The following is a 144179-nucleotide window of genomic DNA, read 5'->3' as shown; positions in this document are numbered from 1 at the left end:
GGTACAGCTGATAAAACCAGATTCAGATTCAGACAACGTTATTAATCCTAGAAGGTCAATTCAGTTTCACAGCCAGAACAGACCGATGAAGGGATGTATAGATTTTCAGCAGAGTTGGAGGCTGATGAGGTTTTGTGGGTGTGTGTTTGTGTGAAAACTAGTCTCTGTCTCTCTCTGATCCATCTGGTGGCCAGGAAGGGAACTGCTTCTACCTCCAGTCTCCAGTCCATTTGTACTTTCTCTCCCTTTCACGAGTGTCTGCTTCCACTGACCATTAAAAATATTCTGTGATAAAAATGTGTCATTGATTATAGCAGTAAACAACCGTGCAGTGATTTGTGTGTTTGTGTCTCAGATCTGTGAGAACATCCTGATGTTATGCCTCAGAGAGCTGTTTGAGTTCAGGTACATGCAGACTGATCCAAACTGGTCCAACTTCTTGTATGATGCACAAACACACAAGGTGAGTCTGTGTACAGGAGGAATACTACCGCTGCTCCAGTCACTGCTTGTAGAATTAGACAACATGTTATTGGCAGAGAGATTTAAGAGTAAAATGAAAAACAATGTATCACTTCATCGTCTCTCTCTCTCTCTCTCTCTCTCTCTCTCTCTCTCTCTCTCTCTCTCTCTCTCTCTCTCTCTCTCTCTCTCTCTCTCTCTCTAGGTGGCGCTGTTGGACTTTGGAGCCACGAGAGGATTTGATCTGAGTTTCACAGACCTCTACATAGAGGTAAGTGCAGTCAGCCTCATTCTTACTTTACATAACTATGTTATCATAATGGATATTTGACGCTGTAATTTAACATAGCCTGAAACACAGATTTATGTCAGTCTCTTGTTAAGACATAACTTAAAAATGTCCCTCTGCCTCAGATTTATCACCATGCCTTACATCTTAAAACATGTTTCTGAGAGGATATTGGAAGTGATAACAGTGGTAACATTAATTACCTGTTTGTGATTGTAGGTCATCCGCTCAGCTGCAGAGGGCAACAGAGAAGGAGTCCTGAAGAAATCCATTGACATGAAGTTCCTGACTGGTTATGAGTCCAAGGTAAATATCTCTTTATCTGACTGTCCGTCACACACAATGGCTGTAAATGTTGCCAATATCCAAGTCATAAGCTAGAAAAATTGGAATCTAATTGTGATAGAAACTCCTGTCTAGGGATGTAATACAAAACGTCAAAGAATATTTTTGTGGTATTTGTTGATGTCAAAAGTCAGCCTTTTTTGTTTTGATTTGGTTCAAATGGCTTGCTGGTTACACTTTCATCCTCCTGTTTTATATTGTCTTGTAAGTCCATGTGCATCGGATGGTGGACTAGATCATTTTGGTGCATTGATCAATGTGAATGTATATTCTAACCTGTACTTCAATCAGTGATTATTGTTGTAAAAGCAACAAAGGAGAGATTTGGAGGCTGTTTGATTTATTGTTAAGATTCTCATTTGCGTTTTACACTAATATAAAGTTCAAATACCTCTGTATCAGTTTCTGGAAATGTATTTCTATGGAAATATTCATTATTAGTTTTTTAAAGGGGCACTTTATATTGTCCAGGTGGAAAAAGCTGCATATTGTTCTCTCTGTTCCCAGGCGATGATAAATGCTCATGTGGATGCTGTTATGATCCTCGGCGAGGCCTTCGCCTCCACAGACACCTTTGAATTTGGCTCCCACTCCACCACCGAGAGAATCCACAACCTGATCCCAGTGATGCTCAAACATCGGCTAACCCCGCCCCCCGAGGAGACGTACTCCCTGCACCGTAAGATGGGAGGCTCGTTCCTGATCTGCTCCCGCCTGAACGCCAAGCTTCAGTGTAAGGACATGTTCCAAACATCGTATCAGAAGTACTGGGAGGGCCGCACACCGCCATCTTCCTCAGTCTAAGCCTGTCATCGTTTGTCAGGTAGATTTCATGTATGGGGCCAACGGCAATGTGCAAGACAAGGTTGAAGACACAGAACTTCAGAACTGAGGACATAGGGCATCCCGCCTTGAGTAACCCAGCACATTGAGGTTTTTAAAGACACCTACACATTTTACGTCATCATTTGGGGGCAGCAACTTAGCATCTGGAGTGCTTTAAAGCCAACTCTTTGTACGACTCTGAGAGAGCAGACTGAGACGGACAGCCTTGTGTAAAGTTGTGACATGAATGTAAAAAGGTTGACATTTTATCGCTCATGTTTTCAATGTGACTTTTGCATTTGCTACTTGGGTTTTGTATTGCTGTGCTTTATTGAGCTTTTAGGAAGTTACACCAAAAGCCCATTTTGAAATTGACTGTAAAAATCTCATTGGTTACAGAACCAAAACACAACAGAACAGACATCTTGATGTCAACCCACAGTAACAAAATAATGGGATATGATATGTGGGCATTATGAGTCACGGTACCGACAAGTACCATCATTTCTGGGTCACAAATGTTTCTTGTTAGTATTGATTTAAGTAAGTTTGATTAAATTGCACAGATGTGAAAAGTAAGGCAATTGTAGCAGTTTTCATGAGAAAGCTGTTAAGATACATATGAAAGTCAAGATTATCTGATGATTGAGATACCAAGGTTGTGCTTCATCTGACAGTTTGTAGAAAGGATGACTGCTTGGAATTTGTCTGCATTCACACATAAACGGTGTGACTCATTTGTCAGTGTGTCCTTTAGTCTGTGTAAACCATCCAGATTGAAATGGCTATTTATAGCGTTTGCATTTTAGTGGCAAATCTATGGATAGAGGGTGTCTTTTTTATAATAATATATTGATAATATAAATAATCAACCCTTTTCAAAAGACTGTTAACATGACAATCAAGATCTAGGTGTGTTATGTTGTTGCTGTAGATGATCCTGCCTATACAATCAGAAGATTTGTCTTCAGAGTCGGTTCATGAGTATTACAAAAATATTGTAGTTCTGAAATGTATATTCTCTCAGACCTAATTCAGATGCAAATTTTCCGCACTTAAGCATGATTTTCCTTTATTCAACTTTTAGTGGGAGATTATTTAATATAGATATAAATCCTTGTGGATCCACTTTGCTCATTGTAAGAAGATGGGGTCTGAGAGATGGTCAGATAACAGCCTACATACACACTGGCCCTGATCTTAACCATGAATGTTAATGAACTACAAGGGTGGAAGAAGCTCATCCTGATTTGGCACAAAATCTCAGCTCTTGGGCTCACCTTGCTTCCTCACGTGGATGCATGATCTCTCCACACCTCATCCTCCCATCACCTGGCTGGTCTGGCCTGTAAAAGTCCTCCCTGCTCTGCTGCGTGAATACAGTTCAACTGGTGTCTGGTGTGAAGCTGAAAAAACCAAGAAAAATTACACAAAAACAAGGTGCCTGTAGTTACGTGGGAGATTTTGAGCTAGAAATGTTTATATTTCATATCAAGACTTGCGGAAGAGATGGTTTAAATTTTCTAACTGAAATGCATTCTTTACTGAAAGTTGTCATGAAGATAATGGATGAAAAAGAGTAAATGTTTGATCTATACTTGTCATGGGGCTCCTTGTGGTTTTGTGTGTTATTCTTATTGATTTAAAACTTCTTTTTTTAAGGTCTGCAGCTCCCCAGTGAAACAGAAAAAGACGTTTCTGCTGCTGGAGAAGTTAGAGGGAGAAGTTGTGTTCCTTATATCGAAATGTCTTGGCCAGCAATGTGGAAACTGGCAGAAAGCCTGGGAAATTAAAACAAACTAAAAAAATGAACAAATTAATCATGCAAAAAATGAAGCAAGGAGTTAAATCAACATTTTGTGTCTTTCCCTAAAAAATACAACAGTTACACTTTTTCTATTGAACATATAAGTGTCAAAACTTGTAGCTGGTTGTAGTTCATATCAGTTTCCAGCAGGTGGTGGTGTTGCGTTTCACTTCAGTTGCTATAGGTCATCTCAAACAAACTTCAAATTCGACTATAACCCTACTTCCAAAACAAAACATAAAGTCTTAATCCAGACAATTACGTGAATGTCATTAAGCTGCTTCTGCTGTAAGATGTTTAATCATACTTTAATAAACATGATCTCATTTGCAGAGGTGGGAGAAATTGATGGTAGATTACACAGAGCAACAATGATCATTAGGTGAAGGCAGAATCATATCTGATATTGATATTGCTGCAGGACAGGCATGTGCAAGCCAAACAGAGCCTTGTGACTTCAGATGTAGAATAATTTAATGGGAAAACTATTTATCAGTATGAATAAGCTCATTAAAAAAAAACTAATTAATGCCAACTAAATCTAGATCATGTTATAGGATTCTTTATATAGTATGGTAAGGATTTTTAAGTTTTAAGGAAGCATAAGCAAGCCAAGAGATTCATGCAACTACAAGAATTTCTTCCAAATACCATCTGCTGTTTTCCCAGAGGGCATTTTCTAATACTGGATTTTAGCGACAACATTCGTCTCCTGGAGAGAAACATGGACAGGCCACAGAATATTTTAACCATGATGTCAGGACCCAATATATTAAAAACAATGCATTTAAACTAGGGCATCTAACCAGTGTTGCCGCTGTATTACATCCGAAGGCTTTGAATGTGTTTTGACGTTGCACCCTGCAGGGCTGAGATGGAAAAACTCACCTCTGGTTGTGTTTACATAATGGAGGTGACAGTGGGAGTGTTAAGGGGGATGTTGTGCTCCTGCTTGTCTGGTCAGAGAGAAAGCAGTGACAAATCCTTATTTGGTGAGAGAGGAGAAACAGCAAGTTTGGCCTCAGTGCTTAAAGGCACTGTCAAAAGGATACTTCTGGAGTGTTACTTATTCTGATCACCAACATCCCTGTAAGGATGATTAATAAGACTGTTCTTATTTCTTATTCTTATTCTAATTTTACACAGGTGTGCTTGCGAGTGTGAGGCACACAAAAAGTGCACTTCTTAACATGTAAGGATATTGGAATAGAATCAATCACTGCATAACCCTCAACAAAATAACAATGTTATCATTGGATATAACCAACTACAGATCCACACACACCTTGAATTGTGCCTGCAGGCCATTGGCCTCGACAAATTATCTATATTTTCTCGGGAAATTGAACTGGCAAAAACGTGTTATCGTGAAGTGATCTTTGCATTGTCTGATGGTGTTCCAATTGAAAAAACATAGGATTTCTTATTAGAAAATGAATGCTTTTATCATGGATGAAATGGGTCTTGGTGTTGATACAATTAGTGACACCGGAAGCTGTAAATGTCTTTGCACTGTGCATACATTTGATTAGTACAACCATTTATCATTATAGTTTATAACTCAATAATGATATTATATTTTCTTTCTATGAAATACAAAAAGGTGTCTGTCGGATTTATTTATTTTAATCAACGACTCGACGTTCACCAGTTGCATTTTTTGGCTGCTTCACTTACGTAATGACGTAATGACGTAATTAATGATTGGCGTTCACCTGTCCTGGCCATAGGTCAAAGGTGACTATGTGAAAACATTTCTGGCGTTCTGATGTTAGTAATTTTGGATTTGGCGTTTCGTGTACAACAAAAAACTACAAATTCAAAACAAATATCTTATTTTCCGAATTTTTACATTGGGAGGCTAACATTTAGCAACGCGGTTACTTTAGTGAACAGCACTGAGTTTTCATGATGATGATTTTCCCAAATGATGCAAATGTGTCAGCTTAGTGCCAGTGAAAGAGCTGCCCGGGAGCTGGAGAGATAAACATGGGACGCTTGGACTGAGTGTCAACTAACTTGAAATAGGTAGGGATGCTGTTTTCTCTTCTTTTCTGGCCTGTATTTTTTACTGTTTATTCAAGCGGATTACTTGACGTTTGCAAGACTGTACCGGTCTGTACTAACAATGTTGACACATCATAAAGTCTGCTTTATACAAACTTATAATTAACGTGTTGACAATATTTGATAATACATTCAAATTACAATGTTTTTTTTCTTTACTTATGACATGACTTTCCACTTTAACAATATAAGTTTCATATATACCTACGTTGTTTTTTTTTATTATTAGCCTATATGTAATATTATAATACTTCCACAACTTTTCCCCAACATTTAACCTTTTACACAGAAAGTCACAGTCATGCAGTGAATCACCATCCGAGAAGAACCTCGTATCTAATATTGAGGTTTGCGACCTCATGCGTTCGTCGCGATTCTATTTTAACACGTTTTTTGGTGCTGATTTAATATTGCGAAACAACAAGAACAAATACGTTCATGACAACAGCTGTCCTCTGGTGATATTCATTCAGTTTCTCCCTGTTAATAAATCTTTCTTCATTTATCAGAGGTTCAGTCAGAGAGACTGATTGGGGTTGATCGACCTGAATGAAAGACTATGGGCTTCTGATTAAAAATGCATTGACTGGTATTTTAGTTATCTACCTTCGATCACATCGGCTGTAAACCCATGTGACGTAACGATTATTGATCCCAGAAAAAAATAGGTAAATAAAACATGCTGGTACTCTGGTGAAAGGATTTTTCCCAACCACTGACTGAAATTGGCAACAATAGCTGTATTCATCACGCTAATGGAAATGTAATCATTTTGACCTTGATTTTTGAACCGATAAAGGCATTGAAAAAGTAATTGTCAGTGTGCCCAGGTGAGATTTTTCAGTATGACCTTATAGTAATATGGACGGCATGTCGCCTCCTCCGTCTTGTGTAATTGATGCCACGCCACTTCCGTTAACCAAAACTTATGAATAAAACGCTGGAGAAACCGTATGCGGAACAGTCTACAGCAGAACAGATTTATGTGTCAGTTTGGAGCAGGTGCTGAAGGTAATGGAAAGTTAGTGTAGTTACTGTATTGTTAGTTCTAGCTACGTCTATGGTTTGACTCAATTGGTTGGCAAACAAATTGGCATTGCCTTCCACGCTAGCATGGCTGGAAATGGTGCAATTGTGCCTTAAAAGCAATGAAGTGATCTCCATGCTAAATGACTCAAGATTTTGAATGAGAAATTAATCCATTTGGCCGTCATCACACGAGCCCTCCAGCAACATTTCCAGTCATCTCGATCCTCCATGCATCTGTCTAAATCACCAGTGCTTTCTGCGTTCTGCTAAATCGCGTTTCTGGTAAAATCACAATAATATAGCCAGGGTCCCCACTCAAGCAAATAGCCAAAGTTAATGGGTCTTCCTCTTTATCTCATAACATATGACGACCCGGGGTCCCAAACCATAGCTCAGTGTTCCAAACATACACCTACACTATGTCTCTTATTTGCTTCCATACTCCCACAGCACCAGTTTACTGGCTTGATAATCAGCACTATACGCAACATTCTAGTGTAGCATCCATCCACTGTCTTCTGCAGGGTGGGCTTCAGGGTTCAGCATTCACATCCATAAATGAGAACTGACTCCTCAGTTGTAGAGAAAAACCTGAGCTTTGTGTGTCGTGGGAGGTTTGACTTCCACACCTTCGCAGTACGTCCTGTTGTCCTCAAAGACGTGTTGCCTGGGGGGGATTTGTAGCTGACAAACTCAGTTTTTTCAGCATTAATCCTAAGACTCCACTCCGCTACAGAGGTTCTTGCACTTGCTCCACATGATCAGATAGCATGCTGATGTCGTCTGCAAAGTCTAGGTCTGTCAGGAGGAGGACTACTGCAGGGAATCTTTTGGATTGTCTTTGTTTTATACAAATGAAGCGCAAGGGGGAAAAGGTGTCCCCTTGATGGATGTCTAACTCCTTACTTATGCCATTTTGGGACACAACCCTTGCTCTAATACCTGTGTACACGCTCTATATGGCCTGAAGAAGGTTGGGAGGAAAACCAGGCCTTGTGTGTTCTTATCATTACACCCCTGTGTATCTAGTCAAATGCCTTTTTGAAATAAATAAAGCACTGGACTGCTTTTGGGTTATTCTTTTTCACATCTTTGATGATTCTCCTCAAGGCTGGGTTACTGTGTCTCTCCTTTCCCTGAAGCCATTTTGGATTTCTCTCAGGTTAGAAGTCTGATCCTGATATAATTTTTGGCATGCTTCCTCCACTTTTACACGTGCAGTCATAACCTCAGGATGTCTGGTCCTCAGGGTGGTTCTGATCTTCTCCATCACTGAGAAGTTATGTGAAAATAGTCCAATAAAAAACCTTCCATATTGTTAATTTAGAGGCAAGTAATAAAGGTCACAGCACATCATATCACAGCCACCATAGTATTGACACTTTTCTTATGTTGGTCTGTAGCAAGTCCTTTAGCCATATTCTGACAGGTATTTGTAAGTGTTGGATATAAACGATAAGCAATGCTCTGTGGTTTGGCAGTACAAAACATTGACTAGAACTTTTCTCATTTTAAAGGGGAACACAATCTGCTCATGTCTTTGTGGCTCAGGGGGAAAATCCCTCAACCAGCTGGTTATATTGTTTCAAGTAAGCCGAAAACCAGGAACGAGGAATTAGAACCAAATCTTTTTAATTGCAAGAATTCATCAGTGATCTCAAACAGCTTAAAATAAAACTATTATTGCAGAGTCACAGAACTATGCTATAATCTCAGAATGGTAGAGTTTGTGTGAGAGTGTATACAGTGAATTCACATCAGAGCTATACATGCAGAGAACTGTACATTTACAGTACATTACAACTGCAGTATGTTCCTCCTACATTCACAAATATAATACACCACCACAATAAACAAAAAAAATATACAACAACTTGTATATGTCCCCTTAAACTTAAAGCAGAATCAGTGTTAAGGGCTGAAAGTTTGATTACAATAAACAACAATTGTTTAAGACCTATACATCACATCCAAACATACAAAAAAGGGAAAAAAAACTTAAGTACGACTGCTACAAAAACCCCTGGTCATTTTTAAGGCAAAAACATCATCACATGTATGGAAATCATCATTGTCATCATCATCTATTTTTCTCTAAAACACTAACACAATCTAAACGTAGAAAACATCATCCACCAAAATACAGCAACACTCTTATTAAAGGCATTTGGCTAAGATAATGAAGACAACTCGAAGAAAATGCAGAAGACAGTTAAAGCACATCTTGAATTATGCACTTTGATTTATGTAGAGGCACAACCAGTAGTAGGAATTCACTGTTAATAAATGTATCTCTTTTGTCCAACAAATTCTGCATTGGTTTTGATAGATTTACAAGAGAGGAAAAAAATCTGTGTTTCTGTTTGAGGTGTACTCTCAGCCGGTTTGTTCAGCTGAGCACTTACGTCAAGCAAACTTGCAGTTATGTCTGTTTAATACATCATTACCCATTTGTGTAGTGTCTAAGGCTAGCTGGTTTATTTCTTTTTGATTAAGGCTCTTTGACTTTTGTTACTCGAATCCGATGTTACTGTTCATTAGATATCTGCTGTGGTATCAAAGGAAAGTCAAGGCTTTGTTTGGATCAACTGTGCCAATGCTGTTGTACCAACAAACCCTCTTACATAGTAACACTGCGACAATACAATATATCCATATCCATCACTATTTAAAACACCCACACATTAATAATGGACACACAAAAAAGTAAACTCTACCTAACAAGTTCTTATTTGAATATTAAAATCTACTCAAACAACAAAAATAGTGTCACCAACTTTACTGTAACTGTATCTCTGTCATGATGTGACAGACTCTGTGCTGACTATGCTTCCCCCTGAGTGGGTACTGTCGATTAGATAATAATGTGTAATATCTTTGACACTGATTTACACATTTAAGAGGTGTGAAACAAATCCATTTCTCATCAGGAGGCGTGAGTCATTTTGATACTGTGGGAAACAACTAAAATACTGAAGTCATAGAAACAGGCAGCAATTTTATCTATAAACTGATGAATAAGTTGCAGATCACGTTGTAATCATTTACAATACAGACCATTAGGCACCCAAGCTATTTATGGTTTGAACAGATGCTTCAGATATAATTGGTCCAAAGTTGGTTCCTATATTTTGTGCTGGTGATTTAATGGAGAATTACCATGTCTTGTTAAATATGGAACTTACTATGTATAATATGGATTGGGTTGCTAGAACAAAGTTTTAGTGGAAAAATCCTTCATATAGATTAATAGAATCTGTAGAATAATAAATGGCCATGTGCAGGGCAGGTCTAAAATACACATTTGTTAATAATTAAAGGTTATCAAATGTTAATATTATCATCTGACATGTATGTAATATAACCATAGATTCTAATTTTGCCCTTATAGGAAACTGAAATGAGATATTTAAGATAATTGTGAACATTTATTTTGGTTCTGCAAAAGTACATGGAATGTGTCCATATAAATACTTAATATATGAATATTTATTAACAATTTGCTCTGATTAATATGAAATAAATATCAACTGACTAAAACTTCATTGGTTGTTAATAACTGAATTCCAAAGTTTTACCAACCCTTGACCCTGACAATAGCCTGAACACAACTAAAGATCATCTGTTGAAACTTGTCCGAGTTTTTTACTTCTGGTTGGAACATATTTTGACACTGAAATACGCTGCAGCTGCACCAGGCAGCTAATTCAAGGGCCATGGATACTCTGGTTAAACCTGTTCTATAAAAACTGTTGTAAGCTTGATAATGTATCACTGATTTACAGTGCAGCCCTCTACTGTATGTACAATGTTTGCTGCAAAAGCCACAAAGCAATATGACAAATATAAAGCAATATCCACATTGTCTCAGACAATATTGTCCTTTCTTCTTCAGCTCTATACTGGCATGTAGTCTTTTTAATATGACCAAAAGAAAAAAAAAGTTAATTTACTCAACAAAATACCGAACACTTGTTATTTTATCCATGTATTATAGTCAACTGTACAGGTTTAGTCTCTCTTTCCTCCTACTGTTTCTTCGGCTTCAAATCTTAATTTGGCTAGGTATCCGCCAACCAGCATCTTCAATCAGAGGATTTCTCTGTCAGCTGATCTTTTCTTCCTTGTTTCTCCATGTGGTTATTCATTTTCATGTCTTTGCCTCGCTCTGTCCCCATCAGGCGTCAGGGAGGTTAAACTGTTAGAATGAATTGATCCGCAAACATGAGAGTGACTTTGCTCAAACATCCTGAGGAAAACCCTGGTCTCTATAGCCTGGAGAAGAGGGGAGGGGGTAGTGGAAATGTGGAGATGAAGAAAAGAGAGGATTTATGCTTGTAGAAAGAACACTTGTAAAATCTGTGATCCCCCACTTAACAGGGATTTAATGACCTTTTTTAATTTATCAACATTTATACGGAGCTTTAGATACTAATTACTTCATTTTATTTACAGCACTAAAAGTAAAGAGTTTAGCAACAACCATAAAGGAGCTAAGCTGCAGCATCAGGAGCTAGAGTACCAACTAAGATATGGCTGGCAAAGATTATAAATTATCCCAGTTTTTCCATCAGCATTATGTATTATAGCTGTGAAAATACTGAAAACTTTTATTACTTCATAAATGGAATAGAAACGTCACTTAGTTATGAGCCAAGATTTCTCAAAACACAATGGTAATTGGGTCACATGATCACAAAGCACACAGTTATTTTTCTGGTAAGGATCATCAGAGTTTTGGCTTGAAGTGGTGTCATTTTATGCAGATGATGGAGTAACTTAAATGTCAAAAGGTAATCTGTTCTAATAAGCTCAACCTCTTGTTTATAAAATGTATGGGCTGAAGTCTGTAATGGCGCAATGTTTTTAAGGTTCATTCCAAGTTTGGTTAGCATCTATTGACACAGTGTTCCTTGAACATGCATTTATGTACTGCTGATGGTTTGACTCTGTCTGAAGGATCAACAGTTGGTGGCAGGTCAGAAGTGAAGTGATGCTAGAATCCATCAGCATGTCTGACCATAGTTAAGCCTTTGAAGGCGACCGTTAATCTGATGAAACATATTTTTGGGCCAAGACTTCCTCTTTCTTGTGTTGGCATTTTTTTGTCAGTTTGTAGAAGCATAGAAATAATAGCCTAGCGGTTATGTTGCGTGTCCCATATACAGAGGCTACAGTACTCAACGCAGCAGCTATGGGTTTGAATCTGCCATCAAGATTGAACTCTAAAGCTTGAGAGATTAAGATTTTTTCTGAACATACCAAACGTTTGTTTTTACCAGCCCAGAGATCGTGGGAAAGTCCCGAATGTTTATTTAACTATTATTATTCTTAAAGCCTGGGAAATGTGCTTAGTTCAAACTTATCTTTTTCAACTTACTGAACATCAGTGTTAAATTTAGTAAAGCCTGACATTTCTATATTTATATCACATGAATTCTAAAAGTCAGTGAGCGAGTAAAATAGATACTTACCATCAGAAACTTTGGTTCACGAAGAAGGAGAACAGAGGGGGGAGAGAAGAGACAAGAGATTCAGTTAGAGAAGAAAACCATGAGCTTCTTCGTTTGATATTTTCAAGTTTTATCAGAAATGGACTAGAATATCATGAAACAAGCTTTAGGAGGCAGATATCTTGTAGCCACTCAACGGAAAAGAAAAACCTTTCACAGGCTCTTTATATAAGATAAATGAAACGATCAAATGGACCCAAATACGGTAACACAACCCTACGTTTGTTGGAAGGAGGAACATAGAGAGGAGAAAAAGAAATGGGATCAGATGAAAAAACTGTGGCAGAGAGGGAGACTGGGAGGCGGGCAGGGAGTGGGAGGAATAATGTGAAAGAGAGAGAGAGAGCATGGATAGATCAAGTAGTAACAATCATTAGATGGAGAAAGAGATGCAGAAGTAAGGCGATTAGTGGGAAGAAGATCATAATACCCCAATCATCTGATGGATGGGGAAATGAAAGAGAGGGAGCAGGGTAAAGAAATAAAAGATGGAGCGGTGTTTGTTTTAAATATCGAGGTATAAAGAGAGAGACAATAAATTCACCAAAAACAACACAGGCTCGTTAGAGAGGGGAAGGAGAAAACCGGTTCAAAAGTATCAAAGTGATTCATTGCATGGAGAAAGAGGGAATAGCTGAATATGCACACAACTCCCAAAGCTACAAAAGCATGTATTGTGATGATGAATAGTTGAATAATAATTGATCTTTGAAGCAGACAGCCTGCATGCTTTTACCCTGAGAGTTTGGCCTTTGTGTTCAGTATTAATATTCATTGTGCTGCTACCACCGCGCGCTAACAGGCGTATGGATTTAAGAAGCAACAGTTGAATTAGACGTGCGCCCAGAGGCCTGAGAAACAGCAGGGTGCAGCGAACAAAAAAAACACCAAGGGGGATGCTCACTCCCACACAAACACACACACACACACACACACACACACACACACACACACACACACACACACACACACACACACACACAAACACAATTACTGCACCTCACACACACAAACACAGATTCTTGCAGGAATGTGTGTCCTAACATTTGGTTGCACAGGCAGGCAGCAATTACCTCACTCACAGAATCACACTCGTGAAAGAAAGGAGACAGCACTGTGGTAATTCAAAGGCTGCCTCGGTGCAATGACTGAACAGTGACTGTGTTTGTTTGTGTGTGTGTGTGCGCGCGCGTGTGTGTTGGCACTTGTTCATGCATCAATCCCTGAGGAGAAGACGCTTAAACTACCCAACCTCTTTGTCTTTGTGCAGCCAATGCTAGTTCTTTCTGACTTTTCGTATATCTTTTTGTTGACTTGTGTTACAGTCTGGAAAACAATCATTAAAACCCAAACACCTTTCCTGTTAGCATTAACCATTTCTGGGTGGTATGATTTCCACACTTTGATTTCCTAACTGTGTGTTGGTTAAAAGGGAACCAGGGTTTGAACTTCTCTCATTAAGCTATTTAACTATTCTTGACTCAAATATTTCCTTTTTAACTTATGTGAGCAACTAAGTGCAACTCTCTTTATAAATACCTCCAGGATTTCGCGTGCTTCCTTCGAGATTGCAACAAAAAAAAAAAAAAACGATTTGGAAAGTAAACCTTACTTGTTACTTGGCTTTTCTATGTGAGAAAAGCCACAAACAGGTCACAGACTGTGTGAAGAGTCGCATTGGCCTAGTTCCCACATCTCTACAGGCTGTGGTGACACTAACCATGACCTTTATTTGTTTAAGTCTCATCGCAGCAATGTTACAGAATGAGTTTTTACACAACAGGTGTAGTTTGTAGTTTCTTTCATTTCTCTATTGTGACTTTTTATTTTTTTTTATTTTTAAAGTTGTCTGGATGGAGTTTGAACAAAGCAACTTTCTGCATGTCATGCATGAAGGAGGAAAGCAAAAGATATAAAATGTACTGACTTGCCAGGATGACCATGTCCATTCCCCAGAAGATGCTCATGATCCATCCCACCATGATGACAGCTGTCAGGATCTGGATGAGAGCCGCTGCCACATTGAGCCAGAACACACAGCAAACCCCTCGCTCTGAGATCAGCTCACTGCGAGCTCCACACAGCACAGTGAAGGCTGAGATGAACGTACCTGTCCGGCATAAAGAAGAAAGTCATCCTGTTACTAAAAACAAAAACATCACAATTCACAAAAAAAAAAAAAATGTTTTTATTTTCTTTTACTTGCTATAAAGATGCCCTTCTCAATGCTGGTATTATAGTATATTGATGTGGACATATATAGGCTACCTATTTTATTTTTTCACAATTTTTCTGCTTTTATAATTTATTTATAAGTTATACTTTTTATAGTTATTAATACTATTTTTTTTATTACGCCATAATCTATCGCCATCTGCTTGCACATGCACCACACTGTTGTCACACTTATACATCAATGTGCATATAGTATGTAATACAAGGTTACTTACATAACAGACTGACACGTCAGCCTCTATTAGTTATATAGCTGATACATCTACAGTACTGCATTTAAATAGACTTGTGTAGCGTAATTAATTCACTAAGATATTATATTCGAATGATTCCTCGGGGTACCACTTCCTGTTAAAGGAAGAAATTAACTTTAACTGTATAAGTTAATTAATTATTCAGTTTCATATCAGAATGTCAGTAAGTTCTTTAGGATCACTTCAATCATTAAATAAACACTGACAAAGTTCTAAATGATTACGTGTGATTTTATTACAGGAATCATGAACAATAATGCAGATTATCAAAGTAAATATCAAATATTATAATTTGTATGATTTTAATAACAAAATTATGGAAATGAAATCGTTTGATTCTAATTTACCTATGATGGTATCGTCATAATGGTGAAAGTAACAAATAAAACGATAAATGGTTTTGTAAGGATTTAAAGAAAAATGTGATTAGGGGAATTCTGCTGTGAGAGAATGATAACTTGGAGCTACTGATGTGTTGGACAACAACCCTTCCTTGAATCCCTCGAGGCAGAAGCTGTTTCAGGAAACCTTACTTTAGTGATGTTCAGTCAAACTTCCCCACGTGGTCCAGCTTTAAGGTACTGACGGATCACTTTTCTGGTCCACCAGAACTTCTGCCAGCCAAATGACTGTCTCAACAGTCAGGTAGAAGTGACGTCACACAGCAAAAATATGAAATATACCAGAAGAGAAAGGTGCTTGACTCTACCGAAAACTTCACACAAAGAACCTCCAAAGCAGTATTTTGAGGTAAATGCTAACATCAGCATGAAATAGCTCACTTTGATTCTACTCAACATGTCAATGTTTAGCAGGGCATGTTGATCACCAAATGATCATTGTCTCAACGGACAGATGTATCTTCCAGATTTTGTTGAAATCCACTCAAAAGTAGGCATCATCATCACGAACCCAAGCTCACGTCGGCAGTGTGGACTGAAGGTGCCCATCAGCAAAGGTGAAAAAAAAAAAATGAACACAGTGGAGGTTAAACACACTCTATTTCCCACCATTTTCCCTCTTGCCCGGAAGTAACTCCCCAAGGATGGAACCATGTTTTTTATTTTTTTATGCATAATAATGGAATTTCAAATGTGACTAATTGAAATTAATAATTGAAATTCTGCAATTCATCGTGTTTAAAATGTAGTCGTGTAACAGCCATGATAAAAATATGAGAAACAAAATACAATCTTCCTTTGCCACTAATACTTCAGTACAGTGAGGCAGATTGAAGACTAGCTACTTGACACTGTTACATGTTAACTCGACCTTCAAGACTGTTCATTGCACATTGAATGCATCGTGTGAGTGCTTATGTGTCACTCAGTGAAGTAGACAAATTCCATTATTTAATCCCTGATTGTTTCCATATCAACGTCTTCTCAGGAACAAGATATATGTAACATGAGTTTTATCATACTGTAGACGTACAGCTTGTTAAGACAAACTAAGGTTTGCTCTTTCTCAACTGAGAATACAACAGCCTCGAGTTTCTTCTATGCCATTTTTCATTGAGTCACTGACTATGTACTTCTATTGCTGTTTCAGCCTTCCTGAAATATATATATATTTTTTAAGTTTCTCGGCCTAAAGTGTAAACGTTTAGCAATTTGGTCAGTTTTGCACACCACTACTCCAAAGCATTCATGAGACATGCCTGTATACTTTCAATATCTCCAGAATCTGTTTAAGAGCCTTTAAAAAGCCCTGAAGGAATCTGTATTATGGCATTTATTGTTGATATAAACTTCACTAATCTGACTGGTCAAGATAAACTGTATTGGAATAAGTATGTTTTTCTATCCTGTTTCCAATTGCCTCTCTCTCTCTCTCTCTCTCTCTATATATATATATATATATGAATCATTATTGAACATAGAAAATTACTTTGCACATCTATTTCACAAGAAAAGTGCGTAGGAGAGAAGTGTGTCCATCAAACTTAGTGTGTCTGTTTGCCTGATGAAGGTCTAGTACCAAAATGTTGCCAACAAACTCTACACTACAACAAATGTATGTTTGCATGTGAGACAATGTAAGGGAGGTTACTTGAAAGAAATATAAGATTCAGTTTAAAGGCAAAGACATTTTTCTTTTGTACAAAATCCTAAATTATTCACAGACTCTGCTGATGTTTCACCTTGCTCTCTGCAGGCCTTATGTGTCCTTTTGAAAGTACTGAACTGAGTAGTGCAAACACTGAATGTGACACAAGACATACAGTAACTGGTGGGCATTGTGTTCATTATGGCTCTGGTTCTATTCTTTCGGCAAGCTCCAACTCTTGTCACTTTGGAGGAATTAAAAAAACAAAGAAGGCCAAGCAAGTTGGGGGACAAGTTCCGCCGGGCTGCCAGCTGCAACTTGTTTCTCTCAGGCTATAAAAGCCAAAGTCATGTCAAATAAAAGTTTCTTTCTCCCTTTTTCACTCTTTGAATCTGTTTTTCTTTTCTCCTCAACTCTTGGCTTAGTTGTCTCTCTGTCTAATCAACCATAAAGCTTTCTATTGCAGGCATTCCAGATGTTTACTCAGTTTGTCCCCTAATCACTGACAGATCTGAATGTATGCCATAATATTTACTCTCACATGGCCTGCGCTGGCCTTATCGTATATGGCTTCCATTAGGTCAAACATTAGTACAAGCACAATCCCAGAATAGTAAGCAGCTCTGTAAAGGTTTAAAAAGGCAGCGTCTGCATGTGTAGGACAATTTGCTTTTCCCTTCTCAAGATTTAATGCACTGCTCATTTTAAAAGCACTTCACAGAAAGAGCAACAGTGGGCTAAAATCAGATTCCAACCCAGAGCCGATATGGTCCGATCAGACAGAGAAATGTTCAGGTCACAGAGGCCACGCCCACCAGCAGATGCTCTGGCTGCCGGTGGAGCTTCCCACCTCCACACATGAGCCATGATTGACAGCAAGCTGGTGGCTGAATGGTTACACCTCACATCCATCTTTTCCATTTGAAAATGATCCACACAGTCTGAGCTACTTTCAGTTTTTATATGACTTCTTTTTTAAAAAACCATTCACATAAACAAGTCATGATAGACGCATTAATTTAGCAGTATATTTGATGACTTGATCACTTTCAGTACAACTTACTGTAATTTGTTATCAGCACAGCTCAACATCATTAAACTCCTGACACCCAATGTCCTAATGTGAGTTCATTACATTTGGGGTTTTATGCAACATAATACCTTATTCTGCTAACCTTAATCCAGTTGTCCTCATTCATGGACACTTTGTCCGCCATGTTGTGGACACGAAAGCAAATTAACAAAAAACAAAAAATGGGGGACTGATACCATACTTGACTTACTGAAAGAAGCCATTGCTGACCTACAGACAGCCACTATAGCTAACTTACAGACATCATTCCTGACCTACCCCATACCCACTGAATGACAGACACAAGCCATTGTCTAAAATATATTACGCAAAGTGTTGTTCCTGCAGATAAAAAAAAAAACATTCTGAGTATTTGTTTTTGAAGAGCCATCTTTAGGAACTAAAATCCTTCATGAAACTATTTCCTTGTTTTTTATTTTATTTTACTCAGCCATGTTTATGCATTGAAATAGTTGTAATGCCTTGTAACACAATGGGGTCTTTACTGTGAAATACAGTGACATAAACAGATTGTCCCCATGTAAGGACAGATTTATTTGTTTGAAAACTGCTTCCTGTTCGAAGACACTGGTTAGGTTATATTCTTACCAGGTCCTAATAATAATCCCAAATCGTTTGGAGAGATTTAAAATGCATACCAAACAAAAGCTCTGGTCTCAGGAGGTGACCAATGTTCACTTTCTGTGTGGTTCATTGGAATAAACTTACACCATGCAAGGGTATCGACTCCTGACATTCGTCAGCATTACTTCCTCCCCTACTTTGGGGAACCTCATTTGTTGTATGAAGCTACACAAAATGCCGCAGATGTTTGTTTGTTTGTAACTTTTTTTGGGGGCTTAAAATATCTTCTTTCTTATAACGCAAACATCGATGAGAGTGGTGGAAAAAAAACCTTATCTAAATTGCTAAATTAAGAGGGCTGGAGAGATCGTCACTACCAGTGACTAGTTTAAGGCCCTGCTACATGATAACGATTTCATCCAAAAACGATCTTTTGTTGAGTTTTGGCTGTTTTTTAATACAACAACAGAGTTTTAGGTGCATGAAGATGGAAAGTTTTGAAGTGCCAAAGTGCCGAGTTCTGTACGTGAATGTCGATTTTTTTATTTTATTTTATTTATTGGCTTTACTGCACTTTGGGTAGCAGCCCCAACTCATAGTCGGTCAATACAAACGTAATTTCTTTTAGAGTATGTGGCATGTGTGTGCTCTTTGAGTAGAAAGAAACACCGCTAACTACGTTTTAAAAATAATTTCATCTTGGATAGCACGCTGTGTGTGAATGTGCTCAGCTGGATAATTAGCAAGAAAGATATACGAGCTGAACAATTCTCTGTGGCAATAAAAAATCTTTAATCTTCTCGGTTCCAGAAATCTTCTCTAACAATCCTCCATGTGTTGAAAGCTCTTGGATCTCCTCCTGTATGTCGCATGTGGGAAATAACGTGTGTGTGCATGTGTGTATGCCGGGATATCAAACAGACTAATGACTATAATTACACAGAGAGCTCTACAAAGCACCCACTGGTCGTGTGGGAGGTTAATGACAGAGTGTAAGAGTGTGAAAGACATAAAGAAACAAAGAGTGTGAGCGAACAAATACAGGGGGAAAGACATAAAACAAGAAGCTGAGAAAGAGAGATGTGATCTAATGTAAGGAAGTTTGAGAAAAGTTAAAAGAAAAATATGATAGTGAATTTCACTGATTCAAAAATCCTCTGCTTATCCAAGGTCGGGTCGCAGTGGCAGCAGGCGCAGTAAGTCAACCCAGACTTCCCTCTCCCCAGCAACAGTTTCCAGCTCCTCCTGGGGGATTCTGAGGCTAGACTATACATGCTCATTAACAAAACAAAAGTTTTCTCCAAATACACTTTTTAATATTTTGGTTAAAATTGTCTTTAGGTCCTGATAGGAATTAATAACTTGTGTGCTCTGAAAAAGGAACAAAGAAAATCTGTCATCTATAGCAGTTGTAAGCCTGTAAAAACTTCGACCAATGTCTGCCACGAGGTGCCATATGAATGAACCAATCATGCGTCCCCGTCTCCCTGCTCGTTCTCTACACCATGCGTGCACGAGCCCACACTCAAAGCATGAGCTGAGCTCCGCTTCTGGACCAATGGTGCTTGTGCCATTGTGAGGGGGCGTGGCTTTTGAGGGACCACAGAGGGGAGGGGGTGGATGCAGACGGAGCACTGAGGGAATGCTACTTTCAAAATCAAGCTAATTTTCGAAAAATTACCAACCCTGCCTTTAAATTAATTTTGAAAGCCGAATACTCCATCTGTTTCCATTTACTAACCGTAACTTAATTGTGAAGCCCAGTACATGCAAACCAATTACAGTTACCAAAATTGTCATATTTGAAAAAGAACAGTCTCTGACCTTCCTGCTGTGTATGGTGAGTTAAACATCAGGCTTCACGTTTCAACTTTTAACCAGCTGTAAACCTGCCAATCAAAACCCAATAACACACGGTATAGGAATGCTCAAGACTGCCAAATATCAACATCAAACCATTCATATTCTTGCTCAGTGATATTTACATCAAGAGACTATTACAACAGTTCTTCACAATAAAATCGCCAGGTTGAATTCACAGCCTGTCTCCAGGATTAAAAACTGTCTTCAGCATCAAAAACAAAGATGTTACAGAACACGTCATGAGAGACATTTGACCTTCTCAGAACACAAGAGTGTTTGTATGTAATTGCTTATGGATGTAACACCTCTCAGCAGCAGCAATTAGGTCAGCAATATGTTTGTGCAGTATAGAGGGCTTTAGCAGCCTTAAACAGCCAGTCACAATATGTGCAACGGCTGAAGTGTTGATCGGAGTCTGGTCTGAGAGGATGGATGGTTATTTCAAGGCTACACAAAACAAGTTTCAAATTGGGGTAACATGCTATTCTATCCCAAATGCTTTCTAGAGTCCTTTCAGTCCGCAAAAAAAAACGAGTCCCCGAAGCACAATGCGCTCTCAAACATCCAGAGGCAAGCTTTCAATGTGAAACTGACCCCAGTGTCTCCAATATCACACCTCAACCTTATACTCTCACAAACTCGCTTGACATCTGCCACCCACATTCTCACACTTAGTGCTAAATCATATATTCTCTTTAACGCTCAGTGTCACAGTCTAACCCTTTTCAATATTCTAATTTATTATGTTCAAGCTCAGCTAACAACTCTTTCAGTGTTTATGGCTAACAGCTTCAGTGAGACTCACTAATAGATTTAAAGTCTGCCTTCATTTCACTGTGGAGACAATCTGAGGTTCTGGCGACAAAACGTCAGGCAGGATTAATGTGAAGTGGACTCGAGAGAGGGAGCTTGTCAGATTAAATCCAACATCTCTCCATAGAGCTCTGGGTGGAGTACGTGGACCCTTGGTATACAGTCGGTGGTTGATAATAACCTTTTTTTATTTTATTTTGCTGTCTACAGTTTGAAGGAGACTTATTCTTGTCACAAGAAAGCGCATGGGAAATATATCATTACTATGTGAAAGGAAAACAACACATATTTTATATAAACTTACCAAACTATATGTGAGGGGGCTTATGTTATTTAGAACATAAACAGCTAGCTTGGCTCTGTCCAAAGTTTAAAAACAAATATTCTTACAGGCAACTTCTCTTTGACAAACAGGCATTTTAACTTTCATCCATCCAACTCTGCTTCTGCATCTCTCTGCTGGTTAACTTCTCTGCTCCTGGCTGTTGTTAACGAAAGGACAAATATGTGTGTGCGTGCGTGTGTGCGTGCGTGTGTGCATGCGCGTGTGTGTGTTTATTAACACACCTGTGTTTCCTTTCCTGTCCTGTCTGCAGGAAATCATGTTCTCCTCTGACTCTTGTCCAAATTCAATTACACATTTATTTTGGCCACAGGATGAATAGAACAAGCCGCGATTTGCAGGCTCACTCAATTAGACCCAAATGGCATTGATACAAACACACACACACACACACACACACACACACACACACACGAGTGTATTGTGTTCATTTAAGTCAGCGTTGTCATGGCAACTAGCTGCAGCTATTCAATGAAATGTCAAAGCATTCAGGGCATCAAAAAACACACAAACACACACACACACACACACACACACACACACACACACACACAGAGCGCTAGATGAGGTGTTGTCTTTATGCTTTCAATGTGTGCCAGGTACACATTTTTTCGGCGTCGTCTGTGGGACACTTTCAGGCTAAATGGAGGTAAAACTGATTATTTAGGTCACAGTTTTCACTGACCTTGTTTTCTATCCATGTTTTCGATATTTTCAAGCACACATTGATTTGACGTTTACGAGAGGTTAAAACACACAGACTGCCAAATGTATGAAAAAGTAAGAGAAACTGGTTGTGCGTCTGTGTTTAATTTTATTTACTTCTTATTTTCATTCATTTCTACTTTTTATAGCTTGATAAAATGTGTGCTGCCTCATTCAAACTAAATCACAGCGCTCATCAGTGAAAGCCTGTGTGTGAATGTTTGCGTGCATGGAGATGTGTGAGTTTGGACTTAACCTTTGTATGTAACTTCCATGTGAGTCTTTACAGACTGAGATTTGAAAGACAGTGGATATACTGTATACATAGAGTAAGCCTGTCTGGCTTTGTCATGTTTAAAGTGAGGATCAACAGATGAGGCTCATGCGGCGCTGTAGGTATGCGCACGTATGTCTATTTGTAACATACAGACACACGGGATGATACAGTAGAATTAACACACACATGCAGAAATCTATCCAAATGGCAGGGTTAAGCTCTGGAAAATAGATGGAGAGGTACAGAAGGAAAAGATGTTCTAAAAATAGAAAATGTTCCCAACTGGATCTGCATTAAAATACACATGGTAAAGGAATAAGACATGAGTACAAAGAATATATGTATCTTGAGATTGAAAGATCTTTATATACATGTGAAGAGTCAAAGTTTATAGTGAGTCAGACTAAGCACTACTCAGACGTAGATATATTATTTTATTAAGTGCTTGTAGCACCTGTGTATAGCTAAAATTGTGTCAGGTTTTGTAAAATCAAGTTATCTGAATTGGCTGAAGGTACACTCAGTTTCAACAAGTTAGGGCAATTCACTTCAAATTGTCAGTTATACAAAATTGAATGGAACAAATGATTCATTTACAAGATGGTAAAAACATCAGAAACCTATCTCGATTTAATAAAGTCCAGCTCAAAGACATTATCTGTTATCTTTTTACCCCGTAGAATATCCGGGATTATCCTCAATTTAACTCTAAATTGGACCACCATTCACAAAATCAACATCATGTATATTGAAGACGGCTAATGGATAATATTTCCTGATGTAGTAAATCAAATGGGAAAAAGGGTCAATTCCCCATCTCACAACAGTCTGACTTCTTTCTGATGGAGTCGCCCCCAGCTGGGCATTAGAAGAATCACAGGTTAAAGGTTCTTTCACATTGGTTTTTCACTTAGTCTATGTCAAAACAAAACCATGTCTTTCTATTGGCCGCTTTCTACTTAATACTAAGAATCTGTTTTAATGATTGCACAATTTACCCTGTATCTTTGCTGCAGAGTGGAGCATATTCTCTGATGTTAATGAAGGCAACGCAGGACAACACTTATCACAGCAGGATGATAACAGCTAATGATACTCTTTGAAAAGATACCAGAAAAAAATGTGAAAATGCTAAATCTTGGGTATCATTTAAGAGACAGAAAAAAGATGAGTAGAATCTGAGAAAGACATGTTAACTTTTCCTGATATAACTGAAATGTCTTGTAAAATGCATGACAAGCTACTGAGTTGACATCTCAGGACTATACTGTTCAAATGTTTCTTCTACCCATGATAAAGACCCAAATATAGATTACATCCTTAGTGATGATTTCACTAACATTACCTGCTACGATGATGTACCCACCCAGAGTGGTGATGTCACTGTCCTTAATGATAGCACCTTCTGATGCATTTTTATACCTAAGGTGATGATGATCATCCTCCATTTACATCTTACCACCACATTTACTGTGTCTATTAACACCAGGCAGACTGACGCTGTGTGTGTTTACACCTTGATGCTCTTATTTAAACACAGGGTGTCAACAGGGTCTCCCATAAGCAGATGAAGGGTGAAAAGTATATATGCCTTTCCCATGGTGGAGAAATAAAATGACTAGACTCATGTTTACAGCCTGTAAACTATCCATGGAACTTCAATGGCCACTCTTCCTACCTCTCTGCTATTTATTTAAGCGTTTGTCTTTATGTTTTTTTATATTATCTGCTGGCATGCCGGCCTGCACCCCCGGCTAAAAACTCACTACAGCTCTGTCTCTAGTTACTCTAAATTTAAACTCTGCATGTGAACTCTGCCTCGTGTTTGCTCCTCGGTTTGTTTATTTGGGCTCATCTTCTTCTAACATCTCAGGATTTTTGCACAATTAAACAAACATAAACAAGAAATGTAGTTTTAAATACAAAAAGAAAGACTGCCATATACAACTTACCAAGTCCAGGTATGAAGGTGTTAAGAAACAGACAGATGACAGCCACAGGGAAAGGCATTGTGGGAATTGCAGCCCGCAGAGGTCCCTTCTTCTCCCTGACCTCCACCACAATTCCCCCGCCAGCCGTAGGGGCCCCTACCATAGTGGCTTTGGCCCCGGGATTGTCCCCTCTTTTAATACGCGCTTGCTCTGTTCCTCCTTCTTTCTGTGCCATCGCTCTTTCTTTCTTACACTCCTCTTGTTTTATGTTTAAAGACCTAAATCACTTGTTGATCTGTTGGTTATTTGCCCTCTGAGAATCAGAACAAAAATCAATGGAACATCTCAACTATTTGCACATAAATTACAATGCTGTGCAAATGACTATCCACCTAAAAAAGGAATACAGTGAAATATTTGTTAATATCCCCAAAAGTCAACTTCAAAAATCTTTAAACTGATCCTGAAATATTCAGCAACATTGAAGTTTTTCTTGGAGATCAATTATCTCTTGGAGAGATTTAAATTCATTTCAAAGTAAGAGTTCAAGTACGAGCAAGTAAACAAGAAATGTTGCTTTAAAAAAAAAAAAATCTCTTCAACACTTTTCAATCATCCTTAAAAGTGCCAACACTGTCTCAGGAGAGGTCAGTGGTATCTGCCCTTTAAATCCAAGCCCAACATGCTCTCAAGCAACGTAAAATCATCAACAGCTCCTCCTCCTCTCAGTTGTTTGATGATCTTCTTCAGGGGGCAAAAAATCCTCGAAAGATGCTGCTGCTGTCAATAATTTCTTCAGAAGTCACTTTCCTTTCATTCTGTCAAATAACAGTCAACCCACACACCTCTCCAAGACAGAGTGCACACCACATCCCCTCTTTTTTTCTATTATGTCTCCCTCTCTCTCTGTCTCCCTCCGTCTCTGCTTCTCTTTCTCCCTCCCTCTCCCTGCATTTAAAGGAACAGCACACCAAAGTTCCCAAGTTATGGTTCAATGAAATCACATTGCACAAGTTGTTATTCATCATGGATTCATGCACTTAATGACTAAATACACACAACTTGTTTGCCCATTTTTCTTCTATCTGTTTGAAATGAAGAGGATCATTGAACATTTGTGCTTACCTATTTCAAATAGATCATATTTCATTATATATTAATTATATATATATATATATATATATATATATATATATCAATTTAGAAGAGGTAACTGCCTAAAGATACAGATAGAGTCATTTGCAAGTGCCCTAATTCTTAAATTATCGATCACCACAACTAATGCTTGGTAATGGGGAATTATAAATCATGTTCCCAAGCTTATTGCTCATCTGCAGGAATATATAAGCAGCAGATTTAAAGATATTTTGATGTACGAAGAACGACTTGTGCAAAAAAGAATTGAGAAATCCAAAAGCAAGGAGAAAGGTAGTTTTGAAAGAAGGCAGAAAAGATAGAAACAATCTAGAGGGGAAGGAGAAACTAAAAGCAAGCTAAGCTGAAGTGGACATGGGACTAGGAGGATTAAAACTGACAGAGGGACAGTTTAGGATGAAGAAGAAGAGACAGGCTACGTCGATATAGCAGTAATTATTCATGCAACCCAAACCCCTAAAGACCAGACAGATCTTTCTCTCCCTCGCCTCCACCCTCCATTTCTTCCCTTTCCCCTTCCTCTTCCTTTGACTTTCATTTCATTCCCTCTTCCTCCCTCTTGTCTTCACCCTCCTCCTGACCTCGTCTCCCCTCTGTCTGAGTGGCATTAAGAAACACAATAAAAATGAGTGCGACCTTGGAATTATTCACCACATGTATGTATATCTGTCTCTCTCTCCCTCTCTGTCTCTTCTTCTCTGTCCCTTTCTGTTTGGTCTCCTAGCAACCCAGGAAGCTGTAGGTAATTATACGGACGATATTGATCTCTTGGTTTTTTGTTCCCCCCCTTTCTTTCTCCTCTTCTTGTCTCTCTATCATCTCATAACTTCTGTTCTATTCCCAATTTTAATTTCCTTTCAATCTACTCCCAAACTCACAAGATATCTGTGCACGGCTTTATTATTATTATTTTTTCTGTCATGCAAATCAATGCAGGACTAGTTTGATACATCTGGACAGCTGAACTCAATCATGATCAGATTGTTCAGCCAAAGGCATGAAGGGTAATGTGCTGATGCTTATTACCATGACAACATGACAAGGATAGTTCCATGGCCACCGTCTTAAAATGACATTTGGGTTTTGAGAGTTGCAGCATGAGTCAGAAATGTACGCCGTTAGGTTAGTGATTAATGATAAGCATTGGACAGTAAAACAACAGTTTAATTTCCCTTTCTGCTCTTGACCACAATCACCATCTAATTGTGTGTACGTGTGTTTGTGCGAGTGTTTGGTTGTGTCAGTGTTTGAGTGCCAGGCGTTGGTCCAGGCACATCCTGTCACACTTTAACAGCTAAAAATATTCATGCACATTCAAATTTGTGAACCTATTTCTCCATCCTGTCTGCCTTATTGCTTTTGAACACACACTCACACACACACACACACACACACACACACACACACACACACACACACACACACACACACACACACACACACACACACACACACACACACACACACACACACACACGTTTTCTAAAGGGGCTTAATTTATGTTGATCCCATCTGTCAGGAAAAGCTGACATCACACACTGGTTATCTATATATATATATATATATATACACACACACACACACACACACACACACACACACACACACACACACACACACACACACACACACACACACACACACACACACACACACACACACACACTGACGGTGTGGCTTTCACACTCCCGTCTCTTCTCTTCTTCTGTAGGTTCTCGGCACAAATGTATCACAGCCTGTTGTTTTTTCATTCATCTTTTTTTTGATTAACGCTGCTTATTGAATAAAATGAATGTATATTAATAACAAAAATCTGATTACTCTAATTATTTTATTTCTCTACTGTGTAATGATCAGAATTATGTATTGCAGAAATTGTGCCAACATCAAAGTTTGCCTTTCTCAATGAAACAAGCACAAGCTAGAATACGATAAACTGTCCAAAAGCTTATATGTCAACTTACAACATCACTTGAAACCTCAGCAAACAAAAACAAGTTGGTAGAAAAAACCTTGTTTTTGAAATCCCTCATAACCTGAATGAAAGCAGTAACAGTCTCTGTGCTCTCACTAACAATATTAACATTCAAGATTTGTCTTATTTCATGGCTTCAGTGATCATATGTAATAATACATAGAAAATAAAATATAGCTTACATGACAGAAAGAAACACATGTCTGCACAAGAAGCAATCGTCCTCTATGTGGTGTAATGTACTTACATACACTTTTTTTTAATTTGTATTTTATGAGTATTTTTAAATGATGTTAAACTCTCACTCGACTACATTCCAGGTGGTATTACTCTACTTTTAACTATTGCACAAACATGGCAGCTGAACAGAGCAGGGACGTAATGAGGTGCAAATCATTCCAGAACAGCCTCTCTTTACATTTTCTACAGCAAATATTGACAGTGAAGGATATGTTCGACTGTTAAAAGAAAGCAGAGGTACAGTATCGACCACAGGGGGCGCCAAGATGGACACAAAGCGAAAGCTTCTCACACAAGTTTAAAAAAAATTGTAGGTTAACTTAAGGATCCATTTTCTGACAACGTTTTAATTTTACCATCTAAACCGTAACACAAATATCTTTAGCTTCTTCTCCTTGTGTTTTCAGAACAGGCCTGCTGTAGCGTTAATGTGTCTGAATGAAAATGAACAAAGCATGTTATTTCACTTCTCAATAGCCTTTACCTGTGCACTGTGTTCTCACTGGTCACTCTTCAGATTAAGATGTTGAGTTCATGGAGTTTGTAAGTAATTAGCCCAAGTAGGTCAAACAAACTGATATTTAATTAAAGCCCCTTCATTCATTTCTGAACAACTTCAATTTAGCATGTGACCCTTTGCCTTCGGGTGGACCTGGCCCTCTGTGTATTTACCTTTAGCTTAACTGGCTGACTATAACATTTAAAAGCAACAGATTGATTGTTGTATCAGAACACAACATCCCCCCCCCTGGTGCATTTTTACACGACTATTTGAAAGTATCTGAACACGTCATCATCTCCTGGCGGCATCTGTAAAACCTTATTCTGCTTGCTTTTGTCCCCATTTCTTTCCTCCACAGGTAGGTCATGCTGACCGACTCACGTAATCACATGCAAATTTAATAGGAGACTTCATGGTTAATAACCGATTGCTCTCTCTAAATCCGAATCCAAACCACTCAAGTGAGTTGATAGGGAGATCTGGTGTCCTTTCATGATTATTTTAAATGAAAATGCGTGTTGATAATCATTGCAATTGCAAACAAGAAGCACTCGCTGAACCATCTCCTGCCTGATTTTTTCACTCATTAATATACAAATGTATGCAGAGAGGTCCTCTCAAATCTAATCAGACTGTCTGCTGTGACGGGTCACCTGTAGTGTGAGTGCAAGTGCAGCTTTTCTGTCGAGTTCAAATTGAGTAATTGAACTGAAAGTTTGTGTACACATGCACACAGACACATATGAATGAAGTAGGGCAGACTTAAGAAATACAAATCTGGGTCTGAAATCAACAAAAAGGTGGGTCATCACCATAAAGGCAACACTTGAGGCGTTATTCTGGGGCAGGAAGAGCTTTTCAGCTCAGTTTGTTTGGAAATATAAAGTAAGATCACTGTGAGTAAACTTGTGCAACCGCTTTAAAGTGACTCACATATTTTCCACTCAAGTGTGTTTATTTTTAGCGCTAACCCCAGACAGTGGCCATCTGCGGGGGTTTTATGAGGTCATATTTCTGTGCATCATCACCCCCATATCTGACTGAAAAAAATAAAAAGGATACTTCATCACCCATCCTCACTGAGGCGTTGATCTCAAATGTAAACACTCTGGATTTAATAAGTAATCAAATTTTGCTGCAGTTTAACTACAAAAAATAAAAACCTGCCTTTTGAAAAACCAAATCAACTCAGAGAATATGAAAAGCAGCAAACAGTGACATCTGCTGGTCACACAGATGCACCCCAGACCTGACTGCTAATGAAGCGCAACAGACACGGACAGATCATTTCATCATTGACAAAAGTCTGACATACTCACTTTATAAAATATCTCGTTATATTTCTCTGTATTTCACTACCAAATATTTGTGGTGCAGATCAGAGTTTCCTGTGAAAGCTAGAAACCACATCAATTCTCTTGTGTGACTATCAGGACTAGGTCGTACAGAAATTGCACAATGTGGAGTTAAGATCTTTATCATTAATGTCTTCTTTTAATGAGGAAACAGATAAGAAAAAAAGACTAGAGCCCAACCCATTTATCATCCAGCCGATAATTTCGGCCGTTATTTCCGTATCAAGTGACTATCGGTATCGACTAATTGTATCACAGATATGCGTCGATATTAGATTTATTCACCAATAAAAAAGCATTTCACTTTGAGTTTTTTAATAGGACATCAGAAAACAATGTTAGTAAGCATGATTAACTGTCAAATAAAGATTATAGGTCAACCCAAGACACATCATTGGTGGAGATATTTGCATTTACTTTTTAAGCCAGTAGAAAAATGTTGATTAGAAAAAGAAAGAATTTGAAGATATACTGTATAGTGGGTTATGCTACACAAGCACTGCTGCTTTAATGCGTATGAGATGTAAAGTTACGTGATAAAAAGGTCAGTTCACTTTTTAAGCATTCATTTTGGTCAGTTTTCCTGAGATGATGTCCTTCACCCACTGTTCAGCCGGGTTGGCACAGAATTCTTTGCCATTCTTCATCGTAAAACTGAAAAAGAGACGCAGGTGGTTGATGATATACAAAGTGTAGTAATAGGATAATAAACACCTTTTTATATTTTTTATATGTAACATTCATTGCATGTGTATACATAATTACTTTGCGTGAATATACGGAAACTAATAAAAAACGACTTGTCTTTTACTTTTTCCATTGACACACTCAAGTGTTTCGTTTCAAAACTTGAAGGGTAACAAAAAGAGGCAACACTCACATCACAGCTTTCTTTGGACATTGTTTGTTTGTGTATCTGTAGGTCAACACACGGTTTTTAGACAGCTTTTTCTCGATAAACTGAAAACAGCACACAGCTGGACCATAGGTGTCTGAAAAACAAGACACACACAGACATTTTATAAACATAAAAGACTGATTTCATAAAATGGAACATAACATTTTTCATTTTATTTTTTCACCCTCTGAGAACTCTCAGTTAATGCTGTGAGAGTTGACATTTTACTTAGTAACAAAAACAACATAGTCATTTAAAGGCTCTTTATGTAGCAGTCAAAAACATAAATCTGCAATCTTTTACTTTAAATAAACTGACTGTTTATGAGGATTTGATTTAAAAGATAATAGAAATTCAAGTGTTGCAGGTCAAAGAAGCCTTTTTTAGTCACTTGTTTTTCCCCAAATGTAAAAAACCATATCATTGATTATAATATCTGGACCTCTCATCACGGCGAACACTGAATTTTTCCCTACAGTACAGATTATGAAAAGGCTCATAACATGGGCAAATCATTTAAATCATTCAATGAGTTGAATTCAGTCTGCTTACTTTCAGATGCCAACACAGTGAGCGTGGAGAGAAGCAGGACACAGGTCACCAGAATAACTGGCTTCTTCATCCTCATCATCTTGATTGCTTGTGTGTTCCAAGTTGTTGTCTTCAAGGTGTGTGTCGTCTTTCTGCTAAACTCACAGACCCTGTCTTTTTAGTATGCTGCGTGTGTGTGTGTGTGTGTGTGTGTGTGTGTGTGTGTGTGTGTGTGTGTGTGTGTGTGTGTGTGTGTGTGTGTGTGTGTGTGTGTGTGTGTGTGTGTGTGTGTGTGTGTGTGTGTGTGTGTATGTGTGTGTGCGCGTGTCTGAGTGTGTGTGTGTGCGCGTGTCTGTGTGTGTGTGTGTGTGTGTGTGTGTGTGTGTGTAGCAGGAAGGTTCCATGATGAAAGAAAAACAAAACACTACCCAACAAACAAACTATGGCCATGTGGGCAACAACACTTCTCAGTACAGAGACATCAGGGGGAAATGTGGGGGAAGTAAGGAAGTTGAGGGCAAGAGCAAATTCTAAGAAACAAATATTTCTGACACTTAGTGTGTGTGCGTATGTGTGGTGTGTGGTGTGTGGTGTGTGTGTGTGTGTGTGTGTGTGTGTGTGCGTGTGTGTGTGTGTGCGTGCTTGTGTGCTTGTGTGTGTTTGTATGCATGCATGCGAACAGGGTGCAGATGCAAAAGGAGGACTAAAGATCCTCCCCCCTCTTCTGGTTCATGTGGTGTTTTTTTCAAAGGAAATGATTAAACATGATGATAAGTATTATGATATCATCTTTAACGTGAAAATATGTGTGAAAGAGTTGAAAGGAACACAGTGTATTTTAAGACACAGTTACAAAGATTAGATTGATATCTGTCACTCTTAAAACGTACATAACCTTGTGCCTTGAGCAGGTTCACAACTTACATCTTTATTTTCAAATCTGCACGTCTGTATGAGACCCATCAGCAATTTATGTTGAGCAATGAACAAATCTAAATCTGCTGTGGGTAACAAGGGAGAGGAGATGAAATAATATTAAAGGCTTTAATGGTAATTTTATAGAATCTTTGTGGTCTATATTGAAGATATTTATTCTGACAAAGTTTTTTTTCATCATTCAGTTTGTGTAGGCACTGTGAGGTGGCGGTGAGGTTTGCAGGAGGAACTTAAACATTTTGTCTGAGAGGTTTGCATGTCATTATTAATTTAGCACAGGGAAATAAGGGACTGACATCATCGAACAGCGTACTATTAGCTGCAGATGCATGCAGATATCTATTTAAATACATAAACTAAAGCTAAAGTAGTCACAAGAGGATTGCTGGTGGGGTCCAGGATTGTATTACAGCATACTGCTTTCTGCCCCTTTAACTTTCCACACAGCTAACGGCGGCTGAGATGCATTTGAGATACACTACTCGTACCACAAATGTAAACCTGATCACCTAAATACAAACATTCAGTCCAGCACCTGGACATTCTGAATTTGTATGCCGCCTGTAAATAGAAATTACAGTGAATGTTCATCACTACTTGCTACTCCATTTTAACTATCCGACAAAGATTGATTAATTTGTGTCTGACATATAACAGCTCACTATAGATATGGATTGTTGTGCAGATGTTAAAAATGTTGCGTTTAAGGTCTGTGGTATCCTGTGTTTATATATTGAGGAGACTAACCTAGGACTTGTTTATATAGGTGAGGGGGACATATAGATGATATTACCGACAGACACAAACCTCAAGGCTGACAGCTGCAGAAATTCTCCCTCTGTTAGCTGAAAGTAAAAACCTGTGGTTTGTTACAGAGGCAGTTTAACGACACAGCATCCTTTCAATTTGGGGGTGCTTGAAAACCAACAGAGGAGAAAGAGCCTTGCGTTATATCAGCTCATCAGAGTTTGTTTATTTGCCTTGCTTTGCTCTTTGAGATTCTCATGCAGTGTTCTAACATTTTTTTAATACTTACAATGGGTTAGAAGTTCAGGAGCCTCTGGCTATTTTAATGGAAGCCGTCCTAATGAGGCCTTCTTCTTTTTTAACTCTTGTGGTCGTGTATGACCTGAGGTTAATTAACACTTCTGATTTGACTCTTTCCCAAATGTGACTGCAATGAAATACAGAGTAGGCTTTGTAAAGATACCAAAACTGGTATTTTTACATTTATATTTTTAATATTTCAATATTATTCATCAAAATGCTTTATAGGTGCTGGATGATGACTTTTATAGTCAGATAAAAGCAGGCTAGCCTAGCTAACCTTTAAAAAAATATGAGAAGTTTTAGTTCAGTCTAAAGCCGGGTTTCTAGATTATTTAAATGTTAATACTTCTATTATGTAAGTAACATTTTATTTTAAGTCTGTATATAAATTACACACAGCCATTATACTGGATAAATAATCCAGACTGACATTGTGGTTGCAACATGTAATTCTGTTAACACCATGGTGAAAACAACAGCATGGGTTTGTTGATGTTTTTGACATGCAGGAACGTTTGCTGTTCTAGTCATATCCCAAGCGGCAGTTTTCGCTCTTTTTTTCTTCCCTGGGGCTGCCACACACGTGAGATACTCACCAGCCATGGTCCCACTCATAAAGCAGTTATTTCACCTGCCACATCAGCTACTTGTTCATCTGGCTGGTCTGTTTTTAGATGCCTTGCTTATTCAAATACTCAGTGAAAAAAACAAGATGATGTTATTATGGCAAATAGCTATTGTCAGCAGTCGTGGCAGGACCGACATCCTCGTCTTTGACATCTTGTGATTAAGTCATTGAGTGTTCATTCTCTCCTACATGAAGAATGTACTTATTCATTGATCCAGATCCTGGATGGTTCATCAGGATTTTGAAACCTTGGCTTCCTCCATTAGGTTTTTACATACACATAGCAAAAGTTTTAAGGACCCTTATTTTCATTTTTTTATAAAACCGTTTATGGTGCATATTACTTAGATTATTTTGTACTTCATGAAGAAAACTAAACCTTATCATTTTGGAATAAATAGCTATTTTTTGCTAGATGACTTCTTACAGATTGTGTGACACTTGCATGTTGTTGTAAACTACAAGAGTACAAATGACTCACTATTTTCACAGGAAGTGTGTGTAACCAGTAAATACGAAACACCAGTGGCCTTATCATAAATCCATAAAAGGCACGTTGATACTCATTCAGTGTCTTAAAGTTTCCCATACTTTAAAGAGGTCACTTTTGTGCACTTTCAATTGCACGTTATCATGTGCACATTTTAATTCAATACACTTATTATTCATTCCTGAGGGGAAATTCACTTATCCACTTAATTATTAAGAGACTCGCTGCTCAGACACATAGGCTTGAAATACACACATGCACAAACAGGACATGTATTAGTGGAGAGATGTCAGAGTGAGGAGGCTGCACACAGGGGCGCTCCATGCGGTTTGGGTATCAGTGCATGACTCACTGTCACCTCTGCAGTTCTTAGTATTTGAACTTGTACCTCTCCTGCAACCAGACTGATTTCAATTTGGTCAGTACTTTAACAAGTGTCCCCCTGGTTCCTGACACAAGTCCCTACAGGCCAGTTAGAGTGCACACGTACAAACTTTAAATTGAAAACTTTCAGGTGCATGCTTACAAATGCAACTTTGAAGTGCACATTTTAAAGTGCATGCTTTAACATGCAGAAGTGCACACATTGTAGTACACCCATTAAATGCCCACTTTTGAGTAAGTTAAGTGCACATTTCAAGGGCACACTAAAGGTACAGCAGCAGCTGCAGTGGTGGAAGAAACATGTGCAGAAGCTCTCAGCTGCAAGCAGTTGCACTACAATATCTTTAGGACTGCATGTTTAGTTAAACATGAAAACTGAAGTGTTACAGTGAATAGTGTCCACTAGATGGCAGCATAGTCAAATAGAGGGTAAACATTTAAAAGGAATTTAAGCTTTCTTTTTTTGTCTTCAATCACATGGTTTATGGTCAGCATCAGCACTTGTGTGATGTTTTATACTAGACAAGTTTTTGTTTTTAGCTGGTCTAAATTTATTAATTTATTTGAAAGCTCAGTTTAGACTCACAAATGTGAAGTTGGGGTGAGTCAAATATGGATTTCACAGATATATTTTTAGAAAAAATTGAATTGTAAAGAACTCTCATTAGAATTGTAAAAAATGAAGAAAATGTAAAAAGTGTGAAAGTGTTTATGTTATATAGTGGGACTATTATCTTTTATTACCATTGTGTTTATATTTAATTTTTTTCCTTTCTGAGAATCCATCCTGTCTGTCTGTTAAAGAGGAAGATGTTTTTTGCAAACAATAAGCACCCTCTCCTCGCTGCATATCCTCTTTCCCCATCCTGGCCCGTGACCAGTTCAGAAAACAGATGCTCATTCATCAAGTGATACACAGCCTGCCTCTCCAGGACCACTACCCTGTCTGCAAGCAAATATGCTTAGCCCTTTACACAAATGCACAACGACAAAACAAAATCAAGACATTCAGACTAATGTGTCCAAATATCAGGCTGTGAAAGTCTCTATGAAAACAGGCGTTAATCACAAGAAGAGCAGGAGTTCATGGTAGGAAACAAATGATCCAGAAGTGAATCTGGACCCAAGAAAAAAAATGAGTCAGAGTAAAAGAAAAACATGAAGTGATAAAATAAAACAACTACATAAAAGGTTAGAATTCGGACAAAAAGAAAACAATGAGAATACAAAATTAATCAACATATTATGTAGACTTGTCACTTTTAGATAGATTACCTGTAGTCATGTTATTGTATGCACAGAAAAAAATGCAGAATTGTGTTAAAACACATGGACTGTAAATATAATGGTGAAAACATAGTGCATATGGTGTTTTTTATGGAGTTTCACAAACACAGTTGCACTGTGGGATGAAGTTATGTATGAGTATTTATAATATATGCAATGATACATGTCAAAATATGTGCAAGATGTTGAAATAAGTATAAAGTTATAAGTATAAAGATGCACCAGAGTAGATACACATGATCATAATTGCATCAGTAATATACTTGAAAATATGTAAAGTATGATTTACATATATATGACTGTTATGTGACGTGATAAAGTATTGTGTAGTAGTATTTGTGTAGTGATGTTAGATGGTGACAGATCAGTATTGTAAAATCTAGACTATCATGAAGAGAGTTCAGTCGAGGCCTAATCCTTAATAGGGTTGGGTTTTTTTTTTTTTTTTTTTGCTTTACTCAACAAGTTAAAAACTTTCAGATACCATTTTTTTTTACTCATGCATGCAGGCATGTTTACTCAATGTACCTAATTTGGCACATGAATTCTCTAAACCCTTAACAGTAAGGTGTGGATTTAATAATACTCATTTTTCTGTCCATGCCTGAATGAATGAGTTCGGCTGTCTGCAGCTGAGTCAGTCTGGAGCCAGTTCATCCTAAATAATACATAATGTTCCTTGATAACATATCAGGGAATTCCTCATTCAGACAAACCTTACATAACTATGATGAAAACACTGTTCCTGCAAGTCGTGCACTCACACACTTCCACTCACATGCAAACACACACACACACACACACACACACACACACACACACACACACACACACACAAAGAAACAACACCACATCTGGCATTGACTGGAGAAAAGGGAGTTCAGAATAGTTTGGTATTAGCCTGTATTATAGCGATATGTTATCCTCCCATACATAAACTTTCTGACTTAAAGACACATCACTGATTTGGTTGACTTTGACATTAAAATCCACTTTTAGACCTCGCTTTCACTGTACTGATAAAAACAGAGAGATGGAAAAAATGCATTGTAAAGATGCAGAATGATTTAAGGTAGGTCTTGTTATGACATAAAAAGCAGGATATCTAAAATTCTCCACCAGCAACATCCTGAAGCTCTTTTAGCTGGACACTAAAATACATTAAAGGAAATATTACATCACAGTAGTCTGATATGTTGTCTTATGTTATTGTGACAAGATTGTAAATTACATTGTTTTTTTGTTTTTTTCCCATAGAGGCAGGAGAATGTATGAACAACTCAAAAAATGGGATGAGAGTGTTAAGAAGCAGCAAAGGTATCATAGGAGAACAATTCATACCAATAGGAGCAAATGATGATCGGTTAAGAAGGTTTTGTAAACATATAATTGATATGACTTTTCCCCTTTTTAAAGATTTATCTTCCATACACTCCAATGCAAAACATCCCCATTCGGAATGAAAAGGAAATTTATGAGGTTTGAGTTTAAGCTACCGGTTCCCCCAATCTTCTGGGCAATACATCTTCATCATACTTCATCATAGAACTGGAGGGTTTTATTTTTGTAACTTTCCATAGGATTTTAAAGCAAAGTGGATTTCAAAACAGCGAACAAGAGAACCAATCAATGTCCCATCTGCTGCAATGCTAAATGAGAACAGGAAGTGATGCATCAAACCAGTTTGGCCCTCATGTTAAATCTGCTCCTCTCTTTACTTGAAACCCATATCAATGTGTCGAGCAGACTTTTCTGATATGGAAAATACTCTTTATATATAGCAGATATAATTTTCTGTGTGACTTGAACATACTGTAAGAAGAGGTGACATTTTATGCGCGTTCTCAACTTCTCGTTATTACGAGATCTTTTCTCGTTATAACAAGATCTTCATCTAGTAATAACAAGAAACCAGGCAAAAAAAAAAAAAGATCCCCACATGAATGCAATATGCTTCCGTAAATATCTCTACTCTGTACTCTACGACACCTCAATCACTGTACTTTTAACTACCACATTTCTAAATACATTTTCAAGGTGGCTCATGTTGCTCCCAGGTATTCAATACTAATATTGATAGCTCTAAGTATGCAGTCTAAGTATCCTTTAACACATCAGTAGTTTTAACATTTTTTAGTTCTTTCCTCTTAAACAGAATCTCATAATTTTAGCAGTTTGATCTTTACAAGGCCGGTGTTGTCAAAACGAAGTCAATGAGACGATTAAAAAGCTTAAGAGGGATGTCTGCTGACATTAATATACATGAAGTTGTGTGTTATTTTTGAATGTGAACTTGTGTGTGTTATGACAGGATGTTGACCTCGGCCATGGCCTCTGTGTTAGCCAGGAAGAGGTTCAAGGAATGACTCGGGGTAACTTTTTACAGACACTTTATATACTGGTTGTTTCCTCCAGTCACAGGATATATAAACACTATAGAAACAGCTGACCTGACACCCGGGTCATACAACACGTGAACTGTCAATCGTTGTCATTTATTTTTGACAGCTATAAGCAGGAGGAGCTGATCTCAAACTAAATGTAACTAAATTATTTTTAACAAAGCTGATATCAGTTTGTGGATTAATAATAGATTTAGAAATTCAGCAAAATCTTAAAAATATGTTTTCAAATCATAAAATTAATCTCACGATTTTACAGATTAAAATAGATATATTATTATATATAGATATATTGAATGAACCCTGGTAATCACTTAAGCGGAACAATGTTGCCAATGAATGCAAGGACAGTCACCTGTATGGAGTGTAGTCTAAGTGGATTCATATTTTTATTGTATTTGTTTTTTGTTTTTTTTAAAACTACTTTTAGCCAAGCAACATTTTAAAAATAAGACAATGGCCTACCTCTGATTTGTTTTCATGTTGTTTTCACGCCCTTTTCTCAAACTGTCTGTCACCATAGATTTAGAGGGCAATTAACAGTTGGGTGTCACCACTCGACCGAACCTTGTGACTACTCCACCCTCAGACATGCACCAACTTCTAGAAGATGTGATTGTCACAAGTGGATGTGCCAGTGTACTTAGCTACAGAGGTATGAGTCAGGTTAATGCCTCATGCCTTTCAAAAAATGTTTAATGTTTGAACTGGTGTGTGATGATTGGAAGATGGTAGGGGATCATGTCATTGGTCGGTCAGGCTTGCCTGCACAGCAGGGATGGATCTACAGTGTGAAAAGAAAGGTAATCCTGGTGAAGCTCACTGCTGGCAGGTGAATAGAAGCAGCCAACAACTTTGAATGTCACAGAGTCCACACATCGGTCCACAGATGAGCTTGCAGGGCTTTCCAAATGAGTAGAAGATTAAAGAAGGTAAAGACCAAATGGGGAGAAAAGACACTATGAAATTTGAACGATGATATTTTGATTGTAGGACAGAAAAAGTTTAATCTCATTAAAACAAGAGAAACAGGAGAGAAACAAGTCCAACTAATAAAATAAAAGGTTTCACAGTACGGGCAGTGTTGTTAAGTTAGTGTTAAGGGGACAAACAAACTAAATGTACAGTCGATGTTTCCTTTCCAGCTAAAGGTAAGAATTTAAAGAATCATTTTTGTTGTTCTTTTAAACTAAAAAGTCTGTCGCAAAAGATTGTCAAAGAAAGGAGGTTAGGAATGGCTTTGATGAGAATTATGCACTGCCCTGAACTCCTTTCCTGAAAATATCTGTTAGATTTTCTCCATTATCAGGAAACAGGAGCGGGTCCAGACTTTCGGTTAGGATGGCCAAACTGGGGCACCAACTTATGAAGGGGTGGCATTGAAATGTGCATACAAACACACAAATGAAAGAATTTATTTACCCTTCACTACTCCTCTAATATGAAAATTGAAGTATCTAAAAGTTGTTATTTTCCTGTCTATATTGTTTTAACTTTAAAAAGTAACACAACAGGAAGGCAACATAAAAAAAATGTGTGCAAGTGGCCTTTTCAAGTACAGAAAAAAATAAAATAAATGTGCTACATTGAAATGCAAAGAAAGCTACAAGCAGCCTGTTGCAACACAGCACTTTTAGCTGATTTTAGTCAGTCGTGCCTCTGAAAAGGCAAACGGCTCATCATAGTTTTGGATTTTGTGGTGGCCAATCAGATTTCAAGTGTGGCCCAGTCAGGCCAGCCCCGAAGCCACTGGATCTGCCAAATGAAAACTTTTTAGTTTTGCTGGATGGATTCCACCTTTTGTTTTTCTTTTTGGCCGATTACTTTTTTGAGGTACCTCTTGCTGGTCTTATTTAACCAGCTTTAATAATAATATGTACAACTTTAATGAGTAATATCTTAACAGGCTTCTTTAAGGAAAAAGAAATTCGGGTTCCTGATATTCTTTGACCATGAAAATGTATTTCAGGCAGATTGATCCGTTTTGGTTTGATTGAACCGCATATATGGAATGTGTTGCGGTGGCAAGAACAATATGTTAATACAATGTTAATTTTTTAGTGCAACTTACTTTAAGATTGTAAATTGATTACCATAGGTGTTTTTATATAAACTAAACTAAAACATTTTGACGTAGCTTCATGCTCTGTGACAGTCGAGTACACTCGTCTTAATTGGTAAATATTTGTTGATTTGATGTATTTTGAAAGCTTCTAAGTATGTTGTGGTTACATTTTTAGTGTGTTTTCAGTCTGAAGTTCATTTCAACAGTCATAACACTGACTGTACTGTATGTATGTGTGTATGTTTGGGTGTGTTTTCATGCATCAATCCCACCCAGTGCTCTCAGATAACAGTTCCCTCGTGTTTCTGGTGGATATGTTCAATTGTGATCTATAGCTTCCTCGTACACGCCTCTCGAGAAAAACACACGCATCCATCATTCACTTTCAGCACAAGCAGACAAAGACACACAGACACACAGTTTCATATCATTGCTGACATGCGTCCAATTTTTGTAACCATTGACAAAGGTATGATGTGTTTCCTCTTCAAGAGATTAGATGCAAACTTTACAACAGACAAACATGTATTAGCTCTCTCTCTCTCTCTCTCTCTCTCTCTCTCTCTCTCTCTCTCTCTCTCAAGTCTGTATCCGCTCTCTTACATTTTCACATTTTCTAGGACCACGTTTGGGTGGTCTGTGTTCAGGAACGTTCCCTAAATTCTCAAACTGATTTTATTTCCTCAAATGAAAAAAAAAGCAAAAAAAAAGTACTAAAACCCTTGGAGTTGTTCAGTCATCCTTTCCCCATGAATCCATTATTATGTTTAAATTTGAAAAAAATAATGATTAGAAAACATTTTTTTAATCTTCAGATCTTCAGTGTATAATGTGTAAATGTGTGAGTGTGTAGGGTGTGTATCTGTTTTGGAACATTTGCGTGTGTCAGTGTGTAAAGGTCAAGGTGGGACAGTGGGAAGTAACTAACATGAACACAACTTCCTGCGTGAGAGGAGAGAAGACTTTATCTCTCGTGTGTGTGTGTGTGTGTGTTTCTGCATAAGTTTAGACTCTGAGTCACACAGTCAGAGGGGATGCTATGACTTCCTGCTTCTCACATACACACACACACACACACACCAGTTCACATACATAAACAAGTCCCTAGATAGTACAAAAATGATTATGAGCTTATATTTCATACTTTCTTTGCTGCCATTTTTAGCTGCCATTGTAGTGTTCAGTGTCAGTGACTCTATACAAAGATTTGGAAAGGATGCTCTTAACACAGAGCAGAATTTATTTATTTTTTTAAGATTTATTTTTGGGCTTTTTCTTCCTTTAATGGAGAGATGGGAGTGTGTCAAGAGTCGGAAATCAGGGAGAGAGCCTGGGGAATGACATGCGGGAAAGGAGCCACAAGCCAGATTTGAACCTGGGAGCAGAACATTTTAAAGGGACATCGCATGAAAAGGTTCAAAATGCAGTTTAAGCCAAACTCATTGGCTTCATGTAACATAATCTCCCTAAACTGAACCCAGATAAGAATGAGCCTCTTGAGTAATAGCATGAAGGAATTCCCTGTTCTCCTTACTGCATGTTATCTGCAACCTACCCCCCCCCCCCCTACAAAGTTCTCTAAGATGAAAAACATAGTAAAAAAGTAAAATTGATGACATAATGCTTTTCTCCAGGAAAAATCCAACCAATTAACATAAAAGGGCGTATTTCCTTCCTAAATGTACGATACTAGCATTGTTCATTTTCTATATCAACTTAATTCCAAAGGTTCCTCTTTTCGGGTCAGTTTTATGTTGTATGTGGTAACAAATCCTGGTTAGCTGAGATTCCATGTCTCTTCTAAAAAATAAAAAATAAAAAGTACTTGCTATTGAATTACTTCTAATGCAAAGAAAACAAAGCACAAAGGAGAGTAGATATTCTTTAATACACTTTTGCACTGTTGAATATGTTGACAGTAGAGCAGTGAAGCACGGATTTTGCAACTTAAAACCATCTTACAACAGAAAGAACATCAGAACACCAGTATCTCCCAGTTCACAGCACTTTATGATGTAATCAGTGAGAAGTATGAAGACAACTTGTTTATCTGAAGGACTTTGTTTTGAAGAGAATCTAAGCATCTTGTGTCGTGCTCGTTGATCAGATGTGGCTTGTCTATAAATTCCAAACTAGCAAAGCGCCAAAGATGATGCACATGATTTCCCAACCTGTGTTCATGGAATGCAAACAGTCTTTATTATGTACAGTTGATTCACAGTAACAGTGTGCAGACACTGGGAGGGGGCAAACAGGGGACCATAAGCTGGAAATATTTATGTTGATTCTGTAGCTCTTAGTGGGTGAACACTGTCTGGAAATCCAAATGTAGTTTAGTGTTACAACTGTCACTGCTTAACTCCAGAAATGGTCCTAACATGAAGCTTATATACAGTTATACATACTGGCATAATGCTACAGCCAATGAGCAACATTGTGAAGAGAGGTTACATATATAACACGTCAACAATTTAAACACGTGAAACAGTTGAAAGCCAAATTCCATTCAAAAACAGAAAACATAAGAAAATGTCTCGGTTAGCTTTTTGTTAGCATCACAAAATAAGCGCACACGTCTGCGTTGACTGTCTGGACTGTCAGGTTAGATTAGATTAGATACATTTCTATCAATAACCAACTGGAATACTTCCACCTCAGTAGCATGTGTAATGCTTAACATATGTTACAAACAAGAAAACATACATGTGATCATATGCATACAATAATAAGGATGTGCCCACGCAGAACTGTGAACATTAGACATTCAAATATGGAGGATGTCGGTACTCTCTTGTCCAAACAACATCCAATGCAGGTTTTTTTTTTTTTTTTTTTTTTAAATCATAGTCATTTGTCACAGTATTTCAGATCAGGTTTAGGATATTTAGAGCATTTAGAACTGTTAAAAAGAGACAAAGTACTTGTCATTTAGTTTGTTTACCATGAGAGAGAGAGAGAAACGTTTTCTTTCTTTATCGCAGTCGGTCCGTCCAGATGCTACAGTTAACAATGGCGATCCTATAAACTCTGATTCTCACACACACTAATCTGACCATCACATTTAAAATCTCCAAAAGATATTTTATGAAAATTCTAATACTTTAAGAATCATATCAGCGAAGCTGTGGTCATTGTGGGTGGCTGTATTTGCTACACAGTCTTTGTAGTCAAACAACATTTACTATATTGATAACATAAAAAAAAAAAATTTAAATCATGTTTGAGCCACTTGTTACTGTGATAAAACTGTTTATTTGCTTGTTTGTGATCTTCTTACAGTCTCCATTCACCTGAAATGATCTTTCTGAAAAATAACCTTTATTCTCTCTCTGTATGTCTTCACATGTATGCATCGCCTCGATTTGCTTCCAGTAGTTTGAATCAATTTACATTTTACTCTATTCCAGTGTTTCTTCCTTTTAACTAAATGCCGTATCAGATGTCCTATCATCTCTCTAACCACTGTTGACTGTAACTACTCTTAATATGTCACCCTGAAATAAAAAAAAAAATGGCATCAGGCTAACAACTTGACTTGTTAAGACCCAGATCTACTCGGCTACAAGCTTTTTCAGCACTGCAGAAACAGCAATGGTGTCCGTCACTAAGCATCAATTAACTTGATTTTCATCAGAATGTGACTGAATGTTTGCTTTAATAGTTTTCACTTCAAGGAAAGGCTGACAGACTGAAATGCAGAGATGCCAGCAACAAAGCTCAGGACATTGGAAATGTCATTTATTTTGCTATTATGCTACATGAATAGTCATATTCTAATGTGGATATTTTTCTCTGGGTGGAGGAGGGGGGTCTACTTACAGGCTTAGGCGGCAGATGGTTACGTAATCTTAAATCTACTCAGGTATTTTCCTCTTGGTAGGAGGCACCAGGTGTGAAGGCAGGTCTGATGGCAGTTCATGTCCCTCCAGTTTCACTTTTATCAGATGATTAGCCAACGCAAACTCCTCATCATCCAGCATCCCATCCTTATCGATATCTGCCAGCTTCCAGATCTTTCCCAGGACTGTGTTTGGCAGTTTTGACTTCACCATCTCCCTCTTGGCGTTGGCTCCCGTTACCTTCCCGTTGACAGGAGATAATGTGTAGAAGATCTCGTCATAAGCAGGTTTGTCCCGTGCAACAACCCACTCTGCTTCATCGATGCCTTCACCGGCCCCTTCGCCATACCCGTGTCCGAACGGGCCGTTCAAAGTGCCATCGAATGCACCTCCCTTCACGACTGCGTTGGGACGCTGGTTTTCCTCTTGGCGGACCAGGACCATTAAACCAGCGATGTCATTGGCCAGCATGTCATCCACTGCCTCCAAGAGTTTGAGCTTCAGAGGCTGGAATTTGTTGAGATCCTGAGCTTGGAGTTGGTCCTGTAAGAGGAAAATCCAGAAAACAAAACAAGTTAAGGACATGTCTGTCAAAACTCTTGAATCTTATTTTGGAAGCTTTTTCCCCTGCTTACCTGCATCTTCTTTAGATTAGGAAAATCTCCAGGTGATATCTGATGCTCTCTTTCTATTCGTTTGTAAATATCTCCCAGGCTGCCGATCAGTTCTTTCTTCTTGTTCTCCTTCCCGAACACAGAGGGCATGTCTTTCTTCAGCGAGCTGATGATGTAAGCATGGACCTGCAGTGTGGAAATCACAGATGCTTATGTAGCCAACGGCAAATTTACAAGTTCTATTGATTATTCCTAAAGTTCTTCTAATTTATGTGATAATCCTTAAGACTTCATTTTCAGTTGACTTGGCATTTGTGTTCAATGTTATTAACAGAGCTTTGGCTGTGGCTCAGCGGTAGAGTCGGCCATCTTTCAACTTGGTGGTTCTCTTTAAACGCTAATGCAACTATGCTGGAACCAAGGAATACACATCACATTTTCTTTATTACTTGGACCAGCTGTGGTGTGAACGTTTTCTGAATTTCATCCACTACATACATTTGGCATTTCCTGTAAATTCTCATGTATGTACATGCCATTTCAATCAAGCAATGGAATGGCTGATCCCACCACTAAATGCAAACAATCATTTAGAGGTCAACTACATTTTGCAAAATAAAAAGTATCAAAATCTGGGCCTGTCATAAAAAAACGATTATAAATGAAGAGTGAGCTGAAGGGGTTGAACTTTTGACTCGTGAAACATAAACATGAGACAAGAAAACAAGTTTTCTCCAAGTCCCTTATGAAATATTATCTCTTCAGAAGGAAAATAAAACATGGATGGGTCAATGTTTTGATGCTCAAAGATTTAAATGGGACCACTGGGGATAAGATACAGCTGGACACATTGAAAACAGCCACAACTTAAAAAATTTAAATAGAAAAAACTCCCATTTTCAAATTCTTCAATAAAAGAGATTTTTAAATATATGAACTAGTTATTCAACTATTTTGCTGAAACTTGTAGGATCATTGTGTTTTATCATTGCCCAGTTTTTAACCTTAATTCTATTTTTTTTTAACTGCATGATTCAATTGTATTACTTTAGAACTTTTGACAAATGGTTCAAATTAAATATAATGAGCTCATATCTGTTGCAAATCTTTAGTCTGGGGACACTCAACAATTCTTTGTTAAGATGAATCATACAGTTAATCTCAGTTATTACCTTTGTTGACATTTGTTTTTAATACTCAACACAAACTAAAGATGGCCCAAATGATGGGAAAAAAACTCATTTGTTTTGTTGCTGTGGTGATAAATGAGTGTGTTTCCCTGAAACCACATTGAGTCCTTGAAGCTCATCATAAAACACACAGACACACACGCGCACACACACACACCCCCTATCAGAAGTCAGACAGGAAAACGGCACTCATTACTCAGTTTGATAAACCTGTGCGTGTTTGTGTGCATCCTCGAGCTACAACCGGCAGCGGACTGTCGCCTCTCATACCTGACTTCCTATTCCAGGGGAGGAAGCAGGAGGTAATTCACTGAGAGGAGAAACGCCCCATTTGTCTGCTTCTATTAGCTCTATGACAGGGACGAGCCTTTTCTGTCAAGGTTACTAGCTAAACATGGTGGGGAGAGCGAGCGAGTGACGGGAATAAAAATAGGAAACACACACACACACCTGTTCACGTGAAATAGCAGTAACGTACCTTAGCTAGTCTGGCCCTCTTTATTAGATCGTTGAGTTTTCTGAGGGCTGCATTCCTTGGTAAAGACTGAATGTCCTTGAATAAATCCTGTTCCTCTGCTTCAAACAGCTTCCTGTTCTCTGGAATCAGCAGCGGGTGGGACCAGAAGGACCCGATGTAGACACGGATCACCTGTCAGAGAGGGAGACGGACGGAATCAGCTCATTTAACCCATGCATAATGTACTGACCACTAAAAAAACAGCGACAAAAAAAAACAAAAAAAAAAACTTAGTTTAGGTCAAAAGGAAAAAATAAAAATTAGTATTTCCTAAAATAAAGTCAATTTTCCTACAAAGAATAATTTCCTTTTTTTAAATGTACAGCTTGTGCTATTCACAAGACTTGGCCAAAAAGGCCTGAAGAAGCTGCTCTGTTCCCAGTATTCATGCATTTATGCATTTGAATTTCCCTCGGGATCAATAAAGTATCTATCTATCTATCTATCTATCTATCTATCTCCATTATTTTATTTGGTATCAGTTACACCAATGATTTCTGGCTGTGCACACAGCTTGCCCTACAGTATGTCACATGCTCTGACTTTTTGCAAAAGCTTGGACTTTCTGGCCCCACACATGCATCCCTTCCAAGACCCAATGTCTGTTTTTACACATATTTCTTTCAGCTTACCTCAGGCGTGTTAACTATTTTCCCCAGCGACCACATCAGGGCACCGTACACTCTCATCAACTGCTGGGTCTCTATCTGGTCAGCCTTGTTCAGCACAACCCTGGAAAAGAAAAACAGACTTTCATTGACTGATAGTAAAAATCATCATACCGTGTTGATGTACATGAGCAGAGACTTGAACTTTATACATCTCTGTTTTATAGGATTTAATATGTTTAATATGTGAGTCAACTAATCCTGCAGTACCTGATCTTGTCTTCATGGTTCTTTAGGGCCTTTATCACCTCTGAGAACTCATCAGAGATGTCCAGTTTGTGGGCGTCAAACAGTAATATGATCCTGTCCACTCGCTCTGCAAACCACTCCAAGACTGCCGCAAAGTCATAGCCTGAGGAGGAGGAGGAGGGTGAGAGAATCCAGAAAGGAAAAAAGGTGAAATTATGATTTCAAATGATGGTTGGAAGAAAATGTTACCAAACATACATTTCAATCTGTATGCTTTTACTTCGTGTTTCTTAGCTCCCATCCCATATCAGTTTCGGATATATCATTAATATGTGTCATTTCATTACCGGTGAATAGAAACGAGTAGAATAACCTGCCCACACTACATAGCATGAGTCTCTATGATGATATATGATCAACTCTGTGTTTAATCCGTGACCTGAGACATGAACTTCATCTGCGTGTATTGCAATATTCCCAAGAGAAAACCATTACACTGGCTTAAGGTCATGGAAGAGGCAATATGAAGGACGCCCATATTACAACATGCTGAGAGAAAAGAATGTGTTTACAGACGGAGGCGGTCCTGCCAGGCTTCAACTAAGTGGATTTATGTAAGTGAACAATTAGAGGGGAAAGTAAAACCATTGATATTTCTTCATCTAATTTGGCCTTTTTTTTTCATTTAAAATTAAGTAAACTAAACAAGATATTTAAGAACCTTTAGAATGAAAGAAGGAAGCTTAAAGTGCATGGATGAGAAAATGCCTCCACACATTCCATAATGCCTGAATAAATGAATCAGTGATTACAGCTGTCAGCAGAAGTACATCATTTCCTCCTTCGACTTTCTGTCCTACTCAAGGACAGACTCTTACCTCCACAGTATATGAAAGGGGAACAAAGAACAGAAGGATGGAGCTTCACCTCAGATTAGTGAGTTTTAATGTTCAACACAACACAGAAGGATGCATAAAAGATGCAGAGTCAGCGGTGAGCCTGTTAGAGTATATCAGCTCTCATTCGTTGTTGAGTGGTAGTAGATATGGAGTATTAAATGAGTGTTAATACAATGAAAGTTGTACAGGCGTTGGTCCTCCAAGGTTAAACCCAGGTTTGAGTCTGACCAATGGCTCTTTTCGATTTCTTACTCTATCCACTGTCCTATCAAATAAAGACATAAGAGAAAATCTGGTTGCTAAATTGTTACAAAAACATGGCTTTCTTTGTTAAAGAAAACTGAATACAAGCTTTAACGTCTTGTTTTCCTGCAATTTCTGTTGATTCATCATTTGGATGTGAGAAAAAAAGTATTAGTATATAAAACACATAATTTAAGAATGGAGCTGTGTCTTCCTGTCATGTGCACCATGGCCTGAGAGGAGACAGAGAGGTACTCTGCTGCTTTAAGCAAAGTAATGAAGCATTAAGAGAAACGCAGATACCTTGATATTCTGAATTGAAGTGGATTACTCTTCACATGAAGCACTTTTCACTTGGCTTGGGGAAAATGATGACTCAGTACATAGGTTCACTTTCCTATCCCAAAGCCTGCACTGTTTTGTTATATTAGTTATCCCTAGAACCATAAAGGGGCATTATACAGGATGCCTGACTGTTGTGGGGATCGTTATCAATATGGGTACATTCTGGGGGGCTATCTTCAGGCCTAGGGTTGGCACTTCAGTAGTGCTGCATATTCAGAAACTTATGACTGGGGAACATGAATGTCCTATTTACATTTGGGAAACTTATACAATGATGGCAAAGGAAGAAAGACCACAGGATCACTGAGAGGGAAACAAATATTGTATTTTCTAAATGGGTCCCAAAAACAAACCCTTATAACATTTTGAATGTAATAAAAATTGAAAGGGGCAAACACTGCTTCAATTTTTTAATTGTGATCCATATGGCTAAACTATTCAATCACCTAACTGATAAGGTTAACTATTTTCCCCGAACCGTTTGACAAGAGTCAAGTGAAGAAGATGTAACTGTCCATTAATTCTTCAAAGTATCTCTTTGATTAGCTTTATTTTGTGCAGCTGGCTGAGTGCCAGGTTTTCACAATCAATACCTCCATAAGGACATCTATGTAGGCAGCTATAGCCTGACAAATCCTCATCTGGACGGACACACACACACACACACACACAGTGGGAAACAATACCTCAGGGTGAAAGAAAAGCTATAGTTCCAAAAAATGACACACAGAACATAGAAAAATTAACAAAACTAACAGAATGTACAAAAAAACATCCGGATGGAATGTGATGAACATAAGGAAATGAACAGTGAATATACAAACCACGCACGCGCGCGCGCACGCACGCACGCACACACACACACACACACACACACACACAGTCCCCAGAGACAACACAGCTGTGCTGAGTCAGGAGAGGTTAATGTTTGCCTGTATTTTTTTTATATCCAACAGACAAGAGCAGGGTCACACCTCCATGTGCTGAGTATTTGGTCTGACAACATGTTCTGAGACTTTGACTAAACAAACAGAAAGTAGAGGAGAACTGCTGTGGGTCTGTTCTCATGTCATTACCTCCATTAGTAAACCACATGTGAGTTTTAGTTTGTGCTGACAGCACATTGACTTTCTCTTGTTTCTCAACAGCAAAGCTACAGAAATTAAGGTTTGCACGACAAAGAATAAGAAGAAGAATCCAGACCCAACCCTACTATGAAGTAATGTGTTGAACTCAGTGACCACAAGATGCTTCTTGTTCTTATTCTTCCTTCAAAACTACATAAGTGTGTTTATCTGTTTTATCACATAAACATTCTAGATTTATAAAAAGTACTTTGGAGAAACAGAAAAATCTGCTTAGAGCCGGGGATTGGGATAAGAATATGATGAAGAAAAATAACATTAGCATATACTGTAATCAGGAAATCATTCCATTATAATGGAATACAGGTTCTTTTTGACTAAACTCTAATCTATTCAGTCGGATAATTTCATTCAAATGTATTCTTGCGAGCCATAATCTGCATAAGAAAACAATAAAACAGTGCTAGTTTAACTTGAGACTGGTTGTTTCTGTAAAGAGCAAACAAAACGAGGGAGTGAAGGGCAAACAGGGAAGGAGACATGAAAGAAACTCAAAGATGGATGAAGAGAGAGGGAGTGAATGTGGCAAAGACTTAAAAAATCGTGTCCTTTAATTCTTCCTGCTCTTTTGTTACTCTTAGCTGTTGGTATGGCAATGCCAGCTTTCAGCTTTGGGAATTCCAGCCTCGCCGGACACATATCAAAGAGTAAGAAAGGTGGGAGAAATTCCTGTGAGCCTTTCACACCAAAACTTTACTTTACTTATTTATTTGTATTTAACACTGCTGTGATCTCTGTGCTGGTTGTTCTCGTCTTGCAAAATTTTGAAAAGAATAATAATTAATAATAATAATTGATTTTAATATGTTTTTCTTTCACATTTGAATAAAAACATGCTTCAATTATTGTAGTAAAGACTTCCAATGACCCGATATGAGCACAAAGGGGTAAGCACCAATGAATAGGCTAAAATCAAAAAAGTAGAGACAAATTGCTTTTTATTTTAAAAGATGAAATGTCAGGGGGGAAAAGTGTCTTTAGAACTTTCCTCTGGTTTCTTTTTGTCAGTCAAATTTAAACATCAAAACACTGTCTGTTTGTCGTCTAGACTTTAATTAAATCATTCTTGGTTATCTGAGTTTTTTCTGAAAAATAGTTTGTAAGTGGTTCAACATGACAAATACATCACATGTCTCCGGGGATGCTGGGAGGTTTCAAAAATGTTAAGTTAAAATTTAAGAATGATATTTAGAGCTGCTACAAATGACAACAACACTGTTGTGTCTTATTAACTAAGGCACTTTGTTTTTTTAAATATGGTGTCCTCTCTCTACTGAAGAGTTTACCCTTCATAAATATATATTTTATTTTACTGAATTTACAGAAAAAAATGCTAAATTTCTTCCTTTCCATGGAAATTTACAGCTCAAAATCATTAACTGGCATAAAATCAAGATGACATCATTGAAAGAGTGCAAACCAAATAGCTCGACTGTCACTGAAGGTGATGGATATATGGCATGTTATCAGTCTGTTTGCACTGGTCTTGTTATATTTGGCTTTTTGTAGGTACAACCTTTTCACCTCACCCAATCCTGAAAACACTTTTTTTGCATTATGTAGACAGACTTTTTTTTTTGTTGATGTCTTTTTCTAGATTTGGATGCTTCCCTCAAGGTGTTTCCTTTTTCAAACAGAAAATGCAAACAAGCGAGTTGTGTTTGTGAGTCAAAGGTAAATTATATTAAATAAACACAACTCAAAGACTCTCTCTATATGTGCAGATGTCAAGTCACCCTATAAGTTTAATATGTAAACAATGTCCACTGTGCATGCGTGTGTTTGAGGGACAGAGGGGTTTTTTTTGTCAATGCTTCCTGTCCTTTGAAATGAATAAGCCATAATCCTCCTGACAGCTAAAACCTAAAATAAACACACGCACACACACACTCACTCACAACCAAAGGAAATGCTGACATGCTTGTTCAGAGTTCAGTGGGACAAGGGGGCTGTGGCTGAATGAGTCCAATGAACCCGGACACACAAACACACTCGTCCACATAAACACAGGGAAATAAACTTGCCAGTGCTGTGTGTTTCTCACCTCGGCTAATTCTCTGTTTTTCCCCTGACAGGATCCCTGGTGTGTCAATCACGCTGATGCTTTCCAGTACTGGGTTTGGCAGCTGGGCACACACAAACCTAGAACACCGACACACACACACACGTCGGTAGAGGGAGAACACACACACACACACACAAGGAGAAGAGAGGAGAGTTAAAAGAAAGCTGACAGAAGTGTAAAAATCTTTTAATAACAAACATTGTCCCACATAAGACTTTTTCCTCAGTCTCTCTTCTTCTCTGCCTCTGCTGTTCTTCTTCTCTCTGTCTGCAGCTGTATCAATACTAACAGGTTAGCGGGCGTCCTCACTGTGAACCCCATAATTCCCCCAGGGCCTTCTCAGGGAGGTCACCACAGCAAGAGCAATAGAAAGACTTTTTTCTGCTGTTTCTTTTTACCTTTTCCAGAAGGATGACTCTGCAGCTCTCTCTCTCTCTCTCTCTCTCTCTCTCTCTCTCTCTCTCTCTCTCTCTCTCTCTCTCTCTCTCTCTCTCTCTCTCTCTCTCTCTCTCTCTCTCTCTCTCTCTCTCTCTCTCTCTCTCTCTCTCTCTCTCTCTCTCCTCCTCTCTCTCTCTCTCTCTCTCTCTCTCTCTCTCTCTCTCTCCTCTCTCTCTCTCTCTCTCTCTCTCTCTCTCTCTCTTCTCTCTCTCTCTCTCTCTCTCTCTCTCTCTCTCACAGAGACAGACAGCCATTAAAAGAGAAAAGGCCTGACCAGTGAGCAGAGGGAAATTCAATCAACCAGGAATGTAGAGCTCTGGTGTGGATTCTCACTAGTACTCACTCTTTCTTCTCCATGCTCTCTCAGTGTTTCCCCTCTACGTTAACATACTTCACCTCTTACATCACTTCATATTTTCAGCATGAACACACCCAAAAAGATATCTGACAGCATCTGCCATCATTGTATTTCATCCACTGTGTGTGTGTGCGTGTGTGTGTGTGTGTGTGTGTGTGTGTGTGTGTGTGTACCTATTTAGGAAAGCATTTCCAAACGCATTTAGCTTTCTGAAGGGCTTCTTGGGATCAACCACCAAAGCATTGCCAGGGATGACACCTTCTGTGTCACCGTGCATCACGGCGATAAAGGAATCTGTGGTGGGTTCAGGGCCGATCCGCATTCCGGGAAAATCCTGCTCCAACAGGTAGCTGTAGAAAGAGATGGAATGACATAGCGTTAAACATAACAAACTTGGAGACGAGCTGTTTTTGATCAGTGAACCTTACAGGAGTGCCTTTAGAGCAGGAATTTTTATTATTAAAGGAGGAAACCTGAGATGATAAAAAATAATAACAAGGACATTTAGATTACCATGGCATTTTAAGACATCCATTTTTAAAGGTATTAGTCAAGGAAAGAAAACGTAATTTACTGAGCATTCACGGACAATGTTTACTGGTCTCAACTATTTCACTCCAAGGACCATGTGCAAGCTTTGTAAAAAAATAAAATAAAAAGTGAAAGTTGACAGAATCCTGACACTAAACTGTATTAGGGGCAGATGTGTTTTACATCTTCAGCCTCTAATTTTAAACAATTGCTGAAGGGGACTTTTCAATCAATACCAGCAAAAAGGAGATAATTCTGAATGATATGAAGCTGTATAAACAGAAAACCTTGCCTTGTCTGCCTTGAATTAGAAGCTGCTGGAACCCTAGTGAGGGGAATTATTTTACATCGTCAGTACAAAAGAAGCCACTGCTCCAAACTCAGCAGCATAAGCTTTCATTTAAAGGTCACATATTATGCAAAATACCCATCACCGTGTTTTTCTAACACTAATATGTGTCCCTAGTCTGTTTCCAAACACCCTAATTATGAGAAAGGTTCATCCCCTCCGTCTTTTGCCTGCTCTACTTTACAGAGAATGTGTGCTCAAACAGGCTGTCTGGAGATTTTCCCTTTGTGACATCACAAAGGGCAGTAACCCCTCCCCCGGGTGGGTGACACTCAATGGGAATTGGCAAGTGTGTGAGTCATTGCACTGATCCGTCACCATAACCAATGAAACCCCCAAAATATCAATGGGTTACAGCAGGTAAACTTATCATGTGACAATATCAAACAACAACAGTGTGGATTGGAACCATTACTGAGTTTAAAGTTAGCAGTCAGTGTTTTAACACCAATAGTAATTATCCCACAAGTAACAGAGGGGGTCTCAGAATCAGATAAACCTCAGCTCAGGTATAAGAAGAGAGTTCTTTGTATTAAAAAAAATGCATCAAAACATTTTTGGTATGGTTCTTTTAGAGCCAGAACAAGAAGACAAATATTTAGAAGAATCTGTTTGAGCTCTTCCAGTGCTGACAAGAAGAATGGTCAAATTTACAAGCATGTCAGACTTTTGTTTTGTTTACCGATGATGAAAAACAGCTGACCGAGGTCAAGCAGGTTAAAGGCGTATACACGAACACTACACTTGATGCCTGTTTGGTTTTGACAGCGCAAATTTTAAAACAAGACCTTCAATACATTTTCAAAAAAAGTCAAATCGCTTCATTTTTTCTTTTTTTTACTTTAAATAAGTTTTGATGTCCAACCAAACCGCTGCAAACTTATGACCTCACCTGTTACCGTTATTATGGCATCGCTGCAGACTTATAACTCTTAAGATGTTCGAGGTACCACAGGTTGAATCCTTATCTGTTAAATAAGTGATCCAAATGAAGATAAGGGTGTTTCTGTTGAATTTCAGCCCTGACAAAGTGAGCACATGCCATAAACCAAGTGATTTAGGCAAAACACTTTTAACTAAAAGGATCATAAATCTGAAGTATGAGACGGTGGGATGTGTGTGCATTTTAACAGCTACCAGATGTGAGGCTGGTTCACTTTCACATCTCCACACACACACACACACACACACACACCTTGTCAGGGGAGCCAACAGTGCCTGGTGGAGCTGTCTCTGCAAATCAGTCTGTGTGTGTTGGTCTGATGGGAGGTTGTGCAACAGCTGCAGATTGTATTGTTTGTTTTAGATCATAAACATCAGAATAGATTGTGTAGAAACAATGTATGGTAACACAACCCCATGTATGAGATTGAAAAACTTCATTCAAATAGAATAAAATAGGCTTCTACGGAGAGTTTTTTTTGGGGAAAATGTCTTCTGTAGTAAAACAATATATACTGCAATATATTTGATCACATTATCAGCATATTGCTTAACGTATAAAACAGCATTAATGTTGTATTCAAGTTAAATTGCTTTATTTTAGGGATAGGTATTTCACTGAAAATGACTACCAGAGAGCACTTATTAGCTTGGCACTATAATATTATTAAAATGTTATAGCGCTATGATTAGAACTCTTAAGAACAGCGGCCGATTGTGCTTTGCCTCTGTGCACTGCCTGTCAGCACCTGTGTGTCCGATCAGACTTAAAGCTGTTCATTTGCACTTACTGATGTTGTTTCCTCCTCTCTAGGTCCTTGCTTGTGTTGTCCTTACTCTCCGATGTACGTTGCTTTGGATAAAAGCATCTGCTATATGAATTGTAGTAGTTCTAGAAATGCTAACTTTTTGCATCACGATTGTACTTTTAACTACTTTTTACTCAAAAATGTTTAAGTAAGAAAGTCTATGAGTAAAATAAATAATTTCTTAAGTTAAGAGATTTTCTTAGCATCTCTATAATCAGTACAGAGTGTGTCACCTGATAATACTAATTTCTTCTTCATTTGTTAATAAAAGGCAGTTAGCAAACAGTTATCAGACGCTCTAAAGACACAGCCTGGAGGTGGTACCCCGTTACAACCAGGCGCCAGTAAAACAAGTCGTTGAGAAAATATATTTTTAAGATGAAAGTTGAATGAAAACTTATTTGATACTGAATGTTTATGTTGCATAAAGAAGTTGATATTTTTTTTTTTATAAATATAGCTTAATTTATTTTCCAAAACCTTGCTTTACCCCTGGGGCTAAATAAATGTTTTTGTATGGACACTATGTTAAGTTTACGAACTTTAAATTCAGTTGAGTTGGCTGTATGTTGACTGTAGTATAAGTTAAACAGATGCTGACAGAGGATTTCTTAGGAATGTAATTAATAGGTTTTAAAAATTATTACGTGTTAATCGCAGTACTCAGCATATTTCTTATAATCCTTTAAATCCCATCAAAATGTATAATGACAAAAATACTGCGATCATAACATATCACCCTGGCAACTCTTGCCCCAATTAAACAAAAGGTAAAGGCCCTGAATTGCATGTCCATAACATATCTATGCTCTTTGAAAGACTCACAGCAGGGACAAACTAAAAGAAAACTGAAAGTAAAATTACTCCCTTATTGTGCATCTCAATAAGATGCTGCTACTTGAAGAATGCTGGGAAATATGGCAATGTAGACCAAACTTGCAGTGCCAGCTGTTTGCATTGAAAGGCTCTTCAATTGGCACCAACAACGGACCAGCAAAGAATCAGAAGGGTAAACATTGGACAAAAAAAAAAAAAGGGAAATCAATCAATTTCAGCCCTGAAATGAAGACAGGCTCAAATGACTGATGTCTGAATGACTGGCAGAGAAGAGGGACTAAAATTACCCTCCACCCATTTCTCTTACTTTAAGCTGCCACACAAGAAACAATCACTAATCCACTTCACCTTGTCATATTATTGAAGAGGAAAAGCGACAGCACTGCTCCGACATTCAGTGTTAAACCATGTGATATAAAATAAAAGATGCAGCGAGTGCAGCAGCCCTGAACCCAGGTTACTCAGCAGATTTTACATTCTGCGTCTAACTGCTACATGTCTGCGGTGTGGTGTCAGGCTTCAGGATTGTGGGAGTTATCATTAGAAACAAGTAAAAAAAAAAGAAAGAGGTGGGATTGGGAATCAGTGAGAAACAGACACAGAAAGGAAGACGAGAGAGCAGGGATGTCTGCACTGTCCTGTCTGACTACAGGAAGTCACAAACAGCATCCTCTCTCAGGCTTTCAAAGGCTTACCCACTAATTATGCTCTGCACTTGTGCCTGTGTGTGTGTGTGTGTGTGTGTGTGTGTAAGTGCAAGGGGGAAGATGTTAACAGCAGCCTTCAAAAGAGGCCCAACACCCAGCTGTTAATATGTCCTGCTGTAACGCACACAAAAAGAGAAATTCCAAGGCATAAGCTCTCAAAGAACTTTTATTTTTTATATTTTAAATGTTACCTTAAAAATAGAGAAATTATTGAATGCAGAAATAGGACTTAAACAGAAGCACTATCTGATTGTAAGGCGTGTGTTTTTTATTGCACCCTTATCTCGTCCAAGACAACACAGGCATTATGTCTCCTTGGGTAATAAAAAGTATTCACTCTTCTTTTAACAGGGCTAATTCTGATCTTCACAAGATCAAAACAAAGATGGATTTATAAGTTATGTCCCAACAACACACCCGCACATGAAATCTGTACATCTATCACTCTTATTGTCTACACCAGCACCTGGAAACACACTCAGAGGAACACTTTGGTCACGGGCAGAGTTGTTTGAAGTTTGCATATGTATGTGTTCTGTGTTGGCAGTCACATAAATTTTTTTATGGATTCATTAAATCTAGCAGAGGCGTAGCACCGAGTAGTCAGGTTGATGGTGTTTGTGTGTGTATGATTGAGAAACCTTTGTTCTTTTTTTTACATTTTTATCTGTTTAATTGTTTTCGTTGTATTTTGTTTTAAGGCAATGCGTGTCGTTCATGACCCACTGGTGAAACAGAAAGACAGTAAAGTCAGTTTGGGTGTGTCAGCCTCTTCCTATCTGTCTTTCTGGTGGCCCCTGCCTCATGTGTTTGTGATTCCCCTCTTTCACATGAAACTCTACAGGATTATGGTTGCATGTTAAGGGTGGATGCTTTTTTTTCTTTTTTTCCTCACCGAATGAAGCTGGTCTTGCCTGTAGAGTACTGTCCCACCAGTAGGACCATGGGCTTGTTGTCAAAATCTGCATCCTCCAGAGCTGGAGAGTGGAACTCATGGAACTTGTAGCCCTCCTCCAGCGGCAGGAGTTTGGTTTTGTAGAGCTTCTTAAGTCCATCGCTGACAGTCTGAAAGACTTCTGGCTCCTTCCTCCTGTCGTCGGTCCCGAGCCAGCTGAACATTGTTACTGGATGCTTGTCGACTGGAGTATTGAATCTAAACTGTGAAACTGGCTAAAGCTGCTTTTGTTTGCTATGCCCTTGAGGGGTTTTAAACTTGTCTTTAAGTCAAGAAGAGAGAGATGTTTCCTCACAAATGAGACAAAAAGCTTTACATTAAAATTATTACTAAACGTTTATAGAGAAAATCTGACCTTATTAACAAGGTCAACCTATAACCAAAAACAATATATAATGTTGTTTTCTCAAATTTATATTATATTTAATGTTTTAAAAATCCCTTTTAAATCCTGTTATTTTAATTCAAGATATTGTATCTCGCATAAAACAATGAAAGTTATTCAGTCTGTCCTGCCACACTGGTAACTGTTGTTATTGATAATATTGACGGTCAGCCAAAAGTTATATTCAGTCAAAATTCAGGCTTTTTTTCGAAATACTGTCTCACCCTATGTCTAAATTTTAAGAAAACAATATTTATGTCTTTTAGAGTAAATTTAAAATGGACCCTTCAAAAACACACTCATCATCGAGAGGTCCTCCCAGGTCCAGGCCACTGAAGAAAAACACCACATTCAATGACTTTGTTTTTGTTTACTTATCTTTTTTCTTTTTTTTTTCCAAGTAAACAAATGCTGTCCAAAAAGCCTAATTCATGCTGCTCATCCCCAACATCACGTTTCCGCTATTCAATTTCGTCCAGCAGCTAGCTGAGGAATCCCAAATATGATGCACCGTGCTGCTGTCAAAGAGCACCCGCCGTTATTGTTCAGCCGCTCCCGCTCTCCTCTCCACAAAACACCGCAGTCCTGCTCCAGACCAAACAATTATTGATGTCGTATTCGTGTCAAAGATAACGAGTAGCCTGTTTAACCAGCATCACGGGTTATTTTCTGTCACAGCACAGCGCTGAATGTAGCAGCAGCTGATGTCCTGCAGCTCAATTTAAATGCCGAGTCGGAGGAAACCCGAGCCCGGCGGAAGTGCCCAAAGGCTGGCAGTCCGGCCCACCGCGGTCCCGCCCAGTGATGCTGGAGCTGAAGCCGGGAAGGACGACGCCATGATGGATGAGGAGAGACGATCGAGGACCTGCTGTTAAACGACAGGGCGCCACCTAGTGGTACGGCCTTTCGACAGTCTATAGGGCGTATGTTAACAATATACATTTATTTGTTCAAAATGTTACAAAAACATTATTAATCAACTAAGATTCAATATAATTTCCTTTCCTATTTAAGTTATCCAAGCACTGCAACACGTTTGAAATCAAAGTTGTAGCCCGACGTGCCTTTACTTGTGGTGATTCAATTTGGTTTTGAATCATTGAATTGTCGGGTAGGCATTATTTCTACATTGTGCTATCTTTACCAGACAGGCTACTTTTGAATAGTAGTACTACTTTTAGAACAGACCTGTTCAATATCTCCAGATTTTATCCTTCTTGATGCAACTTTAGAATCAGTCTACTTTATTTTGTGTTTAGGCCTACATCAATGAGGATTTGACATCAATGAGGATTTGACATCAATGAGGATTTGTTGCAAGTTAATTTTCTAAAATTGGCACAAGTAGGCCTACATCCTCTGACTGTCAAGCCTGTAGATCAGTGCCAGATATTCTGAATTACCTGTAGTGTCGTGAAAATAAAGTGTCTAATTTTACATAAAGTAGACATTACTCTAGAGCTGCATAGCCTACTCCTGTATGGCTAAATTTGATTTAATTACGTTTATCTCTAAAGCTGGCATTTATCATGTCATTGTGTTGTTTGACCAGAAGATGGCTCTATTCTTTATTTTATTTCATCCTCTAGAGGCCTGATCTGAGGGTCAGGAATGAAAGTTAATCATACAGATAGAACAAAGGTCAGCCGTGCAAATCACCAGTGAGAAGTGTTATCAATAACAATGTTAATGGTAAATCATACAGTCAAGTGCTTTTACAAAAACACGTAAGACACAAATAGTTAGCAATTTCACCATTTTATTATTCATTTTGAATATTCAATAATCCGTCTTGCAACATACTAAACTATCACATTTCTCAGAGTAAAACGTTTGTATATAAAACTTGACATGCACAGCGTAAATCTTATCACACTGCAGATACCCGAGTTGTGTAAATACGAGAATCTGAAACTCTCTCTCTGTAGTTTTGTTTTCAGGAAGAAACTTTAATCATGATTTGTTGCAAGTTGAAGTGACACCTGAGGCAGCGCAATGCCAGTAATTACTTATGTTATGACTTCAAGCGGGCAGGACAACAAACAAAGAGCATCAAAAAGAGGAACAACAATAAAAAGGGAGCATCAGCATTAAAACGTGATTTATGTAGCATTTTCCGGATTAAGAAAAATATACCAAAGTGAAGGTTTAAGTATTCACTTCACAATTAAACCAAACTGAGCTTACAATGATTTAGGCAGAAATGACAGCAGCAACTCATGAATTGTTTTAACTTGTGGATTAGATGACATAAAATATCCACACAAGCCTCTAAACATTTTAACTCAAAATGAACAATAGACATGCACAGATAAAATCGACATAAACTTCACTATTTAAAGCATCTCTAGGTTGACTTCATTACATACAGTATATGACCATATTAAGACATTAACTCTAATATTTCCTTCATTTTTATAACTTATTCAGATATAGTAGTGGTGAAATAGTATTAACGTAGGTGCCTGAGTAATTGAGGCCCTTATCACATTATGATTCTTTAACGGTTTAACTGCTGAGGCTGAACAGGCTGAATCAATACAACCAACCTACACACAGAAACACTGTACATATCCCTGTTTAACTAACGTTTTTTATGACTGTACGTTGTCGAGTCATGGGAGGCCATAAGTAAACTTTTGTCACACAGATGATCATAATAAGCAGCGAAAAAAAGAGAAAACACAAAAGTGAAATTCTCTATCGGGTTATTGTACTACACGTAGAGGTTTAGGTGATTTTTCATTTGGTGCACAGAAAAAATAATTATTCATTTGTATTAGACAATTTTTGATGAATAAAATTAAAATGCCACACACACGTCCACGACAGCCCATTAATGTTTGTTTGGCTGACATCTGGATTTTTCAACCATCACATTGCACTTCAGTAAATCAGTAAGACTTCATTTCAATCACAAATAAACACGGAATCAACTGATTAATGTTTAAATTAAGCTGAACACTTTGATCACAGTTTGACTACCATAAAGCACATTAACTATCTTGACTATAATAATAAAAACAGAAACAATCACAGGTGTAAAAGAAAAAAAACAATAACTGCAGTATTAAGTGATCCATAAGAACTTAGTTTTGTCATATATATTCTAAATAAAACTGATCTTTTATTACAAACTTCCATTATATACATGTAAAGTGTAAGTGCAAAATAAGAATGGTAAAAAGAGCTAAATATTTATTGCGATGAATATCATCTACTCATTCAACGATATTACCAAGTTCCATTTGCTCAAAAGATTATCTGTCTCCCACCCTAGTTCCCCACCTGTCTCCTTCTCTCTCTGCGCCTCGGCCTTCTCCTCTGACCCTTGTCTGACAAACACATTTTCCAACCTTAATCCGGCCTCCATTACAGTCACCTCTTCCTCTGCTTCTCCTTCAGCCTTGCTCTCCCTCCCTTTCTCTCGCTGCATCAACCCAGCTTCCTTTTGGAACTCCATCCCCACTTCTGGCAATGCTAGCTTCCCTGTTTCAGGATCCCACTCAATACATATAGTTCCCCCCTCCTCCTCCTCCTCCTCCTCCTCCTCTTCTGATCTGTGTGCAGCAGCCATACAGAGAACACCATAGTCATCAGGTAAGTAATGTGATTGGTTAGATTGGGAGGTAGGCATGTTTATGATGTTCTGAGAGGCATAAGCAGAAAGTAGGGGTTCTCTCTCACTCCTGCCTTCCTCTTTACCTTCATTATTCTTGACATTTGTTTGTGCTTTAGCCATATTTTCTACTATCCTGTCATTCTTCTTTGATTTAACATGTAAAGGGATACTGAAGAGGCCAGTTTGTGGAGTTTTGTTTATAAATAAACCTGAAAACTCTTCATCTTCCTCCTCCTCTTTATCCAACTCTACTGCACCCTGAAGAACCAACGACTGTGCTTTACTCTGGTACAGCAAAACTGAATTTACCTGTAAACGTGCATGTGCCTGTGCAAGTGTGCTCACCTCTCTCCGTGCTTGTATCGGCATGTGTGTTTCTGAGCATGATTTGGTCGACTTTTGCGAAAGGTAGGACTTTGCCTGAGAAGCGTAAGCTGTAGTGGAGTGTTGATCCTCAGCTTTCCACCCTTTCTCGTCGTTACACTCTACTGCAACACAATTCTGGGATTCATCTCTGTGATTATTTCCATTGATTCCTCCATCATCAGCAGCTTTGCCAACAAATCCATAGTCGGTGGGCAAATGATCCCAGGGTTCCTCGGGCTCTAGAGGTGTGTCTGACCCCTGGGGAGCATATCTGGGTGGGGGTTCTGCAATGTGTGGCTGTTTTTTGGAGTATGTAGAGTCTGATATTCCATTTTGTGGCTCTGATGGTAGCCCGACTTGGAAGAGGATGACACTTTGGGCTTCAGGGGAAAATGTCAGAGGGGGGGGATAAAAAGATGGCGGGTTCTGGAGGATGGAGGAGAAGGAGTGTGGTGTTAAAAGATTGCCCCCAAAATGTTTGACATAAACATAACACAATTGACTTTGTGTGATGCAATGTATGCAATACATACAGACCAAATACACAATTAAAATGAGTCATGGATTTGATACTGTTGCATCAAATTTAAAAAAAAGTGGAAATTCTACCAGCAGAGACATAGCTAGCATATGTATTATTGTTATTTATTGATACAATATGCTTTTTTCATGTGACTTTAAATGGCAGTGAGTTCAGGTTTTGCCTAATTTAAGCATCCCGCTGGTGGTAAGGAGTTAAATTGGAGTTTTCATGACATAAATGAAAATGACAAAACAGAAAGTACTTAATTAACTTTGTATTTTTGCATTTTTTGTGTGTTTGCTATACCAGTATATAAGGGCTCTTCTGTCCTTTCCCGGTCAGGTATTGATAGAGAAAGTAGCCAATCACCACCAGCAAACAAATGCACACAGTTGGAACAACAATACCCACAACCACCATCAGCAGCTTGGCCATCAAAGGGTCTGGAGAGGCACAAACAGCATCACAAAAATACAAACATGAGTCAAAACGGTCCGCACACGGGATATTATCTGAAGCTACATCAGAATTTATGGTGTGAAACAGAAAGTGCACTTTTATCAAGATGTAAACAGTACAGTCTCTCAAACAAACATAATAGACATCACACATCAACCTGTCCTTTACTTCTGTAACAGGTTCCATCACATTCCTTTCTACCTGTCAAACAGGGAGGAAATATTCAGACACACACAGACACTGAATGTTGCTGTACCTGGAGGAGTGGTTATGCAGTGCCATTCTGAGGGCTGGCAGTGGATGGGCATGGAGAGGAATCTGGTCTTGGCAGAGAAGCAATACTCCGTGTCATAATCCATCAGACGATATTTGTAGTGACTGGAGTCGAATGGGAAATTGCTCTACGAACATACGCACACAGATTAGTCAGTGCTATAGAAGAGCTTTAGCTGTGCTTGATGTTACAGCCATACCTGTGCCATGAGGTTGCGGCAGACTGGGACCTTTGTTTGTTTTTTACTCACCATCCTGCCGCGACGGATGTTGTGGACAGAGAGGTTGTAAGTCATCTGAGCGTATAGAGTTGCCATGGAAACTGTTGGAGTTTGATTGTTAAGCTGATATCTCATTGGTCCCTTCACCGTAATGATGGCATTGTTTCCCTCCATGTCCACGGAAACCAGTGGAGGGCCAAATATAGCTAGAAAGATAGAACAAATATTTGGTGTTGTAAGATTTGATATATTTGAGGCGGATATTTAGATTTAGAGTCCCTACAAAGTTCAAGTTGAACCAAAAGATGTATTGTCTCGATCTTTAAAAGCAAATATGTCAGCCTTTTTTTCAGCCTTCCTTGGAATGTCTTGTTTTTTTAGACAGTATAGCTTCAACTTACTGTCTGACTTTGGGTCAAATCTCCTCCACGTCGTGGCCCATTTTGAGGATGCTCTCCTGATCTTGGCTTGAACCCTGGCATAGTATCCTTGTTCCAGATCCCACGTCTCATTGCTCAGGTCACACCAGTGGCGCCCAACTTCTCTACAGTGCCACACTGACCTCCAGTGCACCCGTCTTCCTTTGCTGTCCTCGACACTGTCCCCATAGCTGGAAAAGACCAAAGAAGACCATGCAGGTCAGAGCAGAATAGAGGGCGTAAGCTTTAAAAAACAAACAAACAAAAAAACACTCCTATCAATTTTCAATTCCCTCAAGCAAGAAACATGATCACACATGGCTGTTTTTCTTTTGTTCCTGCACCCATCTTGTTTTGCTGCTTCTTTTTTGTTTGTAAATCGTGAGAGACTTGATGCAAGCTTCCCTTAAGCTTTCACCAAGTTGTCTACACAAAGTTTCATTAAGATTAATGCAACAAAAGGGAAAAAAAGTAACTTGAAACCTGTAGACCAACATTCTCACTTTAAACATTAAGAACTTTACTTACATGGCATACTGCACTGTGTAGAGTGTGTCATTCTTTGTGCCATTTCCTGGAGACCACTGCAGCAAATTCCTCAGATTGACTGAAGTGAAGAAGACATTGGTGGGCCTGGGAGGAGAGCATGAGACTGAGGAGAAAAGAGAATGAAAGTTTGAGAAACATAAATGAAAGACATTTGATTTGAACTAATTTCTATCATTAAAATGTTCAACATTTTCTATTTATGTGGTACAACATCAAGTGTGGAGAAAATGTTATCCCTGTTTTACTATCTCCCAGGGTGGTTGACTCATTCTTATACTTGTTTTTATGGTACTACAATGGTACTTTCCATCACCTCACATTGTTTTTAAAAAGGCCCTTTGTCTTTTAGCCCCAGTTGCTGTTTTTCAATGCTTTACTCATTGTTGCCTGTGTTTCCACTTTCCACCAAGGTCAAAAGACCCTGGAAGGTTGTGCAAAGTGTTCTGTTGACGTCTGAAAGACTTTTTCTTTTTTTTAAGATTTATTTTTTGGGTCATCTGTGCCTTCATTGGAGAGACAGGACAGTGAATAGAGCCGGAAATAGGGGAGATAGCGAGTGGTAAATGACATATGGGAAAGAAGCCACAGGTTGGATTTGCCTCTCGCCTCGAGGATTGCAGCCTCTGCACATGGGGCCCACAAACCAACTACTGGCGACCAGTGAAAAAGTTTCTAATAGCTTTGAGTTAGTGCTACAAGTCCCACCCCAAAGACCCTGTAAGAAAGTAACACCCTCTAGCATAGTGGAAACTAAGTCCCAGGACTTAAAAAAACATGGTCCCTGCAGAGGTAAACACAGCTATAGCTGCAATATGATTCAATCTGCTGTCATTAAAACACCACAAGCCAAAACAAAGTTATAAATTAAAAAACATTTCAGCTCTCTTTACATTTCCTCGTGATTCTATTGATGAAAGTTAGTTTGATCATGAGAATCAGCTTTAGAGATTACTGCAACTTTGATCTACCTGTCTTGAACTTAATGTAGAGCTCTATTAATTTCTAGGCCATATGCTGGTGCACACAAAACTTGACTTGACTGTGATTCATTATTAGTACAGACAATCCATGTCAAGGAGCCCCATCTGTGCGATGACAGCAAGACACATGTTAATATTTTATACTTCCTCAAAATAAATTACTTATTATCATTACTGTGTCAGGCACACAATGATAAACAGCCAGCATGGGCTTAGATGACGCTTTCAATCATTTTGTTTTAAACGTTTGCATAATAGCTCCAATGCAGCTTGCAATGATGACACTGATTGAATTATAGTTATTGAATAAACATAACTGAACTCAGTGAACAAACAGAGATCCTCTGTGGTTTAAACAGAATGAAAAAAAAGTTTATAGAGTGACATTTAAAGGGATTAATCATTCAACAACTGAACAATATTTCACCTTATGACACAGGTTATAAGCAATGGCTTTAGCAAATGAATCATCTACATTTAACTACACACACACACTTGATCTACACACACACAAAATAGCATTGAAATGTATTGATTAATTTCTCATATTATCAGTTGTAGTCATTTAAACAGGCCAAATGAAAAGTGAGACATAGAAAGAAAATTAATGAATTAAATAACAGCAACTATGTCAAAGTAGCCTTTCGTTATGTTGGTTGAATGTAGGCCTACCTGTGCAGTACAGAGCCCCCAAGTTCAGAAAAAGGAACACTGTCCACATGTCAAAGAGAAGTGGTCATTTCTTCACCAGAAACTCAACATTTTCAGTCTCCCGGCAGCTCTGTTGAGGGTTCATCCACTGGCCCCGTCAGCTATGTCCGTCCGTTACCTTCTCAGGTACACGGAGCACCTGTTAGATACGCCGGTAAACTTAGAAAACAAACAAAAAGCGTGTTTCGAGGAAGTAAGTCGTCATGACCTTGACCGCCAAACGATACACTCCAATGATTAACAGGTAAAGCTCCCAACTCGGAACGGCTGGTTTCAACGAGGAAGGAATGTGACCTCACCTGTTTGTGCACATTGCGCAGGTGTGTGTGCGCGCGCGCGCGGCCGTATGTGTTTCTGCGTGTAAACTATGGTCTATAGTCAGTCTTAACTTACAGGGACTCACGCAAGAACCTAATCAAAACCTTTTTAAAAGTCGTGCATTTCAAAAAGTAAGAATACTTAGGCCTATGCTTTAGCCTATTTAATATCAGTGGTATTATTTTAAATGAGCTATCAACTCTGGATGTTTTTGTATTAACCAGTGCTGCTGGGTAATACAATATATTTTAGATTGAGACGTTATATTTCTTTATTATGTGATAGTATTTCTATCACTTGCTTTATTTCGTTTTTATACATGTAATCCCACTCAATTTTACTTTAGTTTGTTGTTTCAATCTAACTGCCTTCCTGTCCTTCATAAGTTTCCATGTAGGCCTATTTCATTTGAAGTATATCTCAGTAGCTGAGGCTGAATACAAAACTGTCTGTTTTAAATAATATGTCTTTGTGTGCTTATGTATCATATTGGCTTGTTATTATGCTCGTTACGATTAACTAAGAGAAAAATGTTGTCCTTTTTTATAGTATCTGCAGACCTCAGATGAGTGTGGAGAATAACAAAGTCGAAATGATTCCCCCAGAAATTATGTGGGCAAGTAACAGGAATCAGAAATCATGTGTGTATGCGCACGCACATCACCCCCTGCATGAGTTAGTGCCCCGTTTGGACCACAGGTAAAAAAAAAAAAAAAACTCAGCAGCATACTATTAAAACAAGGACTATAGTTGATAAAATGACACACCCTTTCTGTTGAATTTCAGCCATTCCGTTTAATCCAGTCTATTTTTACACATGCCAAAAATATAGCCTCGGGATGTTCCTAGTTCCACAGAAACACAGACAACCCCCCCCCCCCCCCTCTTCTACCCACCTTGATTAAAATGAATAGGCTATGACTAACAGTCAACAGTCCTGCAATTGAAAAGGGATGATCTTCATCTTTGCCGTCAAGTGTGACATCTTGTGGACAGAATGGGTCTTTGTCCACACTTCACATTACAGCCAACAGCTTAGACATTTAAATAAATTAATATAGCCTACTACTGAATGTAAACGATATCGTTCATTTTTCTTTAATCCTCCAGTCATACACAACATAACAACAATCATGTGTTTATGTTATCGTATAACAATGACACATTGAAGCGGAACGTTGCAGCTTGTGTTTCGGGTTTGCCTCCGGATTGTTTTTGCAGTTGCGCGTCGTCGGCGCGTTTGTCCCGGGGTCTTGTAGCATGTAGCTAAGTGTTAGTTGCCTTTTGCTGATGGAAGTGTCACTAACCTGAGAGATTTGTTGTGATGGTTCGCTAAAATTGAAAATTAAAAAAATAAAATAAAAATGGCGCTCTCGATGGAAACGCAGCTGCAAAGCATCTTTGAGGATGTTGTGGTAATTTAATTCTTCAAATGATGCACGTATAGTCACATAGTTAGCATTTCAGACAATGTTAGCCTTCTGCAATAAATGTTTATAGTAAACCTGCTGTGGTTTTCAGCTAAAAAAACCCTACAAAATATACAACCTCGCTTTTTTTAGCATCAGTTTTTCTTTAATAACATACGCCAAATAACCTCCGATAAATCCCGATAACATCTGGAAACATTTAGATGTCTTGATTAGATAAATTGTCTTAATTCAATTATTAATTATTATATTTCGTTATAAATCCAAATAAAAGGTGACGTAGTGTCCATGCAGCTATACACTTATGATATGAAGTTAAAGAAGTTAAAATATTGATAGAGGCAACAGCAATTAGTACAAGACAATGTTTAGGTGTTGATATTTATATATTGTTTGTAAAGCTAGAGAAGGCTGTTAAATTCAACCACAATAGAAATATAGACAAAACATTATTTCATGTTGTCCCACATAATCTTTATTTATTTTTTTTCTCCTCCTTACCTCAGAAAACAGAGATGATAGAAGAGGCTTTTGCTGGGTAAGACACCTTCAAACATAATCTTGAAATCCGTGTTGTTGGATTTTGTAGAACAAAGCAGGTCTGACTGGTTGGACAGAAACAGAGAAGAAAATTGACTGTTGATTTTTTTTTTTTAATCAATATATTTGCTTAAAAAAACAATACTATGCTAATATGTACAGTGTGGCGTACAGTGGATAAAGGATATGGGCCCAAGGCATGCTGAAATGTCTGCTGTGTTTCAGGATGTTTATGGACACTCCAGAGGACGAGAGGACTAAACTGATCAGCTGTCTTGGGGCCTTCAGACATTACTGGGGAACACTACCACAAGTTTGTATACAAATAGAGACAAATCTGGCTTCAGTGATGAATTATTGTGGTTGTTTTATAATTTCCTTCATGTGTTTCTGCAGGAATCTCATGAACAGTGTGTGCAGTGGATAGTGCGGTTTATACACAGCCAGCATAGTCCCAAAAGGATCTCCTTCCTCTATGATTGTCTAGCAATGGCTGTTGAGACCAGCCTGTTAACACCAAGGTACACACAGACAATCACTTTCACATGATGATTTGCATCTCACATGAAACCTAGATTACATTTATCTAAAGTCAATCCGTTAATCCATTGTGTCTTCTATCAGTCTTATCTATTCTGTCTCTTATATGTCCAAGCCGTCCGTCTAATGTGTCTCTTTTGGTGTCTGAAGGATGGTGTGTGTGGCTCTCATAAGCTCAGACAGTTTGGAGTGGGAGAGGACGCAGCTGTGGGCGTTAACATTCAAACTGATTCGCAAGATCATTGGAGGAGTGGACTACAAGGTCTGACAAAAACACACACACACACACACACGTACACACATCACCTTTATATATATTTTTTATGGTAGCTGGGGCAGTAGTCATTATTAGTGTATTCCTAATAAGCATGTTATGCATGCTGTTTTAATCCCAAAAAAAAAGGAAATGTGAAAGTTGCATTGTTTAATCCAAAACTACTGCAGACTCATTAAACATTTTGTCCCTGCTGTTCTTTTCCCTTGAAGAGACTTTTTAAGAGATTTTCTTTTAAGATAAACGTGGCCATAGCAGAATATGGTTTTGTGTGTTTCAGGGTGTTCGGGACCTGCTGAAAGCTGTACTGGATAAAATTCAAACTATTCCCACCACGGTCAGCTCAGCAATAGTCCAACAGCTTCTTGCTGCAAGAGAGGTATTTCTTTATCTTGATTCTGTGATTGCTTCATTTTTTGCACACTCAAACTGTCCAATTTAACCATTCATAAAAAAGTACCGATACATATTTGACTTCTTAGTGTCTTTTATGTTGTATGTTGATTGGATGTATGTACGGTTTTACTGCTGACGGCAAAAAACAAATATTATTGATAATAAAGACAACCTTGATCCCTTGAATTTTTTACTTTCTTCCATTCCAGGTGGTTGAATACATCCTGGACAGAAATGCTTGCCTCTTGCCAGCATACTTTGCCATCAATGAAATCAGAAAACTTTATCCAGAGGGGCAGCTGTCACACTGGGTGAGTGTGTGCGTGTATTTGTGTCTGTGTATGTGTGTGTGTTTGTGTGCAGCTATGCCAGTGTTATATAAAAAGTACTTCTCTGTTTTCTCTCCTTTTCTCTCTTTCATGTCATCTCTGTAGCTTCTTGGGAGTTTGATATCAGACTTTGTGGACAGTTTCAGACCCACAGCCAGAATCAACTCAATCTGTGGTAAGAAACACCTAAAACCACCCACACTGCAAGCTTACAAGATATTCATTTAAAACGCTAGAGAGGATTTTAGGGGTTTTTTGCAAACTGTTTCTCATATATCCAGCTTTGCTGAAGCTTAAAAGAGGTCCATCCGTTTGAAATCAAAATATAATTGTAAGAAATAATGAAATGTGATCAAAAAGAGAAAAGTTGTAGAAAAATCTAAACCCCATGAAGACATGATACAACTTATATTAGGGCAATAATCCTTTTTAATCATTTCATATATGTGTGAATGTGTGTGTCTGCAGGTCGATGCAGTTTGTTACCTGTAGTGAATAACAGCGGGGCCATCTGTAACTCCTGGAAATTAGACCCCACTACTCTCCGCTTCCCTCTGAAAGGAATGCTGCCTTATGACAAGGTAACATACTTCTACACTACTTGAAGGCTTTTTTTAATCGTATCATAACTTTGACACTTTTTGGATACTGTATGTTTAAATGATACACAGCCACATTCAATAAACACCATCACATAGAAAAGAGAAGCTTTAAAAAAACACATACATCTAGAGTTTCAACAGAAAAGAGAGAGAGCTGAGCGACCTAGTAAAAAAGTAAATACAGTAAGCATAACCAAGTATGCTTTACTTTTTTCTATTTATTCACTGCAGTTTTCTTTAATGGAACAGCTTACTGTCTAATGAATGATGAGCAGCACAGATCATTAAGAAATACTGGCAAAGAGCCCTTTCTTTTGTGTTTGTGAAGATTCTGCCCTTCATCATTTTTATCACCACATACAGTATTGAAATGTGTTTCATGTATTTAGTGGCTTTTATACGGCTTCTTATTTTGCCGTCACACCAAAAAAGTATAAAGTATTGTTGCTTATATGAGTTTCACATCAAAGTTTAAAATTCTGGCATTGTGACCTGACTAAATGCACACACACATGAAGACCAAAGCAGTAATCCAATGTATGTTTTCTGTATGCAGGACCTGTTTGAGCCACAGACGGGCCTCCTGCGCTATGTGTTAGAGCAGCCGTATTCAAGAGAAATGGTGTGCAACATGTTAGGACTCAACAAGCAGGTATGAAGATCTCTTTTCTAGATTTGCTCCCCTGCTTCTGTACCAGGCCCCTTCAACTGCCGTCACCCCTCTGTCTTATTAATACTTTCCTTTGTTTCAACGTTTGCCACCTCCCTCTCTGCCACCTCCTTTTTCACTACCTGCTCCTGCTGTTTCTCCTTCTTTTTCCTCCTTGTCTCCTCTCCTTGACTGGTGTCCTTTTCCTCAGTCACTTAGGTTCATGTTTTTGTTTTTTGGCTTTTTGTTTGGTACCTTTGTTCCTATTTTTTCTTTCATTTTTTCGTTTCTCCACCTCCCCAAACATTCTTCCCCTCCTTTGTTGCCCTGGTAACACAGCTATTTAAGACCATATGTAAAGCAAGTCAATGCTTAGAGCTTGACCCATAATGCACTGGTGTCAGTTTTCCCTGTAGGGTTCATACAGTTTGAACTCCTCACTGGCTCACTGAGCGCCACAGACCGGCTCTCACTGGCAAGCGCTCTGTTTTTTAATTGAAACGAATATCCCAGAATCCATTTGGTCTGAGCCAGCTGAGTTGATGCTAACTGTGCTGAACCGACAGCGAACAACTTAGCTTGTTAGTCACCACTTTCTGTCTTTCTGTCTCTTCTTTTTTTCCCCCTCTCTCTGTTTCTTTCTCCCCCTTTCTTTGTTTCTCTCTGTTTTTGTCCTTTGGTTGTGTATGTTGTTGTTTTTTTTTCCTACCTGCCATGCGCTCTCTAGACTCTGAACATTGCCCAGGTATGTCGTTGTTCCTCTTCCTGGTCGCCATATCTCCCAACTAACCAGCCCATCAGACGCTTAGCTTTCTTGGCACGCTAATGTTGTGGAAAATTGGATCCTGAACATAAAAAAAAAAAAAAAAAAGGAAAAAGTTGAGATGGAGAGAAATGCTACAGAGCTTGAGATGGTCACAGCAGGGCTTCATTGAGATTAGAAAAAAAATGGAGAGAGGAAAATGTGGACAGAGACAAAGCAGATAAATAAAGACAGACAGGCCAGAGCTGATCAATGAGTCTATTCAGTAGACTTCACCTGCTGACACATCTATGCTTTTGTTACAGCAGAATAAATACAACATGAATAAAATGTATTGATTAAAGGGCCAAAGATGAATTATTTATTAAGTAGATATTCAGCATCTCGTTATCATGTCCGGCTTATTATGCTAGTTAAGGCCGTTCTACATTTAAATAGCCATTAGCAATATGTAACCAGTGCTCATACATTACACTCTGTTAATGTCCCCCTGCTTTAATTACATCAAGTAGTGTTTTTGCAACTTTAAATAGCTCTGTATATTCATGTTTAATTCCCTTTATATTTTCCATGATGCATCCAATGCCAATTTTTCATTGCCCAATGAAATTCCATCCACGAACAGTAAGGGCGTTGTGTAAAATAAAAACACAAATAGAATGTGGTGAATGTGGTTCAAAATAATTGAAATTCTTTATTTAATTGAAAACAGCTCAAAGACAACACTCATATGTTGCATCTGCCCCAAAGAGGAGAGAGACCATCCTGCTTGTTATCAGGGCTCAGTTGAAAAGCCAGCCCAGTGATGGTATGGGGGTGCAGTAGTGCAAATAGCGATGGTAACCTGCACATTTTGAAGGCTCCATTAATGCTGAATCATATCAACAGGTTTCTGAGCAACATGAGCTGCCAAATAGACTACTTACTTTTCAGGGAAGGCCTTTCTTCTTTCAACAAGACAACGGTCAACCATATTCAGCGCATGTTACAAAAGCATGGCTCCGCAGCAGAAGAGTCCCGGTGATGAACCTGCCTTCCTGTAGTCCTGATGATTAAGTGTACAATCCAGAACTGTTTAGCAGCTGAATTCTTACATTGAATAGGAATGTCAGAACATTTCACTTTTAAAATGACAGAAATAAGACTCCTCAGTTCCCAATACACTATGAGAACTACAGCAAGTGACCCTGTCCCAATGTTTTCCAAACATGTTGCTGGTATCAGATTTGAGATGGATATATAATTCCCCCAAAATGTTTTATGAATTCAGTTATGAAGGTTCTCTTGCTATCTTCAAATAAATATTAGATTTCAATGTTTTGCAAATCATCACATTCTGTTTGTATTTATATTTTTACACAATGTCCCAATTTTTAAGGAGTAGGTTGACTTAAAAAAAGTACAAGTAAACTGAGAAGGTTATAAATCACTGCACTGCATTCAAAAAAAATAGTCCCAGCCATTATACACAGTGTGTGTGGTTCCAGCTGAGATGCTAGTTTAAACCCTGCTGTTGACATTTCAAGTCCTGCAGCGCTGCATGTATGGATGTAGTCTGGTCCTTGCTAGCGAGGTCGTCATGTATCTGACTCGATGCTGCTCTTTGTTGTGCTGACCTAGGCAAAACTAAACTAACTCTGTTATTTAGCTTCAAGCTACAACTAGCCAGTTGGCAAGAGATTGTGAGGTCACAGCCAGCAAACAAAACTGAACAAGTACTCTACAAAAGTCACGCAGATCTCCCAGACAGATCTTTACATATCAGGAGGTCAGAGTGGTTAGTTAATTATTTTTCCAATGGCAGAGTATGTCAGTGGATTATAATGACTTTCTCAGTGTCATGTCTTCTATTTCCAATCTTAAATAACTTTTCATACTGCAGCCCATTAGTGAGCTTCATTCCTATGCAGTCTAATCAATTTATTACATGTAAAAATTATATTTTAGGCTTCTTACAATAACTTAGTATTTGTTTTACAATAATCCATTATACCAATAATGTCTTGTTTTGTCCCTCCAGGTCACATATGGAGAGATACTTTTGTAATGACATCTTGGGAAAATGTGTGCATAGATAGCTTTGAGAATGGAAGACATGGCAGAGTTTGAAATATGTAACCTTACTGCACTTCACGCTTATTTATTCCAAATCAGCGTTTTGCCAGGGTCAGCAGACGAGTGATTCTGATTGGCTGTCTTGGCTGACTGAACTCTGACCCGTGTTGTGTGGTGTTGTTTGGCTTGGTTTTTTAATCTCTTGTGTTTTTTTTCCCCCCCACCGGTTTGCACCTTTTGCATCGTAGTTTGACATTTTGACCTTTAAGTATTGCGCTGCAGTGCATCACTAACCACAAGCAACAGCTTCTATGACCATTTAAAAACTAGGCTGTGTATGCTAATCACTTAATGGCCAAAATAACTGTGATACATTTAGAGCAGTTCTTTGTAGCAAATGTATTCAAATACTAAATAAATTCTAGACAAAATATCAGAAATTTATCTGGAAATTTCCTTTGAAAATTCTCCTCTAAAAGGGCTTGGGTGGCTTGGGCTTTCTTGCACCACGCCTGATAGTTTACAGTGAGGAGGCAGACTCAGAGGGCAGATCAAACACCTAGCTGTGGGAGTGTCACCCGACTGGGGGAGGGGTTACTCCCCTTTGTGATGTCATGAAGGGAAAATCTCCAAACTGTTTGAGCACACATTGTCTGAAAAGTGGAGCACACAAAAGATAGAGAGGGTGGACTTTTTTCATAATTGGAGAGTTTGTTGACAGACAAGGGACACATATTAGTGTTTGAAATACATGGTAAGAGTGTGTTTTGCACAATATGTGACCTTTTAATGTTACCATGAAATCAAAGAAAATGTCTTAAGACTTTTTAAACGCATTTCTTGCAGTCATTGTCAGTGCATTTCCTGGAAAATGTTCATGACTCATCCTGCACAAGGGTTAATAAACTAATCTACTTCTGTCATTTGAAATGCCCTTCCACTGTGTCTCACAGGACTGTTCAGCTAGTGGTTGTTGTTTTTTTTCACCTTTATTTTTCTTTGAATGTTCTCAACAACAAGTCCCTCTGTAGCTTTTTGTCCACAGAGAATAAACTTTGTAGAATTTGATCAGAGTTGAGCTTATTTTGGGAAAAACATGAGATTGACAGCCAGTGTGACTGCTCTCCTATTCTGATAAAGAGAACTTACTTTAAAGTGTATCTTCAGTATACTGGCAGTTTGCCTTTGAATGAGATGTTGAAAGGAAATGTTTGTCTGTGGTTGAGGTGGATCTTATCCAGCCACTGGAGTGGTTTTAGGACACTGTCTGTAGCCATTGGGCTGATGTACTTCGACCTTAGAGGGAAGATAACGTCTGTGGATCCTTCTCTGTCTCTCCCTTTTTTTGTTTTTCTCTCTCCCTCTCTTTTTTTCCTTTGAGAATGTGTGAGCATGTGTGTGTGTTTGTGTGTGCATGTTTATGGCAGGGGAAGAGAAGCCATCATTGCTTCTCCTCCTCTTCCCGAACACAACACCTCCGCACCGTCCGAGACCCGTCTGCCTGCATGCAGGATGTTGTTGCACTGTTTGGTTTTGTGTTGAGTTCTATGCTGTGCCGTTCCGTGTCTTACCGTGCCATGCTGTGGCATTCAAGGCTGTTGTGCTGTGGGGGGGGGAAATAAGGCTCTGAAGTTGATCAGTGGTAGATCCCCACTCCCTCTGCTCTGTCACCAGTGGGTTAACTGAGGTTTGCCTTCTTGGTTAATAGAATGATTTTAGTAAAATAAATGATTTATATTCCAATACGTTGAAAAAGACCGTTGTCTTCTTTTCCATGAAACTATGGCAATAAATAAAGTTAGAGATTATGCTTCCAACCATTATTATTTAATACTGCCATGTTTACACCCACCCAATCTTTTGAACCTGCCTTCTTCACTCTGCTGCACATCCCTGTCTCCGCCCTCTCTCCATGTTATCCCCTCAGTCATTCTTCTCCTTATTTTCCTCCCTCCACCCGACCTGCTGCACCTCTCCACCTGTCCTTCATTGTCTCAACATTTCTGGTTCAGACATCGGGCTGTTCCTCCATCATATCTACGATCATAATGTTTGCATGAGACATCTGCTCAGTCCCACTTTAATCAACATTCAAATACATTTACATTTGGATTTCTACAATTTGTAAATGTTTAAGGACAACCCACATTCATAACCATTGCGGTATTTGTGCCAGTGTTGGGCACTCAGAGTAAGAGGCGGGAAGGAGATGCCGTCCCGCATGCAAGGGATGGGAAAAGGTTTTGATTGGTGTGTTTGTTGGAGCACATGATAAATGAAAATGTGTATGTGAAGTAATTTGATGATGACCTTTCCCACATTCTCTTCCTCCTCCTGTCTGTCTCTCCTCTCCCCCTCTCTTCAATCCTCTTTGAACCCTTTTCTATTTCTATCTTTTTTTTCTGTCCTTGGACATCTTTCTCTCCCTTTTCTCTGTTTGACTTCTCTCTCTCTCTCTCTCTCTCTCTCTCTCTCACTCTCTTCTGTCCACTCTTTTCTTTGTCCTTTAACACTCCCCTCCTCCCCTTCTAGCAAAAGCAGCGCTGCCCAGTGCTCGAGGAGCAGCTGGTGGACCTTGTTGTGTACGCAATGGAGCGCTCCGAGACTGAGGAACACTTTGACGCCGATATCGGGGGAACGAGCCAGCTGCTGTGGCAGCACCTCTCTTCTCAACTCATCTTCTTTGTGCTGTTTCAGTTTGCAAGCTTCCCACACATGGTGCTGTCTTTACACCAGAAGGTAAGAAGAAAGTAGGAGTCTCCGCTACAGAGGAGGGTAGTGTTGCCAGCTCCGAGTTTGATGGGAATTTTGGGAAGTATAGGTTAAAAACCAACTATTGAAGAAAACATAGAAGAATACAAGATTTGGTGTTTAAATAATATAACAGGTTAACAACTTATGAATAGAGCCCGACCGATTAATCGGCCAGCCAATAATATCGGCCGATATAAGCTTATCCAGTGACTATCGATATCGCCTAATTTTATTACAATATGCGCCAATATTACCCGATTTATTCTCCAGTCAAATCGCATTTAATTTGAGTTTCACTGTGTTAAACTAGCAGTTCTCTGTCACCAGCAGAGGGCACTATATGGATTAAAAGCAGTTCCTTTCCAGTTCAGTGAACATCTTGTCTTCATTATAAATCTTTCCCAAGTGTTTGATAACTGCTTTTGAGGGATCAACACAATAAATCTATCTATCTCTACAGATCGAACATGGATCTAAGAAATATATTGGCCGATCCATATCAGCACCAAATAATCCATATTGGTCAGGCTCAATTTATGACTATTGTTGATGTTGAGTGTCTCTCTCTCTCTCTCTCTCTCACTCTAGCTTGCAGGTCGAGGCCTCATCAAAGGGCGAGACCACTTGATGTGGGTCTTGCTTCAGTTCATTTCAGGAAGTATTCAGAAGAACGCCTTAGCCGACTTTCTGCCTGTCATGAAGCTCTTTGACCTGCTTTACCCAGAGAAAGAGGTGCACATCTGCCAAACATGATCTTTTTTATCTATTATTTTTTCTTCTTGGTACTGAGTGTATTGTCTTAAAGGTTCTTTATGTTTATTTTATTGTATTAGTAATAGTTACTACAGTGCTTCTTCTCTCACTCCAGTGCATTCCAGTTCCTGACATCAACAAGCCCCAGTCGACTCATTCCTTCGCCATGACCTGCATCTGGATCCACCTGAACCGCAAAGCTCAGAACGACAACTCTAAACTGCAGATACCCATTCCACACTCCCTGAAACTGCACCATGAGTATGTGTCTTTAAAAAGCTGTTCCCGGAGGAGAATTTAAAAATGTTGCTTTAGTTCAAAGGAAGATTTATCCAACAATCCCAGCAAACTGCTCCAACTCAAAACATAAACTTAAAATGTTTCCAATACAAACCTTTGACTTTACTTTCCATGTTTAAGAATTTCAGAAGCAGCAGGTGCTCCCATGATTTATAATAAAATCTGTGTTTTGGGCCTTTATGAGGTATAAAGGGTGAACTAAAATCCAAGTAGACTTACAGCATCTTTCTCCTTCCCTCCCTGCTGTCTTTTAGGTTTCTCCAGCAGTCACTGCGCAACAAATCTTTGGGTATGTCCGACTATAAGATCGCCCTGCTGTGTAACGCCTACAGCACCAACTCTGAGTGCTTCACACTGCCAATGGGCGTCCTGGTGGAGACCATCTACGGAAACGGATCACTGAGGATCAACCTACCTGGCACCAACTGCATCGCATCAGGATCGGTCACCCCGCTGCCCATGAACCTGCTGGATTCACTCACAGTACACGCAAAGATGAGGTAGGGTGACAACAAAGGACTGACAGATGAATTCATGTAGAGACAAGCAGATGAGGGCATCTCTCTCTCTCTCTCTCTCTCTCTCTCCCTCTCTCTCTGATCTGCTACAGAGCATGTGCGCTCATGGGAGAGCGAGGAGAGATTGTGCTCTAGTTTACTGATAGCAGAAAGTTATTTTATACAGATAAGAATAAGCAAAACATACTTGGGCAGCCCGCCTCTGTGTCATCTATGTGTGGGCTACACTGCATAATGATTATGAATTGTCACATAAATATCCACAGAAGAGCACAGAAACTATCATACCAAACACAGAACTAGTACATTAATATTTAATTTAGCAAATGTATTTAGGCTGTCATTTTACTGCAACATATTGCGTGATGATATCTGTTTATTGCAAAACATCTGAGCAAACATGTTTTGATATTTTTTCATGACCCGCAGGCTGAAAATAACACTATTCATATCAGTGAGATGTGGTCGTGCTTCAGCCCCATCATGACTGGCTGCTTTAGGTTTTTACCAACCAGCAGATGTTGCTGTGTTATCAAGTTAGAAATGGTCAGAAAGCCTCAATGCGTCACAAAACTTCTTGCTGAGTCTCTCTTTTCCCCCTCTTGTTCTGCGTTCAGTCTGATCCACAGTATTGCCACGCGGGTCATAAAGCTGGCCAGCACAAAGTCCAGCCAGGCCCTGGCCCCTGCGCTGGTTGAAACATACAGCAGACTGTTGGTCTACATGGAGATCGAGTCTCTGGGCATCAAAGGATTCATCAGTGAGTCACAGACACATATGAATTCATTCTGCATTTCCACTCTTTTGAAAACTTTTTAATCTCAGACGAAGAAAGAACAGTATAATCTGTCCTCTCATTCTCCTCCTCATTGCAACATCCCATCATTATCTGAACGTGTGTTTCATATCATTTTGTCTCACATATTGTATCTCTTTCTGTCTGTTTAGGCCAGCTGCTGCCCAATGTGTTTAAGTCTCACGCGTGGGGAATCCTTCACACGCTGCTGGAGATGTTCAGCTACAGGATGCACCACATTCAGCCGCACTACAGAGTCCAGCTGCTGAGTCATCTGCACAGTCTGGCTGCTGTGCCCCAGACCAACCAGAACCAGCTACATCTATGGTAATGTGAACAACATAATCTCTACTAGATTACTGATATTATGTAAAAAAAAAAAAAAAAAAAAAAGGTTGATAATGGTCTCTACTGCTGTCTTTCTTGCTCTCTCTCTTATATCAGTGTGGAGAGCACAGCTCTTCGGTTGATCACAGCTTTGGGGAGTTCAGAGGTGCAGCCTCAGTTCACTCGCTTCCTCAGCGACCCAAAGACGGTTCTGTCAGCCGAGTCTGAAGAGCTGAACCGAGCACTGATCCTTACCCTGGCCAGAGCCACACACGTCACTGGTAGCACACACACTGCTTACTTCTGTTGATCCTTTTCTAAAATGTATTACCAGCTTTGCTTTTCTTCCATTTGATCCCCTTCCTTTCTCGTTCACTCCTGTGATTTAAGATTTCACCTGTTTCCAGTTATTTGAGTTATATTTAAATTTTGTTTGCTTTGTGTCTGTGTCTTTGTGTTTAGATTTTTTCACAGGGTCGGACTCCATCCATGGGACTTGGTGTAAAGAAATCCTCCAGACCATCATGAACTTCACGCCTCATAACTGGGCCTCACACACGCTGTCCTGCTTCCCTGCCCCGCTACAGGTGTGTTGTGGACACGACATGAGGATAATTAAGCACAGTTATGTTTGAATCTTGTTGTAATAACTTTGATGGATCTCGTTCTTCCTCCTAGGCGTTCTTCAAGCAGAACAACGTTCCTCAGGAGTCTCGTTTCAACCTGAAGAAGAACGTGGAAGAGGAGTACAGGAAGTGGAAGTCCATGACGAATGAGAACGACATCATTACACACTTCTCCATGCAGGGTTCGCCCCCGCTGTTCCTCTGTCTGCTGTGGAAGATGCTGCTGGAGACGGACCATATCAACCAGATAGGCTTCAGGTTCATTATTTTATACAGATACGCTCATAAAGAATCCACACATGTATAAACATGTATTTAACCTACACTGTCATAGCAACACACATACTTTGAGTTTCTTTACTTATTGTTTACATATTCACTTTTAATTTTTAATGCAGCGATTGCTATATCTGTGGCCCGTTCTGATTTCAGATTTGTTTTTTTGTCTGACCCGCTGAGACCGATTTTGGCCGATTTCCGATATTTTTTCTTTAAAACACTTGAAATTTTAGAGATAAAAAATAAAAAAAACAAAAACAAATGACGGATGTGATGATTTTTTAAATCTTTTATTTATTGAAAATTAATTTTATTTTCATAATAAAACATTGACTGTTGAATAACTGTCAACATCTTCAAAACTGCACCAGGTTAAATTCCCACTCAAACAAATCTCCACTAGAGGTTTTGAGTATCTTTATTCCATGTACTGTGGCTTATTTTAATGCTATGATTTATGGAGCATAAATCCCCCCCCACATTATTTATACCGCGTTATACAGTGTGTTTGACAGAACTATATCTTGATTTGGTGTCCCTCAGGGTCTTGGAACGCATTGGGGCTCGTGCGCTCGTGGCTCACGTCCGGACATTTGCCGACTTCCTCGTCTACGAGTTCTCCACATCAGCCGGTGGACCTCAGCTCAATAAGTGCATTGAAATGCTGAACGACATGGTCTGGAAACACAACATCGTTACGCTGGACAGACTCATCCTGTGTCTGGTGAGGAGAAACCTTCTTTAGGGTCTAAATTCTCAAACTGTAAAATGAGGACTTTGTGTCTCAGTTCTGTGCTTCTCTATATTCAGGCCATGCGCAGCCACGAGGGCAATGAGGCTCAGGTTTGTTACTTCATAATCCAGCTACTGCTGCTAAAACCCAACGACTTCAGGAACCGAGTCAACGATTTTGTGAAGGAGAACGCTCCTGAGCACTGGCTGCAGAGTGACTGGCACAACAAACACATGAGCTACCACAAGGTACGACTGTGGAATAAAAGATTGTAGTGTCTGTCTGATACCGTAAAATTAAAAGAGCAAACCAGGTCTGAAGACACTGCATCCCTTTCCTTTTACCAGAAATACCCAGAGAAGCTGTACTTTGAGGGACTTGCCGAGCAAGTCAACCCCCCCATGCAGCACCAGACTCAGTACCTGCCCATCTACTTTGGCAATGTGTGCCTTCGCTTCCTGCCTGTCTTTGACATCGTCATCCACCGCTTCCTGGAGCTCATTCCTGTCTCCAAGTCTCTGGAGACGCTGCTGGACCATCTGGGAGGGCTGTACAAGTTCCATGGTGAGTGAGGTTGTCTGAAGACGTAAGGGGGTTGTGTTAAGCACGTAGAAATGAGAGAATAGGAACTGGCAATAAACACACAGATAAAAAGACGTAGACAGGAAGTGAGTAACATGTGCACAGCATTTTGTGCACACTGGTGAGTAATAACTTCTGCGTTTGTGTACAGATCGCCCAGTCACCTACTTGTACAACACACTTCACTATTACGAACGACATCTGAGAGACAGAACCAATCTGAAGAGGAAACTGGTCCATGCCATCATGTCTTCACTAAAAGTAAGCAGGAAAAGATTTACCCACTAAAAACAGGTAACATTGAGTACACAAACTTGTTTGTATCTTAGTTGTCTCTAAACCTCACAAAAGTTTAGCCTTTTATTGATTTACAGTGAGTTTTCTTTATAGGACAACCGCACACCTGGTTGGTGCCTCAGTGAGACCTACCTGAAGCTTGGCATGAACCCCCGAGAGGACAATGTGTGGCTCCCTGATGACACGTACTACTGCAAGCTGATTGGCCGCCTTGTGGACAATATCCTACCTTTATGTCCTCTCTGTCACTGATCTCTTCAATGGCGCACTCACTCTAGGCAACACGATTCACCCCAAAAGTCAATTTGTGATCCATGCTCGAGCACGTTCCACTTCCTTGGCCCTGGCACGCTTGGAAGAGGTCTGGATTCAGCACAGTACAGTTCACGCACGAGCACAAGCACGAGTACACAACGTGGACAGCCTTCATTATTGAGAAAACCTGGGGTGTTAGGGCGGACTTGACCGCGCACCGCTTTTATTTTTGAGTCCTCCTATCTTGTAAACTAAGCACGCGTCATGATCAGGTAAAGCCATTCATGTGTTGTATTACAGCGTTATGTACAAGAGCTAACCGTGAGTGCAGGCCAGCAGGGGAATGGGTGGGGGGGGGGGGGAAACCGTGCTTAAGTACAGTATGGTACAACTTTGCCTAGTGTGAGTGCACCCTAAGTGACCCTGATACTGACTCGTAAAATGTCATGTGCCTAAGTGATTTGTTTACCTCACTGCCAACATGTCTACTCTCGCTCTGAAGCCCTTTTTTTCTGCCAGTGTAACTTTTACAACAGGATAGAGTTATTGAAAACAAGCCACAAGTTTTTCTTAACTATCGCTCCTCCACCTATGGCTGGCAAGTCACCCGGTCCTTTCCCCAACTGTGACTGGAGATTCAACGAGTTCCCCAACCCCGCGGCCCACGCCCTGCACGTCACCTGCGTGGAGCTCATGGCTCTGGCTGTGCCCGGCAAAGATGTGGGCAACGCTTTGCTCAATGTTGTGTTGAAAAGGTATGAATAGAGACTATTACACTCTGCTGCAAGAGATTGATGTGACTGATTGACGAACCAGATAATGTTTTCTCTCACCTTGTAGCCAACCCCTGGTTCCCAGAGAGAGCATCACAGCTTGGATGAACGCCATTGGACTTGTGATAACTGCGCTTCCTGTAAGAAAACAAATCGCTCATCACAGCTGCTTTACTGCTTTAAGAAAGTCACTACAAGTTCTCCCCTCTCCCAGGAGCCCTACTGGATCGTTCTGCACGACCGCATCTCAACGGTGATCACCTCTCCGGCGCTGACGTCCGAGACCGAGTGGGCGGGTTATCCATTCGCCCTGCTGGACTTCACAGCGTGCCACCAGAGCTACAGCGAAATGAATTGCAGCTACGTGCTAGCATTAGCGCACGCTGTGTGGCATCACTCATCCATTGGACAGCTGTCTCTCATTCCCAAGTAAGAAGTCTTCCTCAACCTCTATTTTATTTATTCTCTTGAGTTGATGCTGTTTGATGTGTTGTTGTCATGTCACCATAAATCTTTGTGTGTGTTTGTGTGGAGATTCCTCTCAGAGACCCTGAAGCCCGTCGTCCAGACAGAGTTCCAGTTGCTCTATGTGTATCACCTGGTGGGGCCGTTCCTGCAGCGCTTCCAGCAAGAGAGGACGAGATGCATGTTGGAGGTACATGCAAAACTGTTCTTTATTATTATCATAATTTAGTTTTCAAGTAACATCATACATTTTAAATCCATTCACATTACACTATAATAACTGCAATTAATCACAGAAAATGTAATTTACAGCCTGGCTCCACCACAAGAGATCTACTTAAAACAACCTCAAATTATTTCAAATGATTCTATTATTTAGTCCTGTCAAGCAGTCGAAATGGATCAAAAATGTAAATCTAACACCTATCGATGTTCTAGATTAAGTCTGTAGACCAATCAGCGGCTGAGTACTTATATGTTGTCGCCTCTCAACCGGAAGGTCGAGAGTTCGATCCCCAGCTGAGCAACATGTCCGATGCGTCCTTGGGCAAGACACTTAACCCCGCATTGCTCCCGCTGCTTCAGTGGCGGTGTATGAATGAATTAGTGTTGTATTTACGTTCAGATGTTCGTCGTTTTGGATTAAAGAGTCTGCTAAGTGAATTGTAAAAAATAAAAATAAAAAGGCACGGAAACAGCAAGTGAAACCCTGTATCAAATGAATGATGATCTACCAAGTATTAGTTGGATGTCTACATTCTATAAGACTTGTGTTTGCTTATTTGTTTCAGATTGGTGTTGCCTTCTATGAGATGCTCCAGGCTGTGGACCAACACTGCCAACATCTGAGCTACATGGACCCAATCTGTGACTTCCTGTATCACATCAAATACATGTACACTGGAGACAGTGTGAAGGAGCAGGTGATGATAAATAATGGGTTTTTTATCTATCATTTATCTCTCGAGGGTTAGGGTCGGGATGCATTGGGTGTTATGAGGCAAACCAAGTTGACCTGGTGATTAGAGTGTACTTAAATGATTCTCCTGCCTCAGAAAATGAACCCAACTGGTTGAGGGCCAAACGAACCAAAATCATGTTGGTTCCTTTTTTTTTTTTTTTCCTCAGCTAATCCAGTCAATCTGTTTTTCTGTTCTCTCCGTCTCTTCTTCATCTGTTGCTCTTTCTTCAGGTGGAGAAAATAATCATGACCCTGCGTCCGGCCATGAAGCTTCGTCTTCGCTTCATCACACACAGCAGCCTGACAGAGTCCTCATCGTCGGTTGCCGCTGCAGCTGCCGCCGCCGCCGCTGCTGCGGCCGCTGCCGCCGCCGCTGCCTCTGCTGCTTCCTCCGCCTCCTCGTCTTCCTCCACCCCTCAGCCCACCGCCTCCACCTCGCTGTCAGCATCCTCTGCCGCAGCCTCGCCTTCCACCGCACAGCATGCACACACACCCATGTAGGTTAACACAAACACAGGTACCCTCGCAAAGACGGACATTTACTCAGAATAACATCACAGACTGATTTATTTGGAGTTATTTTTTTAACTTTTTTTTTTGGGACAGAACTGTACTCTGAAGAACCCTGGGGTGCTGACTGTATTTTCCAGGAATGATTGTTGTTAATGTTTCAACATAAACTTGTTTAACGTGTGTTTAAAACTTTGTATTTCTAGAACCTCAGCTTGTACCAAAATGACAAAAAAAACAAGCTGGTTTTGCTGTAGAACTCTAAAAATGAATTACATAATTCAGAGGACATCACATTACATGTAGCATACAGAAAACAATATGACTATTTAAAATGTAGTCATCAGTAAATACTGCATAAAGAACATTCAGAAGGGTCGGAATGAACCCAAATTTCTCTTTGTATTACAGCATCTTTTTAAGTTTTCTGTTTGTCATTTTTTATACTGTACATTATTATTACTGCATTAAAAAAAGATCTTGGTTAAATGGGTTGATCTTTTTGTTCAATCTTCTGTATTAGCGGATCAGACAGGTCCATGGGTAGCAGGTATTATTCAGTGTACATTTCATTGTTTGTCATGATACCATACTTTGTGTACGGGTTGTTTGAATTCCAATCAGGGCCTTTTGCAAACTACCTGCACATCTTTGAAGTGATACACCAAAAATAAGTCAATCGTTTCTTAGTTTGCTCTTTGTTCATATCGCCCTGAATTCATGATAGCTTCACCATCCCGTTGGATTGGTTGTCAAAATCCTTCCTCACCCTTTCAAAGTCTTGATAAAAAAAAAAACACGTTTAACAGAGATCCATGACACATTTGGATGCCCAGTTTTAAGAAAGGTACCGTTTGATTGAAGTATTTAGTTCACAATTTGAATCCCTTTTGTGAGAGAGGGAGACCTAAACTTAATTCCTGGAGTTAAATTTTTCAAGACGGGAAATTAAATTATATAAAGGGGCCCCTCTGGGTGATACAGAACGCTGGAGAATAGATGAGGCTTTGCAGTCTCTTTCTGCGTCGTGTAGTCAGCATTCACAAGTTGTCATTTTGGCAGTAGGTCTAAAGTTTGGTACCAAAAAATGATTTACTGAGTGCCAGCCAATGCAGTAATAGAATCTCAGAATACCTGAAACAGTAGGCCTATTTCAGTGCATGAGGTAATTATTATGTGCGTACAAGATTTATTTGTTCATTTATTTTACTTTTTGGGAATTCGGGGGCTCTCGACAAGTGTATCTGTCAGGACATGGTCGGAATGAGTGCACAGACAGTGAAATACACATTTAACAACTAAGATTTTAAAAAATTAAGAAAAAAACCAACTTTTTTCTACTTTTCAATCAATTAGGAATCAAGGTGCGAACTACTACTGGGGTCCCCTAGTGTACAGAATCAGCTCATCATATTTACCAGTATGGGGGTGACTCTAAAGTTTGGTTTAACTTTTAATGAAATGTAGTAGCTCTTGGTTAAACATTTTGAGACAGTGAATAAAGTTGATGAATATTAACAGCTAGGCCTGTGAGAAATAAAGGCTACAGTGAAATACAGAACTAATTGACAATGAACGTCATACTCAATGTTCCAACTCATACACAGGAAGATGTAGAATATTAACTTACAGGCAGCTCCTTTAATGTTGGGCATGGTGTGAGGTAGTCTTTATTTATGTTGCTTTATTGCTTTACAGGTTTAGTCATTAACTAGATCAGAACAACTCTGCAGAAAACTATCACTATGCATGAAAAAAGGAGGAGGCAGTTATAGACCTGACAAAGACAAGAGGACTTGTGTTGCATAACAGCAGGTCTGCGTTTCGGTCGGTTCTGGTCCGCCTGCACTCTTGTTTCTGCACGGGCTGTCATGGCCCTCCTCTCAGTCCTCACACCGGTCCTGGCCGTGGTCCTGTGCTTGGTTTTGGGCTTTATGTTAGTGAAATCGCGTGAGACTAAGACTAGCTCGACCTCGGAGAGAAAAACTGAAGTGGCGTCCAAAGCAAAGGACTTTAAACCATGGGTGGACCAGGACCTGCAGGACGACACAGAAACCACAGCTAGAGAAGACGGTATGGAGCGAAGTGGAAACTTGGTTTTCCTCATTTGGCAGCTGAAGGTTTTAGTTTTCCAAGCAAAAAAGCAACGATTGTCTCTGAGTATTGTGACTGTTTTCATACTTTTTTATTAGTGTTTACGTGTTTTTTTTTTCATTTTCATTTTCATTTTAAGCTGGGTTAATCAATAATGGTGAAAAGCCTGTATCATAGCCTATAAATTGCAATGATGTCGTCTAATATTCCCTTCCTTTATTAAAAAAACTGCAAAATAATTATATATTTGTTCAAATAAGTCTATATGTTGTATAATAAGTTTATTTTGCGTCCAGAATCAAACATGCCTTCTTGTTTTTTTTCTACCAAATGAGTGGAACTGAGTACATTTCTTAAGGTACTTGTAGTCACTTGAGTAGCCTGCCTGCATTTTCTGTTACTCTTATTCTATTACCCAGTTAGGCTGAATAAATAAAGTACCCTTACCTTTACATAATCTGAAACATATTGACTTTGCTGATACATTTAGTGGACTGTAATGTTTGTATTATAATAAGGTAAACCCTTGTCTTCATGTATTTGCTGGGTAACTGGCTGTTAAAAAATACCTCAAGTTTTTAATTTTCACATTAAAAGCTTCTTACTTGATAATGTCTTTATTCCCTCTAGAGGATGGTGACTGGGTGGACAATTGTGAGGAGGACAGACAACATGTGCCGTACTCTCCTCCAAGTTACCCTGAGGAGATGATGCTGCAGAGATCCGAGGAGTTCTACACTCTGTTAAACCAGCGGAGGTCTGTCAGGTTCATAAGCCCAAAGCCTGTCCCAAGAGAAGTCATTGATAATGTCATCCGCACTGCAGGCATGTTTTGATTCAATCTGCTAAATATTGACATAAAGACAATAAAGAAATTAAGTAATGTTTTTTCTACTCCATGCCGCCTTTCTGTTTAATTTGTCTCTCTCTCCTTTGTGCAGGTACAGCTCCGAGTGGAGCTCACACAGAGCCCTGGACCTTTGTTGTTGTGTCAGACCCAGAAATGAAGCACAAGATCAGACAGGTAGTGGAAGAAGAGGAAGAGGTTAACTACCGTCAGAGGATGGGGGACAAGTGGGTCAATGATTTGGCCAAATTTAAGTGAGCACATAACACACTCAATAAACCAATTTCAGTGTTTGTGAAACATATATATGTAGCTGCACTGATGCATTCTCACTGCAAACCCTTATTCATTACTGTCTTAAAAACACAATCAATTGAAGTCATCAAGGACCAATGGAAAGTTGAACTATTTTCCACTTACACACATGTCCTTGCTTCCTCTGATTACTTCCCCCCTCTCGCAGGACAAACTGGATTAAGGATTATTTGGACGTTGCTCCGTACCTGGTCCTCATTTTCAAACAGACCTATGGGATTCTACCAAATGGCAAGAAAAGGACACATTACTACAATGAAATCTCAGTCTCCATATCCTGTGGAATCCTTTTGGCGGCATTACAGGTAAAAAAAAACAAAAAAAAACATTGCCATTCCTTCAAACAAATATCTATAGATCATAATGTTTTCTTAGTCATTCCATTTAAATAAAGGCAAAGTTAATAATGTTTACTAAACTGTCCCAGCCTTATGAAATTGCAAGCTTTCAAGAACAATGTATTTTATTTTTTTGCCTTATGAAAGTCCTGTGTCTGTTCTGTCTGTCCATTTGCCAAACAGAACGTGGGTCTTGTAACTGTCACGTCGACGCCTCTAAACTGCGGTCCCCAGCTCAGGGTCCTCCTCAAGCGGCCGGTCAATGAGAAGCTGTTGATGTTACTTCCTGTAGGTTATCCTGCTGCTGACGCCACAGTGCCTGATTTGAAACGCAAGCCTCTGGATGATATCATGGTGCACATTTGAAAGAACAGACCTGCAAAGAAAAAAAAAATACAAAAATTTAATTAATTTTCCCTTTGTCATATTCATCGCAGATTTAAAAATGAATGACTTCCAGTATTACTCAAATGTGATTTTTGTTGTGCTCAGAGTCTTGCAAGCGAGATGAAGCAAATGTTGTTGTTCAAAAATAGCAAGGTATGGAATATTAGTGTATCTTAATATCAATCTCTACCTTTACATCAAATAAATAACTGGCTGATAAGCATAACTTCATATGCCATTTCTATTACTTTGAAGGTATAAAAGCCCTGCTTTTGGTTTTGCTACTTGGTTGATGGTTATATTGTGTAAAGGAACTTTGACAAAACAAATATATTTGTATTAATCGACAGACGTGGTTTCCATTGCTTTTGTCAACAAATAATACAGCTTCTGTCCTTGTGTAAACTGTAACTACATCTGAATTAACTACATTGTAAATGAGTTGAGTGCTTTTATCTTTTAATAAACAAAGCTAAGATTAGATAAGACATGTTTATTGTCACTGTACAAGTACTACAACAAAATATTGTTGGAGCAAGCCTGTAGATGCCTAATATCAGAAATATGCAAATATACAAATACTAAAACCAAATATTCAAATAAGAAATACAATTAAATAATACGATATAGTATACAACAGTGGTTCCCAAAGTTGGGGTCGGGACCCACTGGGGGGTCGCAAGAAGGGGGTCGTGAGAATTCTTCCAAACACATCAAAATTAAAAATCATTTAAAAAAAATCTATTTTACCCATTATTGTCAAAACATATGGAAAAAAAAAAAGATCAAGAGATTAATTCTGCTACCATTATGAAAATAATAACACAGTGTTCAGGCTGTTCTTATGTGTCGTTCTAATTCCAGTGTTTGGATCGTGTACCCGGCTGTGCACAACGGTAAATGTTTTAACCACCTCCATGGACAGAGTGGGTCCCCAGTCTCTAGCACCTTATTTTTGCGGGGTCATGGGCTGAAAAGTTTGGGAACTCTGGTATACAATATACAATTAATTTGCAGGTGACAGGTATAGACAGGTATAGCTAAGAACGTAATTGCCTTTCACTCCAAAAATGATTAAACGATAGGTCAAGATTCTGGGAACAGGAGTTTACGCTGTAAGTTTACGAGAAGTCTTGTAACATCTTACTCCTTAGACTATTTAAATATATATAGCCTACTATAATATATTAGTGTGTGTGTGTGTGTGTGTGTGTGTGTGTGTGTGTGTGTGTGTGTGTGTGTGTGTATATATATATATATATATATATATATATATATATACACATATATATATATATATATGTGTGTTAGGCTTCTCGGAAAGCCTTTCACGCTGTCCTATCTTCAAGCTGCCGCTGGGTGTCAGTAGCGACCAGAAAAGCGCTGAATCATCTGCGGGAGAAGAAGAAGAAGAAGAAAAAAAAAAGCGACACATTGCGCAGGCGTACACCACGTACACCGATCTTCAGGAGCTGCATTTGGCTCGGATGCTAGCTGGCTAGCTTAACGGTCTGTCAAGTCGCGCACATTGGGCTCGAAGGGGGAAGCGTAGCGGTGGAGAAGAAGGGCGACCCAAGCGCCGCTGCTACGAAATGGCCGGGCAACAGTTCCAGTACGATGACAGCGGCAATACTTTTTTCTATTTCCTCACGTCCTTCGTCGGGCTCATTGTGATCCCGGCCACTTATTACCTCTGGCCCCGGGATCAGAATGCTGGTAAGGCCCGATTGTCTGGCTCACTGCTAACTCAGCTAACTCACTAACCCCCCCGCCCCCCCCCCCAGTTTAAGTGTTCAGCCAGCATCTCGTAAACACTCACCAGTCTGTTAATCTGCTAGTGGATGCTTTACAACTTAACCTGGCGTTACCTTCACCTTGTTATTTGTCAGCTTGCCCACGTCTCAAAGGTGGTGTTCACGTCTTTTCCACTGTTGTACAAGTCAGGCAGTATTAACTCACTCGGGCTTTAGTGATTATCTGTAACCTTATGGTACACACTAGTTTTAACTCTACACATCTAGTTAGCATTGCTCGTTTCAGCAGGTAAATCTAGAGCTACTCTCTGCAGTTTACCAATCTGTCTTTATCTCTGTGCAGCTATCAGTTTGTCAACAATATATCTGACACATATTATGGGAGTGACTGAAAAAAAGACACTATCATTCAGGGGTTAAGATAAAGTTAAGATAAGATGTACTTTATTCGTCCCAGCAGGGAAATTTAGGTGTTCCAGCAGCCAGCATGCATACAAACACACAACACAACACATATATACAAACACACAACACAACACATATATACAAACACACAACACATATATACAAACACACAACACAACACATATATACAAACACACAACACATATATACAAACACACAACAGAACACATATATATACAAACACACAACACATACATACAAACACACAACACATATATACAAACACACAACACATATACACAAACACACAACACATGTATACATACATATCCCACCCATACAAAAAAAAACAGGAGCCCACAATACAGTTTGATATATGCAACTCAGGCTAAAGTTTAAAAGTTTAAATGTCTTCTGTCCTTACTTAAAGGGGAGTTCTTAGCTCTGTGCAGCTATCTGTTTGTCAACAATATATCTAACACATATTATGTAACCAAACTTTACTCACCTGGTCTACTGGGAATGACTGAAAAAGTTATTATATATTATTCAGGGGTTAAGATATTGATAGTCATTTAAAACAAAATGGTGCATGCAAGCTTTTAACTAAATCGTACCGTGTCCAAGGTGCAATATAATAATGCAATCCACATGTTTTTTGAACTCATTTCAGGCTTAATGAAGTAAAACCTTTCCCTGCTTTGCATTGCATAATAATGATGTTTTGTCAGTAAGACTATTACAATGTTACCCTAGGCTAACTAGTAAAGCATTATCAGTGTTGACTGTTGTTAACATGCAGGGGGGGGGGGGGGGGGGGTCACAATACCAGAATTTTAAACTTGATCATAGTGATGCTATTAAAATGTTTGGAAACCTTTTTGGTGCCAATGATTTTATGGAATTAAGACGGTGACAGAGTTTGCTTTCATTCCTCTCCTACACACCTCTTATGGAATTAATGTTGTTGTTTTATTAAAGTTTTGGTCCTTTTTCGATTCTCTCAATCATTAAAATAATAGAGATTTAACCGTTTAAAAATAAGTGATATTGTAACAAAAATGTTGAAAACCTGACTCACTTGTGAGTGATTTCTCTGACTCTGTCTGTCCCCCTTTTTTTTTTTCCAGAACAACTGCGTCTGAAAAGCCTCAGAAGGGTCCATGGCAGGTGTTTGTGGTACCGGCTCAGGCTGATGAAGTCACAGCAAAGCATCGTCCCAACACTAAAGTGAGTCCAATGATTTAAGTCTGCATTGATGAACACAGAACACAGTTTCACTGAGGGCAACTACTTGTGGATGAACTTGCTTGTAAGTCATCTGAGGTCCTACCAGGTAAAATGTCCATAGGTAGCATCTCTGAAAGGTGATCACACTCATCTCACTTAGTGTTTGTAGTTGTTTACGTTCAGTTGGATCACTGTCATATGAATCTCACAACAAATGAGTGGCACTAACTTACTTTGAAGTGTAAAATGTTTCCTCCCTTGTTGTTAAATCTACTGTTTGGGTGAGACTGACCTGAGTTGTTTGTATTGACAAGCACAGTCATCCTCCCACTGCTCCGGACAGTTTTCTGGTTTTCAAGTGTGTTTCCAGCAGGACAGAGATGTTGTCATTGTTGTGTGAAGATTAGTCAAAGTCCACGCTGTCTGTCAGTGTAGGCAGGCTCGAGTTTAGATGTGTGGAAGTGGGTCATTTTTGGCAGGAGTCGGGTTTGTGTTGTTTTCATGTGCAAGCCTCTCCATTTTGTGTGCGGTTGGTGTAAACCCTGAGCTGGACTGTTTAACTTTTCTATTAACATGACCCTGTTTTCTCAGTGTTGTTTATCTCCCCTGTGAGGGAGGGGCTAATGGAAGGATGGGTGTTGGAGTGCTGTCCACTATGTTGTCTGTGTGTTTTTTGAGTCTTTTTTTCTGTCTCTTCCTTCTCACATGTTTGTCTTTGTGTGTCCACTTTCCACTCCATTCCTGTCACTAGACCTACTTCTTGTTTTTCCTCTCAAAATTCATAAATATTTTATTTATCCTGGTTGCACTTGAGACTGAAGCCGATAGAAGTGTGTATATATATATATATATATATATATATATACATCCTGTCTAAAGCTCAGCTTCTATTACCTCATCTCAGCTGTATCATAACAATGGTGTTTATTATAAACATCCAACATGTATTCTTTCAGCTAAGCCACTCAGACAACTCTGGGCTATCGAAGGTTGTCATGGCAACAGATGCTGCAGAGGAGGCCATAGGGTTTTGCCATTGTCATGGAAACAAGTTCAACTTCAATGCATAAATACCAAACAAAACAAAGTTGGACCCTGTGCTGTACTTCTGCTTGTAGACAGTGAATAAATTAAAGACCCCATACTTGTTAAAGCCTCCTGTAATGTCTAAAGCTTTCATTGCAAAAGGTTGTTTTCTTTTTTGCACATTGGTTGTACAGTTTATCTTTATTTCAAACAGTGATAATAATCACAAGCCACAGTGTGAAAATGAAGCGGGTCTGTTTTTGTCTCCACAAAACAAGAGAAGTTGTATGTAATGTGTTCCTCTTTGTTTTGCTGTTCTTTTTTTTAGGAAAGCAGCCTTGTTATTTGGCTGGGCTGTGTTCCTGCTGTTAGCCTACAAGGTGTCCAAGCTGGACAGAGAGTACCAGGAGTACAATCCATATGAAGTCCTCAACTTGGACCCGGTAAACACAAATATAACACACAGTCTTCTGCATTCTACAAAAGCCTCTGAGATACCCTTAGACATTTATTATGTGTGCACACAATATGTGAGCCATAACTTCTTCCTCTAAGATTAAATACAGGAGAAAATATCCTGAAGCATTGACTTTTGAGACTACACAGTATTCTATTTTGGGTGATTGCTGTTGATTAAAATATATTTCTGTCTCAAGGGTGCATCGCTTTCAGAAATCAAGAAGCAATACCGCGTATTGTCGCTCAAGTACCACCCTGACAAAGGTGGCGACGAGAGTACATTCATGAGAATTGCGAAGGCATATGCTGCGTAAGTGTCAATCACATCATGACTTCATTAGCCAGGAAGCTTGACTGCATCTGCATAGTTTTAACAATATTTGAATCAGTAATGATGCGCTACAGAGTTGCAGGCCTTTGATTGATCCTTTTACTTGTCTGTTCCAACAGTCTGACCAATGAACAGTCGCGACAAAACTGGGAAATATACGGCAACCCAGATGGTCCAGGGGGTGAGTAAAGCTTCCTCAGATCCCACAGTATGATGAATTATTTGTACATGATGACATAGCACTTGTGACTTACGCTGATGAGTCAGCCTTTTGTACTCATGACTGTGTCAAACAATCGAATGAGGATTGAAACGTGACAGCTGACATCCAGAGCTGAGAATGAAAAAGTGTCTCTCTCTTTCTCTCACACACACACACACACACACACACACACACACTTGCACTGTGGGTGTTAATTATGCATTTTCACTGGGCACCAATAATAACATTGCTTTTACAGATTTTGGTGGCTGCCAAATTAAAAGGGTCTGTTGCATTTTCTGTCTCCCTTTCTAGCAACCAGTTTTGGTATTGCCCTGCCCGCCTGGATTGTTGACCAGAAGAACTCAATGCTGGTATTCTATTTATAAGAACTCAATGTTTGTTTGTCTCTAACTAACTGATAAGCCCAGCTCGATTTATTGTATTTGAATAGAAGAAGGCTAATGTTATTAGTAAGTCCAAGGCTATAATGGTATAACAGAACTGTCGTTTATAAACTCATGTTTTTCCAGGTCTGATTTAGGAATTCTTTTTCATTTGCCTCTCTCAGGTGCTGTTAGTTTACGGACTAGCCTTCATGGTCATCCTTCCTGTTGTTGTGGTGAGTTGTCAAACCAAGTTCTTTGCAATAGATGTTACGATTATTTTTCGTTATTCTCTCTTATTGTTTCTTCCCTGTGTTTCTTTTCCTTCGCTTTCCCTTCGTAATAGGGCACATGGTGGTACCGCTCCATCCGATACAGTGGAGACCAGATCCTCATCAACACTACCCAACTCTTCATGCATTTCATGTACAAGACGCCGAACATGAACATGAAGCGTACGTTTTTGCATCAGTACTGTGTATATTTATCAGGGAAGTTGAACAAAAACAGATATATGAAGCTAAATTTCCCGTCACCTTTTGTGTTGAATGATTCTGCCGTCCAGGGTTAGCCATGGTGTTGACAGCAGCATTTGAGTTTGACCCTCGCAGCAATAAAGAAGCCACCATAAGGCCCACAGACAACATCGAAGTGCCACAGGTAACAGCGGACGAGGACACAAAATGCTTCAATGGAAAGGAAACTTGCATATATGAGCTAGAACCTTCCGACTTGTGCCATACATGATCTCTTCTTGTGTTTCTTTTCCAGCTGATCCGTGAGTTGGGAAACATCAATGTGAAGAAGAAGGAGCCTCCGTTCTGCTATCCTTACAGTCTGAAGGCCAGAGTCTTAGTGCTTGCTCACCTGGCACGCATGGACGTATCAGAGGAGTTAGAGGAAGGTGAGACACTTCACATTTTAAATATATGACATGCTTTTTTGAAAAGGCTAAGAAATATCGTCAAATAGTTGTAGCTACCCATTTATAAAAGCTGCTCTATAGGGGCTGATAAGAACTTTTATTTGATTTATTAGTTGGATTACCTTCTTTTCTCCATCTCTGAAGCATGTCTTAAGAAATGGATGTGTGTGTGTTTTTCTTTTCTAGATCAGAGGTTTGTGACGAGGAAGAGTCCGGCTCTTCTTCAGGAGATGATCAATGTGGGCTGTCAGCTGACCATGATGGCCAACAGCAGAGGAGGTAAACGCACACACAAACACACACATAATTGCAATTGAATGGATGAAGAGTTATCACTTTGAATCACTGACCATTTCACCCATTGGTGAATAATGTGTGCACTTGCAGGTTTCCATGCTCCTCGGCTGGTTACCATAGAGAACTGCATGAAATTGACCCAAATGATCGTTCAGGGTCTGCAGGAGTCAAAGTCCCCTCTGTTGCAGCTGCCCCACTTTGAGGAGGAGCACCTTCGCTACTGCATCTCCAAGAAGGTGACTGATGAGCGTCTTTACATGAGCATGTTCTTTGACATTTAGAGAAAACAACAACGAATACATGTTTTGTTTGGTAATGCGTCAGTGGTTCATTTGTTTACTTGTTTGTTGACCTTTAGTATAAAGTTCGGAGCCTCCAGGATCTTGTCAGCCTGAAGGACTCGGACAGACGCAGCATGCTGCGTTTCCTGGGGGAGGAGAAGTACGATGAAGTCATGGCTGTGCTAGGCAGCTTCCCTCACATCAACATGGATACCAAACTGCAGGGTTAGTCCTAATATACACACAAACAAACTCACTTTGAGTCAGACAAACACTTAAATGGACATCAGACGTCATTGCATGCAGTTAGGAAAAATATTTAAGACAACAAGATACATTTTCCTAAGATGCTGGTCACTTCATGTAAGATTATAAGAACAAGCGCAGTTCAGACTTTGCCAGATTCTGTAGCAGTGTTTTCAGACTTCCGGATATTGATAGTAAATGTTTTCATCCCCTTTGTTTTTGCAGTCCTAGATGACGAAGACAGCAATAACATCACAGCGGGCTCTATTGTCACAGTAACTGTCACGTTAACCAGGAAACGGATGGCGGTAAGAGATGATTGCATTTTGTTTAACACTTACACGCCAGTTACTAGAAAGCAACTTTTGTGAAAGATTGTATTTGTTTTTCTTTGAAGTGCACTTCCTAAGATGGCCACTGGAGTGTACTGTGGTCTGAAATGATTGTCAAAAACCATGAGTTAACTGATCCGTTTGATTTGTGTTAAGGAGGTGTTCGAAAAGGAGCAGGATTCGACGCCGTGCCCAGCAGAGGAGGCTACCGCTACTGAGGACGCAGTAAGGATGCGATGCACGCATGATACCTCTTCTCTTCTCTGACCCAGAAAATTAAATGGTCAAAACGTTTGAAATGTTTTCACTTAACCTTATTTTTCATGTCTGTGTTAAGACAGGAGACTCAAAAGCCAAAACAAAAGTGTGGCAGAACAAGAGTAAAGGGGCAAAGAAGACAGCAAAGTCCAAGAAGAAAAAATTAACCAAGAAGAAGGCCACTCCTGCACCCGTTAAAGCTAAGCAGGCCAATGGCAATGTGGCAGGAAATGTAAGGGTTCAAGCACAGCCCGATTAATTTAGCTTGCGTAAACAATCGATGAATTTGCATCAACACTTTTTTTCCCCCTGTTGCTGACACAGGAAGTTGTTGCAGCAGCGACTGCAAAGGAGGAGGACGATGAGGCCTCCGACAAGGGCAGTGAGTCGGACGAGGGTGAAGCAACCAAGGACTCTCCCAGCGAGAGAGATGAAGACAGTGACAAACAAAGCGACACAGAGGTGGACGAGATAGGTGGCGACGATGAAGAGGTCAGAAAACCAAATATGAAATATGTTATGTAGTTGTTTTTTTTTTTTCCCCCCAAATGAGAGGACATGTGAAGGACACTGCTTGTAACTAACCCCATGCTCCTCTCCACACCGGCGTGTCAGGAGTGGGAGGCGTTGCAGCAGAGCATCCAGCGGCGAGAGCGAGCCCTGCTAGAGACAAAGTCAAAGGTGACGCATCCCGTCTACAGCCTTTACTTTGCAGAGGAGAAGCATGAGTGGTGGTGGCTTTACATTGCTGACCGCCGAGAGCAGACCCTCGTCTCCATGCCGTACCACGTGTGCACGCTAAAAGACACAGAAGAGGTGAGTTCATGTTTGTGCTTAGCCTTAATTTGACCATGCTGTCGATTTATTATACTATACTGTATATACTTGTATCTCTGTGAAATCTAGAGATGACCCCATATAGTCAAATCTTCGACAATTCATTTGAAAGAGCCTCAGTCGACTGCCAATCTCTCAGTCGAACATGGCGTATGACACCAGGATCATTCCATTCTGCCATATGGGGGTGCTCAATATCTAATTTTATAGTGATTTGTCTGTTTTCTCCAAGTAAATCATGACTCATAGCCTATCTTCGTATACATGTGAACTTAATAATACTTTTAATGCTATTCTGAAATGACTACTTTTATGTACTTTTAATAAATCTCATAAGCGTGTGAATGGATGGTCCAAGTTGGCCAAATGAGGTGTCCGTCAAAAGGCCAGAGTGAGGCCGGTATTTTGATCCGTCACAATCGAAATAAATTAAACCGTAAAAATATATCATTACAGAAAATTCAGTGTTGGCAAATTTGATCTGTGGATCTTTATAAATGTAATGTGTTTGTGTGAAATCTTTCACTGGATTTGGATCGTGGGCACCCTTGCTGATGCAGCAGGACCCTTTCTGTTGAATGTTATGGTTGGGGGAGAACAGTAAATCTTCAAATGTTAAGTCAAAAGACAGCAAAAATGGTTGTTTCTTTGTCGATTGTCTGCGTAGATTGTGGCTGCTGTGGTGGTTAACTCGGCACACACACTGACTTGTGTGTTTTGAGTCAGCCACTTACTCCTGCAGCAACTTCTCTCTGTCAGCTGCTAACCAGCTTATATATCTACCCAGTGGAGGTTAGCACACATCGTAGCATTCATTCATTCATTGTTTTTATCTTGATATTTGTTTGCTATTAGTGTTTAATGTCTTCATTGTTTTAATTACCCCATGTTTGGTCAGCTCCAACTGTTTACAATCTGCTATAGAAATAAAGTGGACATAGATTTGACTTTTTAGAAACTAAAGTCATTAACTGTCTCTTGTCCCCCAAAACAAACCAAAACCATTACAATACTTGAGGTACACTAAGTTTACCTTGACAAAAAGGTGAAAATCCTCATATTTGACATTTGGACCAGCTTAAGTTTGACATTTTCAGATAAGTTAAACAATTAGTTCCTTCACTCAGTTTGTATAATGGTGTCAACAGAATCATTCTAGTGTGTCTGCTATATGACACTAGTGTGAGGGTAAATTTGTGGCTTTTGCTATCATCAGTCTGGAGTAGAAAAGCCGTTATAAGTCAATGTGTGAACATTTTGTATTTCCTGTGCACCGTAACTCCTCACAAATCCTGTTGCTAGGCAACCCCTTGCACTAGGGTCATTATTTCCTCAGAGTTGTGTGTGCTACATTCATGCGTGTGTGTGTGTGTGTGTGTTTATATTGAACCTTTGATCCTGGAATTCTCCTGCATCAATAAGGATTGACGGTGAGCTGAAAGCCTAATGAGGCCTGTGTGAGTGCAAGACCAGCTGTCCCCGCTCTGACGGAATGTAGCGGCAAGAGGTGTCCCACCCATGCATAACGGTTCACTGTCTGGCAATCAATTAGTCTGTCACTTGGACAAATCCTTCTGTTGTTGGTGTTGTATGACTATGTGTTTGACAGACGTGTTGTTTTTTAGGGAGGGCAGAGGGGCTGCTTTCATCAACAAGGCAGTGAAAGAAAATGCTGCTGTGTTCACGGCTCATTCTCTGCTCTCACACTGAATAATAATTAGCCTCATTGTGCTTATAATTAGATGTTTGCCATATGTAATTGCACAACATAGTTATCACAGCCTGAGGTAACGCTGGTCTAATATTTACAGTTGGACCCCATCATTGTGATTACCTACCGCGCGGTGTCCCTCTGAGGCTACTGCAGATGTGTGTCATCAGTTAATGCTGATTTTCTTTTTCAGTTTGTACTATTCAGCAGTGTTTATCCTGTGCACATTTGATGCTTCTATTATTGCTTCTGTTTTGGATGGAAAGTGAGGAAAAATCCTTTTGAACTGTAGATGACTGTCACCTTGTTTCTTCATGTGCTGCCAATTCTATTTTGACATCAGAAACAAACCACAAAAAGCTGTACTGTAACAGTGATCCTAATAAAAAGAGCAATCATGCCCTGTGAGTGCTCCTGTGATTGGATTTGACAGCTGTGTGTGTTTTTGTGTTGCTTTGTTCCAGGTGGAGTTGAAGTTTCCAGCCCCCTCCAAAACAGGAAACTACCAATATTCTGTCATCCTCCGTTCTGACTCCTACCTGGGACTGGACCAGATAAAACCACTCAAGGTGAGTAGGAAGCTTTGTGTGTGTATGTTTTCAAGATACATTCATGAAACATGTTTGAGCCTCTGGGTCTTGAAAAATGTGCCAATATGGAAGTGAAAAATCCTGGAGTTCCTCGAGTGTCGGCTTGAGGCTGGCTCCAGGAACACCGTAAGTCACAAAAAAGCATTTTTTTACAACATAAAGAAACATGTTTACATCCTGGTACAAAAAATGAAATAGGTCTGATTAGTTATTGCCATCACTGGCACACACTGTACGGGGGTGAATTTTTGTAAAATGGCTTCGTTTTGATTATATGAACGATATGTGTTATTCAGAATTATGCCATTTGCATTTCAACATGCATATCACCTGGATAGTGTCAGGACATTTTCAGGAGTAGAGTAAAAGGGGCAAAATGGTAGAACAACTGCAAGTATCCATAAAGGAAGCCGTAGCCCCAACATTTAATATCACTTGTCCACAGTCCTGCTGGATACACTAGAGGCAAATCATTGTGAAATAAGCTACTGGGTTCCAAGTTTGTCTTCAGTTAAAAAAGGTGTTCATAATGAGTGGCCTAATTTTCCATGTAGTTTCGCTCACTCATGTTGGTTGGGAAAAACCATATATATCTATAGGATCACCATGTGCCAAAAGATATGAATTGTGTTTCCCCAGCTGGAGGTTCATGAGGCCAAGGCCATGCTCGACAACCACCCGCAGTGGGACATCCCTGACACAGAGGAGGAGGACGAGGAGCAGGAGGACAGTGACGGAATCGAGGAGAGTGAAGAAGACGAAGAGGACAACGACTGAATGCGGACAACCACAAACACACATGCTCAGACCCCACGCTCTCCCGACTTCCATGGACTCCCCACCAACCCACCTATGACCCTACAACAGCACTCAAGAGCAGTGAACGAGGAGAGGCAAACACATTAAAATCACCAGGGACAGTTTATACACCCAGTGCACCTTCCTCCATTCTATCTTTATAACAACATGGACTGTGGCCCCGCCCTTCCACCTCCTGTTTTCTACAGGGACTTGTTCATTACACTTTCTGCTAAAGCAGAGGATAGTTCTGTGAATACTTACCCAGGCCCCTGTATGTGACTGGATGCATATGAGAGTGAGTGTGTGTGTGTGTGTGTGTGTGTGTGTGTGTGTGTGTGTGTGCTACAATATCGGTGAATGGTTTGTGTGTTTGTAACCTTGTATGTGTTTGTACAGGTATGAAATATTGACGCACTGTGGACTGGAGGACCTATGGTTTGGGCTCTTTTTTCTTTAAGTGGGGGAGAGGGGATGTAAAACAACTGATTCCGCAAAAATTAACAAAAACACAATGATCTTTGCATGGAAGTCATGACACCGCTTTCACTCCTAATTTTAAAATTCACTCGGCACCAATGTTTTCCACACCAATGATACTTTCTATTGTACACTCAAAACTGCAGAAGTGCAAGCTTTCGCCTTCATACATCCAACCATTTGCACCTCTCAGCGCACAGGAACATGGTCGAGTCTCATCATTTTTTAAACATTGTTTTGGTTTCGTACCAGCCAGTCACTTGTCCATTGTTGAACTTACTGTTTGGTAAAGGGGATGCTCTCCGGACCTGTTCTTCCCCTGTGATCCACATAAAACTGTGCTTCTCTGAATGAGACGGCTGTTTTTAGGCAGGTGGATCATTTATGAGATCAAGTACAAAGCTAAAAAACACACATCCTGCAGTGTTAGGATTAGTTTTAATAGTCAGTACTCTCCTTGTCCATTTACCACATACAAGTTGTGAGTTTTCAGTTTTTAAGGGGCCCAGATATGTATAGTAATATCCATAGTCTCACCTTTTTTTTTTCTTACAATTGTAGCACATTCCAGTCTAAAATCATTGTCCAAAATGGCCTTACAACACAGCTGAAACACCACAACATACAAGTCTGTGGGTGCTATGCACCAGTACTTCTTAAGAGAGCAGAACATCTTTTTTTTTTTTTGTGTGTTTGTATATTAAAATCTACAGTGTTTCTCTTTATGTTTTGGTTTGGAGTTAACCTCTTAATGATAACCTTGATGACTCAGTCTTGGAATACATATCACTGATTTCCTCGTGGAAACACCTCGAATATTTTCAGTCCTGTCTGATCAAAGAGGATTAGCAGTCGTACATGACATGACAATAAGCCTTCCTCAAAGAGTTTCGAGTGCAACACCCCCAAAAAAAACTAGCGCCCAATTCTGAAGTATGTCTTGGAACAAACATCTATTGAAAGTCATTTTTTAAGTGTAAAACTAAGCATAGTCTGGTCCATGCTTTCTCTCTGTAGCCCTTACAGCAGAACTGCCATTTTCCCATTTCAGAACAACTTTTATTTCTCTCCACCAAATCTTCAGGAGTGATTTTTTTTATTTTTTTCAATATCTGAGGTATGCTAGCATTCATGGCTGTCAACTAGAACCCCGGTCATTTAATATTATGTCTCCTTTCTGTTAGTTATATCAAATGTTACACGGACATGTTTGTCTTATTTTCAAGAAAATAATCTGTTACCATTGATATCCCCATTCAAGATTGTGTTTTTCTTTTTTTTTTTTATAGCATTTACGTCTCTGTTAGGTTGGTGTGGGAGAGAAAAGGGTATGAATATCTGTGGGCACGCTCACGTGACATCCCAAACACATGCTTACACAAACTCAAACACAAAATATACCCTACTGTAATTGTGCTGAGGGAAGGTGTTTGCTAACAGGTTATATTGTACTCTGAGTATTTATCGCTCTGCAATAGAATGTAGCATCAGTGATTAATGCTGTGTGGAAAAAAAAACTGCAGTGAGGTTAAATACGACACCATCTCTCCGTGACAGACCTCGTCCAGGCGACTGGCCAGCAGGCCACCTCATGTTGGACAAACTACCCAATGACTATCTGCCACTTTTGTTTACAAAGGAACTGTCATTGTAAATGGAAAATTATATTATTTGTATTTAAAATCATTTCAAATAAAAACTTTTAAATGAGATGGTGTAATTCCCCCCCTCCCCCTACATTTTAATGCAGTTGGGTCACAGACAAGCCTGTGATGGTTGTTAAGCGTCCCAGAGATGATTTGTGTAATGCTATTTCTTCTTTAAATCGTTCGGTTATATCTCTGTTAGAAGCAGTTTAGTTATCAGACCTTGGAAGCCTTTGCTTTTCTGAAATGTTGTAGGGGATGTTTCCTATTTAAAAACGAATCAGGATCAGATTTATTGCCAAGCAAGTTAACAGTAATACATTTTGTTGATATGGTGAAAAATAATGAACACAGAAATAGAACAATAATAGAAGGCAAGCATATATCAGTAGGCCTACTTCTATTGTAGAGGAATTTAAATAAGATAGAGTAAATCAAAAGTATGTGCCAGCTGATGGGGGAGTGCAAAAAAGAATACAATTTTATTGATTATCCCTACTGTTATTAGACGGTTTTCTCAAATAAAATCATCCTAAATTAAGTATTCTTGAACAACAGGCTACCTGAATAGCCTACTCCTTTCTGTACACGTTAATTGCCTGTGTCACGTTGTGCTAATGGTCAAAATAGAATTTCATTAATATTAGAAATAGCCTAATAAGCAATAGGACTATAACTAGCTTGATTAGCACATACAGTGAGTGGAAATTATGAAAATGATGTTGCAGTTTAAGTAACGCCCTGTGTCTGCAAAGGAGTGTTTTTGAGTTGGCAAAGGGGGTTTAATCACCTCAGTATCATCCCCCTCTCTGTCTGTCATTTTGATAGGCAGCTTCAAAGCCAGATTATCAACATTATCAACATCAACCTTTGCTTTTCCCCTCAAACTTGCCGACCTGAAGGACGTTAAAAGCTCATATCGAAACCCCGGGACAGTGCCAAACACCAGGAGGGTCAAACTGCGGATCTGCCACCTGACCAGCCCGCTGTAGTAGAGTCCGACTGTGTGTCGCATCGCAGCCTTTACCTCACCATGCACCTGTGGGGCGCCCATTGTAAAGTTGCGCACACTACAAATAACAACAACATTTCTCCACATTTAGCCCTAAAAAACATCACTTTTTATTCACATTTACAGAAATATTCGTGAACTTTGTCACATGTTTAGAAACGCAGCTAAATATTTAGACTCAGGACATGTATTTTTTTTTAACATTTATATATAACATTTAACATTTAGATAAAACATTCAACATTTAGATATAATATTTAACATTTATATTTGCCAATGAAATTATCTTCCATTTTTATTCACAAAAGTAAATATGACAAAGTTCACAAATATTTCTCTAAATGTGAATAAAAAGTGATTTTTTTTCTAAATGTGGAGAAATGTTGTTGTTATTTGTAGTGTGCGCAACTTTACAATGGGCGCCCCATATGCACCGACTTGGTGTGTGAGTGCATTCCCCCTGCTGAATCGACCCGAACGAGACAGGTATATTTATGCACGAAATCGAACTTAAATAATAATAAAAGATTAAAGATTAATCCTATAGAAGACATTCATTTTAAATTATTGCAGACTCTTTGTAATGTAGTTGTCTTATATCTACACCAAGGTCATTATAAAGCCACCTTTTATCTTGTAAAATAGGATGGTCTATATAGGCTATAAAGAAGCCAAATGTTGCCTCTTAATATCATGAACTTGTAGACTTGTAGGCCAAGTTTCCAATTGACAATAATAGACCCATTGTAGCCAATAGCCTATCCATTTTCAAGAAGAACTAAACTTTGTTCAAAAGTGCTTCCTTTGATAAATGCCATATTTAAATATTTAATGCACAGTCTGACCTCCGTTTCTGGCGACAATACTCACAATAGGTCTATATAGGCCTATACTGTATATACCTTCTGTCTGCATTAGGTTGAATTTGAATACTGCAGTTAACTGTTGACCCTCTCAAACAGGAAAAAATGCTTTGGGCTTCAACAAACACATGTAAAGTGCAGGTGGTGTAGTGTGTAACTAGCTGGTTTTTCTGGTTTTTAACTGATAAATTATCAGAAAGAATGCAATGCCTTCTGTCATATCTGCAGGATCATCCAAGGTCTGTTATTTGGGTTTTAATACCAAGTTAGTCAATTTAAAATATGACCAGGGAAAATAACAGTTCGTACATCGTAATAGCAGGCTGCTTTCTCTTTGCATACATTGCAGATATTCAGAGATATTTAATTTTATTGTTATTATTGCAAACAAACGTTAACTATCTGTAAATTTGCCCTAACTGTATTAGGAATGTGCATTCATATATTTCCCTATAATTGGGATATTTCGCTCGTAGAGATTCTCATTTCTTCATACTTTCAGGGCCACATCAGAAAAGAGAAAAGATGCACACAACACTAGTCAAAGTTTAGGAACTTTCATTTCAAGTATGTTAAAATAAGTTCACATTTTGACTCTCTGCTTACACACAGAACACAAACCCCAGTCTGATGAAAGTTGTGTGTTTGTTTAATCCGTCGACTGATATCTCTCTAGTGATATGTATCTCTCCTTACCTTGGCGGGCTGTGAGGACATGAGACTGCGAGGAGGGTGGGATTTAAACCCTGGCTCCCACCTTATTCAGTGCCCTGCCTCTCAGCAAGGGTGTGCGCCTTCGTCTGCGTTTAGATCACCGTGACGATTGATGGTGGGGCTGTTGGCAACTGGTTGATTTGGAGGCGGAGTTGGGGCGGAGACAGAGGAATCGTGCACCTGACATCTATGATCAAAGTAAGAGGCAAAGTAAGACATTCAAGAATACCTCACTATCAGACTAATAACTAATGAAAAGAGACATGTTTTTAATCTGCTCATCTTCTGGAGTGTGTCGTGTTATTAGATAGCTCAGCGGCGATAAGGAAGGGCAAGGTTTTGTGTGTGTGTGTGTGTGTGTGTGTTTTGTCTGTGTGTGGCATTGCAAATCTGTGTACAGATGTGTGTGTTGGGTGCATATTTAATACACTTATTGTTGTTTATGCATTTATTTATTCACACCCTATCACATGACTCTGGCACAGGATCCGATTTCACTGTCTGTTACTATGGAGACGCCCTGCCTGTAAATAAATTCAGGGGGTAGGTTGCACTGTTGCATTGATTAAAATCACACACACACACATTTACACACACATTTACACATCATCTTCTTCAACACCTGGCAAGGGCATTTAAATTAAAATGCATCATTTTATGTATGCACTTTGGTGTGTGTGCTTGTGTTTCACAGTGTTTTAGTGTGTGTGTATTTGTAGGTGAAGGTGTGCAGTTTTCAGAGACATTTGCATATCTCGCTTCATTGCAGTTTCTCCTCCGCATAAGTGAAAACAGATACAAATCTCCATCCCCTGAAGCTGGTGATTAAGTTATGCTAATCATTGCTGATCATTGCAGCGTCACTGCAGCCATAGCTGTGAGCTCCAACAGCTTTTTAAAAGCCCTCCTCCAAAAGGGGACATTATCTTTAGTCGAAATACAAATTTGGGCGTTGGGGTTCGCTGATCACATAATTGCTTAATTAGCCATAAACAAATTAGGCTTTAGTCCCAAATGTATCGCGATGGGGTGCGGGGCAGTGGTTTAAATCTTCCTCCCCCGCCTCCAAAAATGGTGTTGTCTCATATCGTCAGGGGTTTTTAAGGGGCTCCTCCCTCCCTCATATCCATTTTTATCTTTTAACCAAGTAAGAGATGATTATCTACTCTCTCAGTCTGTCTGTGTCTGTAATGTGATGCAGTGTAATGGGACAGGACTGATTGAGGAGGGACATCAGGAATAATCTCACAATGTAATTACTTTTATGATTTATAGTCCCTTTCTTCCACACATACAGGCCTCCTAACATCACACACAGTGCAGATGAAATGTGTGAGCATGGGCAAGCACTAACCCTCACCCATTATTGTCCTAACCTTGCTGTTTATTGCTGTTTTCTTTTTTTCTCATGTATGGGCTTCAGGTAATGAAACAGTGCGATTTGTCTGTCCTGTCACATTCGGTGTAAAAACAGCTTGTGAGTTAGTGCTTTACAGCAGGCTCTTGACAAATCCCCTTACACGCCAGGGGCTGTTGTGCGTACAAGCGAGGCCACACCAGCATTTGATCCCCCCTGTGAGAGGTTAACCTGATTTTGATTGAGCATTTAAACCCACCAATGTGGCTTCTTTGACCAACCAGAGTGTAACTAATTGATATGTGTCGGTGAAAGGGAAAAACCTGAGCTGTACTTAAAGCAAAGGAGAGAAAAAAAGCGACCCAGAGCATGTTTTTTTCCCCCTTTTAAAACCTGCACCTCAGAAGGTAAATCAAGCACACCTTTGCCGTTGGGTGGCTTTATTCTTTCTATGTGTAGATTTTGTATTATAGATAAAACAAAGCAGCATACATGAGCTGATGTGAGGGCCCGGGGAGTCTATAAATAAAAGGAAAGCAGTAAGCTTTAGCTGCAGTATGATGTTTCATCACAAACAAAAGCTGAAGCATAATCCTGAAGGGATTCTGCTGGAGGCTTTTCATGTTTACAGAAAAATCAATCTCTCTACCTGAAAGCCATCCTGTATAAAACAAGTTCAAACATTTTAATAGTAATTCAATTACTCTTTCAATAAAAATGTGTAATTCAATTGGGGTTTTGGTTTTTTTTTTTTTTTGGCTTGGGGTTCCATTACAGAAATGTGAATTTCTTCAGAAATTATTTATAGTACAGATTACAGTTTGTAACTCCGAACGCTTGTGGCACAAAAACACTGCACAGCTTGAATCCCTTGTCGTCCGCCATAAGCCTTTTTTGAAGACAGAAAAGAAAAACCCTGCGCTGCGGCAACTGTAATTACATTACAGTCCCACACAGCCACACAGCCACACACACACACACACACACACACACACACACACACACACAGACATTGTTTTGAGCTCAGCACGTCTGCCGGCTGCCACGGGATGTTAGAGGCATGTTGCCATGACGACTGAAAGGGGACACAGAGGAAAGGGGTTAGGGTAGAAGGGGGAGGGGGAGGGTTGTTTCGGAGGATGGATATTGAGGAAGAGAGAGACACACACACACACACACACACACACACACTCTCTCACACACACAGAGTTGCCGGTGTCTTGACAGTGTGTAGCGGCAGCAGAAAACAGTGGAGGCAGACTGTTGGAGATCCATCAGGGGAATAGTCAGAAACCTGCTGCTGGAGCAGAAGCATCACACAGGCAGAGATCACCAGACGGCTGTGTGCATGGTAGGCTATGCTCAGAATGACAATTTTGTGCAAATTTTGAGGCTTATTTTAGATGGGATTTGGACTAAGAGGAAGAGGATGATGCATATTCATGTGCCCTGTCTGTGTCTGTGTTCCTGTTTTTGACTTATACTTTGCCATCACAAGAGGAAGACGTTCATTTAGTTACAGTGAATATGAATAAATACTCATAGGATATATATTAAAGGTAATAAGAAGCACACATGCCTGTGTAAAAGCACAGTGAATCAGCACTGAGCAACTTTACTTCGCATTGAAAGAGCATGTAAGGTAAGCGATTGTGTTGCATGAATGAAAAGATGGTGGGATTGATTGAGAGGGAGGTGTGCATTGTTAAAGTCATAGCAGAGTGAATCAATTGTACTCATGGCACTTGAAAGCACTGATGTGAGTGTGTTTATGTGATGTGTGTGTGAATGCACACGCGATTCATTGTTTGAGGATGTGGGTGTTGTTCGTATATGGTCTATGCTTTCACTTCCTGTGCCTGTGTGTGTGTATGTATGTATGTGTGTGTGTGTGTGTGTGTGTGTGTGTGTGTGTGTGTGTGTGTGTGCTTTGTCTATCTCTCTGTGCTGTTATGATATTTATTGCAATCTTTGCAGTTGGAGTGGGGGAGGGGTTAAAGAGGAGTTCAGGGTATGAATATACTGTTTTTGATAGTCTTTTTGTGTGTGTGCGTGCGTGTGTGTGTGTGTGTGTGCGTCTGTGCGTGTGTGTGCGTGTGCGTGTGTGCGTGTGTGTGCGTGTGTGTGCGTGTGTGCGTGTGTGCGTGTGTGTGTGTGGAGGAGCAGTGTATCTGACATGTACATTCTAAGTTTCCGCTTCAGTTTGTGGCCATGGTACGTGCAGTTTTCAAGCCACCATTACCTGTTTCAATCTAATATCCAGGCCTCTCTGTGTCTCTCAGGTCTCATGAGTACCTTGTCTGATACATCAGAGATGCAGACTCCCACTCTCGGCCCACAGTTCATAGTGGGGCCTCAGGGTAAGGTGCCAGGCAGAAAGAGAGGGCGGCCTCCTATCCGTAAACTTGAGTTCCAGAGTCACTACGTTGAGCCGCTGCTGTCCCCTCTGAAAGTCCCGAAGAAGAGGGGCAGAAAACCTGGCTTTAAGGTCAGCCCCAAAATATTTTTATTATTTGTTTTACCTCTGTTGATTATTTGTTTTGCTCCTCATATGAGTTTGATATAATTTACTGCAATTTACAGTGGGTGTTGTTTGACCTTATTTTACCTGTTTACTTGTGTTAGACCCTAAAGAGGGTTTGAATATTTTCTTTTGATCCTCAGCTTAATCATCATTGTCACAGTAATTAACTTCATCTTCTGGACTTTTGTTTAGAATTATTTTTTAACTCTTTTGAAAAAATAAATCCACAAACTTATCAGGAATTTTATCTTGATACGAACGAGTTACAGATGCAGGCTCACTTAGTCTCTGTGCGGTATTCTCAAAGCTTGGCCACCATAGTTGTGTTAATGCCAGATTACTTTCCAAAATGTACCTCAACAAAAGTGTCAAAAGCATTTCTTTGGTCAAAAGTTTTCAAACACAACTTACAAATGTTTTAAAGCCTCCTTTTTCTTTAACATCCACAATGACGTAGCTCTACTTCTAAAACTTTTGCTGCTGCATTGCTATTGATCACTTTTTTCGTTGTACTTGATTGAATTCTTGAATTCTTGGAATTCTGTCGGTAATGATATTTGCATCAATAACACTACTGCTAATGACATTGATATTGTTGGTTAGGTGATAATATATATGTAGAGGATCTACTATTAATGATAAAAGGTCTACAGTTTCACCCTTCTGACAATCCTGTTGATGACAGGATATATCTAAATGCAATCATCAACATTATGTCCGCTTTATCTTTGTCTGTTCTATTTGCTCCCACAGCAGCCAGTGGCCAAACAATATATCTTTTTCCTGCAATAGTATCTAACTGTTTTCTTCTGAGGTGTAACACAAGCTATTAGTTTTTAACCACATAAACCCAATTGTTATGTATGTTTATATGTGTGTTGTTCTTGTGTTTGTGTGTAGCTGAAGCCCAGGATGGTGATGTCCCCGCTGGCTAACTCTCCTCCAAACAGCACACCAGAGACTGAGATGTGCTCTCTCCCACAGGATGCTGCTATCGTCCCTCACTCTGCCACTCCACAAGTCCTGACAGGTGACCCCCACCACACACACACACACACACACACAGTCTTCTTAAGTTTTACAAGCACCTTCATCGAGTATTTGTTTATGAAGCATAGAATTGATATATATATATACATATATTCTATATATGTAATAACAAGCATGTGTTGAAAGAGATGTAAGCAGTCATGTCAGGTCTGAGAGTCTGAGTGTAGAGGTCTGGAGAATTTCAGTATGAGAGAGATGGTCCTAATATTATAATTTTTACAATTATTATACACTCAGCTTGACTTGCTGGTGTGACTTAAGGGGTTTTAAATGTGGTCTCCCTTTCTTTTTTTTATACACTCAGCTTGACTTGCTGGTGTGACTTAAGGGGTTTTAAATGTGGTCTCCCTTTCTTTTTTTTTGTTTTCTATCTTATCTCTCAATCCCTTTTATATCATGCTCTGACTAGGACTTGCATTCTTTTGTGTTTGTGTGCTGTCTTCCTTCTTTGTTCCTCTAAAAACACAAAAAAAACTTGTTCTCTGTGATGACTAATGCACTGAGTTGTAAAACACTAAACTCGTCTGCATGTAGAATCAAAAACAGCCCGAGCAGCTTGGATCTTCAGTGTATGTTTAAAAATGTTAAAATGAGAAATACACATCTTCAAATATAACCCAGACACGTGTCATTATTTATTCTGTTTCATTCTACTCATCGAGCTTTGCTTTCTCGCTTCGGCTCTGGAGAAAATCAGACATTTTAAAAGAAAAGAAAGCACATTTCATATAGCCATCCTTGTAGTCTTGCTTTCAGTATTTTTCTGTCTTATTTCCCTCGAGGTTGGTCCTGCTCTAAATGAGCAAATATTTAAAGACAATCTTTTGTGTATTTGAGATGGGAATGGGAATCTCATGTGTCAAGGACCAGCAAAAAGGGTCTTTGTTCTTGCATATCATGAAAAGTGTTTGATTTCAGATTGAAAACGTTCAGAAGCACAGTGTATACACACACACACACACGCACACACACACACACACACACACACACACACACACACACACACACACACACACACACACACAGACACACACACTCACATAACTTCGAACCAGTGTGCCCCCTGTGGTGCTATACACATTATGTAAATAATGTCTTTGAAAAATGGGAAAGAATTTCAAAAATAGTCTGTGTTATTGTTTTAGATACTGTTAGAGCAATGTACATTCCCTTTAAAGTACAGTTTTTTTTCACATCATATACAGTATACTCACACACCATTTTTTTTTTTATAGAGATAGTGTTTATATTTATTACTGACAAAACAGCTTTCTGTAAAATATAAATATGTTAAGCATTTTATTTTATTTGTAAAAGGACCATGTACAATATTAAACCTAAATGTTGGCATTTGGTACATTGTTGAGTTAGCTTAAAGCTAATTTACATCTGCAGACCTTCAGCAGGTCATACCATAATTTGAAGGCAGATCCGTCCTGTCTGTATCCATGCCACTCTATAGGCCTCAAAAGTCTGATGTGAATTTTTCAGAATACAATAGAAAACGGTTTCATCTTTATGTGAGCATAAAGCACAGATTAGTCAAACTCAAGCTAAGAAGTGTTTTGCATAAAAGGAAGCAGATTTGGAGGAATTATAGTCTACCTTTCTGCTGTTTAATATCCAAACAGTGAAAAGCTAAAGGAGCTTTTACCTGTGCATACATTTAACTCACTATTAAGAAGTAATGTCAATTGTGAAGGCTGCAGAAGTCAGCAGACGCAACGGATGCTGGTTTAAAGGCAGAGTAACATCTAAAACAGTAAATCTGGCTCTTGAAGCTTTAATGAATCACAGAGGCACTTTGAGCTAAATGCTAACATCTTGTCAAAAGTATAATGCTATTGCTAACATGATGATGCTAAGGCTGTAGAGCCTAATGCCTGAAGCCATGTTAACTGTCTTTGTTAGCATGGTTGCTAATAAGAAAGTCATTGCCACCAACAAAGACAGTCCAGCATTAATACATTGAAATTATCCAATGTTTTTTTTACGCTGTAATTCTTGAGCTTCATTCGAGGTTTTGTAAAAGCACAGAAGTGCTTTCAGCTAAATGCTAACACCTTAGTCAACTTAGTCAAAAGTATGATCCTTACATTATTATGTTAAGCATGTATGGCCTATAGCCTAACATGTATTGCTCCATCTTTATTTAGTACTTAAGCATGTTTTAAAATTAGAACTAAAGATAGTGGAGCTGAGGCTAATGGGGAAGTAATCTTTTAAATATAGTATATAAATATATTATATTCACAAACCAGAACCAACTTGTAAATATTTTGTGAATTTTCAGAATAAGAAAAACATTTCCCTGTTGCATCCTTAATTACAGCATTTTCTAAATGAGCTTGGCTTGAGTGACATCACTTCCTGTTGTTCCCTCTCCAGCAGAGACTCCAATGCCTGATGACTACTTATGTGACCCACCAGTGGACTCGAAGCGCTACGCTGTGGATCCCAGTGACTCTGCCTTTAACCTCATGGCATCCCAGTACCCACAAAAACACTCTTATGCTTATCGTGGCAGCAGTTGTTCTGCCCCAATAGGTGTGTGTAGACAAGCATCCAGCCCTGGAAGCTTCACGGATGGGAACAGGAATGGTGAGAATTAGATGTCCAAACATTGCTATTAGAATATATATATATATTTATTTATTTATTTATTTATGTTAAGACCAATCTAATTAATTGATTAATTAATTTGGATCCCCATTAACCACTAACTAAGTAGCAACTACTTACTGGTGAGGAAATGTGTTGATATTTGTGATAAACAGATTACACATAATTTAGTAATGTTTTTATTTAGAAGTAGTTCAAACATTTTTCTTCTTGTTGTTGAGCTAGCTGTTAGGCTATATATCTTCCCATATCCTGTCTGTATGCTGATATATAAGCCCACTATTTCCTTGCTGCAGCTTCATATTTAAGGACAGGAAACAAGTATGAGAAAAAATGATCCTCAGAAGGAAAACAAATGAATACATTCTTCAAAATGTTGTACTGTTCATTTAAGTTTACCATATCTGTCATGAAATGAACGTTATGCCAGGTAAAACTTGTAGACCGTCCCGTTTTGTTTATTTGTTTGTTGGCTTGTTTTTAATCCCATTCAGTTCAGTATTTTACCATCTCCTTTCCCATTGTCAGCTTACAGTCCAATGCCTGACAGTGGACAGTGCAAGCATGCTGCTGGTAAGGACCCGTCCAGGTGGGGTGTCGAGGAGGTTGTTTGGTTCATCAAAGATGCTGACCCCCAAGCCCTGGGACCCCATGCTGAGGCTTTCAGGAAGCATGTGAGTCCAGACTGCCATGCTTTTGAGTCCATGGCCACTGACAGCTACTGTAATACAGAACGTAGTGGAATTTAACTTTTATTCGTTATACATTGGTGCGACTGTGACTCAGTGGTGGAGTCAATTGGGGATTCGATCCCAAAAACCTGCAGTCGACTTGTTCGATGTCTCTTTGGGCAAGACACTTAACCCTAAATTGCTCCTGCTGCTTCGTATGCGATGTATGAATGTGTATAAATTGGATTAGTTAATACTGATGGATACTTTATGTGAGAGCCTCTGCCATCAGTGTGTGATGGCTATGGGTGTGAATCGGTAGGTATGGAGTAAAAGCACTTTGAGTCGTCAGAAGACTATAAAAGAGCTATAAAAGCTCAAGTTAATTTACCAATAACCACTAAGCCAGAGGTAGGATAGGATACAATGAATTGTTTTATAATAAAACGTGTTGCTTTTCCACTATTTTAGCTTTACTTGTGTTCTTGTTTTGTCTGTTTTCAGTTTTCATTTTTGTAATGTATTGTTCTATAATGTTTGTACTCACACATTTGATCATTATTATAGTATGATGGATGATTTAGTTAGAATTAAACTAATAACTGAATTTTCTTAATCTATACATTCATTATTTGTATTAATAAGTGTAAAATCTGTTAAATTGTGAATTTACTCCCATGGTTCTGTGCTGTGTTTCAGGAGATAGACGGTGACGCTCTGCTCTTGCTGAAAAGTGAGATGATGATGAAATATCTTGGACTGAAGCTGGGACCTGCTCTTAAACTGTGTTACCACATCGACAGGCTCAAACAGAATCGGTTGTGATTTTCTGATCACCTTCCTCTACAAACTGCCCCAATGCAGATTCTACCAAACTTTCTCAACAATCAGCAATACTTCATGAATGCCTGTGGATCCTGAATACACACTCACCAGCTTTTACTGCATCTGCAGTGCATTTTTTTGTCAATTTGGACATGTGGACTGTACATCCATCTGCCATGCTTCACTGGGTATCTGACAGGCTTTAGTTGTAAATAGTAGTATTTTGTCACTTGACCTTTGTTTATTTCATCTCTGCAGTCTGCACACAGCTTAGTGAATCTTACAAACATGAATTTGTGCAGATCTAAATCATGCACAGCCTATAGAGACCTCTGAAGATCTATAGGGGGCAGAAACTTACAGGTGCTTTTACTCAATATCATATTTAAGATATGGGTTAATACATAATGCTGCTCTTGTTCTTAAATGATTGTTTTCTGAGTAAGTTTTCTGATGATTATGTTGACACATACATAACTCCTAGACACAAACTCTACAATAATTATTGGAATCTTCTAACTTTGAGCTGAAGCTAATGTGAATGCATCTTGAGTAAATCCAAATTGGGAGGGGAAAAAACTATTTCATTAAGTGGGAACTCCATAATGAGGAGTATTTTTCTTTTGATCCATTCTATTTTGTATAAAGTCCTTATGTCAGTATGATAAACTCTGGAGGAAACGACAAGTGTTTATCCCACTCACAAACAGTGGAACAAAGGTATTTTCTAATGGGAAAACATTTACAGTGAACCACTGCAAAACAACATTTAAGCCATATGGTGCTACACAAATCTGAGGTGCATGCAGTCAAAAAGACAGGAAGGACAGGAGACACAGACAGGTACCAGGGTTTTTCACTGTGTTCTCATTCTTTGTACATCATGTAAAAATAATTAAGTAGCAGGCCACTTTACATGGTACAGAGTGAGACGCTTGTTTGACTTGGGGTTGCAAAGCAGTGTGAGAAAAAGCAGCAGGTCGCCAACTCAAACAACTTGGTGCTTTTTGAAACCATTACTGCTAGTACATTTACATTTTACATTCTTCACATGCAATATCTCTCTACAGTCATTTCAAATACAAATGCCCGAGATGTGTTATGTCTGCATAATGATATATTGTGGTATTTCATTTTCAGACAGTAGAAATTGACAAACTATTAAGTAAATTATCTTGGGCATTAATAATGTTTTTTTTTTTTGCAACTACTCAATACAAGTATGTCATAAAAAATAACAACCTGTGAACTCATTGATGATCGATCACATGCAATGCTTTAAAAAAAAAACTTGTAAAGTACTTATTTATTGCTTTGTTCTATTTGTTTTGCTAACATTTTGCATAAGTAAGTGTGCCACAGACTTATGCAAGTAAAGCTTGTATGTGTATGTATGAAGTCTGTAAAGTAAAAAACTGTCTTTTTGCCCCAATGAGCTTCGAGCCACAGCAAAATGTAACATTACTGTCCAATTTAGCTTTTTCAATCTGCTTACTTTGTGATTTAAACTTGAATTGAAGTGAAGCAATTGTGTTGCACACGAGCCATTTCTCTAAACTCAAATTTTTTATTACCAGTTTGAGCCATATTTAATTAATGTTGACTCCCTATTGCCATTGTATTTCTTTTTTATATTATTTTCAAAACGACTTTTCCAGATGAAATAAAACTTATTGTTCAAAAAGTCCCCCCCCCCCCCTTTTTTAAAAATGTTTTATTAGATATTTAGTAGTGCTAAAACACATTTATTTATTTCAACACCAGGCAAAATGTATTAACGTGTTATATGAACCATAGGTGTGTTATGAACTCAAAAGGGGTTACAGGACTTTATTTTGAAGGGCGCGAGATTGCCTCTGCTGTAGTATCGCGCGAGTAGAAGGGATTCACTTCCCGTATGAACATTCCATCAGAGATATTCATGCGGCTTACACAAATGTGTGCATCTGTCTGACAGAGGTGAACATGGCTGAGGTTTCGGAGAGGACATTGCAGGTCGCCGTCGTGGTTTCTTTTGCTGCCGGCTTTGTGGCAGGGTGGCAGGCGAACAGAATGAGGAGGAAGTTTCTGGACTGGAGGAAGAAACGCCTGCAGGACAAACTATCAGAAACTCAGAAGAAGCTAGATCTGGCGTGAATGGTAATTGGGTCACTACACACGTCTTAAATATTCGGACACTCCTTTGTTTCAATGTTGGTTTGGTCTTAAGATCACGTTTATAATTGCACTATTTAAAAAGCTCTATTTAACACGTGTTTAATTCTTTATTTTCCAGGTTTGTGGGTGTCTGTCTGGTCTGCTTTGTAAAGCTGCAGGAACCTGGATCCTGGGCACGTCACTGAACTGTGAAGAGACTCAAAGCTGCCCCACCTGACTAATGAACTACCCACATGATACCACCACACCCTTTTAAAAAAGAAGATTTTCAATGGGATCTTTGGTCATACCTCTTGTCCTCGGAATTTTGAGAACCAGCTTCAATGTTGTCTTGAATTGTGCTGTACCAGATGTTAGCATATCTACGTTTCTATCTGTGCTGTGTCTGAACAAATAAATTATTTAGTTTTTCATCTTTACCTTATTGTGAAGTTTCAGTGTGTTTGGAAAGCCAGTCTCACCCAAAGAGGATATAGCTTTCATGGAGTGAGGTTATGTGGCTCTTGTCATGTGCATTTCTCTCTACATACTGCTTCAATATTTATTAGTCACACACAAGTTAGGTGTCTCAACAGTGATGTTGAATTTGACAAAGCAGTTTTAAACAAATAACCAAAGTGCCCCATGAACTTGTGTTTCTGCCCAGTTCATTGTGAAAACATGTTGCGAATAGTCCTTACTCTAGGTGAAAGTTAACGATTATAATTATATCAGTTTTATTTTGAAAGTCTCATTCTTTGAGTTCTTGATCTAACTTTTGCTCTTACTTGTGGCTCCATCTGCTGGATGATATTGAGAATCACACCTTAGTCATGCTATTTGCAAAGCCAAGTGAATGTTTAATCGAAGATGAAAGAGGATTTATAGTATTTTTATGAAGAAAATATTTAACTACACCATTACCAGGCATGTGTACTGAAGGGAGATATTCAAAAAAGAGAACGGAACATTTCATTTTAGGTGTTAATCATGTGACTGATGAATCATCTTCCCCAAAAAATTGCTAGTCTGAGAAAAATGATCTTAATGGAGGGTTTTTAAGTCCAGCTTTTATTTGCCATGTTTTCATGTTTTGATGAAGACTGCTTTTGATTATGTGGTCAAAATTCTGTTTACAATAACAAGTATTAACCTTTAGGCTCAATAATAGAACGTTTTTTTTTTAACTTGTATGGTTTGGTTGTTTTGTTTGACATGTTCATAGATAATGTGATGAGTAATAGCTCATTTGGGTCTACACATTAGTCCATAGGTGGTGCTATTGCACTTCAAGACTTTATGCAAACAACTCAAGTTTTTGCCTACAGCGTCCTAGTCGGCTCTGAAATTAGATCTTGAGAGCAGATCTGTCTTTTTCATCTTTGCCAGTCTAGCCTATTACCACCTCTCAACAAGCTTTTGACAAGGCCTGAAGAAGCCCCTTTCCCTGCAGCACTCCTTCAGCGGCTTGATGAGAAATAAGGTGGAAAGAGGGTTCAAGAGGTATCAGGGGACTTTATGATGCCAGACAAATACAAAACGTCTTTTCAGAGCTGTAGCTCTCTCAGGTAAGTAAAATTCCCCTGTCTAAATATTAGATACAGAAGTGAAGACACTCTTTTACTGGTGTGCAAGTGATAAAAAGATTGAGTACATTTAAATAGGTTTTACAGTCGGCTACTTAAATTGAAAGGAGACAATTAAAAAATGAGTAGGCTATAACTCTTAGTGTTGATGTTTAATCAGGTTATGTATGAAATCTAATTCAGGTACTTAACGTAAAGTGTACACTATGAGGGCGGTTGGCATGAATATGTATCCAGTTCAACAGAAGATATTACATATAATTTCTCGATAACAGTTTGGGTGTCTGCTCCCTGTGTGCAAACTCCCTTTCTGACTTTTTTTCTGGGCCTGAATTAACAATGTGTCGGTTGCGAAGGTACCCGGCTCTACGTATCGGCTCTTTTAAGTGATTTATGGGATCCGACTCTCCTTTTAATTCCCCTTTGTTATGTATTAGGAAAGACAGACTAAAGGGTTGATCCTTTCTCCACATTGCTCAACTATAGGCCCACCTAGTGCTCAGTGGTATAAAATAATCTTTTATACCACACATAATGTAAGATGATCGTGGGAATTATAGCCTGCAGTTCAGTAGCCTACAATTACGATGAATAATTCAGTAAAATACATGCACACATATCAAAATATTAACTTGTCACACACGATTTTCAGGGGCTTCTGATTCTGCAATTGCATGCAATTTTCGGCGTGGATGCATTTCTCGACAAAACACCTGTTGAATTCCCATCAGGGGCAACCTAATTGGTGAAAGTAGGGTGTGACGTCATTGCCAGTTTGCACGTAATGTCCAATGATTTGTGTTTGCAGAAAGTGGCGCTTAAAACGTAAAAATTAAAGCGATAAAATGATACTGCGCGGGCATTGTTATTGGGACCATTGGTATAATTCCTTTGACCAACTGGTGTTTCAAAGATGTAAGGCCAAGAATCTTCCAGCAGCTCTGGTGACAACAAGGAAAACTTCCTTCTGCACCCACAGGTTAGCTAGCAGGCGTTCAGGGGGATAGCTCATAGCTCCCCAATGAACAAAATAAGCAGCAGCAGTCAGAACAGGCGAACAGTTCGAGACAGCGTTGTTATGAACTTGGGCTAAGCAAGCAAGTTAGCAATATCTAGTGCAGGGGTAACAAACTTTACCTATAACTCCCCATTTAAGCCGCCTGGCATTTGTTAACAGTGTAATAAACAACGCCTACACTAGGTGACACTACTGGAGTCCAAGAGCAGCCAAGTGGGGAAATTAACAACGAAGCAGGTCTTGGACTTGGGATAGCAATGACCTATCCATAACCAGAATGGGGAGGCTGACCTTTCAGGATAAACAAAACAGATTCTATTGGAAAGTGACATTCTTGGAACCCTTTACCAAGAAAGCCAGGAGGAAGACGTCTTAAAGGTAGGAGTGCAGTTGTGTATTACCACCATCATCGTCATTATCATCATCATAGACTATCTATAAAAGCACAAATCAAGAGAGCTTAATATCACTTATGTCACACTAGTCACTATAGAGTAATCTAGTTACATTATACTTGGATTTCATGTTCTTAAACATTTTCAGTTTCATTGACTTGCTGTTTAAGTTCACTTGAATAGCATAGCCTAGTTTTAAGAAAGAAAATGAGAGATGACAGAGAGCTTAGCAGGAATTAAAAAGTGCGAAGGAAAGTGTTGACAAATGGAGGGGAAAATGAGTGTCATGGGAGGAGAAGTGTGTAGCTGTTTGTGTTTCGGCTGGGAATCTGGAGCGGGTGTTATTGTCGCTCAATGTCTAATACCGTGGCTAAATTGTGATGAATAGCTTGCTCGATTGTGGTGTGTGACTGTTTGTTTTGTAACAAGCTGTGTGTGATTGTGTGCTACAGCAGTGCTGCTGCGTGTAGCTGAGAGGTATTTTGGATAGACAAAAGAGGGATGGTGACAAGAGGAGATAACGTACAAGAAAAGCAAAAACACATGGGAGGGAGACAGAGAACGAGAGGGAGAGTTTGACTGCCATGACTGATCAGATTTTCCTAATTGGCACGTAGACCTCAGAGCCCATGTCCTTCGCCTATATTGAGTGTGCTCAGAGAGTGTCATGTTTAATAAGTTTCCTGACTGGCTTTCTGCTTGTGTGACTGTGCCCTCTGTCTATAGGGTGACTGCAAAGCAGGGAGGGAGGAAGGAGGGAGGAGAGAAGAAGAGCCAAAAAGGGAAAAGAGGACTAGATCGACAGTGTCAAATATAGGCAAAGCAGAGGAATAATAAAAGACCTCTGCTAGTTATGCTGCATTTAGAAAAAAAAGACAAAGTGCCTTCAGCTATGCTAGCGGCTCAGTGAGACTACTTGCATAGCAGCGTTATAAGCTTATTGCTAACATAACCACGCTAACATGCTTACAGTGGCAATGCTGATGCTGAGCAAATGAAATGTTTACAGTGGTCATTTTATATTCGCTGTAAGCATGCTAAGATTTGCGAATAAGCACTGCACACAAAGTGCATATCAGGCTGGTAGCTGGACATCTTAACACTTGTATTGCTGATATTTGACATAAACCAACTTTTTTGAGAAAACTAAAAATCTGACCCGTTATTAACCGTATTAACATGGCAGTCACACTCTTGGTGGAAAGCTCTAATACTGTAATAATGTTGCACCATTGTGTTCCATTTTGTAGGTCCTCTACTTACATGAAATCTGAGAATCATTCTCATTTCACTGTTTCACAATTAATCAGCAGTCAGCACCTAAAAACACATAAAAATCCATAGGGACACTGTTCCAAAATAAAAGACATTTGATTCCCTATTAGAAGTTGAAAACAACTAATAGAAGCATTCTATCACTTCTCAGTTTAAGGTATAATATGTAAAATTTTATTAGAATGTTTACATTAAAATAACTACATTCACTAACTTTCATGTATATTTTTTTGTCTTAATTCCTTACTTAATTATATAATTGTAACGGGACGTGTCATGTCATGATGGCCGCCATCATAGACACATGTTTTTCGTAGAACTCAACAGGTTCTTCCTGAAGTCCTTTACATTGTTGTTTAAGTTAAAGTAATGTATTAAATTATTTTAAAAGTACAATAAACGTCACTTTTTAGGACCGCTCGCATTTTTTAGCTGACGGTATTATATTGCGATAATAGTATGAACGCATATTCACTTCAACCCCCCTTTCCCCCCTCAAACAAGCCTGCAATGCAATACTGAATAACTTCTTTGCATGATCCCAGAGAATGATGTCTTTATAAGTAACTGTGTGTTCAGTTCTAGGAATGTTGTAGCTTCTAACTGAATCTGTGTAGTTTTAAGTTTCCTATCTCCTACTGATGTGTCTTAAGCTGCTGCTCAAAACACCACATTTCCTGATATGGCTCTTCATAATAAAAGCGTTCATCAACATGATTAGAGGGGACTTTTATTGTGAAGGATTTGTTGGTAGTGAAATGTGTATATCATTCAATTAAGGGAGCTTCAACAGAGTTACAAATAACAGATTTTCAATACCACCGTAGGGAGTTACAATGTTAACAGCCGTTACCTTGACCACGTGTCAGAGCCACAGCCTGCTGTCTTTAATCATTTTGGACTTATGACAAGCAAGTTGTCAGTTGAAGCACATGTTTAGCAGGGAGACTCGTAATGGAGTTACAAATCTGTGCTGCGCTGGTGCAGTGACACCGAGACGAGCCATTACAGCACATAGTCCATGTTAAAGCCTCAATCACGCTGCAAGCGAGCAAACCCACTTAATGTTGCCATTATTTGCTGAAACTTGGAGAGGAGAGATTACAATTTTACCCGATTGCAGTGCCATAATTCACTTTCATTGTAAATGATGACACCTGCTCTGACACGAGGAGCAGGCTGAGCCCTTTGATCAGTGTGCGTGTGAGACCTCAGGCTTTGCTCCGAGTGTCAGAGCAAAACATGGCGAAGACCAGGAGACTAAGTCTGAGCCGTCGTCTGCCACAAATCACTCTGAATTTGATGATGGTATGGAAAAAATACATAGTGTATAAAATGCAGCCATCAGTGGGCTTTGATTGCTTCAGTCCATAGCACCTCAAGCCCCAATGAGGGTTTACATGTATATGGATGACTGGGACCATGTCTCAATTAAGTACGCAGAATGTGGATAGGAGAAATGTGCAAAAAGATTTCCATTTAAATGGTTATGTGATTGTGTCTCACTGTATTTGATCAAGGTTTATTTTGTAACATCCTTTCCAGAAGGCTTTTATGTAAGACGAGACAGCAGCACCACCACCATCCTTTTTCTTGAACGGGAGAGGCATCCCATTATTCACAGAGATTTTTAACAAATCTTCATGAAAGAACCGTTTCAGCCACAAAAAAGTATCATCTCTGATGTAATGCTGTAAGTAGGACAAGTAGAACAGGATTTTCTTGTTTTCACAGGTTCACAGAATCTGCTGCTCCCATGCTTTTAGGAAAAGTGATGTGATGACTTATCAATAATAAGCCATAGATAATGACATTTGTGAAAATCCAAATCAAGTATCAGCACTTGTTTTGTAATTTACTGGTGAACCAAAAGTTGTTCAGTCTATTACTGATTTATCAAGCCTCATTCTAAGGTCAGTTATCTTAAGGCCATTAGTTGCAACTCAAATCAACCTTCAAAGGTATACCTAGCACTGTCTCATAAAACTTGAAATATGTGCTTCACAGCAAATTTTCCACCAGCCTCATTTGATCAAACTTTACCATCTGTTAATGTCAATATAGGCCAATCTCAGTTTGTAAAATAGCAACACTTTTCAAACATTTTTTAACCATGTGTTTTACAGGATTTGTGGTAGTCGAGGATAGAAAAGAGAAGAAAGCTGGGAACCTTGTCCTTTTGAATGTAAGATGTGAAAGTGCTGTAAAAAGCCAACTTCATTTTACAACCTCTTATAAGAAGGTTTTTTTTTTTGTCCCAACAGCTTTACCAACTGTACAGTTATTAACTTGAAAGCGAGATAGCACAGGCCATGTGTGGGAATGGGTTTGTGTGCTTCCATTGCATTAAACTGAGCAGAAACTCTCTCTTCTTAATATTAAATTATTAGACTCTTTTATACAGCCTGTTTCAAACAGGACTCTTCTCCGTTACACCTCACCTTCTGTGTAAAGGGTATGGAGCTGGAACAGTGAGAAAGTCAACCTGATGCTAAAGAGACATGTGAGGAAGTAACAAAGAGGTACTAAAGTCTGTGTAAACAGCGAAGATGGCAAAACAGAACAGCGCTTTTATGTGTGCGTCTGTGTTGCGCCTGAAATATCCCTAAGATTCCTTTTCACATACAGAATGCAGCTCAGTGTGAGACTATCCCTGTCGGATGGGTTGGGGGGTTTCAGGAGGCAGTACATAATGTAAAAGGAACTAAACAGAAATGACGGTTGAGGAAACAGTTTTCCTCCCTTAATTGCTCACTTTTGGTCCTTGTGCTGTCCTTGAGGAAATATCTGGCTATTTAGCTGTTAACCTGCTATTATACTTTGTATTATTGGTATCTGTTGCCTGGGAAATAGCATACAGTGAGTTTATTAAAGCCTCTTTGTTGGAAACAGTTTCTTTCTCATGCTTGAAGCAAAGCTGATGACAGAGTGAACCTTAAAAGTAAACTTGAGTTGAAAGGTGCTTTGCGGAGCTGAGGGGTATTGCAGAGTTGAAGACTTCGAGTGACAACTTTTACATTACATTTAGTTATTCAGCCTTTTGTTAACCTCAAAATATTGATTCCTGCTGCTTTCTTATTTTAAATCAGGACAGGGGAACTTGAGTTAATCCTTAAAAAATGTGTTTTGTAGCCCCTTGATTAATCTGATCAATAAATGGTTTGGTTCCGCTGCCCTCCTGCCGTCAGGATGATTCACAACAAACTCGTTTTGCTCAAATGAGTCCAATCTGCTGTTCGGAAAGTGTGTTTGGTCCATTAATGGGTAGAGTGGGGTGCTGGTAGCACTACAGGGTTACGACTTCATTTTCCACTGGGAGCAGCCAGTCTAAATGGATGCACTCAAGATGCTCTGGATAAAAGCACCAAATAAATGACAGCTGTGACATTAAGCTATATACAGTATTGGTACAGGCTGTCCACTCCGCTCACATCCTCTCAGTTTTTCTTTTAGTCCTAAGTAGAACAACCTGGACGCTCTCAGGGAAGTGTTTGTGGTTTACTCTCTTTAGTTATAAGGGAAAAAGATGTTGAGGGCCACAGGCTTTTTATTTTCTTTAAGGCAGAACCAACATGTGAATTATGTCTCCATTTGTACTCACCTTTTGAGAGGTGCAAACCACCGATATAGGTTTGGTCTAAAAAAACCTTTCAATGATGCACCAATGATATTTTGAGGTTTATACAAAAATGGGATACATTTCAATATAAGTCCCATTTTTTTATGTCTAATAGCTTTGCTCTTCTTTCTTTATTTCACTCCAAGCACAAAATGTTTTCATCTTTAAAATAAAAATTAATAACTGCATTAAAAAAAAAGTAGACTGCTTAAGAAGATTAGATACTTAAAGTTTAAAAAAAGACGATTAAGAATTTAAGAAAGGCAGAAGATCCACTGAAGGACTCAGAGTTTTGAAGCTGACTTCAGAAGATTAATTTAAATATGCTGACCAAGTTCTTTTTTCTTCTGTCATAAATTAAACTGCTGGATGGATTAAAAACGGAGGCATATTTTTACCACACTCAAATAAAAATGTAACATTTGGACTGATAGAACAAGTATGTCTTCAATGACAAGGAGGTGTTTTGAAAGACATAAATTATGATGCCCATCTTCTGCATTTTCTCGTGTAAAATTGAGTGGTCATTGTGTATGATGAGACTCATTTTCTGTAATGACTGTCTTACAAAATACGAGTTTCTAAAGTTATCAGCTTTGAAACGTATCCTAAATTGAGTAGCTTGTGAAGAAAATTGGACTTATAATCCTTAATTAAGTTTCCTTGTGAACCTTAATTTGTACAGCCCTTTCTTAAAACAAACTTCCACATGTGCCTTCAATGAAATAAACAACAAAAATGAACTGAGGTATATTTGTACAGCTAACATCAACATGACAACAGACAAACAACTTATGCAATCAGATAAACAAAACAAATGGTAAATTCTTTGAGTTAAGGACACTTGAGTTTTAATTTAGGCTTCTTAAAAGCCTATTTTTAATGATGTTTTTAGAAGTTATTTAAAAGATGAAGATGATTTTGTTTGCCTAATGTTCACTGGAAGGCTGATCCACAATACAGGCACTCTAATAGAGAAGCCATAGTCAACTTCTCAAAAATGAAATGGCCCTGCTAAATGATCTAAGGCTGCAGCTCAGTTTCTAAATAGATAAATCGCCAGCAATCCAGCTCAAAGCCCGGCATTATGTACCTTAACTAGGGTAGTGTGATAAGACAATTTTGGGTAGTTAAGAATTAGAATGAGTCGATGATCTGCCAAAGCAAAGAAATTGTAGTATCGGGCTACAGTGTACTTGCTATCCGTTGCAGTTCTATGCTCATACACAGGTTCCCCTCCCCTTTTGCTTCGTAACAGAGCAGGACTGAAAATGAAAACACCACTTAAAAGTCAGTCACTTAAAAACAACAACAACCTCCATCGCATATATTTGGAACTGCTTTGGATGTTTCCAAACCAACAGGGCGTAAAGAAAACTGTTAATTTGCAAAGTTTGCACAGATAAGGTTGGCACTTTAGATGGCAACACAGCAAACCTTTTAAGAGACCGCATCCTTAACAGCATGCTGAGATTCAAACAGTGAGGAGATCAGACACGCAGTCAGTGGAGGATCTTATCCCGTTGTTTTAATCGTTGTTGGAGTTATTTTGCCAAGTTACTGTATTGACAAGCCACTCCACACGAGGCTCACCTGTTGTAATGATGGAATTGAGAAATAAATGACTTTATGAAACAGAGGGAGGCCATGTCAGCGAGGTCCGGAAATTGGCTGTGCTTATTAAAAATGTTTTGAATAGTATTTAATTTAATTGCATGCATTTCTCAGCAATGAAGCAGCTCTTCCTCCTCTCATTGAAGTGTGTAGAAGGCAGGTGTGTGTAACTATGGTCACCGCTCTGTCTGTCAATCAAACGTTGGCCGACCCCGGTATGAATAAAAATCAAGATAACTTAATAAGACTTCTTCACTGCATGACCCGGTGTCACAGAATAATCACATTCTGGACTGTGTGTAGCTTTTATTGCCATTCTTACCAATCTTTAAAAAAAACTAAAGTAAATCCAGTAATGTCATTCAGAATGACTTTACTTTATTTTAGCATCTACATCACAAGCATTGACTGAACTGAAACACTCTTAATCCTTCAAAATTCTGAACACTTTGAAAAACAAGCAATATATGAAAATAAACTTGTGAAAAAACATGAATATAACAATAATAATATATCATAATAATGAATAAATATAAATAAATGAACTATGTTTTTGAGGTAAAGGTGATGTACTCTTGTGCCCAAACTTTAACTACGAACACTTTGAAACATATTCCAATCATGAAAAAACCTCTGGACAAAAAGAACGTCGCCACACAGCATGTGGCACAGTCATCGTTAAATCTCTTTTATCTTGTTCTCATGATTGTGGGAAGCCAAAATCGCAATTGAAATCAAAACTTGATTGATTTCCCAGCCATACTGCATGTTTTCAAATGAATGCATCACTGTTTGATGTTCCTGATGAATGCTCAAATTGGTTTTAAAGACACAGCAGTGGACACAGTACTAAATCATAATTATAAAGTAAATGTACAAATTGTGCTTAAAAGTGGATCAGAGTGCAGGGAAAGAATATTTGGCGCTAGCCTTCAGTAGCCCTGAGACAGTCTCTGAGGGATTTCAGGCAGTTTTTGGATTATTGGGTTTACTTTTTTTTTTTTTAATTGTTGGGTCTTTTATGCCTTTATTTTAGAGACAGAATAGTCAGAATTTGGGGAAAGACATTCGGTAAAGGAGTCACAGGTTGGTTTCAAACCCGGGCCATCCGCTTGGTGGACTGTAGCCTCTGCACATGGGGCGCACACACTAACCACTAGGCTACCGTCGCCCTGACTTACTGGTTTTAATGGAAGAAATACCAGTATCGTCAGCATAACATGACTGTTAACATACAGTACTACATTTCTTTATTGACTTGGCAGTATGATGGTAGTTTCCCTTTCCTTGGAGATAACTGCTCATCATACTGCTTAAAAATCCAACATGTTCTTTACTCTTATCACATAAAATCTTAGAGACCCAAGACCAAACAAGTGATGCTTACTTTTGATGTTTTTGATACTTCCAAGTCAATACTTAACCAATATCCATCGCATAGCGTATCAATGCACTTGAAAGTGTAGTGGTAATGGATATGTGACGGATAATGTGGAGGTAAAGTTACAAAACCAATCTTCATTTTAAAGAATGGTTTGCCATTTTGTCAAAAAAAAAGTTTTTTTATAGTGTAAGATGAAAAGATTTATGATTCTTTCATATTCATACACTAAATTAAAAGCTATTGCCTGTATGTGATTAGCTTAGTTCCACAGTTTCTACCTACATCACTGCAGTAAGGTGACCAATGAAATCCATAAAGCTGTAAAAAAAAGTTTTCTGAATTTTTTTCAGTTTTTTTTTAGAGGAGACAGATGAAAGAAAAGCCTTTCCTGAGACAGAAACTCACAGCAGGACATGAATCAAGAATTCATCCCAGATCACAGGGAGTCAGCGGCCCATCTGCCAGCCTGACCTCGACACAGTTACTCCATACTGTTTGATGCAGAGCTATAGTCCTTAATTTAGCACTGTCAGGCCACCTCCTCATTTATTTATAGAATAGTCTTGAAAAAATATGACTAAGTGAAGCTTTTAACTTTACATACTAATCTGATGTAAGGACATGTTGACAATTGCTGTTACTTTTCTTATCTAAGCACAGCTGGCCAGAGACATAAACGATTAGAAAGCCTTGCTAAACTTTATTTTAATTAAAACAAAAGTGACACACAGTCGCTCCCTAAGGAAAAACCTGTCACATGAAGTGTATTCACTAGTCATTTCATGTCACGTTACACATTTGTGCCCACTTACCATTTAATAATCCCTGCAGTTCTGACAAAATTAACCTTTTAATGTGAGACAGTGCACATGAATGTGCCTAAATTTCTGATTGTGTGTTTTCACTCTTAGCATGCCACACACAGTTTCAACAAGGGCAGTATACGCACACACAGAGTCAGCTCGACTGTGCAAACTGCTTATTCCAGCTGACGGAGTGTATAATTCCTACATTGGAATAATAATGACAGCATTTTAATTCAGATGGATAGGGTATAAATTAGATTCAGGGGCTCTTTGCATATTGTCATTATTGAGTTCTGCATCATTCTCTCTGTGAGAGCAAAATGAATTGAGAGAAGGGATGGGTTTACATGTCTAACTTGCTGAAGCGACACACAAGTCTCACCTTGCAGCAATTTGAGAGTCTAAAGTGAATTTAAAGTGTATCTTAATTATATCCCGAAATGAAACAGCAAAACACACACACACACACACACACACACACAAAATGATGTATTTACACACATATTCAGGGACACACAGCCACCCTGATGGTATGCAACCTGAAAGTAAATGGCTGCAATCACATTAAACGCCCCGGCAATTACAGAGAGAACAAACAGCCTTTTCTTTGCAGCATTTCTCATAATGCCACTTCCTGCAGTGCTCTAATTGTGCTCCATTTGCCGCAGAAAAAATTATTTATGTCACTGTTGCTACATACAAGCACCCAAACAGTTAATCAAAGAGGCGAATTTTCCCTTTTCTGTGCTGCACTCAGAACCGTCAAGTGTCTTTGAATGAATACGGAGCATCTTGATGTCATCTAAGGCCTTATAAGAGACGGATAAGATGTTTCTTTCATTCTCTCGAGTCTGTGTGATGGCCTGTGGCGAGGGTTTAGCTAAAAGAGAATTTCCTAGCGCGGATCAATAGTCTTGTGTTATGATTATTATCACATAAGGGACTCAGCTGTCTTTTCATTTTTATGGGCAGAAGAGGAAGGGACATGAAGAAGAAAATGTTCTTGTCAATATGTGATCTCAGCCTTTCAGGGACAGACAGGATGTTGTTGGTTTCAAATATTTTTCAGCCATGACACCATTCTCAAGTCACATATGGTGTTAGCATCCAAGAGCTCTGGGCTACTCATCACTGCAGCTCTAAACTTTATAACCCAAAACTGTCATGTTAATCATGTAGCCTTAGGTGTGGTACTACCTGCATAGACAGCAATGCATAAACTACCAAAAACGAAATGATGGCACAGCATGTTGGAGCTGCAACAAAAATGTGACTTTTTTTCATGAACTGATACAACTTTTTTTTACAAGTGTGGCTTCAAGCTGATTTGGAATAATTTGATAGTAATTCTCGTTTTGATTTTATAAATGTGCCATTTTTTCAATGCAAAGGTAATATTTGACTTATAGTTATTTAAAGGGCTGAAAGCAGGGGCAAGTAGAACAAGTATACAACTGATTGTGAAAAGTTATTATTTATTTATTTGAAGAGGGATAGTGTACATTAATGAACATTCAGACAGCTGCTAATGTACCCAAGTTAGCCGAAAGACACATTTTCATCTTCAGTCTCTTTACCAGATGTTCTTTGGCATCATATAATTAAATATCACCCATTAGCACACCTTCATTAGAATAGGAAAATACAGATTTATGCAATACAATTGAGGTAACAAGAACAAATAATACCAAACATAGGACCTGGTACAGTTAAAGCTACCATGGGTAGGTACAGGTTCTGGCACAATGTTTACTATTATGTTGTGTTCTTGCAATCTCATGTGATCAGATGCCCCCCATATTCATCCACCATGGTCCATCAGTTTTGTGTGCTGGTCTTCTCATGGTACATCTGAGGGATTGCTGATTTAGAAAAAGACAGCAAGTCTACTGTGATGGTGGAATTTTTTATGACACCTCCATCATTCATTTTTCACAGCCTGTTGGCCCCTTTTGGTATTCTGTTACACACTGTTAGTCTTGAACTTGAGATACTGTATAAAAATGTCCAAGGGCAAGTAAAGTAGATAAAAAGCACAGGTGTGTAAAAAAAGAACAATAAACCATTATTTCAAAGGTAATAAAAAAAAAGTTTGAGCTGATTTTAGCAATATTTTTGCCCAAAATATAGTACATCTATAAACTTTGTGCACAATGTGAACACGGATCTCTGCATCTTCATTCCAGATATATTTACCCTTTGGATAGATTTGTTCTGTTTGGTCTTGCCACTTGTTTTTGCCACTGTTTAGTTGGGCTGCTGGTGCAAATACTAGGAAAAACAGAATTAATGAGCTTTTGGGTAAATAAATGGATTTCGTTGTTCAGCGTGCTCTTTTTCTTCCTCTTTTCTTTCACCACAACTCTGGCTGTCTCATCAGTTCTTCCTTTAATGATTTAATCAACCTTTTTAAAAAAAGGTTTTTTTTCCATCCCAAATGGCTTTGCTTGGTGAGCCTTCTGAGGGACCTGACGGTAATGAAATAAAGCTCTCAGTTCTGCTAACAGAGTGTTCGGCCTAAATGACTTTGAGCGAGGATACATTGGAGAGAGGGATGAATAATGAAATCCTTACAAAACCATTTTGGATCCCTTGTGCAGCTACATGGACCTTCATCTAGGCATTGGCAGGGTTTCCTTAATTTGGGCAATTTGTAAAGCTAAAACAATTCAATGGGGACCCCGAGGGCAACCCAATCAGTGAAGATAAAAGGTTGGATCATAAGCGGCTCCCGCACATTTATCCTCAAATTTGAAAGAGTTACACTTTGATAAAATGTGTAATCACCATCAGACATGTTTGCCACGGGGATGAACAGGCTTTGCTACCATGTAGCAGAAGCACAAAGTAAAACTCTTTATGATGTTCTTTCCGGAAAAAAAAACACTGAAGCCAGAAGTTTTATACGGTTTCTCTGAAATGTCAGAAAGCAACCATGGATTCACTCTCTTCAAATACAGTCGGCCTTATTGCCCTCTTTCATCTTCTTTGTCCCTCTTCGTTTACCTTTGATCTTACATTTCTGACTTTCCGATCCCGCTCCGCCGCAGCACTTACACCTGTAGACAAAGAAGAAAGACAGAAAGGGTTCCGCTTTTAGTAAAAAATTGGAGAAACATGCAGAAACGTGTAAATAGCACGCATACACACAGGCTGTATCGTCTGCCGAACATCTGCTTGCCATCAAACGTGGCATCAAAGGCTGCTTGTTACTCGTATTGCATTAGCTTCCTGATGTTTCAGCTTTGATATGGCACAGCATTACTTCAGTGAGAGACACTGCCTGAAAGTCTGCCAGCCGCTGTCCTTCAGGTCCCAACAATACGAGTGTCTTTCTGGCTGTCTGGATAATCAAATGAAGATGGATGATGCACCAAAAACTCCTGCAAACATCTATCTCACAAAAACTCCCCAACAATGCAGCTCTATCACTGTGCATAATATTACAAGCTTTTACAGTTTGTCCTTATCAATATTGTCAGGAGCAACAAAAAAATGTTTCTGTCACGTTTCTCACGCAGCTTAAAGGTGTTTGTGTGAGATAAGTGGAGCTGGATTTCCTTCTTTCTTCAGGGAAATATCACGTCTTGTTGTACAGTGTTGCACACATCAGTAATTTGTTGTTGTTGTTGTCAATTCTAACCTTATCTGAATTAGTTTGGTCATTTATATATGATATGAAATTAGTAACAGATCCCACTTTTTCATACCTTAATAAGTAATTCATAACTTGTTTGTTTGCAGCCATGTGTGCTTTGTTTTTTTAAGTAAAATCTATGTTTTTAATGTCTGAGGAAGGTGAAATGCTCAAGTGAGTATACTTCTCTGATGAAGGAAAATGTTTCTCCTAGTGGTCTAGTCTTCAAGTGATGATCAAAGAGGTACAAGAAAAAGAGGTAAGGAGTCTCAATTTTCCCTGAGGCTAAATCAATTTAAATGCATGCTTGACCTAAGTTGAAGCAGTTCTGATATTTGAGGATTTCTCCGTGATTGAAATCTGTTTTAATGTCCTTAATTTTGGTAAGTGTGCTATAACTTTAACGAGACAAACTTGAGAGCTACTAATTCACACACCTCTGACCTCCATCGTATATTTCCATACATATACACCGGAGTCATGCACATTAATTTATGTGATGTAATCTATATGAAAGCCAGTTGACTGATATTTGAGTTTTAAGATCTCTCAATAAAGTTTTATGGACATTATAGCGAGTTCAGTTTTAGCCACGACGACACTTCTGGAGCAGTTTAAAGCTCAAAACAGCTTGGGTTGGACTTATGGCTCTATTGTGCCTGGGCACATAAAGTGATGATGCAGTGGTTTCTTTTTCAGAACTAGAACAGGAGTGGTCGTCACCGCAGCGGCCATGGGTTTGAATCCGACCTTGACACATTGCTGCATGTCATCCCTCACTCTCTCCTCCGAACATTTCATGGCTCTCTTCCGCTGTTCTATCGTTTAAGTTTGACACTATGAGAAATATTTTCTTTTTTGTTGACTCCTTGTATACCGAACCTCTCGTAATTTGTAATGACTGCGGAAATCTGTAATATGGAAAGTGAAAATACATTTGCCAAGTATCCAATTTCACCAAAATCAAAGCCCATTTTAGAATTTTAGTCTTATATGAATCTACCTTTGCATACGGTGTCGAAGTTTATTGCTCTTCTCTGTCTTTTTTACGCCTTTCTCTTGGTGATGTCTGAGGCGGAAGTTGCTCTTGCAATCATAAAATAAAGCTTTGACAGAATTCCTGGTCTAATTCAGGAGATTCCTGTGACTATATTTTTTATATATATATATATATATATATATATATATATAAGAATACATCAGAATAACAACATTTTAATTTGATAGCTGATGTGCATGACAGAATGTATAAAGAAATGTTTTTCTATTTTTAACAGGCACAGCAATTAACTGGTAGCCATCTTAACATGTTACACAGGACTTTGACAGGGAAAGCTAAGGTCAATACCTGTACATTTAGGTCAAATACATTCTCTGAATGTCCCATGCCAAAGCCCTGCATGGAACAAAGAGGTGGGGGAGTAATTTCTAATCACACGATGTCCCCACGTAATACTGGTCCAGTGCAAATAAGGCTTCAGATGAGAAATACCAACCTCTGTTCTGAATGCTTAATATGATGCTACAGCTTGAGGACATTTAGCATAGCTTAAAATAAAAACACTGCACATTTCACAAATGATTTCTTCCGACGAGACAGAAAAACTTAATTAGGTGCGGTGCTGATTCATGCAGATCTGTTCATCGTGTCTCACGTCTCCATCGGTGGTAATGATCAGTGTAATGTGAGTAATAACGGCTAGCTTAGCTCTTTTTATGAAGGCTACAGAGTTAACTGTTACTATGGACGCAGCTCTGTAGATTCAAAAGGACTTTTTTGGTTTGCAGAAGAAATAAATCATTATATAATTATATCAATAAGCAGGGTAGTGTAGTGAGCAGTGAGCAGGTTGTTATTGTGGAGGATAAAAACCCTCTCACTATTACTCACTCACTAAGTCAATGACAGAGTGTTTGTGTATGCAGTTCAGACAGCTCAGTCACAGTTCATACATTACTTACAACAGCCAGTGTGGACATCATATTGAATTCTAATAAATACTTAGAAAAAGATATTTATTGAACAGAAGATGTATTTAGCCAACTACTCAAGTACATTAAAAATCTCCAGAGAGGCTTTCCTCATTAACACTGTAAACACCTTAAAGAGATAATTTTTTCTTTTACAGATTTTTCTACCTTTAATGCATAAAACAAGACGTTAAGCACCAGGCAAAAAACTTCTAGTGGTCCCTTTTTGGTGAACTGTAGTTTTTTACACAGCAGATCCACATGACATCACATGAGTTTCTTCTTTTCGCTTTTAACTGACTTCATGATGGTTTTTTTTGTGTTTTTGTGTTTATTTCACTATTAACGCAGGCTTGTTAAGCCCAAAGACACTTGGGACAAGTACCATAGTCTTTTGAGTTAACATATACTGTACATGAACATGTTGTAAAATGTAACACCTTTTTGTCAAAATCATACAAAGAAAATGGACGTTTAAAAACTTTGAAGGTTCATTTTCGGGCTTTTTATGCCTTTGTTTTAGAGACAGGACTGTGGATAGAGTAAAAAAATCAGAGAGTTTGATTGGATAAGCGAACGAGAAACAACATGCGATTAGGAGGCGCTGGAAGTCAGCTGTTTTTACCTGAAGATAGAGCTGGCTTATAGTCTGCCTACTCTCGTCTTTTTAAGCGTACCAGCTGTCGTGTTAGCGTTATGTTTACCAAACAGATTATCCTCCCATTCCCCTTCGATAAAGTCAATAAGCATGACTATATTTGGTTCTAATTTGGAGTAAAACACTGTTAATTAACTTTCTAAAACATAGATTTGTTCATTTTACTCACATCACATTTTCCAAACTGATCGTTTATCAATTTGCATGATTGTAGTGTTGTGACTTAATCCATTTAATCCATCATTGGTTTGTTTGTTTTTCTTGCAGTGTGTTGTTTTTATATTGATTTGCGCTCCGACTTGTTGGATAACCTCTAGAGAAAGCTAATCACAAATAGCATCAGTCACTGAGTGAGCAGATACAAAGAGGAGCTGTCATATTGGGAATATCACACGCATACACATATACACACTGACAGACACACAGAGCTGATGTGTGAGCACATCAAACACCAGTGCCCTCTGGGATTTCACAAGGAGAGTGCTGTGTGGAGTTATGCATGGTAATTACATGGCTCAATTTCCCCTTTTTATAACACAGCCCTCTATTAGCTGTCACATTCAGGCTGTTTGCTCTGTCACACCACCGTCATTGGCACTCAGCATGTTTGTGTATGTGTGTGCTTGAGTGTGTGTGTGCGTGTCTGGAGGAGCGCTTGATAACATGAGATTTAAGGACACATTTGTTCATTTTGCATTCAAATTAATTAGTTTTGACAGTTACTCAAAGTAATCCATCACAGCTGTAAGTCTGTTTTGTTTTTATAGATGGTTTTTATTCTTGTCTCATTGTTTTGCAAATCACTGCAGTCTTGCATCTGATCATCCTTGACAATTGAGGGAGAGTGACATTAATATATTTGTTTGCTTTCCCATCCAGAGTTAGATGGACGATACAGCTCTCATTTATTTCAGCATTATGATTAACAACGAGTAGCAGCCCACTGAAGATACACAAACTGAATAAATGTTTTGAGCCATGCGATCTTGTGCCTTTTAAAGAGCTTTAATACCAATCACTTAACGACAGTGGGCGCTTGGTACATTTTGTAACCTTGCATTTTTATTTATTTTTCCATATACAGGTAGTTTAACCTTTCCACACTATTAAGATGTAAATATCTTTCACTTTTCTTAGAGGTAAAGCAGGCACCTGTACGTCCTTGTATGTAAAACACAACAAAAAGGACTCTGGTTCTAAACCTTCTGTAAAACCTTTATCATTGCAGATACTGTTTTTATCTGATCCCTCTTCCAAAACACAGCTGGGTTTGAAACATGATGAACAAAGTACAGAAAGAAAAACCTTGAGGCCAGGCATTTTTTTGTGTAATATAAAGAACTACATGATGAGAACTCATATTAACAGAGTTCGTACAGAGTTTACAGAGGGGGGTGGATTGGACACTAATAAAGACGTTTTTTTGCAGGAGTTACTTCATGTGGCCATGACATACCTGTATGATCAACTCTTTCTGTGTGTTGAAGTCCAAAGGGGTACGTACGGTTTAAAGCGCCAAAACTTGCGGACAGTTTCACAAGTTGGAGAACTCAGGGAAAGTTTTGTCTGTTTTGCTCAACTCAACTCAGAAACTTTGCTCAAGTATTTGGTCTGGCACAATGATCAATAGGGCCTCACTGATGTGGGATTTTTGGGGCAGATACCAACACCGATATATTTGCCAATATCTTTCTTATATCTTATATCTTTAAAGATTGATTGATATAGCTAACATATTTATATCAATGATCCCTGAAATGCAGTTATCAAACTCTTGTAAAAAAGATTGAAGATTTATTTTACAGTTGAACAAAAGCCTTTATTGGCCAGAATAACAACATTACACTGAAACCCTATTTGTTACTTAGAAATTGACAAATAAAAAATAAAAACTATAAACAAATAAATAATGAGCTATATCTGCACATATTGGAGAGAAAATTAGCCGATACAGATAGTCACATGATGCGCTAATATCAGCTGGCAGATTAATCGGTTGGGCGTTAGTAATGATGGTAGATCAGATCCGAGAGAGACCACTGCCTGCTGCATCTCTAACCCTTTTCACACATACGGAAATCTCCTGAAAAACTCCGGAGATTTGGCTACCCAGAGGGACTCTAGGCTATGTGTGAACGCAAACAGCCGGATTTTTCGCGCGGACTTTACCCGGAGTTTATCCGGCCAGACCCCCAGTATTTTATCCGCAGAATATCTGAGTGAGCTGATGTCTGAATGCGGCAGCATATACGCCGGAGATTTCAATTTCAGCCAATGAAAAGAGAATGACGTTTATATACAGTGACTGCCTAAAGTGTCTGCACGCGACCACTACGATCTCCGTGCACGTAATTAAACGGCTGCATTCTGTTTGTCAGTATGTTTGTTCTCCGCTCTTTTGTGGATGTTATCATTTCATTGGATTACACATAGCATTGATATAAAGGCAAATATTCTCATTATAACATTGTGTAGAGGACTCTGTTGCTACGCCCGCTACTTCCGCGTTGTTTTTTTACATCACATCTTACCTCAGGAAATCCCCCGCAGCCCCTCCCCTCTGACAGGGAAAGTCTCCAGCTGTGAGGAGCATATGTGAACGGCTAGGTCGGGAGAATCTCCGGAGAAGTCCTCCTGTAAATATCTAGATATTATCAAGAGTGCATATGTGAAAACGGCTTCTGATGTGACTGACTGACTTTGTCAACATGTTTTTTAACAGAAATAAAGAAAAACTTTAAAATTTTCTGATTTTATTTTTTGCCTTTTTTCAACCATGAAGAACTAAAGAACTGATTTCGGGGAGAATAAAAAAACTAAAAGCCTGTGAGTGTTGTTTTGTTCTTGACTGTTTGCCTTGGAAAAAAATACTTTATTTTTTGCCCTTATTTTTTATTGCTTTTCTTGCTTATTTTGGTGTATTGTTGTGCTTTTCTTGGGGTTAATACACTTGATACCGTTTTGATGGTTGCTCATTCCTATTCTCTATTATTATCATTATAGTTTGTCAAGGTCTTAAAGCTTTTTACTTTTACATCCTTTGTGGGGTTTTTAAAATAAAGTGCAATGTCTTACTGAAAAACTATTTTTTTGTGAGGGTTGTCCCCTGGCTGGCGTCCTATAAATTATAACTAAAATAAAATAGTCTTTAACCGTCACAATATCTTAAATATTCCTCAGTATATATTCAAGTGTTTAGGTTTTTACTATTTGGATGATGGAAACTGATCAAATGGGAAAACAGGAATGTGTCTTTCCCGCTCTCTCTCTCTCTCTCTCCTCCCCCACTCCATGTCACTTTAATAGTCTTTAACTTTTCAAGAATACCTCTGTAGTTCAAAAGGAATAAATAATAAAGAGCTATTTTTAGAGATAATATTAGTTAACAGCAAAATGGTTCAATTGTTTTTTAGCTGGTCCATCAACTTGTCGGATGGTTCCAAACCATAGATTGACTGTTTGTCTATTTGATATATTTTATTTCTAAAATATCTAATATTTCCAATTGCTGTTTTCAACTTCTCAAAAACAAACTCAAGCTCTCTGATGAGGCAGAACAAAATATTCACCGACACAGGGCAGACTATCCTTTTCCCTGGAGGTGGGAGCTTTCTGCCTGTAACATCAAGCAGCCGAGCAGCACCCAGAAACAGACAGACAAAAGCGAAAATGATGAATGCATTGCAGAAATAGAGGTGTAATTTCTCCCCAGTATGCACTTTGTTTGCCTAATTAATGTTCTTTGGTTCAGGCGCTTTGCCTAAATGCAGTTAGATAGACAAGAGAGGGAGTGAGAGAGAGAGAGGGAGAGGATGGTGCGTAAGTGTTCCTGTTTTTGAATATTGAAAATGTGTGTCCGTGTGTGACTGTGTTTGTACTTTGTCTGTCCAATCCAGCGGGGTTTTTTCTTTCTGGTCCAGCAATTCACTGACAATCAAATACAGGGATTCATTGATAAATCATTGTGCAGACTTGGGCCCTGCATTTCATTGCCTTTGTTAAAAAAAGGAAAAAAGAAAAAAGCCGGCTCTGCTCAGCGAACGCACCTTCTGGATGTCTGCTGTTTGATTCTTTGTGAGAACACATTGATTGTTGTTGAAGGCCAGGAAAATTCAATTAAAAACTGAATTAAAGTCTTTAAGTAACTTTCACTACATGAGTGAAATGAAGATTGTTTTTTCCATTATTTCTTTTTTAATTGTATTATCCCTAATTGGAGAAACAAACGGGTGTTGAATACTACATTATAAATGTCACCATGTTGTTTGAACCTTCTGATTAAAATGTGCTGCTGTTTTTAAGAAGTCATTCTTTCACTTTTTCCTACTGATAAAAAGTTCTGTATGCTTTTTCGATAACAAACATTAATGTACACTGATGCCCTAAGTTACACAATAATATATTTGAGTACTTCTAACACTTATTGTTACATATTTTTGGCTACATGGATTGCATGTGTATACTGCAAAAAAAAAAAAAAAATCGGTTGCTGGAAGAGAAGACAATACCAAATGCATAAAAAAACCGAATAATTAAAGTTGAATAAAAAGTGTAATGGAAGTACTGTTTTCCAGTAACAAAAAAACAAACAGCAGTCCTTCACTAAAATAGGTTCAGTCAGATTCCCACTGAGACTTGTACACCCATGGGAAATAAACCTTGTTTGAAAAAAATTATATCCATCAACATACTTACATGCAGAATCGCCATTCAGTGCCCTTTATAATTGAGGGCTATTATAAGTCTTTATTTTAATTTTTTTTCAAAGGTTTATCTTTGGGCTTTCCATCTTAGAGACAGGACAGTGGACAGTGTCAGAAATCAGTGACAGGGAGAATGGAGAACAACACATGGGAAAGGAGCCACAGGTCAGACCCGAACCTTGTCCGCACGCCTGGAGGACCACAGCCTCCACACATAGGTCATGCACACCAACCACCAGCCCCCCATGATTAGTCTTTATCATTTACATTCACACTTGTGCAGCAGGCACAGCCGAAAGCATTGTCTTAAAGCTCCTGTGTGACATTTTCAGTTTTAGTCGTTTTGGTTCCCCCTGTGGACAAAGCGGTACCTCTTATCCCTTTGCCGATCTGTCCTACACATTTTAAGTAGTGTTTTTAAACAACAAATCTAATCCCGTTTTCTTTTTACAGTCTAATGTTTCACTCATTGGAGATATTTTCTGCGGGGAGGGTAAACAAAGGCTGTTTTGGCAGCGTTCTGTAAAACACTTAATCTGACACCTACCCACAGCAGCAGGTAGCTGTATCACTAATTACTACATAAAAATAGTCAGTCTTGAGGCTGACAGTCTTGTTTGCTTTACCGGGTTATTTCAAGTTCACAGTATTAACTTAAGCATATTTCATAATCAGTAAAAAAAACTCCTCACAGGAGCTTTAAGTCTTTAACAAACACTCTGCTGCTGAAATGGGTCACCTAACACTACCTATTTTTATTTCTCATCTTAATCTCATCTTAATAACAGCTTGGTCATTGATTTCTAAATGTCTATTTCATATCATGATAGCGATAAATATGTAAAAAGAAAGGTTGCTTTCTTTAGTAGACGTTTTTTAAAGCAGACATTGTGAGAAAAGTCACGTCTGCATCAAACAACTGGTTATCCATGTTCCCAGGACAAAGTCAAGAAAGTATCTTACCTGCATATTTGAGAGGATAGATTTCCAGGAGTATTATTCCATTTGGCTTTAAGCTCCAAGGCTTGATCGAAAATGCAAGGCAACTGGACTTGATCAAATTCCATTTCTCTCTGAAGACCTTAAACCAGGTCCAGTTCCCTTTTGGTGGAGTTGCCCTCAATTACCATGTCATGAGAACATAGACTGACAAAGCTATAAGCAGTACGTGGGTTGTTTCATCATATTGGAAAAACATACAATCTTCATTTGGATTAAGAAAAAAAGAACATTACTGAGAATATTTAATCCTTTGAAAAAAGAAAAACTTTAAAACTTTCTGATTTTATTTTTTGCCTTTTTCAACCATGAAGAACTAAAGAACTGATTTAGGGGAGAATAAAAAAACTAAAAGCCTGTGAGTGTTGTTTTGTTCTTCACTGTTTGCCTTGAAAAAAAGACATTATTTTTTGCCCTTATTTTTGATTGCTTTTCTTGCTTGTTTTGTGTATTATTGTGCTTTTCTTGTGGTTAATACACTTGATACCAAATGGTCTCTTAAAAGTGGCACTTGAAGGTGAATCTCCTCCACAATACCAGGACCAGGAAAGTGATGCAGCTAAATGGGGTCAGCCCCTCTTTTTTAAGTTTACTCCTTTTCTTTTAATGTAAGTCAAAATGTGTTGAAATGCCTCTTTGAATATTGTGTCTTACATGAATAACTGTTTTTATCACTGCTGACCTGATGCCTTTTAGTATGTCATTGGTGAAAAATGTCTTTACAAACATCAGAGGAAGGATTAAAACTTTATCATCTTTATGACATGAGTCAATAACGATGATGAATTCAAACTAGTTTCTCAGTGATATTTTTTATGTATTGAAACAGGTGCAAAGCAAAAGTTGACTTTGAGTGTGTCAGTCAATCTAAAAAAAATGTTTTAGACAATGGTCAGCAGGATAATGACAAACTCTATATTTAAAAATACAAAACCAATGTTGCTATAACAACACCTTATTCTCAATCCAATTTATCCCCCTTCCCTCTATGTGCTCTATACCCCTCCTCTCCTCTCCCAGTGAATTTCGCTGGCCCTATTGATTCTCCCGCGGGGGATGATTAGCCCTAACCTGTGTCAGCGTGCCAAGTCCGGGCAGTGATAATGCCTTCACTCAATTCACAATAACAACTCAGGTGCCCCAGGAGCAAATGCTAGCTGCTCTGCGCGTGCTAGCATGCTAATTTGCAGAGACTTGTGATAAATGCATGCTGTCATTCCCGCTGAACAAAGTCAGCCTCTCAGCAGTGCGGAGGCAAGGCCGATCTGATAAGCTACATCAAAACAAATCGCTGGGAGCGGGATTGTTCATGCAGTACTTATATATATTCTATCTAAGGACTTTACTGTAGTCCACATACAGTGTGTACACAATGGTATCCGTCAGACCAGCTGCAAACAATGCAGCACATACAGTTGCATTGTTGCAAATCCCATTTGCCACTAACATAACTCTGACACCTCATTAGTCTTCATGTAGCCACTTGAGAGTCTTTTCAGGTAGGACCCCAACACGTACAAGCTCAAGACTGAGCATAACTCTACGATAACTTGAAATGAGTTCTCTCTCGTCATAGTTTTTTTCTTATATTCACAGAACCTGAGACTTGTCTCCATCTAAAAAGGCATTCAGTGAAACAATACAATAAAGAAACTGTCCGCTCTGCTGCTTTGTACGTCATGATCAATAGGCTATCAAACTTAAAGTATACAATCATAAACTTCACCACAATGATAAAGCACAGTCCTAAACAATCATACTGGAGTAGAGCTAGTGCTTGATAAATCAAAACTGACTGTCCACTTTGCCTTGATGTGAGAAGAGCACAGTGACAAAAGGGAAAATGACAATAGTGCACCAAATCTTCATCACCCACCTCTAAATACCGGATAAAACCAGTGTGACAGTTAACAATGCCCTTTTTATCAGGGACATATTCTAATCGAATAAAGACAAGAAAATTATGCTTCAAATAATGGAAAACAGCAACTAGAGATGCTATGATGCAACTTTTTGAGGTCCAGATACAGATCTGATATTTGGGCCATGGGTATCTGCTGATACAGATCTCATATGCAGTGTTAAATTAAACTCTATTCTTCACGCCTGGCAAAATGCATAGGGTCTACCAGCGCACTTATAACGGTGATTCAACACATGAATGCGCCGCTGTAAAGACATAATGGCATAGAACTGAGTTGTATATGTAATGGATATAAGATTGTGCACTAAGTTAAATTAATAATACATGTTAAAACTAGAGTCTTTCTAAAATGTTGTATATCCTTTAAAAACGCTAAAAAGCTAGTTATAATTTAATGTTAATTCATGTTGCTAAGGTTAAGTTTAAAAGCATAACGGTAATTGATTGGTTTGGTCTTAAGCTTTTGTTATTGTTTTACACTTCCGGTTTTACGCCAGCAGGGAGAGCGTGTTGTCTGAGCGTCATTCATTACACCATTGAATGAAAGCCAGCAACAACGTGTTTGTTTGTTTCTTCTTTATTTCTCCCCTTACAGGTAAGAATACTGGTTAAAAGTGAATAAAACCAAGTATAAATGTGTTGCAAGTTTCCGGGAACAAGTTAGTGATATGTTTTCTGTATACAAAGTAATTTCAGTATGTTTATGAAGCAGTTTAAGCATGAATGTGTTTGCCGTGATGCGTGCATGCTAGCTTGAATCACACAGACAGAGTGCGATAGAGACATGTGTACTGCGTCTACTGAGAGTGTGTTATTTAAGTCGTATCGGTCAGTTGAACAATTACAGTTACATGGTAAAGTTTAAAGAAATATCACTCTGCAAGTGTGTATGTGTATAACTACTAAAGCAACTAAGAAAAATGTGTTTACATAAAACAAGCAGTAGATTATACAATATTGAGAAATACTAGCCTGTTATATGTCAGATGTAAAGGTATTAAACAGTGCATGTATGTTCATCTAAGTGTATAATACTGTACAATGATAATATGATGTGTTATTGCATATTATTCATTACACCATTGAATGAAAGCCAGCAACAACGTGTTTGTTTGTTTCTTCTTTATTTCTCCCCTTACAGTACGCTGTACAGGGGTGTAACATACAGCTCTGCCTTGAGGATAAGCACCATGGATAGGCCTATTGTCACAATACTCAATCTAGCTATTTAGACCAGGATCGGACCGATATCCGGTCTACCATCCATTGTAGCAACTGAACCTAAAAGTCATGAGAAAACACGCTA

General features: G+C 39.0%; 8 protein-coding genes and 1 non-coding gene across 16 annotated transcripts in view; 5 read left to right on the top strand and 4 right to left on the bottom strand.

The window, feature by feature from the left end:
* The window catches only part of coq8aa (coenzyme Q8A, genome duplicate a), a 20842-nt gene extending 17319 nt beyond the window's left edge, over positions 1-3523 (top strand). For all 4 annotated transcript variants that reach the window (XM_029278937.2, XM_029278936.2, XM_029278935.2 and 1 more), the window contains exons 13-17: position 1; positions 356-463; positions 668-733; positions 971-1057; positions 1604-3523. The exon at position 1 is cut by the window's left edge and continues 141 nt beyond it. In XM_029278937.2, the coding sequence (XP_029134770.2) occupies position 1; positions 356-463; positions 668-733; positions 971-1057; positions 1604-1900 (559 nt within the window). In that variant the 3' untranslated portion in view covers positions 1901-3523. The remainder of the gene's footprint in view (positions 2-355; positions 464-667; positions 734-970; positions 1058-1603) is intronic.
* A 4916-nt stretch (positions 3524-8439) lies between these two features.
* Positions 8440-14147, bottom strand: LOC109990046 (uncharacterized). Its single transcript, XR_010668741.1, has 2 exons — positions 12299-14147; positions 8440-11099 (listed from the first exon to the last, which is right to left on the bottom strand). It is a non-coding gene; the product is annotated as an uncharacterized protein (transcript).
* Positions 14148-29989: 15842 nt separating this feature from the next.
* Positions 29990-31300, bottom strand: LOC109990085 (monocyte chemotactic protein 1B). The gene is made up of 3 exons (XM_020642069.3): positions 31142-31300; positions 30572-30683; positions 29990-30345 (listed from the first exon to the last, which is right to left on the bottom strand). Exons 1-3 carry the CDS (start codon positions 31218-31220, stop codon positions 30249-30251), a joined length of 288 nt encoding a protein of 95 aa, XP_020497725.1. The 5' UTR covers positions 31221-31300; the 3' UTR covers positions 29990-30248.
* Positions 31301-42231: 10931 nt separating this feature from the next.
* On the bottom strand, positions 42232-59154 carry ehd3 (EH-domain containing 3). The gene is made up of 8 exons (XM_020642039.3): positions 57943-59154; positions 53046-53222; positions 52056-52153; positions 47401-47542; positions 47155-47254; positions 46484-46654; positions 44837-45001; positions 42232-44744 (listed from the first exon to the last, which is right to left on the bottom strand). The coding sequence occupies exons 1-8, from the start codon at positions 58164-58166 to the stop codon at positions 44217-44219; spliced, it is 1605 nt and encodes a 534-aa protein (XP_020497695.1). The 5' UTR covers positions 58167-59154; the 3' UTR covers positions 42232-44216.
* A 972-nt stretch (positions 59155-60126) lies between these two features.
* On the bottom strand, positions 60127-66773 carry il20ra (interleukin 20 receptor, alpha). Its single transcript, XM_020642019.3, has 7 exons — positions 66472-66773; positions 64799-64922; positions 64253-64461; positions 63882-64057; positions 63614-63758; positions 63205-63341; positions 60127-62801 (listed from the first exon to the last, which is right to left on the bottom strand). Exons 1-7 carry the CDS (start codon positions 66518-66520, stop codon positions 61605-61607), a joined length of 2037 nt encoding a protein of 678 aa, XP_020497675.1. The 5' UTR covers positions 66521-66773; the 3' UTR covers positions 60127-61604.
* Positions 66774-68064: 1291 nt separating this feature from the next.
* med23 (mediator complex subunit 23) lies at positions 68065-85824 on the top strand. 2 transcript variants are annotated; one of them, XM_065963510.1, is made up of 31 exons: positions 68065-68243; positions 68765-68796; positions 69024-69111; positions 69195-69319; positions 69489-69600; positions 69893-69991; positions 70218-70319; positions 70443-70512; positions 70806-70918; positions 71496-71591; positions 72316-72333; positions 76939-77145; positions 77749-77892; positions 78029-78174; positions 78468-78713; positions 79349-79491; positions 79680-79854; positions 79972-80135; positions 80317-80441; positions 80533-80738; positions 81303-81483; positions 81570-81740; positions 81840-82056; positions 82226-82335; positions 82465-82591; positions 83216-83381; positions 83467-83539; positions 83614-83828; positions 83934-84054; positions 84656-84787; positions 85057-85824. In XM_065963510.1, exons 1-31 carry the CDS (start codon positions 68193-68195, stop codon positions 85324-85326), a joined length of 4245 nt encoding a protein of 1414 aa, XP_065819582.1. In that variant the 5' UTR covers positions 68065-68192; the 3' UTR covers positions 85327-85824. The 2 variants fall into 2 exon arrangements, with proteins under 2 accessions (XP_065819582.1, XP_065819583.1); XM_065963511.1 differs by lacking the exon at positions 72316-72333.
* A 1263-nt stretch (positions 85825-87087) lies between these two features.
* On the top strand, positions 87088-89665 carry iyd (iodotyrosine deiodinase). The gene is made up of 5 exons (XM_020642020.3): positions 87088-87408; positions 88060-88254; positions 88371-88530; positions 88740-88896; positions 89113-89665. The coding sequence occupies exons 1-5, from the start codon at positions 87207-87209 to the stop codon at positions 89293-89295; spliced, it is 897 nt and encodes a 298-aa protein (XP_020497676.2). The 5' UTR covers positions 87088-87206; the 3' UTR covers positions 89296-89665.
* Positions 89666-90761: 1096 nt separating this feature from the next.
* Positions 90762-103574, top strand: sec63 (SEC63 homolog, protein translocation regulator). Of its 2 annotated transcripts, none has more exons than XM_020642041.3 (20): positions 90762-91032; positions 92606-92705; positions 94060-94174; positions 94388-94500; positions 94641-94702; positions 95039-95097; positions 95295-95345; positions 95456-95564; positions 95675-95769; positions 95881-96013; positions 96221-96313; positions 96422-96567; positions 96690-96837; positions 97084-97166; positions 97350-97415; positions 97528-97680; positions 97773-97940; positions 98064-98264; positions 100461-100565; positions 101226-103574. In XM_020642041.3, the coding sequence occupies exons 1-20, from the start codon at positions 90909-90911 to the stop codon at positions 101361-101363; spliced, it is 2262 nt and encodes a 753-aa protein (XP_020497697.1). In that variant the 5' UTR covers positions 90762-90908; the 3' UTR covers positions 101364-103574. The 2 variants fall into 2 exon arrangements, with proteins under 2 accessions (XP_020497697.1, XP_020497696.1); XM_020642040.3 differs by having other exon boundaries at positions 97347-97415.
* Positions 103575-108626: 5052 nt separating this feature from the next.
* scml4 (Scm polycomb group protein like 4) lies at positions 108627-115893 on the top strand. 3 transcript variants are annotated; one of them, XM_020642072.3, is made up of 6 exons: positions 108627-108807; positions 109739-109944; positions 110881-111010; positions 113422-113631; positions 114181-114326; positions 115023-115893. In XM_020642072.3, the coding sequence occupies exons 2-6, from the start codon at positions 109744-109746 to the stop codon at positions 115146-115148; spliced, it is 813 nt and encodes a 270-aa protein (XP_020497728.1). In that variant the 5' UTR covers positions 108627-108807; positions 109739-109743; the 3' UTR covers positions 115149-115893. The 3 variants fall into 3 exon arrangements, with proteins under 3 accessions (XP_020497728.1, XP_020497727.1, XP_065819991.1); XM_020642071.3 differs by having other exon boundaries at positions 108629-108807; positions 113419-113631; XM_065963919.1 differs by lacking the exon at positions 108627-108807 and adding an exon at positions 108829-109098 and having other exon boundaries at positions 113419-113631.
* Positions 115894-144179: the final 28286 nt, after the last annotated feature.

The sequence above is a fragment of the Labrus bergylta genome, chromosome 15 (genome assembly GCF_963930695.1).
Source record: "Labrus bergylta chromosome 15, fLabBer1.1, whole genome shotgun sequence".
Lineage (NCBI taxonomy): Eukaryota > Metazoa > Chordata > Actinopteri > Labriformes > Labridae > Labrus > Labrus bergylta.
The sequence above is the reverse complement of the archived record's forward strand: the minus strand, read 5'-3'. Positions and strand labels throughout refer to the sequence as shown.

Coding starts and splice junctions, on each gene's coding strand:
- LOC109990085 (XM_020642069.3), bottom strand. CDS start 31,220: ATGATGAGGATGAAGAAGCCAGTTATTCTGGTGACCTGTGTCCTGCTT. Junction 30,684..31,141: donor CACTGTGTTGGCATCTGAAA/GTAAGCAGACTG, acceptor CTTGTTTTTCAG/ACACCTATGGTCCAGCTGTG. Junction 30,346..30,571: donor TGTCCAAAGAAAGCTGTGAT/GTGAGTGTTGCC, acceptor TCTCTTTTTCAG/TTTTACGATGAAGAATGGCA.
- ehd3 (XM_020642039.3), bottom strand. CDS start 58,166: ATGTTCAGCTGGCTCGGGACCGACGACAGGAGGAAGGAGCCAGAAGTC. Junction 52,154..53,045: donor GGAAATGCTTTCCTAAATAG/GTACACACACAC, acceptor TCGGTGTTCTAG/GTTTGTGTGTGCCCAGCTGC. Junction 45,002..46,483: donor AGAGGGCCAGACTAGCTAAG/GTACGTTACTGC, acceptor TCCACACTGCAG/GTCCATGCTTACATCATCAG.
- il20ra (XM_020642019.3), bottom strand. CDS start 66,520: ATGTGGACAGTGTTCCTTTTTCTGAACTTGGGGGCTCTGTACTGCACA. Junction 64,462..64,798: donor TACACAGTGCAGTATGCCAT/GTAAGTAAAGTT, acceptor GGTCTTTTCCAG/CTATGGGGACAGTGTCGAGG. Junction 63,342..63,613: donor CTGCATAACCACTCCTCCAG/GTACAGCAACAT, acceptor GTGCCTCTCCAG/ACCCTTTGATGGCCAAGCTG.
- med23 (XM_065963510.1), top strand. CDS start 68,193: ATGGCGCTCTCGATGGAAACGCAGCTGCAAAGCATCTTTGAGGATGTT. Junction 69,320..69,488: donor ACCAGCCTGTTAACACCAAG/GTACACACAGAC, acceptor TGGTGTCTGAAG/GATGGTGTGTGTGGCTCTCA. Junction 70,919..71,495: donor GAATGCTGCCTTATGACAAG/GTAACATACTTC, acceptor TTCTGTATGCAG/GACCTGTTTGAGCCACAGAC.
- iyd (XM_020642020.3), top strand. CDS start 87,207: ATGGCCCTCCTCTCAGTCCTCACACCGGTCCTGGCCGTGGTCCTGTGC. Junction 88,531..88,739: donor AATGATTTGGCCAAATTTAA/GTGAGCACATAA, acceptor CCCCTCTCGCAG/GACAAACTGGATTAAGGATT. Junction 88,897..89,112: donor TCCTTTTGGCGGCATTACAG/GTAAAAAAAAAC, acceptor TTTGCCAAACAG/AACGTGGGTCTTGTAACTGT.
- sec63 (XM_020642040.3), top strand. CDS start 90,909: ATGGCCGGGCAACAGTTCCAGTACGATGACAGCGGCAATACTTTTTTC. Junction 91,033..92,605: donor GCCCCGGGATCAGAATGCTG/GTAAGGCCCGAT, acceptor TTTTTTTTCCAG/AACAACTGCGTCTGAAAAGC. Junction 94,175..94,387: donor AAGTCCTCAACTTGGACCCG/GTAAACACAAAT, acceptor TTCTGTCTCAAG/GGTGCATCGCTTTCAGAAAT.
- scml4 (XM_020642071.3), top strand. CDS start 109,744: ATGAGTACCTTGTCTGATACATCAGAGATGCAGACTCCCACTCTCGGC. Junction 111,011..113,418: donor CACTCCACAAGTCCTGACAG/GTGACCCCCACC, acceptor TTCCCTCTCCAG/CAGAGACTCCAATGCCTGAT. Junction 113,632..114,180: donor CACGGATGGGAACAGGAATG/GTGAGAATTAGA, acceptor TCCCATTGTCAG/CTTACAGTCCAATGCCTGAC.